The 144,179-nt window shown below is 45.0% G+C and overlaps 1 long non-coding RNA gene across 1 annotated transcript; it reads right to left on the bottom strand.

Moving 5' to 3' along the window:
- Window positions 1-120,641: 120,641 nt before the first annotated feature.
- On the bottom strand, window positions 120,642-121,963 carry LOC143362667 (uncharacterized). The gene is made up of 3 exons (XR_013083680.1): window positions 121,869-121,963; window positions 121,209-121,335; window positions 120,642-121,118 (listed from the first exon to the last, which is right to left on the bottom strand). It is a non-coding gene; the product is annotated as an uncharacterized LOC143362667 (long non-coding RNA).
- Window positions 121,964-144,179: the final 22,216 nt, after the last annotated feature.

Raw genomic sequence — 144,179 nt, 5'->3', positions numbered from 1 at the left:
AGCCGATGTACCGCGGCCGCAACTTCCTGGAAATATGACTGCGGATTGTGGACGTTGACTTGCCGACGGCCTGGCAATTGATTGCCAGACTTCTGTGAACAATACGCTGCCAGGAAACTGACTAGCATAGCAGTATATAGCAGTGCATTGTGTTCACAAATCACGAGTGGTCTCCGTTGTCCAAATAGACGCGTATCTGCTAGTTTCTAGCGAGGTTCCTGCTGATTCAAAGTTCCTTTTGACCCTATTTTTATAGGGATCGAATTGACTTAAAGTAATTTCAGTGATTTTTTAATAATATTTGTATGCAATTAAATCAGACCTGGTGGAAATAAGGTAAAGAACAAGTGTATTTATCTTTCAGTAGAAACACTTTGCGAGAAATTGTTATCATTGGTGGACAATACCCTCGCGATTAAAACCACTAACAGCTCGATGAACTTTTTACGCTTCGGAGACCGAGAAATAAATGTTTATTGAATACAAAAAATAAAAAGGTTAAGCAGTTTTCCATTCGCCTAGTTAGCGAAGTGGCGAGCCGAGGAGAGTCGCAATTAGCCTAGAAGCTAAATAGAGACTTCGTTAGCGAGGGCCAACTACTGGCTGGTAAATCTACACGAAAGGGTAGCCGGGCGCGAGTCAGGAGCCATTGAAACCAGGCCCGGTGTCGAGTGGGTGAGCTGCGTATGGATTTCAGGCTCCGGCAAAAATCGGTAACATCGACGAAGGGAGGCGAAGGGACCCGGGCGGGGGAGACGCACACCGATTCGCAGGGAAAGGGAATAAGGGAAGGTGGTGGTCCCGTACGACCATCTCGAGGAGAGAACACCGTGGAGATCCCAATCTTGCGTGGAGGCCTCTCGAGCAGTGAGTAAAAGGTGGCTAACATCTCGAACATCGTCCCTGTAATCTAATGAGCACCTGCTAGGAGCGCCGCCTACGCTTTATATACAGACGAACGGTTCTATGCTCGGTGTACGTGAGGCTCAGGGCCGTACTGACCTCGTCTACTCTCAATTTTTCTCCTGGCTCGATTCATTGTTGAACTCACCGTACACTTTTATCTCGGATAGCCGAAGACCAAAAAATGAAAGACTGAAGCACGTTGGATTTTACGGTGCATCAAAGTTGCTTGCGGTGGTTACTGATTAATGCTAGAACTACCGGGCTCGCCAAAATGGCGGATTAAAAATTTTGTCTTTCACAATTCGCTAAGCCACAGAAATTTTTTAGTACACTTCATTATTCAATTACATGTCACCATAAAAGTCCTATGGAATCTGAGTAAATTCAATCCTGTTATTATTGTAAAGGAATATAGATACATCAGTCTCGTTTCGAGTGTGGAATGTGTAAAAAATACACAGTGCATTTCATATTTTTTCTTTTTTTTTTTATTGAACAGTTGTAACCTCCGATGAGAGGTTATTCTGTGGTCTGTATTACATACATAATATTACAATGATAACCTTATACTAATGTGAAGGTAACGTTGAAGTCGCTTAATTGGTAATGGACGTGATGGTGACATTATATACATAGTCCACAATCTTTCAGGAAGGAGCACAAAATCTTACATAGTGTGTTTGTAGGTCTGTGGAGTAGTACATTGCACGACATGATGCATTTTATATAATGGTTTCATTTAATTCATTCTACAGAAAAAATCACAAACGTCCATCAGAAGTGTCCTATCAGAAAACAGACAGACAGCACATTAAATTGAATGAAAACTGCCCTGGTCCTAAGCTGACCGTTCTTACCAGCAAGCTTGTGACCGGCGCCGACGAAGAGTGGCAACAAGTATGAGCATGGCTGGCCGTTTCCGTTCATACGCGACAAATTCGCAGGGAAAGCGCAATCTCGCGAATTCGATCTGAAGGTAGCCAGCGAGCTGGGTATTCGGAAACGGTCGGTGGGATCGGTGCTGGGGTTCTCGTTCCCCGGCGAGGGCTCAACCCGATTTCATCGTATACCATGGCTGACGTATGGCCAATAGAGGAGAAGAAGAAGAAGGTAGCCGGCGTATCGGATATCAACGGCAAGGAAGACAAATAGCGCGACGCAGCGAGAACGTTCTCTTTGCGAGGGCATCCACCGCAGGGCCGTATATCCTGCCGCGGGATCTTGAACCCCTGACGGATGGCTCTAAGCGTGTTCCGCGCGGCGGACGGAGCGGATCTGCACGCGGCCAGAGGAGGATACGTGTCGCGCGACGGCCCTGCGCCTCCTCGCCGTCAAACAAACGGCGAACGTACGGTCCAACACCCGCGGATCCGTATGTACCATGCGGAGAGACGTCCGCCTGGACCCCGGGGAGAGGGGCACGGCTATATGTTATGAGGGTACAGGTGCCGGTTTATCCTCCTTCTTCACCGTCCGCTTCCACCTCCAGCTGAAAAACCTCCTTGTCCCTCCCTGGCGCGTTCACGTTGTCTACGTTCGGCTCTGCGAACGTTCTGCTGCCTCCCCTCCTCACTCCTCCGCTACCACCTCCTCCTCCTCCTCCTCCTTTTCTTCTTCTTCTCATCCGGATCCCCACCCCCCTTTGTCCCCCCACGAACCGTCTCTTCTCTTCGATGTCGTGGTCCGCTACGAGCGCAGAATCCGCTCGTATGCGTGAGGTCGCAGCGAGTGCGGGTGAAAGTCTACCGCGGGTCACCTGCCGCCCCTACCCCGCCTCTCGGCCATTAGGTGCACCTAGATCGCACGATGGTCAACCTAAACTCCTCTTCCTCCTATTCCCTGGCCAGCCGGGCTCTACCTTCGCATTTCGTAAGCGGAGGATTTCGAACAACTTCCTTTTGCTACTTAATCTCTCCCGGCTAATGGATCTGCGCCGCGGTTTTCCCTGTCTGGGACACGTTCTTACAGCGGCCTGTTATTTTCTGTTGGCTTTATTTATACACAAAAGTTCAACACTAAATCTTCCATTCAAGCCTTTATTAAAATTAAATTTGCTTTATGCTATCTTGCCATTACCCAGTGGACGAATCAGTCAATTTTAATTAGCCACAACCGTGTAGTTCTGAAAACGTCTCTGAACCATTCGAAAATTTTTGTCAGGTCAGAGTCTAAAATCGATTTGAAGATTTGAGTTTCCTTTTACAGCTACTCCCTGAAATTATGTTACACAACGTTCTAATCGAGCTAGTGAAACGAAAATAGTACAAAATTAAATTTCTCAAGACTTTCGACAATTTATTTCGTGACCCCCGCTACCACAGATTGGAGGTTTGCAATTAAAAAATAATATCCAATGTAACATCGTACAATGTCAGGTCTTGGCCTAAGTTTGCCAAGCCTTCAAGAACCAGGTTTAGTTAGCCAAGGCGGATATGGAAATTGAAGTAGCAACGAAAGCTGAGGTATCCCATCGAATCGCATAATCGCGCGCCGGTCTGAAAACCATTGGCGATGGTTCGACTTCGGTTGGCCGGTGAAAGCGTCGGGTGTAACATTGTCGCGAGGCGTGGGTCGCGGGGTTAGGCGATTCGCGCGATTTCGCTTCGTCCTTGCTAGCGCGAAACTCGACGAGGTCGGGTGGGGATCACTCCCTTCCCTGAGGACGTTCTTCGTTAGTTCGACGGGCGCCATTTCTCGACGTGAAATCTGCGAGTTTGCGTGGAACCTGTCGTTTAAGAACGACAACATATATTCATATGTGTACATATATTCTGCTTTTAGTTTTCTGACTTTTACACTTTTATTAAAACACACAATTGAAAATTCGTCGTGCCATCTGCGAAGAAGGAAAGAAAATGCGATCTCCTCCTCCGTCTCGCCATTTTGCTTTCAATTTTTCATCTTCCACTGGGCTTCTTTTACTGGAGCACTCAAATCAATTGAACATTCATTTCATCAGTGAAGTTCGTGAAACTCCATATCAGTTTTGGAGTAATTCGAAAGAATTTGGAGAATAATGTAATTTCCTTTTCCACTGAGAAGAATCAGGAAATCTATTAGAACTTATTCTTTATAACACGATAATCCTAATGAATCAGTAGTTATTTTCAGACAGATTTATGTCGTTAACACGCTGACTGCCATGTCACCCATATGTGGGTGACGGAATTATTTGTCCAGGTTTTGAAATGAATTTTTACGTTAATATATTCCCAGTACCAAATTTTATTAGGCTCTGTAAAATGCAAGATAGTTGGAGGACTACATTTAATTTCTTTCAATTTTTATTTCATTAAATAACACTTTGATTTTATAGAATTTTGAGGTTTCTAGTTTGGCAGTCAAATTATTAATTCCCTTGCTCTTGGTGTTGTAATTAAATAGTTTTTTTCAACAACTCATTTTACAGTGTTCAATATATTCCTCTCGAGTTCCAATAATGCACAATACAACGAACTAACGAATAACAAGGTGACACTCACCTAGAGTTCCGTTGTCGTAAAAACGAATTCGGTGATCTCCGCTAACGCTTCAACTCGGAAGACCGTAGGAGCTTTCGAAAGTCGGCACCGCACAATGGAAAGAACCGTCGGGAGGCAATTCCACCGTCGAAGAAAGTGCAGAACCTTTTCTAACGCGTGCTAAACGCGATTGGCACCGAGACAACGTTTTCACGGAGCGATGCTTACGCTTCAGCCGCGCGTAACTCGCTTCATTTGCTGGCAGTCACGTGTATGCTTGACAAAGCACTGGCCTGCGGTTCGTTTTAAGTTTGTGGCTGCCTCGGGAGTATTGCCTTCAGCCACGGGCATTCCAATCGTTGTCGACAGCGTCGATCAACGGTGTGCGACGCGACGTGATCAGTATCTTCGATGTTTATTAACTAATTCGACTGTGAACATGGTTTAGCAGATAATCGCGACACTCTGACTGGCAAGATAATAGCTTCCTCCGTTGTCTCATAAATCATCTACTGGCAAAATCAGTGAAACTGATGAAAATTTGTAAGGAAATGTTCGATCAGTAAAAGCGAACGAAATTGGAAATTGGAAGTGAGAAGTTAGGCACCAGAATTTTTGTGAAGTTTGTCATCGGGACCATTGTAGTCAGTGAAAGAGACTATTTTCATGTTGATAAAATAATTCATGTGAGTACAGTGATTTCTCTGTATATGTCGCCAAGGCCTGGATGATAAACGTCGCGGAATTATCCCCACTACCGCGAGTCAAACCCCGTGAGTGCCCACCTATAACACCTATAACACCTATATTCGTGTTATGTATTAATCGACATATATCGAGAATTCACTGTATGTCGAAAGATCTACAGTCTATCACAGGCCTAGTTTAACTCTCATCTATTCCTTAACACGTTGACTCCTACGCGAATTTTATGCGTTCCATGCGTTATTAATAACAATCTTTAGTTACTCGATAATGAAGTTTTCACTTTACACTGTAAGCTGGTCAATTTCAGCATCGATAAACTGACCAGTGGGATTAATACGATGACAATCATTTTTACCTCCGTGGCGTTCAACGTGCTAGTACATCACTAATTTGTCCCAGGACATAAAAATTGACGAATCGATAATAATCACGATGCTAAAGACTCTTTTATTGAGAATAATACGTCAACACTCGGCGATCCAAATTCTCCTTGACGTCGAAGGGTGCGAGTGCATCTTCTCTCGCGGAATATTTGCGCTGTCGAGCAGCAAGACAAAAGAAGAGGGGAATGCAGAACGGGACAGTTGAAGTTTATGGGCGTCGGTGCTTATGGTCACAGGGTTAGTAGCCCCATGAAAACGGCACCGAGACGGAGCGCGATCGCAACGCTTTCGCGGACGATCTCACGCGTATCGGGCCGAGAGTGAATTCTATCAGGCCGTACGCCGGTTTTTCCGCGGGTTTCAGGTATGTTGATTGCGAGCAGCGGTGCGCGCAGAGACGCATAGGTGCCCCGGTCGCATAGTTGCGCCGAGCCGGCTGCAACTATGCACCGGGGCACCACTATAATGCCGCGCGCGGATCGCCGTTGAGCGACATCGGTTAAACGATGCTGCGAGGAGAGACCCGAGATAACCGACGGACACGTGGGAAAATTACCGCGGCGATCTCCGCCGATTCCACCGATCCGCCGCTCTGCCCATTGTGACTTCACGATTTACATACCGCTATTGATTTATTCCGTGCCGCTCGCGCGCACGCAACGCACGCTCGCTGCTGCAAGCGAGCGCAGTGCGTGACGCCGCTCCGCTCCGCGCCCCTCTCGAACCGGGGATTCATCAGTTCTCGAATAATTGATTCTTGTTTGCCCAACGCGACGCGATCTTTGGACCTTTTCACGGTGCTCCGGCAAGTTTGTACGCTGCTTCTCGGAAGTTTAGTGCGACCAGCACGTTTTACGGTTGATACAATGTGCAGGGCGTATAAAAATTACGACCACCATTTTCCTAACAGATCTCCAGAGGTGTAGAATCGCTAGGATGGTCGTGACGTGTAATTTTTATACACCCTGTACATGAGGATGCTGAGCAACAGAATTCTTTGGATTTTAACTCGAGTTTTGCTTGCATTGAAAATTTTGTTTGCACACTGCTGCTCGGAAGTTTAGTGCGACCAGCACGTTTTCCAGTCGATACAATGTACAGGGCGTATAAAAATTACGACCACCATTTTCCTAACAGATCCCCAGAGGTGTAGAATCGCTATTGTGGACGTGACGTGTAATTTTTATACACCCTGTACATGAGGATGCTGAGCAGCAGAGTTCTTTGGATTTTAACTCGAGGTTTGCTTGCATTGAAAATTTTGTTTGCACACTGCTGCTCGGAAGTTTAGTGCGACCAGCACGTTTTCCAGTCGATACAATGTACAGGGCGTATAAAAATTACGACCACCATTTTCTTAACAGATCTCCAGAGGTGTAGAATCACTATGGTGGTCGTGACGTGTGATTTTTATACACCCTGTACATGAGGATGTTGGGCAGCAGAGTTCTTTTTATTTTAACTCGAGTTTCACTTTCATTAATAATTTTGTTCTATCCCGTGGAATAGTGACGCAATCTTCTGATGGCGCTTGAGCAAGTGTGCACACTGCTACTCACAAGTTTAGTGCGACCAGCGTTTTTCTGTCGAAACAATGTATGTGCATAAACCTTTAGAGTAGTAGAGTTCCTCTTTGCATTTTAGCTCGAGTTTTATTTCCAATAAAAATTTTGTTTTATCCCGTGGATTAACGACGCAATTTTCTGATGGTGCTTGAACAAGTTTGCACACTCTGCTCGGAAGTTTAGGGCAACCAGCACATTTTTCAGTCGAAACAATGCACACGAGGATATTGAGCAGAAGAGTTCCTCTATGGATTTTAGTTCGAATTTAACTTCCAATAAAAATTTTGTTTTATTCCGTCGAATAGCGACGCAATCTTCTGATGGCGCTTGAGCTAGTTTGCACACTACTGCTCGAAAGTTTAGTGCAACCAGGGTTATTCAGTCATAAAGCTTTTGAGCAGCAGAGATCTTCTTCGGCTAGGATTTCAGTTTCTCTTTTCCAATCGAGCTCGAGTTTCTCTTCCAATGAAAATTTTCTTTATCACAGTTGGATCTCCAATCGCGACGTGACTCTTACAAGCTTTGGCGATGCGCGACCGGGTTTATGCACTACTGGAGTTTAATGCAATCGTCATTTTACTATCGGAACAATGTGCATAAAGATGTTTAATAGTACATAATATTTAGTCGATAAGAAGTTTACCGGATAACGTCGCTCGTGGGGTAAGATTCTAGCCTGAGTTTCTCTTCGAACGAACATTTTTCTGTACGTCGTTTATTTACGATTCGTCGTGGAAATTTATTAAGGTGCTCGTCGGTGAGATATTATTAAATAAATTTTAATTTTGAAGACGCAACGTATGATCGTCGTGCGCGGTACTCGGGGCTCCTGCGAGCAACAAAGTCGTAGCGATCAATCAAACAGAGTCGCAATTAAGACTCCCGAAAGGAAGGATCGCGCGTAATTAACGGTCAACGATTTTCTCCGGGTCTTTACGATCGAATTTCACTTTCTTTTATGAGGCGATATAATATCGTGCGTCGTTTCCAAATCGTCGGCAGACAGCTGTCGGCCAACAATGAGACGGAAGTGGGGAATTATGAACTGTTGTATCATCGTCGTTAATTTGTCTTATTGGCAACGGTTATGCGCGGTATCATATCTTCATGATTTTAATGTAATCACGCCGTGGAATATTTTTATTACGAACTGAGAATTACCGACGGACCGGTCTGACGTCGACATTGTCAAACGAATGTTCGGTTGCGCAACGCGAACTCGCGTTTCCATCGTTCTCGCGGAAGAATCTCGACGGTGGCCGATCGTGTCCGTGGCAGCGAGCTCATTCTCGCCGTGGATCGTTTACGATCTTTGTGGTCCGCGACGCGAGACGTCGTTTCTTGCGATTCGTTCGTCCGCGGAGGTTGAAGTGTGTCGCCTCGCTTGTATTACCGCTTGTTCTCCTCTCCGCGTGCTCCTCGTCTAGGCCGCGCCACCTCTGGTCGCGATGAATGGTGGACCGTTTTCTCCAGCTGCTTTACGACCGAATTCCATTCCCTTCTTCCATGAGAAAGACCGATGGAGAACGCGAAAAGGAGGAGAGGAGAGAGAGAGAGAGAGAGAGAGACAAAAATCGAGGAGGAAGCGACGGAGGAGCGGCGTCGCGGACTTCTTGCCCCTGCGACGACGAGGAAACTGGACAGGACGCGTTCGAGAGGACACGCCAGGACGCGGAGGACACGGCAGGAGGGGCGGCAGTGCGTTGACAATGGACAAAAATCAACTTTCATGTCGGTATTTTAAACCTTCGTATTCCCAGATATCCATTACAAAGGTAAGTAACGATATTTAAATCAATAAACGTATACGAACACTAAACCTACCGACACTTCTTGTATACCTGTTTCTACCCTGCGAAAAAGAAGTTATTGTTACCACATTAAACGTAGATAATAGTCAATTTGTTGCTGAACGAATTAGTGGATGAACAACTTCCATAAAATGACGGTACAAATTTATTTTCATATCATTGGTACGTACTTTAGGTATTACTGGAAGTATGTACTTTAATTAAAATAACTTTGACTAAGGTCAAAATTCCTACGCGATTTTTGGCAGAAATATGCGTAGATATGTAAAAAAAATATGCAAGATTTAGCTGCGTCTCCATGTAGATGAATTTTTAACCATTTTTTATTTTTATGTCGACGATGACTTATTACGAATAAATCTGTCTTCGTCGTACGGTTTTCAATCGATGAAAAAGAAGAAAATTTTCGAATGCTATTAAATCTAGAACTGTCATAAACTGTCTACAGAAGAGAGTTACAAGGCATAGTTTATAATAGCACCGGCGCAAAGTTCAATTGAACAACTCCGCGATCCACTTTATTACTATAATTATATAATATTTGAAGCAAAAACAAAATTATTCTAGTGGTTCGAAATCACCTTGGTGTCAGCTACAAGAATACCTAATCAAAACTATAGGTATCCACTGAATATTTCAATTGTAATGTCTCTAGAGCTTCCCAAGGTTATCGCAATGTCAAACAAACATAATCATCATGTACTCTCTTCTATATTCCGCACCTTTCGTCTGAAACATTTGTTCGTATCACGTACAATTTTCGAGTAATGGAATTTTCTCCAGAAAGAAAATAAAAACTGGTCGCGCCACCTACACGACCGATACGGGGCCGGCCGGGGTCAGGGGTCAGCAAGATCGGGGCCCCGGTAAACGTAATTTTTGTTCGCGGAATGCCAATGGAAACCGGGTTATTAATAAATCGTCCGTAATCGGCGGAAGGGGCGAGACACGAGGGAGATGGCCGGCCATGCTGGCCGCTCGTGTTTTAGTAAGGCCGGTGGGAGGAATAAATTAAAAATAATATAAACAGAAGAAGGTCAGGCGAAGCGACACCGCGTTAATAAACTGTGCTCCTCCTCGCCTCTCTTTCTTCTCTCGCTTTCCGTACCCGGCTATCGATATCTTTCTCCCTTATGGGAGAGTCGGCCGCGCGACCCTGTAGCGAGGCCGCGGCCGCTTAATTCCGGCGAGCTTTAACTCCCGGATTTCAAGAAGGTTGAATAGCTACTGGCTCGTTGCGGGGAGTTATTGAATCGTTAAGGGACTCCTCCGACTATCCTGTAAACGCGTGTTCTAGGAAAACCGGCGGGAAGCTGGGCGTTTAATATCCAAGTAGTTCGGAACCTCCGCGCGTGAATCAAGCCGAAAGAAAAAGAAGAAGAAGAAGATCCTAAACTAATCGATTTCTTTAAAATTACGCAACACGAGTTGTCGATCTAAAGTGTTTCTTTGTTCCAAAGGTTGGCAGTCCTAAAGCCGAGTGCGCACAAAATATTTGAAGTAAAGTTGCTGATTAATTGTTGGAGCCACGAATTACAGTGAATTCTCGTTACGAGTCAGTTTTCGACTCTTAGACGAAATCTGCGGTTGTCGCCGAGCGTCGCATTCGAAATACACAGGGCACGCTGGAAACCTAAGAGTCATGTCCGTCTACAAGTCATAAAAGCCTATGACTGCTAACCGATAGTGACAAGAAGGCTGAGAAAATGTCTTTCTCCGATACAATGTTGCGCGTAGGTGTGGGTAGTTCCACTGACTCCAAACCGTAAGGTTGGCACTGACTCGTAATGAGAATTCACTGTAATTCGTGAACCTAGCACCGACCTAGCGTCCGGCGGTGCTCATAATTTTTCGTGGTTGCAGGTGAGAGAGGTGTGCCGAAGGTGTAGGATAAAGGAGCCGGATCGGCGACACTTAATTTTTCAAGACCGGAGGCGCGAGTGGGAAGGACACGTTGGGGCCCTGAGGCGTCGTTTCTTCTTTGGGAACGTGCTTCAGGGCCGTGGCGTACGGGAAGGAGCAGTATCCTGGATACACCGGCATCTAGATACTTCCTTGGCGAGCTTCAGTCCCGTATCTGAGCGTAGATCGGAATTCAGGTACACGGTAGCACTACCTCGAGGCGCACAGCTCGTGAACACCACCTCCGTGGAGAGAGGCCCTGGCCAAAGGGGGAGAGAGAGAGAGAGGGAGAGGAGAGAGAGAGAGAGTGTGTGTGTATAGGGGACGTTAGGGAGAGGCAGGGAGTTCGCGAACGCCGGAGACAGGGACGGGGGATGAGAAGCGAGAAGAAAAGAGAAGAGAACAAAGGCGAGGGTGGGAAAGAGATGAAGAGGAAGCGAGAAAAAGGAGAGAATACGGCGCGAGAGAACGGCCACGGAGAGACGAGAGCCCCGGCGGCTCTCTCGAGGTCCGCGGTGATCTACCGTCCCGAGCCAAGCCCCTCATTAACGCCTTTGCTAAGAAATTACACGCAGTCGGTGGCAAACAAGAGCAAGAAGGTGTCGGGCCGTGCTTCGTTCGGATACACGAGACCTCCGTTCAGCCTCTCTCGATCCTCTCCCTCCTCCTCTCGATTTCTTTCTCTTCCTCGCCCAAACTCGTGTCCTTCCACCTTCGCCTCGCTTCCCTTTCTCTCTCTTCCCCTCTCCCTCCTGTCCGTTCGCTCGCCCTTTTACTCGCCCCGTTGTAAAGCGTGCGAACCTCCGCAGCCAATTCGATCGAGATTCTGGTCCAGATAGCGCGACTTCTCACCCCAACCGCAACCACGTTCCTGCCAGAGATCCCGCGCGATCTTCGCCTCCAGACTTATATCGCACTTCCGGCCACTACGCGGACCAATGGGCCCCGGCGTGCCCGGACCCTGTCCCCGGGCATCCGAGCCCTTTTGACCCGGACGAAATTGTAGATTCTCGAGGGTAATAAGACCGAGGACTGTGGACCCTCTGGTTTCGATGGAAATATAATTCCAGCGAATCGGACGACATTCTGGGTTAGCTGCGGGGATAGGTTCCCTTTTAGGGCATTACATTGACGCATTCTGGCCCTTAGTCTTCGTGGAAAGTTAATTCAGCTGAATAGTTATAGATCGAGTGCAGTGGATCCTCTCTGGTTTCAATGCAATTGTGATTTCAGCAAATTATTTTGTTTTGGACGAAATTCTAGGTTAGGTACAGTGCTTTCTCGATATATGTCAACAATACGGGTCTCGCCAGCGTCGTGTATCGTACAGAAGACGTGCCCGAGCCGTGTTATGTTTACACTCCTCGGCGTCCGAGGCCTCCCGAGCTTCGTGGCCCCTTGCGAGGTGTAACCCGCGGTAGGGGGGATAATTCTGCGACATTTATCACCCAGGCCTTGGCGACATATATAGAGAAATCACTGTATAGGCATAGGTTTCCCCGCAGGACACTAAAGTGACTCTTCTTGCCCCCTAGTTCTTAAAAATTGAATTCTAGGGAATCTCTTCTAGGAAACTTCTAGGGAATACAGTGAATCGGTTTTGATGAAGCTAGAGTTCGAATCCCTTTGAATCAGACGAAATTCTGGGTCACCCGTGAATAATCTCTGTGAACAATTTCCGTGGACAATGGTCTCCGAACATTGCCCTCCGGGGCACTGCTCTGGCATCGCTGAAATCCAGGGTAATTAAACCACGCCTACTTGGGACATTCTGCATAGAGAAAGTGATACATGTAGCCTTCAATTGCTGAAGTTTGTCACATGTTACATCACTTACCCTTGAGGCATACGAAGGTGAAGGGACGTTCTCCATGTCCGTATTTTATCCTCGACGACAACACGATCGTGTAACTAGCATCCTCTATCTCTCGCAAAAGTATTTCGAAAAGTATCACTGTCTTGTATTAAAATCCATGGCCCGTTTTTTCACGAGAAGATAGCTGAAGTCATAATAACAGTCCATTCACCTCCCACGTTGCAGGTCCGAAGTAATGCAAGTGGGTGGACAGCTATTATAACTTCAGCGATCTTCTTAGTGAATGCCAGTCCACAGAGAATTTCACTTCAAACGCGTACAATTTCTGCAGAATTTGAGCATTCGATCGAAATCCGCTAACAGATTCGTAAAATATGATTCATTCAGGACTCGGACAAATTTCTAAACATTCCCGGGGACTTGAAAGATCTAGAATGACCTCCAGAGCAACGACGATACGGTCCGCACGAGCTCGGATGCCTCCGATCATCCGACGCTTTCCCACAAACCCGCTATCGACGGTCTAGACTGCCAGGACACCCCGTAGACCCCATCGCGATGTAATCTCCATCTACACGGTACAGTTCGCCGGCTAAATACCTCCGATCAACAGAATCATCCGTCAGTTCTCCAATTTTTGCGCAATTGAATCGGTACCGTTGGCCCGCGCGATCGTAATCTGGACACACATCCTCCTGCTACATTTATCGATATCCTCGAGGCGGATCGCGGTCCCTGTACAATGCGCCGGTGTACGTGCGCGTCGAGGCCGACTGGCGATGTTCCACGATCTTTCCGTGGTGTGTGGTGGCCGGTCGGCCGAATTCCATCGGGGTCGGCCAGGGTACCCCTCTCGCTCTTGCTCTTCCCACCTGGCGGATGGCCGGGACGTGGCCGGTGTGTTACGATCGAAATGACTGACGTACTGACGGGAAACATCGCGGCCCCCCGCTGTCGAATGTCGTCGGCCGGATCGTGCGAGTGACCGATGTGGGTGAATCTTTCTGCTCCGGCTGGCAGACCCGAGCCCGAGCCCGAGCCCGAACCCGAACCCGGCCCGCCCGCGGCCCGAAACAACAAGGAACCGAGCGGAAGGGAGGTGAGAGGCGCCGCGCCGGCAGAAGACAGGAGACAGTCCGGGCGAACTGGCAACCAGAAAGCGCGCGCGGGTCCAATCTTGCCCGGGATGGCTGAGATTGTTTCCCGGGCACGGAGAACGGAGAAACACGGGTCGCGCGCACGCTGTTCCGCGATCTTCAGAGCCAAGGGTAGTCACGTGACTTTTGCAGAGCCAGCAGGCCGGTAACTGCTGTATAATTTCCGTTCACAGCCTTCAGCCACTGACTCAAGATCCGTCTTGGTCTTGATCCGACGGGTCTTAAGTCTGTGGCTAAACTTGTCACATTTTTCGCTCTGTATTATCGATACCATGAATTCTGACGCCAGAAACGTGCTTCAAGTTTTTCGCTTTGTTTCGCAGAGAATCAAGACAAAACATAGCTCAATTTGTAGCTGGAGATGTTTTCTAGCGCGCGCTACTCTCGATTTCACACGAAAACACTTCTAACGCTTGTATTAGGGGGACCCATAAGTAATCAATTATTTTGAAATCCGAAACAAACTTTGTAGTAAATTCAGGTTTCCCTCTTATAGAAATGCAGGGTTTGTGAAGCAAAATATGACTCAAGGTGCCTCCTTGCATCTTCTACAGAAGTGAATGTTTTATTTCTTAAATAATGCTCCAGAGATCTCAAAAGATGATAGTTGGAGGGAGCAATATCCGGTGAGTATGGGAGATCCGGTAAAACTTCCCATCGCAATTCTTTGATTTTTTCCTGAGTGAGTTTCGCTGTATAGGGCCGGGCATTGTCAGTTTGCAGTATTACACCTTTTCTGTGGACTAAAGATGCCCTCTTTTTCAATAGTTCTGAATACAGCCGTCGTAATTGCTGACAATACAACTGAGCAGTAACTGTTTCTCCAGGTTTCAACAACTCAAAGTGAATTATGCCGCGACAGTCCTACCAAATACACAGTAACACCTTTCTAAGTGATAAGCTAGGTTTAGGGGTTGAGATTGCGGTTTGATTTGCAGAAAGCCATTGCTTGGGACGCTTTATGTTATCATAAAGAATCCATTTTTCATCTCCGGTAACGATTCTGCTAAGAAATGGACCTCTACGAAATCTGGATAGCAATGAAGTGTAAATTGATCGACGAATATTCTCGTTGGTCTCAGATAATTGATGCGGTACCCATATTCCTTGCCTATATGCCTTTCCCATTTCGTGTAGGTGCCTTTGTATAGTTGACCACGTGGGCCCAAGGCTTCTCGATGGTTCTTGTATACTTAATTTTGGATCAGTGTCATTATCAAATTCAACTGGTCGTCCACTTCGAGGCCTGCCAGAGAGATCATAATCACCAGCAGCAAACCTTCTGAACCAACGTTGACACTTGTTGACCTTCAATACATCTCCATAAACATCGCAAATTTTCTTTGTTGTTACCGTTGCATTAAATCCCGCATGAAAATGAAAAAGTATGCAACGACGAATACGATCCTCGGAAGGTACGGACGCCGCCATTTTATTACAGGGTTGAAAAAAAAATTATTAGAATATTTTGAATACAGGATGCTTTACCGAAAACTGCAAAAGAATACGTGTTTCTTCTTCAACGATCGGTGCAGAACTAAAGGCAAGACAAATTCTTTGCAAATAATCGATTACTTATGGGTACCCCTAATAGTACCAATTATCTGCATAATCTCGTGACTTCACGACCAGCGTGCGCTGGATTGAACCTTCCTCTTTCGAATGAGCCCTTTCCCAGCGAAAAATATTCTCATATAAGGACGAAAGGTTGAGGCACGTAAAACCATTTTTCGCCTATTTTTGTCGGTAACGTGGTCACTCTACCTTATCGCAAATCTACGGAGTCTCTTAACGGAAGAGAGAAAGAATGGGAGACGAGCCCTATCGGGGTATGGTATCGCCGCGTGTCTAGGAAAACAACCGAGGACTGCTGCTCCAGAAGTACCGGTGTGGAGAACCGTGATAGAGCACCGGGCAACGATCGTGCGTCTTGCCGCTTATCCGAAAATCGGCTGACCAATCGCGATACGCGGCTACCTCGGGGTCAACGCGCATTCTGGAGGCTCGCCGTGTCGGTCTGGAAACTGCTGGAATTTATTGGAATTAATGCATACGAATCTCCGGAGATTACTCCGTGCCAACCCCGCCGAGAGGGTTCTCATCTGGGTTCGCAGATTCTGAACGGTTCCGGTCTCCTTTTGGAATTCATTTTGTGGGGATTTGTTTAACCTTTGGAGGCATTTTTCCACTGAAAATTTTAACTCTTGGCACTCGAATGGCGACTGTAAGGCGCCACTAAAAATTGCTGTATCGTTATTCAAAATATTTCGTACATTATTAAATTTGTTTGTGTTTAATAAATTACATTTTCGTATGTATAAACATGAAAAGAAAATATATAGAAGAGGAATACTCTATGTCGGAAGAAATGTTCCGTTTTGAAGTTAAAATAGCTTCGAGTTCAAAGGGTTAATTTTCTTTAAGACATATATATGTATACATGTTACGCAAAATTTCCAAGTTCATCCCTGACCTCCATAGTGGCCACCCTGTAAAGGTTAATAGTGCGAATGAGAACACTACTCACGGCAAACTTGTTAAACAATGTTTACCGATAATTTCGCAGCACTCGTATAAATTACCACGTGACAGAATATCGCAGGCGAGGAAATAAATGAGTGTTTTAATGGCACAATTATCACCCGGTACGACACGCAATAAATTTCTTGCGGCATCGAGATTGCTCGAGATAAACTAAATACTTGAAAACAAACCTTGAAGAAGGCGCTCGCGGCGGTCGACAACGTTAGATCAATTTTTCTCCGTAGTAGGATATACCTACACCGTCACTCTTGTTCGTTCGCAATAAAAACGAACGCAATCAACGGCGCTCGGAACAATGAGGCGAAGCGATTACATATTGCTCGGCGAGCACCATTAAAATCAATCAAGATGGCCGTCTTATGTAACGCTACTCCTGATGACGCCGAGGCAAGTCCTGTCTAAACTTTACGTAACCCTCGGAGCGTATAACCGATTCCAGGCGAAAATTCTCCGATCCGGCAGATGTTCGATAGACGGACATCGGTTCGCGATACGCGAGTTGATCACGGTACAAGCTCGACGAAGACAACAGGACTATAAAGGCGCGGAGATTAGCAGTCGAGCGGTGTTGACACGACGAGGACTGCAATCCACCGCGAAAAATCATCAAGGTATCGAGACGGCGGGCCTCGTGGCGGGCCCGTCTCGTGGGCCCTGTACACGGAGCCCCGGTGTGTACCGACGAGTTACGTGTGTTCCGCGAGATCGTAAAACGAGGTCGGCCGAGTGCAAACGGGCCCGGGGTTCAGCCGTGTTTCGACCACGTCAACTCCGGCCGGCCGGAGACGTAATCTTATTAAACGGCTATTAGCTGCTCGCCGAGGCTTGTCAACATTTAGACATCTGGCAGACACGGGAACGCATTCCCTTAGGTCGCCGCGCACGCCTACGGGCCGACGAACGGCGTCGACGGTCCCGAAATGCACCTCTGTCGTCGCTTTCCTGCGGACACCGCACGCTAAAACCCCTATCGCATGAACATCGTGAACGGACACGCCTGGAAATGCTTAACACTCTTATCCGTATCAGGGCATTATCAAAATAAATTATTTTTTCAAAATGATCATTAAGATTAAGACAGGGTGTTTATTTGAAAACTTTCAAAAGATGTTAAAAAAGTGTAAAACACGTGTCCAAGGATTTCGAGGGAGAAAGATGGGGATATTGGTTTTTTATTTGGGTGGCGTTTTCAAGGTCATTTGAAGGTCAACTTTGTTTTTTCAAATGGAAACCTATATTTTTTATTATGGGATCTTATTGTATGTAAAGAGACCAGCAATTTTCGTAGGATACTTCTTTTTTATCCGCGCACTAAGGATATTTAAAGAGAAGTAGAGCGAGGCATGAAAGTTTTCAAATGAACACCATGTATATTATCCTATTTGGCTGGATGTCATTTGAAATAATCGTATGTTAATTTATCCGAACAGCCAATTAATTCTTCCAACATTATTTGAATTTCAAATGGGACTGAAATAATTTTTCATTTCATAAAATAACTCGTGCTCTACAAAATTCTCTCGAACAACAATTTAAAAAGCGAATGCAGCTAAACTTTAATCGTTAAATTACAAGAATTAGCATATCTAACTTTAGCAATTAATTTAGCTACCTCAATAATTGTTTCAGTTGAAATAAAAATTTTTGGAATTAGAAAAGAAATTAAATGGACGTTTCAATAGAGTTTCATTCGTTGTTTGAATGCTTAAATTCGTTGTTTGCCCGTCTTACAACTATGATACGTAGAAACGTAAGTTTGCATATATCTAGAATTGAGAAATTTTCAAGTGAACTTTATGGAAGTTTCGAAAATGCCATTAGCATTCTTTCCAGCTGAGCGCTCATTTTATTTCGCGCGAACCGACGCATCATGAGGCTCATTGTGCGCCGTATCAGGTACTAATTGTATCATTAAATCCCGAATGTATTTTCTTGCGTACGACGCTCCAACGTACACAAACTTACGCAAGAAAAGAGAAATTATTCAACAGGTCGACTGCCATCAATATTGTTTCCAGATAAACCTTCTTACTTTGCAGCACCCTGATGGAGCTAATTGCGTACCGTATCAGGTACTAATTACATTATTGAAACGCAAATGTATTTTCTTGCGTATGCCACTGTATCGTCTACCAATGATGCTGGGGTTCATCTTAAAGTCATCTACGCAGCTTCTGCTAATTAATTGCAATTAAACGTTGCGTAACTGGAAGCAACAACCGGTTCGATGGATCTGGATACAGTGTCCTAAAAAATATATTACAAGTAATTGCCGAGCTAAACGAAGCTAGAACGATCCGTCTGTACAATCATCAGACCCGTCCGCCTTCCGAGTGTTAATTTATACAGATAAAAAACGATTCTTGGCAAAATTTATTTGTTACCGGTTGAACGTTCATTTTGCTTCGCACGACCCTGACACGTCGCGATAGTTATTGCATGCCATGTCTCGCGCTAATTACACCATTAAAACGCGAATGTATTTTCTTGCGTACGGTACCTCTATCGAGTATTCATTTATACAGGTGTCTATATCAGCGGAGGATAATTCCCGCGCGGATAGGATGAATGGTTTCGCGTTAGCCCTGCGACCAATTAGGGCCCAAATCACGCGACGGGGACGAAGAGAACGGTGCCCGCCTCCGCGCGTAGCTCATTACGTCCGATTTAATATACCGTATCGGTAGAAATGTCGCTGGGGCCCGGTCTCTTATTGGGCCCCGCGGGCCGGTTCCGTGGACCGTGTAAGTAATTCGACATCCCGCGGCGCTCCCCTACCACCCCCTTCCGCGGGCCCCCAGCGCGTCGAAAAACCGGGGAGCAGAGTGGGGGGGGGGAGGATACGGGGCCTGACGGGGCCTGACAGGGTCCGGATGGTGGGGATATGAATCGCGCGCGTGCACGCGGGGTTTAATAAAGTGCACTAACCGGCGCGTATTAAGAAGATTTAGGTGGCCAAGAGCAGCGGGCGCGCTGGTATAAATACCAGAATAATAGCGAGGTTACGGTGCACATCTCCGGCATCCTCCACCCCCTTCGACGCCTGCTCCGACGTTCTTCCACGGGGGCCGAATGTATGGGGTGACGTCGGGGCCCCGCCATGGGTGGGCACCGCACCGAGCACGCCGGCCCCGCCGCGTAAAATATCATCGCAAATCGCACCCCGATAAATTTCGCGATATTGCCCGTGAAACTGCTCGCCGGCGAAAATAAGAATGCAAATGGCCGCGCGAGGTGTTCCCCGAGAGAGAGAGAGGGAAAGAGAGAAAGAGAGAGCTACGGACCCGCGCGAGTCCCAGCCACAGGACCCCACCAGACGCTTAACGTGGGAGCCGAGGGCGCCGGGCCCCGCCGGATAGATCTCCTCGATCGCCGCTGAATCGTTTCCAGACCTTCGGAATCACTTTGTACGATCCTTTAATCCCTCGCCTACCGAGCACTGGCTATCGCGCTAGATTATCCCGTAAGCTCATACCGCAATCCATTTTAGCATTTTCTTATACTTTGTCCAACAGATACTATACCACTTTACTATACACTCAAGAATATGAAAAGAGGTACAATGGTATTGAAACGTTTTAACACGTTCACTGCCGCGGTGGTAACCAGTGACCGGCTCTGTTGACTTCCTTAAAAACGATTACGGTAATAATGGTAGCACTGAATATATCAATTTATTCGTTCCGAAATTAACTAAATTATACTATAAGGGGCACTTCGAGTGATTTTATACTGCAACGACACTTCATTATCAGGTGTTCAGTAGTATTAGTTAATAACGTTTGTAATAAGTAGACTGCGGATCTTTATGCAAAATAAAATATTTCTGCCTGAATTGCAACAAACTTGTGTGAAATAAATACTTAATTTCTCGTTAAATATGTTTAAAAGGTTGAAAATAATATAATCGTATATTTAATTACTTCAAATTTTTTTCCTGTCTTAAATTAGACATTTTTATCATAAATGCATCAAATCCGCAGTCTAGTAATAAGCTTGTACAGAAAATTCTAGGTGGATTCATTTTTTTTGATCGACCACGTTTTACTACACTTAACACCGGCATGATTTTGTTACCGGTAAGGCTGTACCGTAGGACTGGGTACATCTTTCGAAGACGAATAACTTGTTGAAAACAGGACCAAACGAATTGCGATTTTTTTAGAAGGATTAGAGGAAAGAGATAGAAGGGTTTATTATAAGGATCTTTTTATTAGAAGGATTAGTTTACTAGGTAATTTGTTCATAATATTTTTCTTAAACTACTGATCGGAATTGCGGAGAAAAAAGTAATGCTGACAATTTGGAATTTTTATAATAAAGCTATTATAATGCATAAAGTTTCATCAAAATCGACTGAGATTCGTGCGACACACAAATGACTGAGGCAAATCGGAGTTTCGGCTCTTGAGAGTCTATTTGAACTCTGTTGGTACACTATTTTAGTCAATAGTTTAGTTAGATATACAGTTCACTCTGAAATAATCCTATTAACAATATAATAAATCTAACGATCCCTAATACAGTCGCTAATGGCTAGCAAACCAATGTGCCCATGAATAAACAAAAAAATAAAATTCCGTAGAACTTGATTTCAAGCGCTAATGCTGTCTGGGAATTTCGCCGAGTTATTTCCAGCCGCATACTATTTACAAAAAGAATTACAACCTCGACTCGCCTCCGCCATATTTGGCTAGACTTTCCCGTACTCCGCACTAATTTCAAAGCAAACTTTTTCAGGAGTTGTTTCAGCAGAATGTAACGTGCTGCGCGTCGAAGAATGGAGCGTGTAACAGGCACAGGCACAGTGCACAGGCTGCTTTCCAATTACGAAGCCACGAAAACGGTGGTTTCTCGTTAAAAATTTCGCCGTCGAACGGAGAATCCCATCGGTTGCGTCGGAAGGATCGAAGCGGGAAAATAAAATTCGCGGCGTACGTGCAGTTAACGCCTGGCCGCGCGGTTAACGTGGGAGCGTCCCGATATATCGGGGACCATCGGATAGATCTCTTCGATTACGGAGGATTTGTAGCCGGGAATGGGACGTATCGGAAGCTTACTTTGTGGCCGGCCGTTTGCCAGTGAATGGAGTAATTGCAGGTCTTGGCGTGACACGGCGGGGAAGCTTGTTGCTTTTAGGCGTCTTGGGAAGAGACTTGTTCACGAGCCGGACTCCTCTCGGACGTTGAGCCGCTTGAAGAGTGGAACCGGGAGGCTTTTGCGCGGTCGCACCGGCCGACACTGACAGCCGAGCGTAATTGGTTTCATTTCGAACATTGTGGAGAATGTAGTTCTAAGCTCTGGTAACCTTTTATGGAACGGCCGTGCCTCCCGGGGGTAGTGTCATGCCTTCCAGTTTCTGTATGGCTGTTACCGGGCCTGACGGACACGTTACGTTTCGTCTCTGTTGTCCGTCATTCGGGTTTCGCTTTACACAAAATTTAAACTGGACTGTTTTCCAAGACCGCCAAAAGCTTCCCGAAAATTTGTGGAAATCACCGTGGAAAACTCTGAAGATGGTTGTGGGTCACTTTAGGTTCTACAGTGAATTCTCTGTATATGTCGCCGAGGGATGGCCGATAAATGTCACGGAATTATCCCCACTTCCGAATTTTTCTATCGCAGCACCGATTGGTCGGAGAACTCCGCCTAGAGTGCCACAATCTCGTCATCGCTTTACAGTGGATTCTCTGTATATGTCGCCGAGGGATGGCCGATAAATGTCGCGGAATTATCCCCATCACCGCGGGATATACCCTGTGAGGGGCCAAGAAGCTTGAGAGACCTCGGATGCGGAGGAGTGTAAGCTGGACCAAAGAATAATATCGCCTCGCCGATATATGTCCGTGGCTAGACCCGTGTCTTGGACATGGATCGAGTAAACACTGTATTTACAAACCATCGAAATTCATTCTACTTTCCAGAATAATCTTCATCGCTATCTGTGCATTACTTCATAAAGAATTGATTTGGTGGATGAAAGATTTGGATTTAAAGTAAAGTGATGACTGATTGATCTTAAGGACCATAAATTAATTTGTACAGTTAATAGATGAACCATTATCATTTTTATTCTTGGTTGAGGTCGTCCAGGAACATTATTTTGACAATTGTAATGCTAATAGTTGGTTTCAACAGTATGAAGTCATGAATATTTTCATTTTTCATTAGTTTATAAAATGTGGATCCCGAAAAACTACTTAACACTTTGAACGCCAAACTAGAAACCCCAACAATTTCATAAAATCAAAGTAAGTTATTTAATGAAATAAAAATTGCAAAAAATTCAATGTACGATACTGAGTAATCCTCCAACTTTCTTGCATGTTACAGATCCTAATTAAGTTTAGTACAATGAATATATCAACGTAAAAATTCATTTTAAAACCTGCACAAATAATTCCGTCAGCCACATATGGCTGGCGTGGCGTTCAACGTGTTAAGAAAGAAAGCTTCTTAGCCCTTCATCTTCCACCTAAAAGGGAAAGGGCATGAAAGGGCCTTCAGTAAGTTTTTACTTAGCATGAGAGATATACTGTCCTGTGCAATCATTGAAGTCGCCAATCGATGGATTTCTATAAGAGGGGGATTGAAAATTTGCAGGAAAGATCGCAAACTGTCCTTGATAATGATGGAGATCATATAATAAATTAAGAAATAAAAACCTGAATTTACTGCAGAGTTTGTTTTCGATTTCAAAATAATTGATTACTTATGGGTCCCCCTAATATATTCGATTAGCCTTTCAATAACTCGCAATAAACATGGTTTCACGAGGATCGTAAAAATGACCTTCGTCCGGCTAGTTATCTTCAGCAGCCAAGGGCTTTCTCCCAGTTCACGGGCAAAGACAATGTCCTTTGGACGGCGTTTCGCGGGCAGAACGTAAATATTATTTACACGGTGTCGCTTAACGCGAAGGCGCACGATATCGACAGTCTCTTAACACCGAAAACAAGTTTCTATCCTCGTGCGAGGTTGCAATAAGTGTCCGCCGGGATCGTTCGGGGCTTGCCGAATGATTATGGCGAGACATCCCCGGCGAACATCCCGGAGTAATTCCTTCTCCGTTGCAGGATAGTTTCAGTTTCTTGTCGCGGACTCTCGAACGACGAAGCTTTCACGGTAACGAGGGTCGCGGTTTCGCGCTTGGACTTGACCCCAGCTTCGCGAGGATCAAAGAGGTATTCTCTCAGTGGGGATTTCGCGTCCATACGGGCGTCAGAGGTGCAAGATAGCAGGCCGCGGTGGCATTAAAGTCGATAATTTACTGCCTTTTAAGGAACTCGCGCGCCGCAGCCCGCCTATTATCCGCTTCTGATCGTCGCGCTTCGACTTGTCCTTTTTTTTTTCCTTCCCCCCCGGAACAAATGAGCTCGCACGGATGCCGCGATTTCATTCCGGAATCCCTACCTTTGACCCGGACGGGACCGCGGGCGCATTCGTAGAAACGCGGGGAATCCTCGGCCGCCCGTTTTCGACCCTAATCGGGCTCTCCGTTTTATGCCCGCGGAAAAACGCGTAATCGCTCCACCGACTGGGAGATACTTCTGCTTATATCGATCCCGCAAAACGTTAATTTTATTCCGCTGTTACTATTATATTATTGGCTATCGGGCGTAAAACTTTCCGCTGGAAATCCTAGAAGTAGGAAAACCGTTTTACTGTCAGCCCCCCCGGTTAGAGATGCTTAAACCCGTCGGTGTTACGAGCATCGATTTTTACGATTTCGTCACGACACTGCTTTCCGAGGACATAAAATGCTTCTATCAATAGCCACTTTGATATGGATTTTGCATTCGCCGAGAAAGAACCGCCGGTAAGAATGTTTTCCTACGAAATCAGTTTTTAAAGTTATTGACGTTTCTCGCGTACCGCATATAATGGTCAGGAACGTAAAGCCACGTCCACAATGCCGCAACTTTTAGTGAACGTTGCACGCATCTTGAAAGAGTCACCGCTGTCACCGAACGTTCTCGCATATTTCTTCGTGTTTCTGTTGACGTTGCTTCAGCGGAGACATAGCCGAAGAAACGAAAGAACAATTCAGCTCTTCTACAAATATATTAAAGAAAGAAATGCCTAAGCAGCTCTCGTTTTTCGCGACAGCTGCAGAAAATGGAAAATTTACATAAAGATCCTTGCTACATGGAACAGTTAAAATGGCGTTTAGATTACGTTCACCCGAAGAAGTCTCCAAAATAAACGAAACAAATTGTGTGCGCTTATTCCGCGTCTTATAAAGTAGCCAGGCGAAATAAGAATTTGCATGTGAATCTGCGTTGCGCTCGCGCGTTCTTCAATTAATATCTGTCGTATCCGTTCAGACCCGTCCAGAATCACATCCGGCGACGCGTAATTCACTCTTCCACACCTACGGGGTCCTCGTTCCGGGGATCAGCAGTCCCGCGGAGCGGTTTTCGTTCGGCAGATTTTCGCTTCGTCGCGCGCTGCGTCGCGTCGCCGTTCCGAGGCCGGTTGATTTGCATACGCGGCGGCTTGACCCGAGTCACCCGAAAATCGCTCGGTCGACCCGGTCGGTCTTATAAAACGTCTGGCCCGGGGCCCAGCTTCCTCGATCTTCCTGTTCTCCTTTGGCCCGCGCTGTTCCCAGTTATCCCATCTTGTCCGTCGAGCGTCACCCGGGCCCCCCGAAATTTATACTGTCGCAAATTCTGGGGAAACGGCCCGGTGCGGGCCGCGCGGGGGCCCGAAGCATCGACGAAACGGTCGCGGGCCCAGATTTATATAAAATTGTAATGCCGCGAAGCGACGCGCGTGTAACGAGCCAGAACACCATAAGCTCTGCGGCCGTGGGCCCACCGGGAACGGTCGACGGACGTTAAAGGGGGACTTTTATAGCGGCGGGGCCGCATCGTGGATCGTTATACTTGCCGGGATTTATAGATTTACTTGGGCCCCGGTCGAGCGTGCCCGGTAGTTTAGAGGCGCTTTTAGGACCAGGCGAGTAACGATCCGCTTAAAATCCATCGTTTAACGACCGCTTTAAATTCGCTCGGTCGCGCGCGCGCACGCTCGCGCATTACGTTCTTGCAAAATGTGTTTACTTATCGGCCGGGTGTCGCGTTAAAGACGGCCTGCCATCCGGGCGAATCGACTTCTAGATCGAATTCTTCGATCGTTCTTGGACGGTCCGCCTGTGCACGGTGACGTCCCGTCGCATTAAATTATCCCCGGGGAGAAAGAGCGAACGTAACGCGTTGTTCCCTTAATTCCTTTCGTTCCCGCTGAAACGGGAACCGTATCGCCCGGTAATTTACATTAATTTGGGCACCGTAAAGTCGCGGGGAGCTTTACGAGTCACGGAATTACCGCACGGAATATACTGACCGCCGTCCTTTAAACCGACTTTTTCGGTGTAAATCGAGGTGTACTCTAGACTGCCGCTAATTGAGGTGGCCGTTCCAACGACCACGGAAATTTGATTACTCATTACCCGCCGTTTTTTGCCTCTCGTAATGCCCTTCTCCTTCCCCGACAGCTCGCAATTATTCCCGCTGCAACGTCGACCGGGGAATTCCGAAAGAGAGCCTTGGAAGTGTTAGGTCATTTGTTAACGATGGATCAAGTAGACCATTTTGGACGGAATCGGTTGAAATATTGAAGATAATTTTCTTGGGAAACTGGATATTAACCCTTTGCACTCGAGGCTATTTTAACTCCAAAATTTGATATGTATATTTTTGTTTTAATTTAACTTTAATATATATTCATTTTTAATTTAACAGAAAAATTCTATATATTTGTTTTCATGTTATTCATAATAAAACTATTTACACAATTTTAATTTGTAACTGTAGGGATTACGTACTTGAGCCTAACGGGACCAATATGGCCGATATTTGTACTGAATTGGTTAACTGCTGTATCATAAAAGTAAGATCAATAATTTTAGGTTGAGAGTTAAATATTTTTTCAACCAGTCATTTTACTAAAAAAGTTTCCGAAATTGTGCAGTCACATACTGATTGAAACGAAAGAGGAAATCACGAAATTAAGTAGAGGAATCACCAGACGGATAAATATTTTTGAAATAATTAATTTTACAACAGCTTCTAGAATCGTACAACCACGTGAACCACCATTTAAACAAAAGCCACACAATTTCGTTTGGTTCACCTAATTTAACACGTTAAGTGCCAGATATCAACCCCAGAAATTCTTACAAAACAAGAGTAATTTAATTAACCCTTTGCACTCGGCGCTAGTTTCAATCTAAAACTAAATTTTTCTTCCGTCTTACAATATTTTCATTTTATTCATAAGAAACTGATCTGATTTCTACGTATAATATTTAAATGTTTAGCAATCTATTAAATTGAAATTTTGTAATGTAAAAAATACTTTGTAATATTTTTTGTAATTTCTTTGAAATAATGCCACAACAATTTCTAGTGGCGTTTCGGAGTCACCACTCGAGTGCAAAGGGTTAATGAAACCACAACTAGAAATTTAAAATGTATTATAGGGGATGTTGTCTTAACCCTTTTGAATTCGCAACATCTTAATAAAATTCGGCTTATCTGGATGTGTCACCGGAAAAATGAATGTCTAAACCAAGTCAAAAATCATTGTCAGTCATACGTGCAGTGAGCGTGTTAAAAAAAACCACAATCCGAGCACGCGATAGAATCTCCACCAAATTTCACTTCCGGGTCAGGTCGGCTTCCCGTCTCCCGCGCTAAATCATTCGTATCACGCGCCGAAAGGAATAATACTGTTCGCGAGGTATCCCCCCGGCGACTATCGGCTTATCAGAGCCGAGGAATTCCAGCCGCGCAGATGATAAAACCTGAACAACGCCACCCCGAAGTGCTTAAGCCCGTCGTCCGCAAGTGTTCAATTAACTTCACCGGGATGATTCACGTTCGCCGGTCGTTTCCGTCGTTATATCCCCGGAAATGAGCGCCGGTGTCCTGGCCGCGGGAACACATCCCGATGCATATCGCCGGCGATGCCGAGGCGTGGAGTAGGGTAGGGTAGGGGGTGTGGAGGGGAGAGAGCACGGAAAGGGGGTGCGGAAAGGGGTGGGTGAAGAGCCGGGTACAGGAAGATATCTGCTCCTCCTGAGTAGGAGGAATAGGTAAGACCACGTACGTGGAGTCGAGGCGGGCACGAGCAGGCACGAACGAGCGAAAGACAGCGTCGTAATCACATTACCGTGATTTTTCCGCGGCGACCGGCTATTAATTCCGCGGCTGTACATATATGCGGGGCCGCGGACGAAGAAGAAGAAGAGGCAGGAAGGAAGATGAAGAAGAAGAAGAAGAAGAAGAAGGAGGAGGAAGAAGCTGTACAGACAGCGGCAGCAACAGCGGACCGAGAAGAAGAGGAACAAGAAGAATATCGGGGTGAATAAGAAGAGTACGAGGAACACGAACAACGAGCAGAGGAGGGAAGCGAGAACGAAACGAACCGGAGAGGAAGAAAGAGTCGGGAGAGGAGGAGGAAAGGTTGGTATAGGCCTGGGAGGAGGACCCCACCTAAGCATCTGAACGCGGCCCCTAAGCATCGGTGTGCGGGTGTGGCAAATACGTGCCGGGGTCGGCGGGTCGGGCCTCGATGGACCCCTGGACCCCTGGAACCTGGATCTTCGTGCCCGTGAACGCACGCAGCGCCGCGTACGAGTCGGCTCACGGCTCACGGAGCTATAGCAAGCTCTCGTACAAGCCTCTCTCGGACGCGAGTGTGAGCCTGGACCATGGACGAGCACACGCAAGCGTGCACGCGCGCGTCCGAGCCGGGAATAAGAGGGAACAGGAGAGAGAAGGAGAGAGAGAGAGAGAGAGGGAGAGCGGGTGGATGAGCGCGAATAGACATAGGCGTGGGAGAGTTCATTCAGCGAAGATACTATCGCCGATTTTATTTCTAGGCGGATATATCTATGCCCGTTAACCGAGAGAGGAGCGACCAACGGGATGTTCCTCTAAGCGATCCGAGCGGCCGCATCCTGCTACGGAGAGCCTCCTCCAGCCACGAGGGATTTAAATTAGAAAGATAATTTTCTATTAGTCGCGCGTGATAAACGCGCCGTTGTTCACCGCACCACGGACTGATATCCCGATCCGAGGGCCCCGCGACCCTCGCCCCGCCCTTCTCTTTGCCGATTTTTTCCCGAGTTTTCTTTCCGAAGGCTTTTCCCGGGCTGATTTTATCTGGCCGTGCGTGACGGAGTTATTGGAGATACCTTGCGTAATCGCCGAGCTCCGAGTTGTTACGTGCTGGATACTATGTCTGGAATTCCATGCCCCTCTCCCGCAACCTCACCCCCCCCCCACCGGTCAGAATCGATGGTTTACGGTCGCGACGCTGGCCGAGACTTTAAATTGACCGGAGCAAAGCGTTGCTTTTCTCAGGCAGAATTTGTAATGATAGCCCGGTGTCGGGGAATTATGCGATTCGACGGCGAGCGTGCGATTCGTTCTTCCTTGTCAAGCTCCTTTCATGTTTCTTTGACACTGAACGTATTATTGATCTTTTGTTTTACCGTCTTTCAGCTATTCGATTACACTGCTCGAAGGTCTTCAAGCTGTTCTACCGAAAACGTGAAACGACATTAAAGCATCCTAGTAAATATCCACAGCAGGAAGTAAAAAGTATCCTAAGTTGTAAGTAGTAAGTAGTAAGTAGTAAGTATCCTAAAAGTATCCTAAGTATATATATATCTCCGAAACTAGCGCGCGGATAACAAAAGTATACTATGAAAATTGCTTGTCTTTTTACGTACAATAAGATCCCATAATAAAAAATATAGGTTTCCAATTGAAAAAACAATATTGACCTTCAAATGACCTTGAAAACGCCACCCAAATGAAAAACTGATACCGCCCCCGTCTTTCTCCCGCGAAATCCTTGGACACGTGTGTTACACTTGCATAATATCTTTCATACTTTTCGAGATATTCGTCTGGAATGTTTTCAACTGAACACCCTGTATATAACGTATATATCCATACATAAACAGTTAAGTCGAGACCCCTAGAAAATTCGTGTAGAAAGATTAATGAAACTTCTTCTTTAAACGAGTCACTTATTTAAATGATGTACAACTTGTGGTAATTCTTTTGCAGCAGAATCTTAAAATGTACTGCAGTTTGGGAAAACAATTTCTAGAAGAGAAGCGGTTGCTTAAAAAAATTATTCCAGGTAGTACAAAATCTGTACTTTTGAATAAAGTACTCGTTGAAAAGAGTGAATCGTTTATTTTACCAGAAAAAATTCTTAAAAATCTTCCTCGGATCGTTAACCAATATCGAAGATAATGGAACGGTCTTTCCGACTTTCCGTCACGTCCCATAATTCCTCGGAAAGCAGCTCGTCCCGTATGGGAAACGCACAAGCGTATCCTCCGGACGTCGACGCAGCATAATTTTCAAGGAGCATCGATCATAAATCGCGGATCAGCCACTGGAAGGATCCTCTGGAAGGAGACTTTGTTGCGAGCCATGGAAATCACAGGCGGCGAGAGGCAATGAGAACGCTACCGCAAATTCAACGAGCACGATTCGTATGAATTATGCGTAGATAGGAGGGACGAAGAAGCCGGCCATCTATTGTCCACGGAAATCTCGCTAGCTTTCCGCCGGCGGACGAAACATCCGCCGCGTGCATCCGCGGATCCGCCTGGTGCGCACCGCGTCCAGGCCTCTTAATAGTATTGAAATTGCTAGTTAGACGCATAATCGAGTTATAACTTTTGCCGCGAATGATGAAGGTGGATGCCAGGGCCGCGGCTCTGGATAGGAGAGCGCGAGAGAGCCACCGTCGTGAGGAGAAGAGCTCTTCGCGTCCCGATCATGCGAGGGCCCACCGCGTCTAATGAAAACGAAACCCCTGAGAGGCGCATGGGCCCCCATCCCCCCCCCATTCATGGGGGAAGGCGCCTCTCGGTCCGCGGCTACTGTGAGAAGCTATTCGCCGACCCCTGCAATCATGCGTACGCCATTTTCGTCAGGCCTCATCGCAATCTTCGGAACATAGTTCGAGGAAACCTCCATTTGCCTTCGAATCCTGCCTACGTGTCAATCTTTGTGGAAATCGTAACGATGGAACCACTTGGGCCTCCAACATCGGTCATTCTTTATTACAGAATCATTGGAGTCGTCAATCTACTTTGTTATGGAAAGATCAATGCGTTGAGTGACGCGCAAATTTTGTGGATGACAAAAACAAGATGCAGAAGTCACTTCGGAAGGAATCAATGTAGTGGAACAGATTTTTTAAAGCTTTCTACTGTTTCAAATTACAACTACGGTGTCTACTCTATATATGTCCCAAATTCCTAGCCGATAAAAGTCCCAGAAGTATCCCCACTGCCGCGAGGTATACCTCGTGAGGGGCCAAGAAGCTTGGGAGACCTCGGTCGCCGATGCAAGGTCGCGTGGATCCAAGAATAGTATCTCCTGGTCGATATATGTCCGTGGCTAGACCCGTGTTCTGGATATATATATCGAGTACACACTGTGTACTCGCATTTGTAAAGTTTTTTCATTATTAAACTGATTTTATTTGTAATATATTATCGTTCCTCAGTTGGACATATTCTTGGCATGTGAAGTACAGTGATTTCTCTATATATGTCGCCAAGGCCTGGACGATACATGACGCTGACAAGACCCGTGTTGTTGACATAAATCGAGAACTCACCGTATGTCGAAAATAGGATAGAAATAAAATCAGCTTAATAATGATAAAAGCTTTACCATAATTATTTCAGAGAACGATTGCGTTTTGACTCACGGCTCCGTTTGCACTTTCCACCCTTGTAGAACACGATACAATAAATAAAATTTGATGCCCTGTTGACCTTCAAATTCAAGGTCAAGGCACCTTCTTGATACGAATTTTCTCCAAACCGTGGGTGTAGCGACGTATAATTTCTGTACACCCTGTACAATAACAGCATAAACACGTAGTTGCCCTTTCACAGTATAGCAACTCCGATACTGATCTGTTTTGAAGCCGCCGTCACAATTAGATACACAGTTTCTCATCTGATAATCGGAAACCCGTTCTCCGATCAACATCACGTATAATCCAATATGCAATATAGTTACAATATACCGCTCAAGCACAATGGCCCCGGGCGTATTAATTGTGGCGAAGCAGAATCGCGAAAAATTTTCACGCAATTGTTAATTGCAGCGGTCGCGTGCAAACCTTTGTCGCGCAGTGATCCCCGACTTCCTGTCGTATGGTCGCACAATGCAACGACGCGGAGATGCCAGGAAGATTTTAGCGGTAAGAGCGCCGGGCATAAAGAAGAGCATTATGCCGGGCGCATAATGCAGCCACGTAACGGCCGATCGAGGGGATCGATGCCGATCGTTTGATCATGGTGGCGATGCCGATCGCGGCGCGGTGGCGGGCCGTACGGTCGCGCGAGACCTGGCCTTTTAAAAGCGCCCGGAGAACGCTCGAACGGGCTAATTGTGCGATATTGTGCACCGACAATGCTCTAATGAACCATTGTCCATGGATCGGCACCGATCGGTGTCGTCCGGCCTTGTTTTCTTTTTCTTCTTTCCTCGTCGTCGTCGTCGTCGTCGTCTTCTTCTTCTTCTTCGGATGCGGGGCCGGCTGACACACGCGGAAAACGAACCGTGTTACCGAGGAATACGACGATAGACCCGGCAACAAAAGCCATCGCAGAAACACCATCGACGTCCCATCATCTGCCGGACGTGCCGCGATCCGCCATGGGGTCAGAGATCGGCCGCGGATATTCTAATAAGTGGACGCGCTGAAACAACGGGCCTTTGTTGTCGCCACGAGTTGCTCGACGAATTTATGTTTCGCTAATTGTGATTCCGGGCGGGGCATCTATGCCATCACTTACAAGTTGTGCTAAATTGTTATTTAGAGATTTATTGGGTTACCGATTTTTGGTTGTCATCCAATTTTAAGGGATTATTTTGGCTTAATCATTTGTATCCACTCTAGAATTTACAGTTCTTGTTCGAATTGATAATGGAGGTGCGTAAAAATGCAATTTGTAGAGTGCTATTTGAAAGATGAAAACATTGAAGACATTTCAAAATATGTGTTATAATTATTAATTACGCAGCAGTATTACTCAGAAACGTGTTTATGGTGTGAAGATCGCTGACTAGGACAATGTACGAGTAGTCTAGACGCATGTCAGTATTGTAAATGTAATTGTACAGATGTTACGGTAATTCCTACCTTACCGACAGGTAACTCTACAGTTACTAATATATACAGATATATAACAATATGAATTCATTGTTTCTAGGTTATTACTTGGTTCCTATTTCTTGCAGTGAACGCAGACAACTTTCATTTTGTACACAGATCCGCAGTCTAATTACAAGTCATCACGCATGAACGATTGAAAAAGTTTAAAATGGTTGCATAGAATGCTGCGTCTTGCTGCAATGGCGCCTCGTAAGCGCCAAAAAATCAGCGTCGAAGAGCTCAAGTGCCCTACGCAACGCAAGCTCCGAAGCTGAAGGGACACGTTCCTTTTCCGAGTTAACATTCCGACGAAGTTAGAGGAACATTTTCCTGGTACGCTTCCAGCGTGACCCGTCGGACGTCCGCTCGCGGAGGAGTCCTCGCGGAGGAGCCTCCCGCGCTGGTTCCTGTTAGGATCCTTCAGGATCGCGATTGGCGCGAGTCGTTAAGCCCGTCGCGGCGCGACAGGGATTCCGCTTTGGCGGAGTCCTCTTCTCGTATGTATATCGGTTGTCGCCGGTATAGATACAACCGATCCGAGAGGCAGGCGTTCCGTCACGACGAAGTGCCGCGCTAATGAAAATTCCGGCGGGGCATCTACACACATAGCGGGGAAACGCCGGCCGGAATGCGGTCCAATTAGAAGAGGGTTTCTTGGTCCGCGCGTCGAAGGCTGGGGGGGGGGGGAAGAATTGGTTTATTACTTCGAACCCGGAGATACGGTTCTCCCACTAATGGTGATTCCGTTCCATGGGTCTCCGCTGCTCCCCCCCTCCCGGAATGGTTCTTCCGTATGTACATTGTGTCCGCTATCTTCTTCAGGAGGCTCTTCTTCTTCGGCTCCCTCTCCCGACTCCGCTTTTCCCTCGGTCTGTCTATCTGCCTCGAACGGTTTCCCAGTGCTAACGAATCAATTCGATGTTGATTAATGTACGCTTCGCTCCCACCTCTAATTACGTGAGAGTTATTACCCGATTGACCATCGGTCGCCCGGCTGATTATACATCTTTTCCTGGATACCGCTAACACACCGGGATCGAGCGTTTTCCCACTCACGTGACCATCGCTTCTTTCCTTCTCTCTCTCTCTTTTTCTCTCTCTCTCTCTCTCTCTCTCTCTCTCTCTCGCTCGCTCTTTGTGCGTCTGTTCTAGCAACGCGTCGTGTAACTGGATTCGCTTCCCGGCATCTTTATTGGCTAATAGAAACTTCTTCGTTTCCACGTCCCCGGAGATTTATCGGGGTCCGCGTGGGCTGTTTATCGACACCGACTTCACGCTCTATAACTTCTTTTATCCACGCGAGGCCTCGCGGGAACTTCTCGCCGAGCATGCTGCAGAAAAGTGGGGGTTATATTCGACGTGGGGATATCTGTTTGCCGATTAGAGAAGGTGACTGATCGGGTGCCAGAGAAATTGGATTATTTCGCGGTTGTCAGTGGACGACTTCCGAAGCTTCACTGTGGCACACGGCTACCGAATCTAATGTTGTATACAGCTCGAGTCTTCGAAGCTTCAATGCTCAGTCTTAAAGACTAAGTTTCTAAGGCTACAATTATATTGGGATGTCCGGAAAAGTCGTGCCATTTTTCTGTAGGTGGCATTAGGATAGGTCTGAATATGCCAGAATGATTGAAAACAAATGGTATGTGTACGTAGTCTAAAAAGGTGATCTTTCAGGCATTTTTAGAAAAAAAGTTTGATTAGGATACATTAATTTTTGTTAGTTTTATACGCTCTTAAATATAGGCATTTGATGCTTTTTTCTTCCAAACTATAATTATATATTATTATATTATAATATTAATATATTAATTATTATATTATTAACCACAGTGCACTTGTTTACACAAGATACACGATATACACGTCGCGCCGATTATTTCCTACACAATGCCTGTACAAAATAATCGACTGGCACAAAACCGAAGTCAAAGTAAGCACAAAGGAGAAATGTGTCCAATCGATATCGATGAGGATCGCCGAAGAAGAAGTTTTAAGAGTACATCCGGTGCTGTCGCAGGCAAGCCGTAAGCGCAATCATCGCCGGCTCCGTGGACCGGCCAGGTTAATTGGAAGTATCGATAGATTTACGAGAGAATAACGAAGCTCCCCGATCGAATTACACGGCATCCACTCACCGGCGGAATGAGCGTCTCCGGTGATCCGCTCGACATCGATTGCAATCGGCGTGATTGCCGGGCATTATTCGCCCGGGGGGCATTCGGTTGCATAACGCGCGAAGAGGAAGAGGCCGAGTCTAGCAGAGATCTCGCGGCGCTCGATCCCGATCGGAAGCGGAGTGAAGCAGAGTTCCCCGAAGCTATTAACGCGAACCGTGATCCAACGGGAGGGGAAAAAGGATCCCGTCCCGGCTCGTCCCGGCCCGGCCCGGTTCTCCGAAAGCTTTTAAACGATCGCGCCGGAGCCCCGCAACGGAGAAGACACGGTGAACCTGTCCGTCACGTCGCCGCGGAGATGAGCAGCACCCACTTCTTCGGGGCCGCTCTCTTCCGAGTGTGCTGCGTGCCGGACCCCGGCGGGAGGTGAGAGGTTAGGCAAACACGAGCTTATCTGATGGCCCGTCAGCGGCTCGCCGCTCCCCGGGCCCTTCCGCGCCGGACGCCAGACCTTCTGGTACCCCGTAACGCATTGTCCAAGCGCCGGAGAACCAGTAGAGCCCTTGAAAGGTTACACGGGACGCCGGGACGCGTCTCCCCTCCCCTTCTGTCCCGATAGATTCAATTTCGAGCCGTGTCACTCCCGGCCACCGAGATCCAGAGATCGAAGGCGGTCGAGGCAGATTATGAGCCCGCCGCGGATGATCGCGTGAAATCAATTAGGGACGAAGGCACGCGAAACTGTCCTGGTGGCAAGGATTCTGAGGATTTTTTTATCAAATCTTGCGAATATACCGAAACGGTCCTCGAAAGTTGTAGTACTCCAAAGTGAACCAATAAACGACTCAAAATTCTACTCTTCTAATTCTAATCTTGATCAAATCGAACTGTGTCTGATGGAGGGATCTTATGCAAGATCCTTGCGGACGTAACAATTCGAACGAATCTTACCAAGGCAGCCATAAAATCGTCAAAGTCCTTGATAATCTTCATACCTCTAGGAGCGAGTTGAGTGTAGCACAAGGTCAACCAATCTACCACTCAATTCTACTCTTCTAATTGTAATCTCGATCAAACTGCTTCGAATGGTTTCTGATTGAGGGATATTGTGAATGATCTTTGCGTGCGTAATGATTTCAACGAACCTAGCCAAGGCTGCCACGAAATCATCAAATCCTTGGTAATCTTCATACCTCCAGGAACGAGTTCAGTGTAGCACAAGGTCAACCAATCTACCACTCAATTCTACTCTTCTAACTCTAATCTCGATCAAATTGCTTCGAACTCTGTCTGATCGAGGGGTCTTATGAATGATCCTGGCGTACGTAACGATTTCAACGAACCTAGCCAAGGCAACCACGAAATCATCAAATCCTTGGTAATCTTCATACCTCCAGGAACGAGTTCAGTGTAGCACAAGGTCAACCAATCTACCACTCAATTCTACTCTTCTAACTCTAATCTCGATCAAATTGCTTCGAACTCTGTCTGATCGAGGGGTCTTATGAATGATCCTGGCGTACGTAACGATTTCAACGAACCTAGCCAAGGCAACCACGAAATCATCAAATCCTTGGTAATCCTCATACCTCCAGGAACGAGTTCAGTGTAGCACAAGGTCGACCAATCTACCACTCAATTCTACTCATCTAATTCTAATCTTGATCAAATTGCTTCGAACTTCATCTAATTGAGGGACCTCGTGAATCATCCTTCCGTACGTAACGATTTCAACGAACCTAGCCAAGGCAGCCACGAAATCGCGAAATCCTTGTTAATCGTCATACCTCTAGGAACCAGTTCAGTATAGCAATCCAGGACACGTTTCCATCGAAGAAACTAGAGTACCCTCGCAGCGTATCGCCGATACGATCTCGCATCCGTCTCGATCTAAAAACCCCGTGACAAAGCGCTGGCCGGTTCGAAGATCAGAATCGTCCGTCGAGGAATCCAGGCATCGTGGGAGTCGGTTCGCGCCAAGTGCATCACCTTTCGACAGGTACATCGCCTAGTCCGTCCCGCCTCTGTGGATCGGAATCCCTTCGTTCCGATTTCATCGTGCCGACCCCATTCCGTCGGGCACCCTGTCGGTTCTTTCACCGAGGTCTGGTATTCGGTGCGGCCATTGTCTCTCGGCTCTATCAGCCCACGGATACCCTTTACAGACATATTTTTCCCGTTGACCCGGCGGACCGCGATAAGCGGTAGAACGCGTTCGCACGGTGAGCCTGGCACACGCATTCGTCGTCCAGAATTATGCAACTTGAAATTGCACACGTGTAGAGAGACGTAACGACGACGGGGAACGGGCGGCGATCTAAGTAACCTTAAGTGCTCAATGCTCTTGCGATCGAAGGACTTTCGAGAGAGGGAGGAACGGAGGTGGTACCGGCGGGCACGCAGCCGTTGACGACTCTATCCGGACTGTCCTAGAAAGCGGCGAGAGCGGTGCGTTTCGTGCCGACGCGGGTCGCGGCGAGTCTGTTGCCGGTGGTCGGGCAAAATCTCTCGCCATAAATTGGAGCCCCGGTGCCTGGTAATTGAGACGGCTCTATCGGCCGTCCACTAAATCCGAAGTATCCCATCCACCATTCGCTGGCGCGTACCCCTCCGTGACTTACTAACGTGATCTCGCGCGCGGGTCCGCCTGACGCTCGTGTACCCAGGACCGGACCGGGCGCATGGACCCGCTCGCGAGGCGATCGGGCGAAGCTGGATGCATTAACAAATTAATTCCGCCGCTATCTCGCTCCCTCTCCATCATCCTGACTCTGGCTGGCAGGCCGGCTGGCGAGGCTCGAAGGCAAGGCTGTGGCAGCCGGGGCTAGCAGCGAGAGGCCTACAAGCTACATCAGCGCCGCGGCGAAATTCCGGGAAGCCGTGTGTCGACGAAATTTACGCGTGCCGCATAAATACGCGATGTGATCATCGTTGCGCGCGTTCGCTCTCCGGCCTGCTCGCTAGCGGCCCGGGCTCTGATTCAGGGGGTGGTTGTGTTGGCATTCCCCTCTCGGCTTAAGACAAGCGACCGTACCGATTTAGGATCCAATCGGCCGAGTTTATGCGAGCTTCGCAGCTGGGTGCACGGCCGGTCTTATTTCACGGTAACGTTATTACGCGACCACTCGCCTCTCTCTCTCTCTCTCTCTCTCTTTCTCCGGAGAGGCAGAGAAAGGAGCGGGTGTACACGCGTGTACACGCCGAACCGCACAACCGCGTCTTATCCGCCGGGGTCGGGCACCAGCTCACACAGGGTGTCCCTGGAGCCGACGACAGCGGGGTCGATGGGGTTACGTAGCCGCGGGAATGGCTTCTTCAATTATCGAGCCTCGTCTTTCGCCGGGAAAATACGGAAATTGGCACCGGCCCGTAAACGGCTCACCTGCTGCAAACGACGGAGATACGTCGGTCTTCAAGATGAATGAATCTGGCCGGCCCAGAGCGGCGCGGCGAGGCGACGACTTAACCGATTGCGGCGACGTCTTTAGTTTGCCGCGGCGATTACTTCGGCCTAGCGAGGATCAATTGCATGGTTGTTCACTTAGAACGGTAGTGCCAGCAATTCTGGGCGGAGTTGGTGGAGTCAAACAGGCTGATCTGTTAGCCTGCAGCAATGTGGTGTAGCCAATTGTTATCGTGATCAGAAATCGTGCGTATCCTCTGTAAGGGATTGTTAATTTCTGGGTTTGTAGTAATTAGAAGGCAGTTGTTTCGATGAACAACCTGTTTCAGTGAAGAAATGGAATTTCTCCTCCTATCAGACTCCTGCGAGTCCTAGGCCTGTGCCGGAGTCATTTCTGACCCACGCCGATATTTCACTGCAGTTTTCTTTCGATATAAGGCGAAGGGACCACCTCACGTTTTATTTCGGATGAAGAAGAAGAAGAGAAGAGATTTATTTATTTCGAAATATAAAGCGTCGTCTTATATCGGAATGAAATTGTACGTACAGTGATTTCTCTATATATGTCGCCAAGACCAGGATGATAAACGTCGCGGAATTATCCCCACTATCGCGGGGTATACCCCGTGAGGGGCCGCGAAGCTTGAGAGGCCTCGGTAAACATAACACGGCTCGGGTATGTCTCCTGGACGATACATGACGCTGGCAAGTCCCGTGTTGTTGACATATATCGAGAATTCACTGTATTGACGGTCGCTCGAGCTTATCCCCACCGGTACGGGTCACGAGTGACTCCGGCATAGCACACGGAGGGTTAATGTATTGTAAAACTTTGTATATCGTCGTATGTGTGAAACCAAGTAAAAGCATCGTAGCATGATTGAAGCATCATTCGATCACCAATTGCTGTTCGTTGATTTAAATCACGTCGAATTACAAGAAAATGTAGCTGCCACTACACCAGCCGCCTCGCTCGCTAAAATTAAGACTTTTGCGCGGAACGGGCCGCGCACAAAGACAAGAACATGATTTCTCGCTAATTGAAGCTTCAATACGAGCGAGCCAAGAGGCTCCCGAAGACAACTCGAGCCTGTTGGATTCCACGAAAGCGTCTAAGCCTATTCGTCCGTGTACAGCCGTGTACTATGAACTCCGAGGTTAGAAGAGTCATGTCGGCGATGGAAAGATAACCAGCGTACGCCTCGAGGAGGAGTAACGAGAGACGTGTATCGAATGGATTTGGGACACCCCGTAGATTCCTGACAAGCACGGCTGGCATGGTCCCGCTCGGAGATAGGCTTGTTCGGTAATTAGGCGGTCGGAAGGTGGCCGCAGGGGGTCCGTTTCACCTCGAGGTGGATCGCGTGGGCGTGCGCTACGTGAGCCGCTTAAAATGTTGCTGGCGAAATTGACGACGACTCTCTAATTAGGCGCGCGACCGGCCGCTTCCACTGATTCTCACTCGCTCCCCCCTCCACTTCCTCCCCTCCGGACCCGTCCAGTGGTTTATCGGCCGAGCAGTTACGGATTTCTGCTAAACCCATTCGCGATCTCTCGCAAATTGGCGCGGACCACCGCCGGCTCACGTAAAGCATCCGTGAAAGCGAACACCCGCGAGAACACGGCCGGCTAAGGGCAAACGGACCGATCGTTCTCACCTAGCCCTCGGCAAAGTCAATAATCCCCCTAAGAGCGTCGGCAGACACGTCTTTCAAAATCATCGCGGTCCAAAATAGCCGTGCGAAATTCGACCAATTTTAGGAGCCAAGACTCCATAGATTCGCGATAAGGTAGAGCGACCACGTTACCGACAAAAATAGGCGAAAAATGATTTTACGTTTTATGAGAATGATCTCGCGTTTCTGATACTACCATTCGCCCACAATAATTCCATTATCGCCTGGAAAAGCTGCCATCGACCGCGTTCGTTGCGCTGCGCTTCGCAATTGTAGACTCGAAATCACAAATTTTGACCAACTGCAATTGTAACTACAGAGTGTATGTGTTATAAATGTACTTCACAGCTCATTTTTACATTCTTGTATTTATTAATTATTTTTTAAAACAGGTCATGTTTAAAAGAGCCAATACACCATAGATTCGCGATAAGGTAGAGTGACCACGTTACCGACAAAAATAGGCGAAAAATGGTTTCACGTGCCTCAACTTTTCGTCCCTATATGAGAATGTTTTTCGCTGGGAAAGGGCTCATTCGAAAGAGGAAGGTTCAATCTAGCGCGCGCTGGTCATGAGCCGACGAGATTATGCAGATGTTTGGTAATATAAGCGTTAGAAGTAGGCCAAAAATTGACGATGCGCATGCCGTGGAATCCAAGCATTTTTATGCCATTGGATGAGTTTTCTAGATGAAATCGAGAGTAGCGCGCGCGCCAGAAAATATCTCCGGCTACAAATTGAACTATATTTTCAGCGAATAGTTTCTTGAGGAAAAATCACGAAGATTGGCTTAGCTATTTTCAGGGTTGCGAACCGGCTGTCGGCTTAAAGTGAATCGTCTGGAGAATTGGTGGCGCGAGGAAAGTCGTTGTACGGAGGATGCGCGAAGGGATCGTCGGAGCGGAATACGTTGGAACTCGATCGTTCTCCAGGAGGGTGAAAGGGTATCTCGTTATGTAGAAGGGCGGTCCAAATACCGAGCAAATTGGCACGACTCCCACACTATCATCGGTTGTCTCGCGTGCAAAGGGAGGGAACCGGCGAACGAGATCCGCTCGGAAACGAAGCCGGTCCGCGTATTATAACGAGCCCCGGCCACGTACCCCACGCCGTGCGTGCGTCATTATATATTACGTTACGCTTACGCGTATGTAATTGCGAGCATCGTCCACGAAAGCGTTTGATTTATGTCTTCATACGAGAGATGTTCGCGAGCGCGTGGGCCGCGTCGCGGACGTTTTCTCTATCTCTGTCTCTCTTTTCCTCCTTTTCTCTCTCTCTCTCTCACTATCTCTCTTCCGCCGAGAGTTCTCCCGGACGACCGTTCGCCATTCTGTCGAACGAGAATACCCATAGAGTGCCGTGTTTGCCGAGGCCCGACCGCTTGGATTATAATTACGATATAATTTAATACAGTCACACCTCGTTTGTATACGATACGAATGGCTCGAGCCTGTACGTACGATTATTCCCTTCAGATACGGATGATCTATACGAGCCACGGACCCCGCCAGAAGATGCACGATGCCGGAATTGATTTGTTCCACTGGATTATGAAAATCTCCTTCCGTCTCCCGATCGATTTTCCCACGGGGAATAAATCTGCTTTCATCGCGGTTCTAATCGATCAAACGTTTCTAATGCTTCCACTGTATTATATCACCTATCACGTTTGTTAAACGAAGAAATCTTACCATTCTTGTAATCGATGCACGCCGTTTTCATTTTGCATCAAAATCCGCAAGCTACTTGCGAAATACACAGTGAATTCCCGTTATAAGTCAGTGCAAGCTTCGCGGTTGTAAGTCATTGGAACTACCCACACCACCGCGGGGTATCAGAGAAAGACATTTGGTCAGCCTTCTTGTCACTATCCGTCTCTATGTCATAGGTTCATGACACAGATGACATGATAGTGACATTTGCGGTTCCAGCGTGCACTGTGTACAGTGAATTCTCGATATATGTCAACAACACGTCCGGGAGACATACTCGAGCCCCGTGTTTTGTTTACCGAGGCCTCTCGAGCTCATTGGCCCGCGGTAGTGGGGATACTTCCGCGACGTTTATCATCCTGGTCTTGGCGTTATATCACTGTATTTTAAATGCAACGTTCGGCGAGAACCTCAGATTTCGTCTAAATGTCCCTCGCCAGAACCGCGCAACTGACTTATAGCGGGAATTCACTGTATTTCAGAAAATTCGCAAATAAGGCGGGGAATAGTCCTCAGCATTACCAATTATACAGTTCTAAGAACACAGATCGGTAGTAATACCGATCATATGAACGATTTTCACTAATATCGCTAGTGTTCCATTTTAGACTGGAGCATCCCTCTAATTTAATTTTCCGCTTCGACCAGCCTCGGCCCGAGGTCCCTCCTCGGCTTGCAGATTAAGAGAGAGCCCGATAACGGTTCGGAGAACGTTTTACAACTGTTTCGCTTGTTATCTCGTCCGCAGTCTCGTTTCGTTGTACCGAGGCGTCTCGCCGATGGGTGAACGTCCCTCCGCCGGCCGATAAATCATTCCTCGATCCGATCGATCTTCGGGCCCAGGCCGGCGTCGACAACTTCGAAAAAGAGACAATATCGCCGAGCAATAAGTTCGCGGGGTGCTGGGAGAACTGGTCTCGAATACTTCTCTCTCTCTCTCTCTCTCTCTCTCTCTCTCTCTCTCTCTCTCTCTCTCTCGTTCTCCTGGTGTTTGCTCTCCTTTAACGTTCTCCGGGTTGTCGAAGACAGTCAACGTTTGCTCGGCAATTATGTAACCCCGTCAAACTGTTTCACCAAACAGTTCGGAGGAGCGCGCGTTCACACGGCAATATACCACGCGGGCCGGACGACGAGAGACAGGCCCGTTACAGATCTCCTTCCGCTTGTTTGACTATCTCACGGATGCCAATGATAAAACCGTCAACGATCCGACCCGACCTGGCCGAGTCACCTGTTTGTACTCGCGCTCACGGCAAAGTGTCTCGCGGCTCGCGCCCGGAATCGGTTTTATCGGTTTCTACGATATTGCTGTTGACACGGACAACGGGTTTGCTCTTCTTCTTCCACTTCTTCTTCGCGAGACTGCGACTTTCTTCGCTTTCCTCGCTGATTCTAGGCGATCAAGCATTTTTTAAACGATCCACAGGTGGTCTCGAACCACTCGCCGATATTTGGGTTGCTTTCGCTTCGAACTCAAATATTTGAGAGAACACAATCCGTTAGCATTCAAACTTTGAGCTACAGCGAAATCTTTACGCAAAATTGAAATTGTTTGCCTTAATTGCAAGAGTCAAGAGTTCTGTAGTAATACCAAGCACAAAAAAGGTAAAACCATTTTTATTATAATTTATGGTTCCTTTAATAGATTTATCTATTTTCTACGAGTTTCTATAATTCCACCAATTTTGAAATAAGAAATCTGAGGCCAGTCATTTGACCGAAGGTGGCAGGTCTAATTTAAAAATTTTTGAATTCCTTTAATTTTGTCTATCTTAAATTTCACCGACTCACTTTTATCACAAATCCACAAAATTCGCTGTTTAATGAGCAATTTGGTCAATTTTATATGTCGTTTCGAATGCATTCAGAATTACTTTAAATTCCATAAAGTATGCCCAATTTAAAAACAGTTAAAACCGTCTAATTCGTTCCCGAAAACTTCGTGCCTGAATAGGTTAACGTCAGCCTAAACGGCCGAAGAGTTTTCGATCGTCCGTTCACGCGACTTTCCGGGTTCACACGAATCTTAACCGAGGCCGCCCCCGGCCACGGGCGAGCAGCCCGTTAACAACAAATTATATCAATTTGTTAGTGGCGCGAGAGCGGATAGGTCTGCGGGGGTGGCGCGTTGCATGCGTGTTCCCGGGCCATAGATCACTCGGCCGGGTTCGCAAAGGCGTGGAAGAAAAAGGAGCATGAGCGTATGGCTGCGGGACTCGTGTAGCCCTCGAAAAATACGAATCGAAACAAAAGTCTTTTTGTGATCCTGTTTCAGGCCAGATCTAGGGATCCTGTTAACGCTGATGCTGAATCGTCGATCACGGTCGTTGAGTTATGCGCGACCAGTTCTCGTCTAGCCCTGGAAACAGATCGGTTCGGATATGAGGTCCCGGTTGCTCATTACTATTCTCGCATAATGAAACCGTGAAGCGGTTCGATTTTCACCGACAATGGTCCGTTCAATCTTCTTGGTAACCGAGTACACGTTTTTGTGAAAATTTTGATACGAATAATAATAAAACTTTCTATATTTTTCTATGCAACTTCTAAGTTTCTGTCGATGTTGTAAAATTAATAAATTTCAGAGGTAAGAAGGTTTTATTTTTGAAAGATAAGTAGCACCGAATGTTTAATCATTAGATTTTCGGGCTTGAAAAAAATATGGAGGACAGCATTTTCAGTAGATTGCGGATTTAATGCATTTATCACAAAAATGGATAACCACAATTTAAACCAGTGGACATATTAAAAAGATTTCAGGTCATTTACGTATTTGTTTCAACTTAATAAAATAATTAAAAGACGAAATGAATTTTTATTTCGTCCCTGCGTCTCGCAGTCAATGGAAACATTTTTCATTTTGCATAAAGATCCTAATTATCAGATATGAGTGCCAAGCGATCGGCATAAGATAAATGGTTCCACCAACGTTAGGAATAACTATTCTTATTGAAACGAGAGCGGGGGCTGAAAAATCGAGGAGGAGAAAGCGTGCGCTCGTTTGAACGGTCAAGAACTACGAGGATGAAATAGATCGGAGATGTGCGTGGGCGTCGGCGCGCACACCGGACGCGCCGGAGCGAGGGTGTTACAAAATATGAAATTGAGCCCATTTGTTCCAGTTGCCTCTGTGAGAGCCGGGCCCCGCCGTACCGCAGGGGACCCACCCCGGGCCCCTGTGCTCTCTCCCCCACCCACGTGTTCCTCGTCCACGACCCCCTCCCGTCATCCTCTGGGCCTGGCCTAATATCATAAATCCTTCGAGGTGTTAATACGTTCGCACACTCTTCGGTTCTTTCTCGCTACGCGCCGATCTGGCCCCCACGTGGAGACGCGCTCTCGGGGACCTTCTCGTCTGCCCTTTGTCCTTGCGATACGTCCACCTTATTTGTCTTCGAGCGGGCCCCTTCTGACTTCGATTTGCCCGTGAAATGCGTATCGGGGAAATGAAACGGCCCTCGCCTCTCGTGACTTTTATTTCGAGCGTCGCGGGCCAGTCGTTGATTTACCGTTGATCATTGGACGAATTAATGGGCCAGGATATGAACGATTTTTTAAGGGCCCGTGCGAAAAGACCCCGGACCCGCATCCTCGCGTAGACGCAATTTTATTCAATTGACCACTTCGCACTTGCTGCTATTTTAACTCGAGAACCAAACATTTCTTTTTACCAGAATATTTCCATCCCATATGATTTTTTTTATATTTTATAGAAACAAGTCATTAATAATGCAATAATGCGAGCAATATTTTGAATAATGGTACTGGAATTTTTAGTGGCGACTCTGGGGCGACTGCCAAGAGTCACGTGTCAATATTACTAATTATCTGACAAATTTACTAATTTATAGGTACGAAAAGACATTAACAAAAAATACATACTGATGGAATTGAGTAACCTCCTCCTTCTCGAAGATAGTTAACAAATGATTAAGTGTTTAACATCGTAAGTGACGCTTCTTGTAAGATTGTTATCTGATGACGATACGCTTACCAACTTAATTAACTCCGATTGAATAACTAGTTTGAAAGATACGCGTAATTTAATGAGCATGTGCTCGCAACAGGATCAGGTTACTTCGACGGAAAAAGCTACTTAGTCGCTGTTTATCCGGCGATGAGGAATTCAACGGGACTGCGTAAAGGATAAATACGACGGAATATGTATCAATTACAAGGATGTACGGCCGTAAAATGTAAGTACTAATTGCGCAGCGCTTATCTGTAGCAGCGTGCTCTGCCAGCCCCATTCCAGGATTTATTTTTCTTTTTTTACGGGAAGACTTGTGCACGCGCGGAGCCCAGCCGGTCGTCCATGGAAAACGGAACGGTTCTCTCTCCCTCTCCCGTGCCCCGGCCGTGGAATTATCGCAACGCGCCGTGAAACATAATAATTAGTTCCAGTTTAGCGAGGTAATGAGCGCCGGCCTCCATTACCGACCTCATAATTGTAACCAAACCCCTATTAAAATCGACCTTATAAACGCGTGCTTTCTCCCCTCCTCGCGACCAAACCGGGGGAGGGGGGGCGCCCCCCGAGTGCACGCCGCAAACAGGGAACGCTATCTCCCTCGAATCGCATACCCGTGCCCCGCGAGTAACACCCTATAATTTCCGACATACTATACCGCCACGGTGTTATCCGGCCGATCCCCGTGGATCTCCGCCGATCGCTCGGTTTCGCTCGATTTCGAGATGCCGGTTTCACGCGGCACAACGTGCAACACGCTCGCGGTACCCCTGCCTAATCGGAGCCCATTGTGTTCGAAATTTTAATTAGCGAATCGAGCTCCGATTCCCGCTGCAATTCCATCCGGTTAATCCTAGATAGCTATCCATTCCCGAAAATAAAAAAATTTTAATTAATATACTCGCTACTTACTCAGAGATCGTCAAATTAATTTTATAAACTTTGTTATCTAGCTGTGTATAGTACACAGCATAATGTTCAGAGGTCCCATGAGAATCTTCTGTTAAATTGTTTTAATATTTCATGAATTTTAACGGTGGAGGTGAGCAATGAAATAAACGTTGGTTCATGTATGTTTTCAGTTGATCTATCCTGTTTCCATATCAGATAAACTATTAACAAATGAGAAGAGGTCAATTGTACTTATATTGTTATTTGTCATTGATATGAATTCTCGTTTCGCGCCGCGCCACAGCAAGTAGAAACAGTCGGTACTAGACAGACACTTTCCTCGAGCCGATTTCTCCAAACACTTAGCTTCAAAACTAAGTTTTACACCTTATCAATACTACTCGAACAAGTATACGGGACACACCTAACATTTTTACGTGAAATGTCGCCGTTGTTTTTAACAATACGAGAAAGTGTGTGAGAAAATAAATTTTTACTTCAGTGTATCATTAACACTAAACCTACCGAGTCTTAAAAGTAACTAATACATATTGTCTTGTAAAAATGACGATGTTGAATTTATTTGGATTTTGTGCGGTTCGTATTATAATACATGCTCTCCTAAATATATTTATTTAATCATTTCCCACGAAAGCATCTGTACAATTTCAGTAATTGTAAAATAAATCATCTAGAACGGTAATTTTGACCGGCGGTAGTAGGTTTAGTGTTAAAAACTTCTATTTCTGGTGAAAATGTTAGACGAGTCTATCAGTATAATTACTGAATTTCTTTGATCCAAGTATTATGGCTTGTGGATCTTTAATTGCATATAGGAATTTATCTCTCTCTTCAGTGGTTTTATTAAGTTGTAAAAATCGTGCCGATATTCTTATATTCTCCTAATCTTCATACCGTTTAAAATCGCACCCGCTCAGTTTTGTGAAAAACGCACAAAATCCGCAGCCTAATTATTGCTGCTACTATTATTGGTGTTTACAGGAAAACTAACCGAATCGGTTAATTTGTATAATTGACTCCCGAGCCGCTCCCGTTGTAAGCGTGTTCGAGAGATGATAAGGCTCTTAAATAATGATTCGGACGGCAGAGAAGAGAAAAAGCGGCGAACGATAAATCCATTAACGAGAACGTGGACGAAGTTCATTTAGTAACGGGGTTTGTTTTTGCGGCGCGCCGCCCCGCTCCGCTCGCGGACATCCCGCCAACTCTCACGACTTGTAAGTTAGTGGCCTGGGAGAGGCAAACCGAGGCTGTTAAAGATTTAGAGCCGGCCGTTAACGGTCCTCGGCAATTTACATTTGCGACCCGCGAGAGAGCGCGCGGCGACTTCCTTCTTTTTCAGGACGTTTCGGAGGATAGAGCGCCGCTGACTTCATATAGTTTGCAATTACCGCGAAATTATTTTCTGTTACAATTTTGCTCGGTAGCTCCCTCGAAGCAATCAATTCACCTGCTTATAAATTATTACCTCGAATGAAACTCCGCGTGTAGAATTGCTCTCATATTTCATCTTCGTGTCCTTCATATCCCTGGTGTCTACTCATTTAAATATTTATAATATTTATAATATTTATTTACTACTATAGTAAGATACTATTTAATAGTAGTATATTAATATATATCATATATTTAATATTAATTCATTAATGTCCTTTTATACAGAAGCTTTGAGGGTTGCTTTTACCCCTTCAGAGTATTTTCATATCTTTTGCTTACATTTTTAAAAAACTGTTTATAATGTATTTATGATTTGTTTAGTGATAAACTTCTCGTTAAAAGTCCACACAAGAAAAGTTTAACCGCATAAACCAGCAACACACAGAAACCGTCAAAAGCGCAACGTGACAAAGTCCGTTGCGCTAACACAGCTCCGATCAAAAGCCTAGATCATCGATCCTCTCGCTCCTCGCGCGCATGTTCCCCGAGTTTCGTGACGAGCGCTCATCGGTCCGGCCGCGAAGATTAATAATTGTCCCGATGTCTTCATTACACGTCGCGAGGCTTTCTCGCGATTCATACAACCAGGCGCAGGATCGATCTTCCGTGTCGAATTCGTTCGAGCGACGAATCAACGTCGACCGATGCGTCTCGATCACTTAGGCGACTTTGTCCTGGACAAAGGATGCCCCGACCGAAGGACACAGCGATTCGCAAGCCAATACGCGACGAGAAGAGGTCGAGGATCATCCTCGATCGGCGGAGATAACCGGTCGATCCGCGATTTTACTGCGAGCGGCACGCTTTGAGGATCAAGGGCCGCTCGCTTGAATTTCCGATCCGGATTATATTAAGATAAAGAGCAAGATGGGCGGGACCATGCGGCGCTTCAGACGCCGACGCCGATCTCGTTACAATTTCGGAAAAAGATCGGCGGGAGGAGATCGCGATGGAGATCCATGTTGGAGATCATTGGCGAGATAACCGTTTGGTTTCTTTATGCCTGCTCGGGGAACGATCTGAAACAATGCCGAGAGCTTCGTTAAAATTTGTTCGATGGGGTTAGGACCATTGACGGACCTGTTGGGACCTGTTGAAGGATTTGTTTGATGGAGTTAGGACCGTTTGTTTGATGGTGTCATTGAAGAATTAGGGGTCTCTGACTGTCACCGAAACTCTTAGGTTTGTCATTCAAGATGGTAAAATGGAAAATTTGCTTTAGAAAATGGAACTTTTGCGTTAGCTTAGCTGGAGCTAGCAATTGGAACAAGTTGAAGCTGGAGCAGAATTACATTCTTATCAGCGTGTTGATAGTAGGTAGCTATTTCCACTGATAGCTAAAAAAATAGAGTGTAGGTGGAACTGTTGATAACTTTAGGTCGAAATGGTAAAGAGCAATACAAAATAGAATTTTTGCGTTAGCTTAACACGAGCTAGCACAAGGTCGAATCGGTCATTGGGAAGCTAGAAAATCTAGAAAAATATAATTTAGGTGAATCATTTGTAACGCTGAATAGATATGGTAAAATACAATAGAAAATGGAACTCTAGTGTTGACTCGTCAGGACGTAGTATTTGGGACAAGTTGGTCCTTCAGAATCTGGGGTACAATAACGTCCCAAATTACATTAAATTACATTTTACAATAACGTCCCAAATTACATTCAATTAAATTTTACAATAACGCCCCAACCGCCGCAATAGTTCCAATTGACTGCTAAAGAATAGAACGTGGGTGGAAGTGTGTTCATAACCTTGGGTCAAAATGGTAAATAGCAGAAGAAAATGGTACTCTCGCGTGAGCCTAACAGGAGCAACTCGAGGCAAGTCGGTCACCGGTAAGGTGGGCAACAATAACGATCAACGTCGAACAGGATCTCGAAGGGACCAGTCTTTCCAGGATCTGGCTCATAATTACCCGCTTGACCAGTCGGTCCGCGAGAAGGCGTGCAGCTCGCGTCCATCTTCTCTACCGGGTTCACGATTACCGCGCGAGATTAGGACCCGGTGTTCTTCCACCGGTGTTACGGACAAGACAGAAAAAGAGAGAAAGAGAGAAAGAGAGAGAGAGAGAGAGATAGAGAGAGAGAGAGAGAGAGAGAGATCCCGTGGCCGCGTGGATCGTGAAATAAGATTCGAGCGGTCGTTCGTTAGGTTTCGCGGAACGGTGGTGCTCCTGATTGGCGTTCGCTCGATCCACTTTACAAGAGGGGAGTCCGTGAGCCGAGATAAAAGGCCGATTTTACGGGGCCTCGCGGAACTCCGCGCAGAGCCGTTCCCGAGCCATCCACCGGCCTGATCGAGGAAGGTATAAAGGGTGCCGACGGGCATTGTCTGGCGTTTAGTGCTGGCCCGACCTTTGCTACATGTATCGCGGCCCCCTCGGCATCCCGATGGGCTTCTTAAACGTTCCCCTCTCTCTCTCTCTCCCTTTTTCTCTTCTCTCCCACTCTCTCTCTCTCTCTCTCTCTTTTTCGTTCTTTCTCTCCATCGAGTCTTGCGTTTCGCAGCCGAGTCGTAATACCCGCGCTTACGACTCTGCGTCTCGCACCTATCCGATCGAGACGAAAGACGTTCCTCGTTCCTCTTCTTCTTATTCTTATTCTTCCTCCTCTTCTTCTTTTGTACCCTCCGGGACACGGCGACTTGTTCTCCTGCGGTTCGATGAACGCGCTCTATTAACCCTTCCTAGTCCTACAGTCTTCTAGTGATCAAATTATTAGGGACCGAAACCATATTTCTTAGCCACGCGACGAATACAGTGAATTCCCGCTATAAGTCAGTTGCGCGGTTCTGGCGAGAGACACTTAGACGAAATATGACGTTCTCGCCGAACGTTGCATTTGAAATACACAATGCACGCTGGAAACACAAATGTCACTATGCGTCTCTAGAGGTCACAAACCTATGTCAATTATGGTGATCCAATTATTAGGGACACACCACCGAAACCAAATTTCTTATCCACGCGACGAATACAGCGAATTCCCGCTATAAGTCAGTTGCGCGGTTCTGGCGAGAGACATTTAGACGAAATCTGAGGTTCTCGCCGAACGTTGCATTTCAAATGCACAGTGCACGCTGGAAACGCAAGTGTCACTATTCGTCTCTATGTCAGAAACCTATGGCAATTATGGTAATGGAATTAGTAGAGACACAGTGTCTAAACTATGTTCCTTAACCACGTGACGAATACCGTACTACATTAACCATTTCCTACTCCTAGTGTCTACTGTTTCCTACTCCTACTGTCTACTGTTATATTACAAAATTTGTGTATATGCGCAAATTTGATCAGTTTCGTATGAATAAAGTGAAAATATTGTAAGACGGAAGAAAAAATTTAGTTTTTGAATGAAAATAGCGCCGAGTGCAAAGAGTTAAATGATTAGAGACAGAGCACCGGAAACCATACTTGCCTGTAAAATGAGGGCACGTCGTAAGGTGTGCTAATAGAATCGCAACTTTAATATTGAACATATTCACCACTGATTCGAACATCATGGCTTGTTCACGAATAGATCGTGGATCACTATTTCTAAAATACAAGAAAACATGTATAGTCGCAAACATTAATTACATCCTCACTCAATGCCTACCATAAAAAGTTTTCCTGCTTGGTAAATCGTCCATCATTCCGATTTTTATCGAATAATCCATAAAAGTTAGAAGTTACATAAAGCTCCGCAGTTTACTCGCGAGTTTACAATTCTCATTCTCGGAACAAACATCCGTTGAACAATTCCAACGATAGTTTACCTGAAATCAGAGGAACGCGAACGTTCTCGTGAATCCCGTAGATCCGATCCGCGCGCAAAACGACAAACAATCAAGAAACAAACAATCAAGAATTTGTGTTCGCAGTCCCGTCGACTCGGACCCGGTGTATCACCGAGATCCGCCGTTTCTCAGCTTCACGCACGGCTAGATGAAAATCTCGGAAGGATAAGAATCCTTCAAACGTCGAGACGTCCTCTCCGCCGCGGAATCTATAATTAAAATCAATCAGCGGGTCTATTTATACCCATCCGCGGCACGATCGACCGCAAAAAGAAGAACGGCTATCGATTCTTCATTCCGATGTCGTAGCTCGTCACGTCCTTCTGCCCCCACCCCTCCCCCTCTTGCTCACCAACCCCCTCTGAACCCCCTTCCCCGATCATCGATCGGCTATCGCGACGCATCACCATCAGCACTTTCATCTGCCTCGCGGTTAGGCGTTATTAGAGAAAAAGACATTCGTCCACTGGCTTCCCCTCTTCGGCTTCCATCTTTAACCCTAAGCGTGCCCTCGCAAATCGATTAACGTTAAACTATAACCAGCTTCATTTTAAAAAAGATTCTCGAGAAACGTATTTACGCGTACACGTGCTTGAGTTCGAAATTTAGTCGTTGTTAGTTTGCAAAATACACCGCGCATAAGGAAATAAGGGACCCTCAAGCAGCTCTTATCTTCAAAGAATAGCAATCAACCATCGAACAATTACATTTATTAATTGCTAGACTGCGGATTTTATACATTCATGTAGGTGACTGTGCAGGTAAACATCAAGATTGAAGACATTGGAAGAATCTCGTCGCACTATTTTAGACTTATTGAAATTACCAAAAGAAAGAATTTATTTATACTTATTTATACTTATATTTATATTACATTCGTACTTGTATTTATTTATACTACTTACAATTAAATTACATTTTTAGTTTGCATAGACGTCCGCGGACTGCTAAATGGAAGACGACGATGCAGTAGAATAATCATTCCAGTAGTCAGCCATTTGGGACCAGTAGGCGTCCATCTTGCGCGTCGCTATTAGTGATGTACCATTTTCTAAATTTGTTACACGAGGACGCGAATCTATTGGATGTGAATAGGCTGAACTGCGGTCATTTTAATATTCAGTTCATCCTATCTAATAAAATAAATAAATAACAGAATACACTATTCTGTGAGCGTTGCACTTCTCACAGTTTTCGCGTCTTCCGAAAAAGCATGGTTTTTCCAGGCGCGTCGCTTTTCCGCGAAGGGTGCGACACGTCGGAAACTTTGTGGATTCTGCAGGAATTTACGTGACAGCTGGAGGCTCGGGAGTTCTGGGGTTAACAGTTCCGATAACGGACGTTGGATTTTTCCGTCGTTCCGACGGTTCGATAAAACGTCGCGCGTATGCCCGGTCGTCGGCCGCGCTTGGATATCGTTTCGCGCGCGCGGTGAAATTCCTTTCTGGGAAATTAAGCGGGCTTTCAGAAATCGACGTTGCACCTGGGGGGCCGTCGTGGCAGGAAGGACACTCTTTAAACAGAGAACGTTACGCGCACCGCGCAAATGTAAACGGCCGTTACTCCCTGACCTCGTCGTATCTCCCGTTTCCACGTCGGGTTGACACCGCGGCGCACGGAACCGCGTTCAACCGAGAATAGGATAAACCTGACTTCTCTGTGTGTACCGTTTTATGGATTTGCCCGCCGAGCCATAAAGGATAATGCCGGCGAGCGCCGCTCGGGCCACGTATTACATTTATGCATGCGTATATCACGCATCTAATTGTGCCCGAACGATTCGGCGTTACGCCGATTGTTCGCCGGTCCGGCCGTGCAAAAATTATACTTATTTGCGATTTTTGAAATTTTTTAAACCTTTCACTGCAGCGCTTTAACACAATTAAAAATTAAATTGTCGCTACAGTGGAAGAATCACATTGCTAAGGTCGAGAATCATCAGCCCGAGTAGTGTTCAGTAGTATTTGTCCAAAAATTATAGCATTCTGCCGCCATTTTGTCCGCCAATGCCCGCCAAAAATCCCGCGATTTTTTAAACCTTTCACTGCAGCGCTTCAACACAATTAAAAACTAAATTGTCGCTACAGTGAAGGAATCACATCGCTAGGAACAAGAATCATCAGTTTGAGTAGTGTTCAGTCGTATTTGTGCAAAAATTATAGCATTCCGCCGCCATTTTCTACGCCAATGACTGCCAAAGGCCGGCGATTTTTTAATCCTTTAACTGCAGCACTTTAACACAATTAAAAATTAAATTGTCGCTACAGTGGAAGAATCACATTGCTAAGGTCGAGAATCATCAGCCCGAGTAGTGTTCAGTAGTATTTGTCCAAAAATTATAGCATTCTGCCGCCATTTTGTCCGCCAATGCCCGCCAATAATCCCGCGATTTTTTAAACCTTTCACTGCAGCGCTTGAACACAATTAAAAACTAAATTGTCGCTACAGTGAAAGAATCACATCGCTAGGAACGAGAATCATCAGTTTGAGTAGTGTTCAGTCGTATTTGTGCAAAAATTATAGCATTCCGCCGCCATTTTCTACGCCAAAAGTCCCGCGATTTTTTAAACCTTTAACTGCAGCGCTTTAACACAATTAAAAATTAAATTGTCACTACAGAGTAGTGTTGAGTAGTATTTTTTGAGAAGTATTTAGTAGTAGTTTATTAGTCTTAAAAATCCTGTTTCGGGAAAATAAGATTTGAAGTTTTAAGCAGCGAGAATTTTCGATCTAGGCCAATGGAATATTATAGTTCTCGCGTTTAGATCCCCCCTCGAACGGCTTTGAAATGTAAATCGCGCCTTTTCAGTGCAGTTATCGTCGAGATATGAGAATTAATTCGCGAAATTGCTGCACCGCGTGCAAATCTCCGCAGTGAAAGACACGGTGCACCAATACGGACTGGTTACATAAAACGCGACTAAACAAGATCGTTTCATAAAACGGGAATTGATTCGTCTCGTTAATTCCTAAGTAAGACGTATGATACTATAAATAATTTCTCCTTAAGGCCTCTCAAGTTATTACTATAATTCTTTTCGTTTGAAACGCGTGTAGAATAGAAACGGAGGTTTTCGTTCGAATATCAAGTTTATTATTAGTGACTTTTAGTGTTGGAGCTGAGACCCAGTTTTGTGAAAGTGCTCCGACCGATGCAATAATTGTTTACTTCGTTTCTGTATATTGTATGTTGCGAGCTAGCAAAGAGTAAGAATAGACGACTACAATATAACATTTTAATATATTATATTCTTTGATATAATAATTCAATTTAATGATTTCACATTAACTTATCAATTTATTTTTTAGTTAAAAATGGAGAACAACCATGTCATACAATTAGTCCGTCGTACAAGGTAGTAGCTTGCAATTTAAAGATGGTAACATAAATAAATCCTTCAGTTGTGATGATATAAAAAATATTTTCTACGTAATTTGTTGGAAATGAATTTCATATTTAATTGTTATTTTGTGTGATTAATATCTCGCGAGTAATATTAATATTACGTGTCACCAATTGTACATTTAGGATTCTTTGAGCATTTACGTTTTATAGAACGGGAAAAAATTGTTGGATGCCATTTTCCACGAATTGTATAATTATTTCTATATTGCAGCTTCTAGAGTGCTTTTAATTTTGTGTGATTAATATCTCGTGAGTAATTGTAATATTAACCAGTTAACTGTGTTTGACGAGCTATAATTCAAGAAAACAGCTATAATTCAAGCAGCGGTTAATTTTTGCGACGCAACTTAGGTACACATTTTTCAAAGAGGTCGCAACAGCTAACCGGTTAATATTATGTGTTACCAAACGTATATTTAGGATTCTTTGTGCATTTAATTTTTGTAGAACGGGAAAAAATTGTTGGATGCCATTTTCCACGAGTTGTATTTCTGTATTGCAGCTTCTAGAGTGCCTTTTCAAAAAGTCAATGTGATTTAAGTTGTGTTGTGATTATTTCGTCTTGAAAACTGACCGCAGGTTTCCGAAACAAAATTTCTCCAACAATCGCAAAGAGGAAGCTGTAAGACAAGGGCTATAAGACGTATCCTTCAGGAGAAAAAGAGCGGCGTATCAATGCTGGCATACCTGAGCCAACAACGCGTCCTCCCCCACACAGAAAGTGGTCTTCACACGATACGGGCAGCACCATAAACCCGCGACAATTTCCGGATAGCTAGGCGAGCCATTTACGGGAGCTGCCTAAGAAATTGTCATACGAGAAGTTCGCGGCGCAGGGAGCGAGAGCGGTCTTTCTTGCCGGGCCGGCAACAATCGTATCTCCATACAAATTGAACCGATCAACGCTGCCTCGGGACTTGAAATTACTCCCGGAGCGGTGCTCATTCCACAAAGGATACGTCACCGGAGGCGCGGGCACCGAGAAAACCTTTCCGTTCCATCTTCCGTCGATCCCGCTGATTTTGCACGCGTGTCTGTTACGCAAACAGCTCGCTGGAAGAACGCGGGGCTTACTCACCGACCAACTTCTGTTCCCTCCGCATTCCAATTAGCCGTCGCGTCGGACCGTTCGGAATCGACGCGGACACAATGGCCCGAACCGACGGCAGCTAATCGCGTACCAATTAATTCGCGCAATCAACGATTAATAATATATTCCGCCGGCCTTGCCGCTCTTTCGACCGTCCCTGTTTGCATCGCGGTGTAGCCTGAGAAATCCTTTCATCTAGCCGATTAGAGCAACAAAACGTCCATCATCGCTATCTAGTCAAAAGAATACACTTTTTAGAGTGCCTCGTTCTCTTACAGCGTGTTGACAGCGATCAGGCAACGTTCGCCTGGATCGTAACCGGCATAAATTATACATGCAATCGATATTCTCTTTTTTAAAAAAGCAGCTCCTTTATTAATTAAGCTCTTCATCTACAACATAAAATAAGAACTCAATTTTTATATTTTTCACAATTTCTGCAGCTTCTTGCAGCTGATATAAAAGACGTTTATTTTTAAAAGAGTCTGCGCTCTATTCATCTCTTTTTAATTGGAACAAAACACTGCTTTCTTGTTAACCCTTTGCAGTCGGAACAATTTTCAACTCGAACACCATACATTTCTACCTATCTAGATAATTTTTTTCGTTTTATGCATAAAAAACTGATGCAAAAAATATTTTGATACTTTTAGTGGCGGCTCCCGACTACTAAAGGTTAATATTTGGCCTTTAGAGTAAATGTATGATCTGATCCAAATCCGACCTCTATACTCAAAAAATTCCCAACGGACAGATGTTTATACAAATATCTTGCCGAGTGTACTGCACTCTTAACTGCAGCTCAGAGAACAGCCTGCATTGCAACTGCGTAAAATCCTCGGTGCAGTTACGAGGCGGAAAAGTCTTCCGAGGCGGATGCGCGTTTATTCGCGAGCAAGGAAAATGGCGTCGGACGGGAGGGACACATAGCAGCCGGCGATTTCCAGGGAGAACGGTGTCCGGCGATAATTCGCGTTTCTAAGGGTTTTTGCGGTGGTTATGGTAAAGGGTAATGATAATTAAGTCGGGGAACGGTTGGGCCATTTTGGACGTTGCGGTCCTAAGGTTAAAGCCTGGTTCTCAGGCAGCGCCGTCCCATACGTCAACTTATTTACGTGGACGTAGGCGAATGCCAACGACGCGACGCGACGGTACCTTGGGGCATAATAACACGTTTATGGGGGGATCGGGTAGGATAGCGTTGCGTTTATATCGAATTTCTTCGCCGCATTACTTTGTCAGTGATAGTCACTATGAGCACGATATCCTGGCAGGTCGTGGGGACGGGGTAGGGGGAGGAGGGAGGGGCACAGGGGAGGAGAAGAGGGGGACGGACAGAGAGGAATACGGCGCAAGGCTGCCGGTCGGCAATGCATGAGCATGCATTACCCAAAGATTACGATTATTTTATTACACTATACGCGCCAGTCGTAAAATTCGCGTGCCATTTTAACAACTGGCTTCCTGCTGATGCCGGTCTATACCGAGCCGGCCGATCGCGGTTAGGGGACAGGCGTGTGGACGAACCTGGGTGCTTTTTAATTGATAAGTAAATCACCGTGAACCGGGTACAATCGGCGGAGAGAGAGAGACCCTCTCCGATCGCGGACGGTCCACCATCGTCGGCCCCGGCGGTTTTTGTCGCACTTTCTTTCCTAAGTGACGAGAGATTGATGCGCTTCCCGGCTAATTCCCACGGGGACCGGGATTTTCGATGCGCTCCGGCATTATTTCGCTGTTACGCCTGATGGATTAAGGTTGTCACTTTACGCCGGAGATTTATTAACGCGTAGAAAGGATTGAGTCGCGCCGAAACGTCACCAGAAACGACATATGCGATGATATTTAGTAATTATTAGAAACCCGCGACGACGGCGATCCGTACGCCGAACGAAAGAATTGACTAAGATTAATAAACGTGCTACATTAGAACCCTTAATCAACGATATAAATTTCTATTTAGCCGCGATCTTTATAAATTAATTTACGCGCGGCCCGCGGCCACGGACGCTTTCAAATCTGATATTTTATCATATTTCGAGGATGTTTATTCCGCCGTCCGGTTATAAATTTTCAATCCGCCGACACCGCAGGGGTGATAGAAAGTTTAGAAGATGGTCTCTGATTGAGCTGAACCACGCGTTCAGGTGAATGGTAACGGGTTCTATTTTACTTATGCAAGTGACGGTAGAATTTAGTACCTAATTGACATTTGCGCTAAAATATCTTCAGCTTTTCTGTTCTAATTCTCCGACGTACGCTCGCTGATATTTCTCAGCTTTTACCGCGTCGGAGGAAAGTGCTCGAGCATGCGACAGCGTTCTAATAAGAAATTTTTGGCTTTTTACCAATTACTTATACGCTAATCAAAAATGTCAGAACTAGCAACAATAATAATAATAAGAAGAACAAGATCTACAATTAATAAAAATATTGTTGTTCGACGGAGTATGCTTCCCGGCTGACCCTTCCCAAAGGGTCCTCCATCAAAATCAAGGTCACGACCCCTCCAAAAAGGCGTCCCCCAGAGTCCACCATCGTCCAGGCTGACAGAAGCTTGACAAAGACCGCAATTAGGGAAAAGTGACGGCACAATACCACCGAAACTGTAATATTAATAGCGAACACGACTTTTAGATGCGCTATAGAGGTTACGGAAGCCCATTGGCGGCGACCATTCGTCCGGCCATTGTGGTCCTCGCAGTGGGAGCGCGTTTACACGGTCTATCGTTTGGTTTCCGAAGCTGAAATTTTTGTGATGCCGGGCTCCTTTGTACACCACCGACGTCGTTCTACTATGTAGCCCGTGTTCCTGCTTCACGGTAGCCACATACGTCGGTAGCCGACGGTATTTACCTACTTACGCGGTCGCAGCCACACACGTGGCGCGATGTGTGTGCATGCGCTGTCCGGGCATAATGCTCGAGAAATATGAGCTCACGACCCCCGGCCATACGGATTCTGATGATGAGAACGAAATGAGGCTGACCGAGGTAGCAGCGTCCGGAGGAGATCGTAGAGTGATTCATTGGCGGGCAGCCCGGGGATTAAAAATTGCCCCGTGTCGGAGGTCGATGGTATTTTACCTTGAAAATCGAGCGGTTGCCCCCATTTCATGGTCCTCAGGGTTTCAACTATCTCTCAATGTCGTTGGCTTCGAGGGACCGTCGAAATTTAGGCGAGCGAATTCGTCTAGTTTAGACCCAATAAACAATCCATAGTTCTGATTGACTGCTCCATTAACACTGCAAATATTTTTTAATTATTTCTTAATTCAAACCTGAATGCATAGGTAATTGGTATAATTAAAAATATTAGAAGAATTTTCTTTCACATGAAATTAGGATCTGGTCTTAGCAATTTGGACCCTATTTGGACCCCTTCACTATTTACTAACCTCCAAATTGACTACTTTGCTTAGATTGTTTTGTAAATGAAGTTTTGCTCATAGTCTACCAATTTGTGAAAAGAAGTTTGCCAGAAACTATTTCGAATTCCTATCATATACTAATTCCTGTGTAAACATGGAGGATTGACTACAGTATAAATGAATCGAAAAGTTGCGAAATTACTAGTTCACGGTAACAACAGCTCATGGTAATAGAACGCCGCATAAAGAGCAGAATGTTTAAAAAAATGTTGTGGGAAGATATCGATACCAATATTTATCCGTGCCCGCTGGCCGTTCCCAGTTCACCGATTTGAATGAAAATCCAGTTGCATAAACTAGCAGCGTCGTGATTATAGGATCGTTCCCAAAGACCATCAATCGCGACACGGGAGAGCAACGCCGCGCCGCGGGGAAAATAAAAACATTCGCGAAGCGGCGTCCGCTTGCTTCGCGAGCATCATACAATTATTCTATGCTGGTTACCATACAATGCTTACTTAAAGTCAGAGATTTCGTCGCGCGATTTCTAAGAGCCACCAGCAAAATGGCTTCATCGGCCGGCCGCTTTGCATACGGCTCCGTTTCGACTCCTTCGCCGACAGACGGCTCGCGAAACTCTTTTCCGACACTGTACAACAAATGGCGGCATGCTTCCAGTAAGATCACACTTTTCTTCCCATCTGCACGCTGGTATTTTTATCTCGATCCTGAAAGACTTGTCATTAATCTTACGAATATTGTGCTTGCAGGATTTATGTTTTTTACTTATATATTTTCTTATGGTTTTCATATCATTGTTTATTATTGCCAGCACTCTTTTCCGACACTGTACAACAAATGGCGGCATGTAAGTAAGATCACACTTTTCTTCCCATCTGCACGCTGGTATTTTTATCTCGATCCTGAAAGACTTGACATTGATCTTACGAATATTGTGCTTGCAGGATTTATGTTTTTTATTTATATAATTTTTCATGGTTTTCTCATGGAGGGTAATATTGATACTTACTTGATCAATCGATGGTCAAGATTAACAACTATCTACAGGGTACTGGTAGCTTTGTTGAGATTGATTATTAAATTGTGGGTATTGCATATTTGTAAAAAATTAGTAGGAGAAATATAAAATTGTAAAAACATTATAGGAGCCGATAAACATTCTTACATCATTAGGTGTACTTTATTTATAGTACTTCCTGCATAACCCCCTTATTAATAATGTTTACTAAATTATCGTAAATTAATAATTCTTAAATTCTTCTGATGTACCCGCAGTTTCATGTGCTCCCACTTCAATCCTGTCACAAATGCATAAAATCTGCAGTCTAGTATATCCTAAACATGTTCGTACTGTTTACAGGATGCATGGAGCGTGACCTTCACGAGTAAGTCATAACGAATGGAGACCAACAAATACTATAAACTACACCATAAACGTGTCCATTCGTTAGTAACCACCACGCAATAACAGAAAGCGATATAATAGGAGATGACGAACAGAAATAATCAAGAAGTTGATTGCCGATAAATCGCAACTTTCCAACACCCTAACCTAAAACCCGTCCGAGACCAAAGCCGCGCAAAATAATTCCAATAAACCAGAGAGCCGAAGGTGCGATCACTTTTCCGCAGCAGCAGGAAGTCCCGCAAAGCGGATTTTCTCCGGCAGGAGAGTCCATCGTCCAATTTGTTCCGAATAAAATGGCACCCGGACGGCGTGGCTCATCCTGGGAATGCTGGCCGTTAGAAAACGCAAAGAAAACACCGTCCGGCCTCCCGTCGTGACTTTTCCGCGCAATTACACACCTCATAAACCTCTCCTCGCAGCCGTTTCATTCCCGGTCCCGTGTTTATCGTTGCTAGCGGCGCGATCGCCTCGCCGTCCAATAATAATACCATCGGCCGTCCATAATCCGTCGTATCATGACGTTTGCTCGGCGTGTCTGGTCTTTTGTGTCGGGGGATCCTGCGCAGCCCGATGGCGGCGGGTAACTCGCAGTCGAGGCCTGGTGTCACGGGCAACACAGGTGCACAATGCACGCGAGAATAGTCCCGTACGGTAGACTACTTAAAATGCATTGGCAATAAGCCACGTCGCGTTACGCGTCGGCTGCGAGTTGTCTATGGTCCCGGCCACTCAGGCTTAAAAGTTCCTCGTCTAGTCGCATAAGCGGCAGAACCGGAGGAGCCCGATGCGCGCCGCGGTTTCCGCTGCAGAATGCACCACCGAGCTGCAGTCCTTCGTCAAGCAGAAAGAAAAGCCTGAGGAGGGTCGTGAGAAGGAGAGAGAGAACGACGACCGAGGATTGCGTGAAAACGCAGGAAGAGGGAGGCTAAATGGCACTCGCCGATGCGTTTCCGTTTACGACAACCCTCGGACAGGGTTACCGGGACCCTCGCAACCACGCAGTAAATAATACCATGCGTAATTAGGATTGTCGCGTGTGGTGCACGGCCGAACACGCCGGTTCTCCGTGTATTAGCTCGCTCGCTCTCCCGGGCCTCTGTCTAGTCACGGACGGATCGATTTCACGTTTCTTGCGCGATAGCTCGCTTATTTAATGGCCCCCCGGGCTCCTAAGAACCGATCGTTCCGTTAATTACCTTGAGAATTGTACTAATTGTGCGCCGTGGGCGTCATTGTGCCACCAGACACCCTGTGGGGTATTCGGATACCGAAGGCGGTAAAACACGGTTTATGATTGAATTCGCGTATTTGTTCTTCGGCCTTTTATCACGGTTAATTGGAACGCGTGGTTGCAGTCTTGGTGGGCGAGAATGGTCTATAAACTTTGCCGTGCCTATTCCAAGTCGTATCGACTCTTATCGATTTGATTTACAATCTGTATCGATATTGTATCGACACTACTTAACAAGCATGCTGTCACTGATTTTACTATTGTCTCATTTTTACTTATCACTCAAATTCATTTAAGAATCGTTTACTCGACTTTGATCATTATTTCGTTTCTTTTCTGCGATATCGATGCAATTGAGAAATTAGAAAGTGGAGGGTAATTCCGAAAATACCAGAGATTCCAAAATGAAATTTCAATACAATAGAACTACAATATAATATTAGGTGTACAAACTACATTCGTGGCATTCATAATTGAAGAGCTGTAGCTTTATTTTAAATCCAAATCTTTCATCCTTCACGTTATTAATTATTTGTAAGGTGGAGTAAGTGCACAAAATATGACGGACAAGATTTTCGATAATGTACATTGCTTCAAGCGTAAAGAAAAAGCTGTTAATTAATTTGTGCACCTAATATAATTATTAGACTGTGGATTTTATGCACTTACGTGGAAACAGCGCAGACCAAAGTTAAAATAGTGAAAACATTCGAACAATCTAAAAATACTGTTTCATTATTAAGAAGAATCCTTTATGTTGTAACGAATGAAAACAATTTCTATTTTGCATATCAATCTGCTGTCGAATAATTATACAAAGCACCTAATGTTCGAATATCTGTCCGATCCGCTGGGTCCCGCGATTTCTTTTCTACCGGCGAGATACTTTCGCTAAAAATTCGCCGACGCCGCTCATCATTGGTCCGTGGGAACCTGGATTCCGTTCCGAAGTTTCGAAACAGAAATCTACAATTCTATCCAGCAGGATTCCAAGGGGTCAGGATCTCTGGGGAAGCGACGCGGCACTTTTTGCCAGGTCCATTAACCCAGACCGGCGCGGCGCGTCGGCAGGTTCGTTGTTCTAATTTTCATACGGTCAGGTTCGGAGCGCGAGGTCGACGCGCGTTGGGTCGAAGACCCCGCGGCTCTCCGGCTCGGTAATTAATTGGGAACAGTATTAAAATGATCGGCCTATCGTTCTTCCTCGTCCATAAATACCTCGCCTCGCCTCGGTTGCCGGGTTGGAGCAAGAACGCGACGTTCCCTCGCCGCTGACAGCCACTTTTTAATCATGTCCTTCTTTTTCCGGCCGTCGATAATTCATCAACTTTTTTTTTCACCTGGCCCCGGACACTGGCTATGATTTCGGGCTTTCGCACTATTTCGCGTACGTTCCAGCAATGCACTCTTTTCCCGTGGAGCTTCAGGATTTCGGGTGCAAGCCTTGTCCTTTTGGAATCATTCTACCACTATCTTGAAAGCATTGTGTCTAGTTACATACACGATTAGAAGTCTGATTAGTTGACCGTGGATTTTTACGTATAATAGAAATTGTCTAAGTGGATTGCGAGAAATAGAAGTTATATAAATATGTACATATTTCGTCTTCGAACACTTTGACTGCCATGTTAGTTACGTATGAGTGACATAGTTATTTTTATCAACTTTGAAAATAAATTATTATTACAATTTATTTGATAAACCAAATTTATTTAGGATCTATGAGGTGTAACAAGGTTACATTAGCAATGATATATCTAGGGTCTTCTATTTTTATATTATTGAACAATTTGTTTAGGCTTTGTGTGACTTTTATGAGCATTCATGTGACAGTCAGTGGTAACACTAAACCTACCACCGGGGGTCAAAATGATCGATTCCAGATTTTTTATTTTACAATTACTGAAATTATAAAGATGTTTTCGTGGGAAATGATTAAATAAACATATTTAGTAGAGCATGTATTATAATACGAAACACACAAAATTAAAATAAATTCAATCTCGTAATTTTCATAAGACATGTACCAGTTACTTTTAACAAGTTAACAAGTTAAAAAATAATATAACAGTATCATTAAATCTTCAACTGCTTTTACAATCATATAGCAAACCTATTCATTTTTCCCACAAATCTACAGCTTGCGGAACATTGGTAAAACAATTGCAAAATGACACAAAAGCTACAAAGGCTAACTGGCAAAGACCTCAATAATAAAAACTGTTAATTATAAATCACCTCCAAGAATCATTAACGCTCGGACCGGGACACCACGGGGCGGCGATCTACGTTCCGTTTCTGGATCCATGGTCGATCGTGGAGGGGAATGGACATCCGGACGTCCCAGGATTCATCCGATACGTCCCTCCCCATCATTCTCTTGTTGCACTACCGTGGTACGCGGGCAAAACGGTGGTCGGAGATATCGCGAGTGCTCGTTCGAGAGCGAACGAGGTGGTTGAAACGTAATACTGGTAACGAGTACCTAATTCAAGCACGCCCGCGTCATAAGTCCGGCAAAGCACGCTGTAAGTTGCCCCCGCTAGTCGTAATGGTGTTTATGGGCAATTCCCGGTGGCCGTGGTGCTGGTAGCAAACGGCGAGCTCGCGCCTCGATCCGCTTATTCCGGAAACGTATCGACGATCTTCTACGACTGGAATTCCACTTTTCCCGCGCGAATTTGTAGCTGGATCGATCGTACCATATCTAACCCGACGCGATAATAATTATTCTGGCGTTCTTGTTCCACAGATCTGGCAAGTAAGGAGCAATCTGACTGGTAAGTCGAACAATAAAACCATTGATACAGTCTTTTCTCGATATATGTCGCGGATACTTGGCTGATAAAAGTCGCAGAACTATCCCCACTACTTCCCTATACTCCGTGAGGGGTCACCAAGATCGAGAGGCCTCGGACGCCGAGTAGCGTAAACATAATACGGGTGTGGTATGTCGCTGGCGACGATATATGTCGCTGGCAAGAGCGTGTTGTTGACATATATGGAGAAAACACCGTATTGGGGAGACAATGATGTTTTACTTGACTTCTAGTTTCTCATAAAATCAAAGTACTGCATACATCCGCAGTGTTCATTATTAAATAAATAACTGAAACAATGATAAATATAATGTAACTTGTCTACGGGTATCACATTGCTATCACACATTTATATGGTAAAAATGAAAGCAACTTGCATTACTGAATAATAACAACACGACAGAACTAATAAATTGATTGAGACAATTCTGGACATAATCAATTGATTTGTTTAGCGGTGTAAACAAACGGCTGTGGGATGGAGTCTACGGTCACACTATAGACAGCCTAAATCACTTGGGGGACCTCAGTCATGTTTTTCCGAAACTGATGTACATTGTAATGTCCTGTTACATTGTAATCAGCTTCATTGCTTTGAAATATTTTAAGCGACCTAGAGCAGTATAAAATCTCTTGTAAGAAATTATTTTAATTGGGAGAATATAGATCATTGATATAGTATAGATCAGGGGTCGGCAACCTATGACCCGCGGGTCACCGAGTGACCCATTTGATAATTTCAAGTGACCCACTTTAGTTCCGAAAATACAGTATAATATATAAAAATAAATTATAAAACATAAACATGAAACATCAACTATGTTTGTAATTATTTTCTTAATAAAATATATCTTATTATTTACTAAATGACTGTTTTAATACGAAAATATCTCTGACCCAAAAATACTCACATTTTGGTTGATTTTGACCCGCGGCCAAAAAAGGTTGCCGACCCCAGGTATAGATCATATAGTATATAGTATATAATAGAGTATACACAGAATATAGATCATATAGTATAGATCATTGATAAATCAGCCTCCGATGGACATCGACGCTCGTGAAAACCGATTATTTGGCGAAGAAATGGAGTGGAATCGTGGAATCGGATTGACTCGCGTAATCGGATCGAAATAATTCCGTCCCGATCCCGTAGGATCGGGGTCGAAACTCGCTCGGCGAGTTCTCACTGCCGTTCACGCGCTCGTAAAGCTCGTCCATTTGAATATGAATAAAGTGCGTCGGTTCGGTCCGGTACGCGCACATCCCCGGCAATCCGAGAGCTGCTACGCTCGGCCGAACTCAGGAGTGTTTTACGCGCACGCATTTATGGATTGTTTAATGGCGGCCGCCTACAAATTAGACGAGCGGTAAATCAGCGATCGAGCGGACCACACTCGCGGTCTGGTACAATGCGCAGGGGCCGACGGTGCGGGCATTGTTGCGGGCCCGGGCGTCACGCCTCGGCCAATAAAATATTGGGTGCACGCGAGCGTCCGCGAAAGGCGAGAGCGACAAAACCACTTCGAGGGATTATATTCGTGGTCCTTCCTCGCCGAGGAGAAAAGCCCGGCTCGCTCGTATATCAAACACCAACCGGATAAAATACGTCCCGGGATAGGAATAATGAGCCGTCGCGTGGAAACGCGTGTGAAAACTCGTCGACCACCATTGTACCCAGCGACGGTAAAACCCGAGACGGAAAAAAACCCGGAACGCTATAGCCGACGCAAAATCAACTGGCCTCGAGAGGCCACCTGACCCCCCACCTACTCGCCATATTTTCTCCGGATAATGAGATTTCAGTGTTTAGAAAGGCGATACGATAATTCGGAGAACGGTAGTCGATATGCAGTTGCAACTCAGCCCTTAAGCTACTAAACCCTTTGCACCACGATTTATTTTACGGTTTCAGTGATTCGAACTTTTACTACAGTTTGTAATTTTCTAAACAAGGAGAAAATTTATATTTATTGTGTGCCTATATGTTCTCCAATAACTGAACACTAACAAAACCAAAGTAGAATTTTATTTCGGTTTAAAGGAAATTAATAACAGATATTTATTAAACTTTGTCCAGAATCATCGTCACGAGTATGACACGATATTGCAGGGCAAGGGACTAAATGCTTCTGAGGACAAATACAACGCTATCTCCAAATAGCGTCACTCAGTGAAGTTATTAAACATTGGTATAATATTGTCTTTATTATTCAATTTTCTACTTGCAATTTAATTTGTCTTTACGAAACGTTATTCCATGAAGGTATTAAATATAGGTAAAGTATTGATTTTTATTATTTACCCCTTTCGCAACCGAGGCAGTGTTGGCTAGTATACAAACTTGCCGTACCAATACACCGTCGGTTGCAAATATGTTAACCGTCTATTTTCGGTTTAATTTTAATCATACCAAGTTTTGTAAACAGTTATTGCTAGAATAATTTTTTAAGACTGCTAAACCGTCCTTTTTAGTTCATGAAAAAATTTAAATCTTGAAACATACCTCCTTTGCCGTACCAATACGCCGTCGGTAGGAAATGTGTTAACCGTCTACGGTTTAATTTATTTACGGTTTAATTTTAATCATACTAAGGTTTATAAACAGTTGTTGCTAGAATAATTTTTTTAAGACTGCAAACCCCTCCTTTTTAGTTCCCGAAAAAATTTAAATCTTAAATCTCCTGTCCGGAGTCCGTAATGCAAACACGGTAAACAAAATCGATATCAGTTACGATATGTTACAAAATAAACCCGTGAACAATATGTTGAGGCATTCAACGTTGCAAACATCGCAAATTCGTACTAGGATTTCAGTTACGAAAGTAACCTCCGCAGCCAATCAATTTCCACACGGTCATGCTCTCCTAATAACATTACAGATTCATTGTAAAAGTACATAACACACCTAACTATATATCTCCCGCAAATGTTAATGTAAACGAAAGCGTGGCGATTCGATGTGAAATTCATTAGTTCCGAAACCGATCAATTTCTGCGCGGCTATAATCTCCTAATAATATTGCAGATTAATTGTAAAACAAATACCCCAGTTGCGGAATATCTTGTAAACGGTAAATAAAATGTTGAACGGGAAAAATCGGGGACGCGGGCGAAGAGCCCGATTTCCTCTCACCGAGAAAATCGGCAACGGTTAGGCTAGCGGATTATGATCGGACTATAGCCAGGTAACAGGGCCGCTTCTCCGCGGATTTTCCCATAATGTCAGTGGGTTAGCCGCGGCCGTGTTTTCTAAAGAGGCCGCGTAACGCGCGGAAATCGTGATTCGCGGCCGATTATCGATGCACCGGTCTCGGTAACCGCGGCGTACGTGCATTTCGTCCGACTTTCTCACGCTGACTATTGTCATCATAATGCCGCTCGGCATCGCCACGTGAATTACTTATGATTTTTCCGGGAATCTCGGCGAGCTTCTGGCGAGGAGGTATCTGCGCGATCGGTTTCTATCAGGGGGACACATGAGTAATCAATTATTTTGAAATTTAAAACAAACTGTAGTAAATTCAAGTTTTTATTTCTTAATTTATTATATAATCTCCATCATCGTCAAAGTCAGTTTACCATCTTTCGTGAAAATTTTCTCCTTAAATCTTCCACGGAAGTGAATGTTTTATTTCTTAAATAATGCTCCAGAGATCTGAAAAGATGATAGTCAGAGTATGGTGCTGAGCATTGTCAATTTGCAGTATTACACCTTTTCTGTGGACTAAAGATGACCTCTTTTTCAATAGTTCTGACTACAGCCGTTGTAATTGCTAACAATATAACTCAGCAGTAACTGTTTCTCCAGATTTCAACGACTCAAAGTGAATTATGCCACGATAGTCCCAGCAAATGAACAGTAACACCTTTCTAAGTGATAAGCTAGGTTTAGGGGTTGATATTGCAGTTTGATTTGCAGAAAGCCATTCCTTGGAACGCTTTATGTTGTCATAAAGAATCCATTTTTCATCTCCGGTAACGATTCTGCTAAGAAATGGACCTCTACGAAATCTGGATAGCAATGAAGTGCAAATTGATCGACGAATATTCTTGTTGGTCTCAGATAATTGATGCGGTACCCATATTCCTTGCCTGTATGCTTTTTCCATTTCGTGTAGGTGCCTTTGTATAGTTGACCATGTGGACCCAAGGCTTCTCGATAATTCTTGTATACTTAATTTTGGATCTGCTTCCACTAGAGATTTTAGGGTGTCATTATCAAATTCAACTGGTCGTTCACTTCGAGGCCTGTCGGAGAGATCATAATCACCAGCAGCAAACCTTCTGAACCAACGTTGACACTTGTTGACCTTCAATACATCTCCATAAACATCGCGAATTTTCTTTGTTGTAACCGTTGCATTAAATCCTGCATGAAAATGAAAAAGTATATTTTGAACACAGGCTGCTTTACCGAAATCTGTAAAAGAATACGCGTTTCCTCTTCAACGATCGGTAGAGAACTAAAGGCAAAAGAAATTCTTTGCAAATAATTGATTACTTATGGGTACCCCTAATGCTTCCGTATTAAAACTGCATCGGCGCATTTCTCGGGGACCGTTCGATAGAGATCAAGAAAGCGGAGACTTCGACTTCGGAATCTGCATAATCGTCCGCGAGTAGGATCGGTTCCTGTTCAAGGCCTCCTCCGGCGACTGCGTTCCGCTGCATTGTTGCGCTCCGCTCGAAAACTGTGCCCGATCGCGGTCGCGACTTTTACCTCGTGAAGAGCTGTCCGCCGGTGAATCGGTTGCAAACCGATCGTGTGCCGTTCGTTGCCAAGGAAAACCGCGCGGATCGGTCTCGAAGGCTGTTCGCAAGGAAACTTTCGAACGCAACGGCAACCGGCAGCTACGCCGGCATAATACGCGCGGCGAGTCATACGAAGCATTAAAAGACACACCGTGCGCGCGAATAGTGATTACTGCGAGGCTGCTCGCAGCTATGGCTGTGCAGGTTGATTATCTCACCTGTCTGGACTCTTTTACTCTCGCTGCTGCTGCTGCTGCTGCTGCTATAATAGGTTCCTCGTCCCCGTGGTCTACCGCTGCCGCCACTCGCTACGCGATTATGTTTCTTGCTCCCCTATATCCTTGCCCCCACCCCACCGCCCACATACCACTATACTTCTTTCGTACCAACGTTCCACCACCTTTTTTCAGGCCCGGTCGCAGAATAACACGTGCTACCGATGGAACGGTCTTAACGGACACACACTCGACCATTATTATTAGAACCCTAACTCGGCCGAGGATCAACTGCGAAGAAGATATGTGTAATCTTCAATGATCGGTCGAGGCTGAAGAGGGTAGTTGCACCGACGGGTGTAATACCCCGGTGAACGGGGTATAATTTTCGGCTTTTTGCCGGCGGGACGGGTTAACTAAGTAATTTCATTTTATATGGAGTTTGACAACTTGCTCTGTTTGATGATCAGGTATTCGTCTTCTGAAGACCCGGGGTTGGCGAACGTATTTTATGCTCGCTCTCGATGGTAATTTGTTTAAAATTGATATTTACCAGCGTTACTGAAATTGGCTTTTTATCTGTCTGGTGGACGATCACTAGACCGTGGATTTTAAGCGTTTAAGGGAAAAATGAGTAGGAACGCTCATTAAGAACATTAATATATGAATCCCAACCTATTGAAATTATTATAGCAAAGTGAGAGCTTCTGTTTCGCTACTGCTCATTGTAATCGATGCAAACAATTCTTAGTAGATGCACATTTTTAGCAGACACATTTAGTAGGTGCTGTACCTAATCTCCATGAAGAGTCTGATTCGATAGTGCTAGGGGTTAAAATTCACACATATATTTTACCAAAACTAGTCCAACTTACCATCTTACCACGAAAATTCATTCACAAATTGGGCCAACAACTGCGTAAATTTAAGCTTCAATTGCCTTTAAGCGTACAAACATTAGTTGCACTATCCAACGTCAATACTTGTTTCTCATTTCTAATTTTTTAAAAAAGTTGTAAACTACAAATCTTATTAGACCTAAGTTAAGCTAATGCGCGTACGTAATGTATATATTATGTATCATCTTACAATTCGTGCAGCAAAAATGAATCTCATTTTAGGTTTTACACTTGATTGCCGGATGAAAAAGAAAGTACATCTGGGCAGTTAGTGATTGCCTCTGACATTTTGGTGGTATTCTATGACAATGAGGGTGATTAGGTACCTACCTTCGTAATTCTATTAAAAACCAACATATGTTTTAAAAAAGATTATTTAAGTTTTTCTATATATATATATTAGTTAACCCCTTGCACTACTATTTATTTCGTGATTATAACGATTAGAAATTCTTCATCGTTCAAAATATCATAGAAAAAAAAGATAGTTAAAGGTATTACAGGCAATTATTAAAGGCAACTACAACAAAATAGAATTTGATTTCGGTTTAAAGTTAATGAATAACTCGACTGCGGACCTTTATGCAAAATAAAAATTCTCTACCTGAATTGCAACAAACTGGAGTAAAATAGAAATTTATTTTCTCTCTTAATATGTTTAATAGGTTGAAAATAATGTAACATCGTATTAAAATTTTTCTAATGTTTTCACTGTTTTAACATACGCCTACCCATTTTTGTCATAAATGCATAAAATCCGCAGTCTATTAACAACATATATATTTACTAGATTCTGTTCGGAATTCTGTTCTGACTCGATACTGTAGGGCAAGGGGTTACTAAAAAAAGAAAGAAAGAAAAAAAATATGGTATCCAGAACACGAAACGCAGGAACGAAATGTCAGTGAAACCACCCCGCCAGAGAGTCTCGGGGCTCGTTCGGCCGGCTATTAAAATCGAATAAAGTTAAATAACCAGTCGCGAGTGGCCAATCGAGTCCGATCCGTCAGCATCACCGGTAGTTCCGTGGCACGGAAACCAATTTGAGCCTTCGAGGGAGGTTGTATCGAATCGCTGAAAGAACCCACGCGGCCGTATAGAAAACTCCATTAGACGTTAGATCGTTCTTCGTCTCGCGGGTCGTGTGTGCATCGGCTTGGCTCTGCCGGTTGCATCGCGTTGCGAAGCGAGACGAGAAGAGAAGAGGAGTCAGGGCCCGACGAAGGGGGACGGGGGCAGGAGTTTTGCGGCGGCGGCGGCGGCGGCGGCGGCTGCAACCGCGGTGCCAGCGAGCAGAAGAACAGTCGCTTTTTTGTCCAAGTCAATATATCAGCGCGGGGGCCATGTCTAACGGGTAATGCACTGCTCGATCCCTTCTGCACGACGAAAGGAAGCTGCTGCTGCTGCGACTGCAGCCTCTGCACCGTTGCTATTGCCGGTGCTGCTGCTGCTGCTGCTGCAGCTACTCCTGCTGCTGCTGTTGCTGCTGCGGCTGCTGTTACGGCCGCGGAACGCTCCGGGCAGTCGAGCGATTGTCGTTGTCAGAGAAGAAAACTACTTCATTTTCCACGTTAGCCCTCCGGTACTAGCGGAACCACAATGGCTCTCGCGATTGGAATACCCTAGCCGCCGGAGTTCTCACCCGGAGGTCAAAAATCATTGCGGATATTGCACCTTGTGCACCTCCCTGCGAGGAACCTCGTGATACAGGACGACCAGGATGAGTAGATCCAGGGGATGGGTGTAACTAGACTGCGGATCTTCATTAAAAAATATTCTGCATTGATATATGAGCGTTTAGTTTCGAGAAAACTCAATTTGACAATTCGGTGAACACTCGTGCTATCGAATAGGAATCGTCTGATGCTTCTGTTCACGACCTACTGATTCTACTTAGGTGGAAGGAACGCGAACTTGACGGATTCTTAACCCTTTGCACTCCTTTGTCGAGTGTGACTCGACATTTGACAGGTGTTTGCCAAATTCCGGAGTGCAAAGTGTGGGCAATTACATGTATTATGAAACGTGTGATAGTGGTATTAGTAGTTGCACTGGGGTAAGCGTTGTTGTGTTAAGAACGAATTTTGTGCCACATATTTTGTGTTTGTGTCACAATATGCCCCCCTCTATACCGTGTAAGTTTTGTATACAACATTTTTTCATATTATTACAAATAACGGCAATATTCGAAGTGGACATAGTTATTGCCCCACCCTGCACATACAGTGACCCTCACTAATATTGGGACGCTTTTAAAAATTGTATATCTTTGTTAATATTGGACCATGCGACTTGGATTTTTTTTAAGAAGTTAATACAATTGGTTGCTACATACAGTGAAAAAAAATTTACAGATGTTTCAAAATGATCACATAAGGGCGAAATTCCCTGACAGGGCCAACATTCTGCGACTTTCACCCTTAAGCTTTCATCGTTTATCGTTTGTAGCAACGTTGGCCGATTTAGATGAAATATTCAGAACATGTATAATTGATACAGATGTACAAAACGTACTTTTTAAATTTGTATTATAAGCCCGCATGAAACAGTTGCAAAATACAACTGTTAGTACTTTCTTCGTAATTTCGACTAATTGCAATTTTAATCAAACATTCTTTTCGCGTTATGTAGCGATCCAATTGCTCTAACTTCTCAACAAAATTCAAGTAGTATAGTCCAATATTGACAAATTTATGCGATTTTTAACCTATTTGCATCATTAGCGTATATATTTTCTTGTAATGCTGAAATATGAAGTTCTTTTACTTGTAGTAATTTTTGTACTTAAACATAATAAAAAAAAAGTTTGGTGACAAAGGCCTTCTTGTCATATTTCCTTATGATGCAAATGGGTCAAGAGCGATCGAATATTAGTGGGAGGGACTGTATACAGGGTGGTCGGTTTAAGTAAGGCCACCTAAATATCTCTTCAGGTTATTGTGACGCAAAAAATATTTCTTACGCAATGTGCATGGTGTCAGTGGATCAAATATCTGGTAAGAATATTTTTTTCAGAAATTCGTCGGTGTTTTTTGATACATAACTACATTTTTTTCATTGCATCGTGTAACTGATCGAAAAATACATTCAGATATGCATAATAACATGACCTTGAAATGATGTATATATGTACAACAAGTTAGTGTGTACAACACAAAGGGTTAAACTAGATTTTCTAGAAATCAAAGCCTCGTATAAGAAAACGTTATCCTCTATTATTCGCTTATTTTTTTTTCGAGTGGAATCACCCCCTTGTGCCACCAGTTGCTGACCACCCTGTAGAATGAGCGACGGAAAGAGCCCGTCCTGAAGCAAGTGCCATCGCGAGGCTTCGCCCCGCGCATCCTAGTCCGCGTCACCATCGAACACTCGTCGTTCAATTAGCCTCGCATTCCGGCAACGACAGATGTTGCTACCACCCGCGGCGCGGCACAGTGAATTTGATCGAAGGAATATGGATACGGTCTTGGTATCGGTGTTAAAGGTTTCACGCGGTGCGGTGCGGTGCGGTGCGGCTTCTCCTCCGCTCGTCCCCGCTCGCGTCACCGTTTGTCTCCGCTGCGCGAGTCCGGCTCGCCGTGAAATATCAAATTCAGCGAAGCAATTAATTACACGATTGCGTAACAACGCGTAATGCCAGTTTACGGCGATCGGCGTCCGCGCACGACACGCATAATGCATGACAATTTCGCCGCGACGCGAAGCTTTTTGATTTAAACGACCAACGGCGGGATCATTAAGCGCGCGCGGCCATTCCGCGGTTGTCTATCGATCGGTAGACGCCGCTCGATCCAATGTGACCGTCTCTCAGGCTCTGACATCGACTCGATCAGCGTCGACCAACCGCGCGACGACTTATTGTCACCTGGTTTCCGGGCTGACGGTGGACGTTTTTTTCTATGACGCCCACTGACTCGCCTAATCCGGCCAGATGGGATTGTTCAGAGAGATCGAAGGCGGAACCTGCTACCAAGTTCTTCTCGGATCGTTTCGACTCTGTGTTATACTCTGTCTACGTTGAAACGACAAGGAGTAACTTCTTGTTGGTGCACAATCCTAAACGTGTCCAAGAAATAGTAACAATTAGACTGTGGGTCTTTATGCATAATAAACATCGCATGTGTCAATTGGAAGGAACAGGAGCCATGTAGAAATTTGTTTTTGCCAGTAATAGTTGTAATAAGTTTACGAAGTGTCTCTTAACACTACACCTACCAAGCATTAACAGTATCTGGCAAATATTGCCTTATAAAAATGGCAACCCTAAATTTATTGAGATTGTCTGTAATTTTCAATATAATAAATTCTTGGACAAGGAAATTTATTCCACCATTTTCCATAAATGAATATTTTACAGTTTCAATAATTGTAAAATATAGAACTGGTCATTTTGATCGTGGTAGGTTTAGTGTTAATTATACAAAATTGGACGTTGTGCATGATCTGGTAAGCATGTTCAACTCCTACCATTATTTTCTTCATACGTGAATTTTGTCTAATCATTCATACGTGAATTGACCATATTCTTGCAAAAGTTCTTTTCATAATGATCGCGCTCGACGTCGCGAGGCAAAAAGAGCAGCAACGTTCTATCACAGCTTAAGCTTCCACTCATTGAACTACGCCCAAAAAACAGTTTTCATTTATGCACTATTCGAAAACGAATTTTCGGAACAAACTAATACTTGCGCACGCTTCAATATAGTGTTACGCACGACATAGCTGTCAGGTGCAAATTGCTCTCTCGATTTACGACACCTGCGGACTTATGAAATACAAGAAGATGTTCTCCTCGAGACAAAGGACATTTCTATAATAATCAATCTTTCGCCAATCGAGACGAGCCTCGCGGTTCATCCCGGTTTCCGATGAAACCGGCCGCGAAAAATCTCGATTTGCATAACGATCCCCGGTTAATTATCCGCCGGCAGCGTGACGTAACTTTCTCCCGGGGAATATAAGAATATTCAATTTTCCAGCGTTAAAGGTGTTCCGTTCTTTAAAGATCGAGTATCGATCAGCTAATCCCCGGCCATCTTTCACCCACGAGGCTGTTTTCACTCGTTCGATGGCTCGTTCTTTCTTCTCTTTTCCCCGGGGTCTCTGTCGTTCCCCGTTGATTTACGATCGCGCCGATGGGTATCCGCGGGTTCGCGCGAAAGTCACCGCGCCGCGCGGAAGGTATCGCCATTTTCTTATCGCGAGCGAACGAGCCGCGAACTATAGCCTCTTCCTGCTGGCGTGCTCGGGTAAGTAGCATCGGCCGTGGAGCTCGCGCCGTAGGCCTTCGCCGCCTCAAAATTACCGGCACGCCGTTATGAAAATGATAATTTACTGTGACGGGGCCCTCCGGGCTGTGTATCTGGTTCACGCGGAACGCGCGGATACCCGGCTACCGTGTACCCGCTTCCTCGAGATCAAGCCGATAGTTACTTACTCGCCGCAGACCCGCCGCTCGTAAACAATACCCTGACACCTCCAGCGAACATGAAAAATGGAATTTACGACGATCGACGTGCCACGAGGAAACTGAAACTTCTCGAAAACGTTCCAACAAACTATTGCGCCGTTTAAGAATCGCCCAACATTAACACACGAGCGCTTCAAGTGCAACAAATGTTGAATTCACAGTTACTCATCCTTTAACCTTTTGCACTCGGCGCTATTTTCAATCCAAAACTAAATTTTCCTTCAGTCTTACAATATTTTAAGTTTATTCATACGAAACTTCTCCGATCTCTACATATAATATTTAAATGTTTAGTAATCTATTAAATACAAATTTTGTAATGCAACAAATATTTCGTAATATTTTTTGTAATTTCTTTGAAATAATGCCACAACAATTTCTAGTGGTGCTTCAGAGTCACCAGTCTCCAGAGTCTTCAGTGTTGCTTCGAGTGCAAAGGGTTAATATTACCAGCTATCAACGACATTGGAAATAAATATTCCATTCGAATTAACACGTTGAATGCCACGCCATATGTGGGTGACGGAATTATTTGTGCAGATTTTAAAATGAATTTTTACGTTGATATATTCATTGTACCAAACTTGATTAGGATCTGTAACATGCAAGAAAGTTGGAGGACTACTCGGTATCATACATTTAATTTTTTTTCAATTTTTATTTCATTAAATAACTTGCTTTGATTTTACGGAATTTTTGGGGTTTCTATTCTGGCGATCAAAGTGTTAAAAAACTGACCGACGAAGAACGTCGCACTGCATTTCATTTATAAATGATATACAAAATGAGTGTGAATAGCATTCGCCCACCCTTTAAAATGGAATAACTTTTTTACAGTTGTACCAAACGACCCGATCTTTTGTAAGCAATTAGAAGCATTGGTTTACTAAATGACGTGCAGAAATGATTTCGGAAAAATAGTAATTGGTAGGAGAATTACATGAAAGTATGAAAAAGGCATGTTTGTAAACTTTTTTATTTGAGCCCGTAATGAAAATTTAACACGTGTGTTTTGTAGATCTGTGTTAGTCTCACACGTGCTGAAGATTTCATGGAAATCAGTTAACGTTAATGAAACGACACTAATCGAAAGAATTTGTGGATTGTAATCAGTAGACTGCGGATCTCTATGCATTTATAGCTAATGAAAATTTTCAAAAAATGCTGGAATAAAAAATTCGATAGAATTTAGTACGATTTTTATGTATTTTGGATCTGCAAACGCTGTTCCCGTTGAAAATGTGATTTTGACTCCGCTTTCTCAAAATTCGTCTATAAAAATTGAAAATTGCATACAGATCCGCAGTCTAGCAATCAGAAACTGAGTAAAAGTCGTGGAAAACTACGATTTTGTTATGCTAATCGATCTCGATGAAATTTTCAGCATGTGTATGACTGACACAGATCTCCAAAATGCATACTATTTTAAATTTTCATTACGGGCTCGAATAGAGAAATCTCCGAACTCTTGTCGGCCTAGGAGGCAGTCGTGGCCGCTAGAAAATGTTTGTTTCGCCCAAAGATTCGCTGTCTAATGATTAAAAAAATGTAAGAGCGTGACGTTCGGTCCGCGTTTGGACGGTTTCGGGCCGCTATGCCGAGAGACGAGGCAAGGTGAGAGGCCCAGCGAATAAAGAGATATCTCTCCTCCTGGCAACAGGCGGTAACGTCTAAATTAAATGTTTCTGGATCGACGAGCCGCGGATTCAACGTGTCATGGGCCGCTCTTAATCTGGATTTAACGGCGAGGTCTCCGGCGTGAGGCCACCTTGCGGTGCCTGACCGTTTCAATAGAGCTTAATTGGCGAATACCGGGCCTCTGTGTGCGCCCGTACGTGTATAGAGACCGCATAGAGAACGCTCGCGCGAGAAGAAGTGTGGGACGGTAAGGGGGGAACAGTGGGGCGGGTAGAGGGGGCGGGGGAGGTAGGGAGGCGAATGAAAACGTGCGCCGCGAAGGCCTTCGGAGGCCTTCCTCTTCATCCTTCTTCCAGCTGTGACTCTCTTAGGTCTCCTCTCGGTTCCTCCGACGTTGCCACCCCCTCACCGCCGAGCCGGGACAGATGAGAACGAGAATGACTTCGCCGATTCGTCCGCGCGTTTTAGTTATTCATGGTATAATAATGACGATAACGATAATAACAACGGTAATGATTACGTACCTAAGACCGGCTCTAACGAACGCGCTGTGGGAACCGAGCGGGACGCTTATCGGCGAGCCTAATCGGCACCGTCCCGGAGAAATGTTTGTTATTAATTAGCGCCGGGCTTCGACCGATGGGAAATCATCGGGCACCGTTCCTTCCCGAACGAAATCTGGACGGGAGAATTTTTCGGATGGTTTCGCACTGTTCGATGGGTTATGCGAAATACGTAGACTGCGGAGTTTATGCATTTGTAGCAAAGGGTAGAGGAAATTGAAAATAGTGAGAAGATTGAAAGGATCGAAGCATATCGATAGACTTTTTTGGATCTATTCAAATTATTAAAGACAGAATTTTCCATTTTGTTTCGATTTGTTGCAATTGGTTTGAGGACAATTTTTAGTTTGCACAGAGATTCGCAGTGTAGATGTATTTATTAGGCTGCACCAAAAGTTTCTTTAGCAATGTGATAGTATTAAGTAACATGAGCATTTTATTTTTTACCAAGCTTCTTATTTACCCATTCTATTTGCTTTTTTACAAGACTAGTCTGAATATGTATTGAATGCACTATTTGAAAATTAATCGAACTTTCGGGGCATTTTATTCAGTGTGAAATACTGTAATGAATGAAAATGCTTAAAAAAATTGTAGGTTTCTGGGGGTCCTTTTCAATCCCCAAAATGGTAGATTCTGTCACGAAACAATTTTCCGACCTTTCAATTTGCATCGTCTCGGAGAAAAGCGCGTCTTCCGTTTCCCATCAGCATCGTCATGCAAAAACATCTAAAAAAAAAATGAATAATAGATTGTGAAAGTAGAGACTTCGACAGTAGAACTACCTGGTAACACCTTTGTTTTCTCAAGTCGAATGACAAATCGCACATGAATACATCCCAAATAAATTGTTTATAACTTGAATGTATGCATTTATAGCAATTCATAACAGTAGTCAGGATAAAATGATTTAAGAATGCCAATCTGTGGTTTTGAGCATGATAAAATTATCAACATGAGAATGAACATGAGAATGACATGAGAATTATTTAAATAAAAAGAAGTTTTTAATATACCATGTTTTGAAGACGGACTAAAAAGTAAAAAATAATTCCCCTCCAGGGTCAGATTATACTAAGTAATAGGCTGAGGGTCTATAAGCGCTAGATATACAAACAGGGTAAACAAATTCTGTCGGCAGAATCTGCTCAGTTATTTTTTGCTTTTTAGTCCGTCTTAAGAAAGTGGTATACTAAAAATTTCTATTTATTTAAATAATTATTTTTTGCTTTCTAGTTTTGTGTGTGTCGTCATCCAGTTCTTTAACACTAAACCTACCACGGTCAAAATGACCACGGATTCTCTATTTCACAATTATTGAAATTATAAAAACGTTTTCACAGCAAAATTACTGAATTGACTTCTCTATTTAAGCAGATATTATAATAAACATCGTACAAAGTTAAAGTAAATTCAGTCTTCTCCTTTATCTAAGACGTTCCAATTTTATATACTTAGTGCTTGGTAGCTTTAGCATTCAAGTTTCAAGTCTCTAGCTCATCGGGAAATTGGTTTAAACTCAATTCCAAAATTTACACCGAACAGACAAACAGACAGACAAAGGAAAGCGAGCTAATAAAAACGTGGTAAAATATACAATTATAACACCAATTGAGAGATTCACAGCTCGTCGAATTTTTGCAAGCTTTCGTACACAAGGGTACAAAGTGATCAGGAAAGCCGTGAAATGTTGATCTCATGCCTCCACAAGAGAGCTGACAAAAATCTCTAGGCATCGACCGACGGTTTCTTTTTGATCACGCCTGGCAGGCGATTCTTTTCCCGGGGGAATTCTTTCCGCGGAGAAAATGCAGTCGAACGGGGGACGTCCTCCGCAGAAACCGGGAGATTACACGTTGCCGTTGACTCGATGACTCGCGCAAGTCCCTCGATAGCGTGTCGGCCATCAAGATTTTATCGTGGCCGCCGGTACACTATGATCCTTCCTCGGCGCGTCCGTTAATTATCGCGGCTACCAGAAATTGTATGAGCGCGCCGCGCTGCGGAATACATAGCCGGCCCGGTGCGGTGCGGTGCGGCGCGGTGGTGCTTGCACCTTGACGAATCCAATCACCGGTGGATTCCACGAACGATTCTACGACGTTCAATAAGCGTTACCTTGCCGGTCTCGTGTAAATGAAGGGAGCCCGGACCGGGGACAATGAGCGGCGAGCCGGCGAACAAGGGCGAGGAAAGTGGTTCGCGGTCGTCGGAAGATTACGATCCTCGAGGCTCGTTGGCCGGCTGTAAGGCGACTGGGATACCTCTGCCGCTGCTCATCCACCCACTTGTCCCTTTCGATGTGTTTATTCAATGATAACAAATTACCGAACGAATCTTGTGCAGTCATACTCTATAATTGCGACTACCGGCCACTGCGATTGCGCCCGAGCTGCGGCGCGGCGCGGAGCGGTGCGGTGCTTGCCGAGATTCCCGGTCCCTCGCCTCGGGATGAATCGTCCCGAGGAGGTTTAGGATCCGCGAGAAAGTCGAAGGTGAAAAAGCTGCGGCAATAACAGGGGGCCACGGCATAGAGCGACGCGTGTAAGAGAGTCAAAGGAGCGCTAAAGAGTATGTCTCGCGCCTCGAAAGTATTCATCCTATTTCTATCGCGCCGGTGATTATATTGCCCGAGAGAGCCTCCGCCGGCCTTTTTTCCTCGCCCCGTTCTCTCTCTCTCTCTCTCTCTCTCTCTCTCTCTCTCTCTCTCTTCTCTCTTCTTGCGTCGTCGTCGGCGTCATCGTCGTCGTAACGTGGAATTATTCTGCGTGCCGCGACCGAGGGCCGTTAACCTTTAACAGTGGAAAGAGCCTCGACCGCCGATAATTCACACCGTCGATGCGTATGCTCGATATGATTAGCGACCACGATGTAATTGCCGGACCACTGGCTGTCCACGCTGTTCCGCGATCACAGAAAAATCCACCGGGGCCTTTATAGTCGAGATCTCTCTGTACCTTTCGTGCTTGCCTTTCTTGTCCGTTTCGCGCGCACATTACTCGCAGCGGTTATTTTCGTTCGATGAAATGTCTGTTGTATAGCTAAGGTTCTCTGCTTGCTACGATTATGTTTGTAAAACATTGCTTTCCTTGTTACGATTGCTGTGCGACGGAGAGAGCCAAATCTCGCTAAACCAGTGCTGTGGCATCCTCTATTGTGTGCTGAAATAGCATATTAGATGAACCACCCTGTATACTTCCCTTAAAATTAGTTTAATAGACTGGAATTTGTTTCTGAAATTCTATGAAAGATATGAAATTAATTTCGCTAGAAATTAACACTGGGTCTACGGAACACTAAATTAGTGTTACTACTCATTTTATTTATTGTACAAAAATAATAAAAATATAATTTATTCGAATCTCCAGCAATTTTTATCACGAGATGCAGTGATTTCTCTATGTATGTCGCCAAGGCCTTGATGACAAATGTCGCGGAATTGCAGCCATTTGCTATATAATATTTACTAAATTCTTCTACCAGAGTAAGTATGCTAGTCATTTCTATTATAGTATCTACAGTTGCTCCAAAAAATGTCAGCACACTAAATTCTAGATTTTCTGAGGAATGAAGAAGACGTTCAGTCGTTCAAGGGCCCCGTTGTTGTATAAATTGTAAAAACATTATTAGATAACATTCTGTGCCAAAAAAGATAAATTCGAAGTAATTTCTCTATATATGTCGCCAAGACCTGGATGGTAAACGTCGCGGAATTATATATAGGCCTCGGACGCCGTGGAGTGTAAACATAACACGTATGACTCCTTGACGATGCACGCAGCTGGGAAGAACCGTATTGTTGACATATATCGAGAATTATATGTTTATCGAAACAGAATTCAATACATATTCCATGAAAGTAGCATTACAATCTCAGTAATGGAAAATCGGTTTGGGTCCCGTTGTTTTGATCGGCCCTGTAGTTCTAGTGTCAACAGAGAAGACAAACAGGTCCAATCGATCAGCAGACATTTAAACGTACCGGTACAAAGCGTTCAATTAAACCCATCAGTGGTGTCTCCAGTGACCACTAATGAGTTTCCCTTCGTCTTTGCTATATAATTACAAATACAGTATAATAGTTACTGTATCAAACTACAGATCTGGAGGTGTCCGATTAACTTTTCACAGAATTTGTCGGAAGATTCGATGGTTCGCAGTGTCAGGTAGAGCAGTCGAACTTTTCAAGAAACCGGAAACGGAAACGGTCGGGAAGGGCTGGAACCGTCTAGCCGTTTCTCCGGGTGTCTGCGGCGTCGTCGGCGGACGTCCCGTCACACGTCAATCAAAGGAATAGCAAACTGCCGGTGGCCCATAAAGCATGAGCCCCGAGGAGGTGTCTCTGAAAAAGTCGATAGTTGCGCGGAAGTGTAACGCGGCTGCGGCACGTACGCGCGTTTCGCGAGAGCAGGGCTGATGCCATGCCGGGGCAAGGTCTGGGGTAAGCCGGCGGAGTCTCACGGCCTCTGAACTCGGACTCGTCATAACTGCAAATGGAATGAATACCTGGCTACCCGCCTATAGTGGTAGCCACCGGTGGCCATTGCCGGTGGATGGTTACTGGCATTTACGGCACTAACCCACTGAATGCAAGCTCTAAGATTGGCTCGCGATATTAAGCGCGGCGTGTGTGTACACGCACGGACACATCCGAAGACGGTTGCGCCGGAGAAACGGGAGAGAGAAAGAGAGAGAGAGAGAGAGAGAGAGAGACGGTACCACAGGCACGCACACACGTCCAGCCGCGTACCACGGTAGGTAGGAACCCGGAGAGTCCCCGGAGCAACGAATTACGGGATGACCCGACGACCACGAGGATGACGACGACGAAGACAACGGAAGGGGACACACGATGATCGGCGCGCGTGTGTCTACGTGTACGCGGCCAAGAAGATCAGGGAAGCAAGGTGCGAAGGTGGCATCGACTCGAGCACCTGCTACCGTCATTATCATCAGGCCGCCACTACCGCCGCGCGGCCGTGCCGGTTCAGAAAACACGGGGAGCACGGAGACGAGATTCGAGTCTAATTTCCGCCTACGGGCGCAATCCGCTCTCGTTGCTCGTCTCTCGCATAATCCGATTTACTGTACCACCGCTCGCGAGCCGGCTAAGATCATTACTATGGCCTCTGAGTGACGAGTCTTCTACCGCCGGCTGAGAGACCTGCTCCGTAACTTCCGGTTCGCTCCGAGGAGGGCTTCGGCGCTGGAATTCTGTTAATGATTGACTAAATTAGCGAGCCGCCTCTTGCCGGGGCAATCTGCCGGGGCCGACAGAAAGACGCTGCGAAATTAGATTTTTATTCACTGTTCAACGCGTTTCTGCTACGTTTGCGATTTTCTTTCAATGATCGATTACTTTCTAATATACAGCGGCCAGATATAATCATGAAAACATTTTGTGTGATGAGAAAATTCTGCGTTTGGTATTTAGTACAATGTGAACTATTTTTAGGAATTAAATTATCCAAGCCACGATTGCATTTAATAAACTTTCTTAAGAGAGACCGTGGTGCTTTTGTAACCACGTCGATATTGCTGCTAAGTACTGTTGGTTGTTACATGTAGCACGTCCTTCCCTGCGTCCTTAATTTAAACAAGCATTTATTTTATATTAAATTTTCATGGAGTTACGTTTAATGAAAAATAAACTGTTTTTAAGAGAGACCATGATTCTTGTAACCACGTCGATACTGCTGGTAAGTACTGTTGGTTGTTACATGTAGCACGTCCTTCCCCTGCATCCTTAATTTAAACAAGCACATATTTTATATTAAAATTTATTGGAGCCTTGTTAATATAAAACGTTTTAGAAGATTTTTAAAAAACACAGTCTTGAAGGACTAAGATTATCTGTGTACAATTTCGGTATGTTTTAAATGGTTTGTATGTATTCGGTATGTACTGGGTGTATGGTTTCTGTATATATTAGTTTCAAAATGGCTTCCCAGCAGACAATGTCCCTGATTGATATATGCGATGAATTTTTATACTTCTGAGGATATTAACACTAGGTTTACGGAGCACTAAAAGTGAATATTTTACATTACTTCATAAAAATAAGAAGAATGTGTCTATTCATGTTTTTTAGCCATTTCTTAGATAATACATACCTAAAGAAATAAATGTGTTGAGTAATTCCACGTAGGTGGATCGTCATAATCTCAATAATCGTAAATTAAAAATATTAGAATCCGTCATTTTCACGGGTCCCGTAAACCTAGTGTTAAGCTCTTTACAACGTCGTAAAGCAATTAATTATAGCTGTTGTATAGAAAATATTGCCTCGCACTTGAATAATTTCAACAAATAAAGGATACAGAGTGCTTCTAAGGAAATATGATCGACGAATTCATTTCGTGAGACGGCTATTTTGAATCTCGTTACACGTAAGCAGCGTTCAGATAGCCTAGAACCTCTAGCATTTCCAGTTTCCCGTTTAGTTCCAGTTTATATACTGTTACGAGCGCGGAGCGTGCAACAGGAAAGAATGAGCGGGGAAAGGTATAGCTCGATACAATCATACATTCGGCGTTCCGTGAAGGCTCGACGGTACATGGAAACGAGACCTCACCGCGGGCAGGGCATTATCGCACGAAGACCGGCAGGAGAATCGCGAGAATTCGAGCGGAAAGAGAATTACGACGGCCGGGAGGATCTGAACGGGAGAAATGTCGGCGTGCCGCACGAATGTTTCTTTCACTGAGGAGAACGGCCGCCGCGGGACCGATCGATCCGACTATCTGACTGCCGATCGAATTCAAATTATACTAAGCTCCCCCGAGGCACCGAAATCGATGGATCGATTCTAATCCGCGAGAGTGGCCTCTTAAACCACCGAGCCGCTCGGATATGTCTCTATTAGGATTCTCTCCGACCTGCATCAACATCCCATTATTATCGTTACCATTTTCAATCGCTATTAATACCAATCCATTTTATTCCGTAATTCGTTTCGCAACCTCGATTCTTTGACGTGATTAATTGGATCAAATAATTGACAACGTTGCGTAGTATACGATACGTACGGTGGAACCAAATGCATGAATATTTTAGATAGACGATCTTTATGCAAAATCAAAATTGACTTGTAGATTTTTGTCAGAAACGATTAAAATCTGCAGTCTAGTTATAAATGAGAAAGGGAGGATTGACGAATAATTTTAAACTTATCAGTTTGAAAAACATTCGAATAATTTTACTGGTAGAGTATTTAGGTCTGTCTGTATCCAATCATTTGTTTATTCAACAAAAATTGACTAAATTCTGTGAATGGGACAGATACCTTCTAATAAGTTAAATTGTGCTCCTATGAATTCAAGATTCGCGTTAAAAAGAAGTGTATTTGATGGATAATTATCTTGACAATTTTCGGTAATAATTATGTTTGAATATTCTTCATCCTTCTATGAAGGAAAATATTGTCTTAAAGGTGGTGTTCACAAATGTCCAAGAGATTCGCGCTCTCCTTCATCGGAGCTTCTTGCCTGGATAGAGAGATGGCACTGGCTGCATGCTTGGCAGGATCAAAGGACCCCTAAGATCACCCCCTTGCGACTCAAACAAATAATAATGCACCCCGAAAACAAGTTTCTTTAAAAATCGAATTAAATTGAAAAAATTATGTTTCACTAATCCTGATTGCACAGGTTATATTGAACTACAGTTCCTACCAATATTAAGACAATAATATCCACGTTGCTTTACTATTACATTTGTCAGGCAAAGTGAACAGTAAATCCTCCTCTTAGATTGAAAAATGCAAGCCTTACCAATATTAACTCTTTAAGACAGCAATCATTCATTTCATTATTACATTTTTATGGAAAATTGAGGGCAAACAGTAAATATTTTGCAGCAGAAAACCTGAATTACTCAATTTAAGTAGAAAAATTTTGTTCATTGATCTATTGAGCCTTACACATTACACCTGGAAACAGAGTTCGTCGTCACAGAACTCGTTCTGAACACTTTGACTGCCGAGTGAATACCTAAAAAATTACCACAAAATCACCATTCAACCTTCTCCTCGATAATTATCGAAATAAAATTTCATTACGCTCCCCCGGACGCTCACAAACTTCATTTTGCTCGAGTACGTGGCGCCGACAGCGAATTTTCGGACCAGTACACGAAATCGTAGCGAGATAAGTGTTTGAACGTGTTGGGGTCGCGTTAGATGTTAGTTCTGCTTGTTCCAAACATAAATTCTGACGAATGGAGGATCGCGAGCCGGACGATCGATCGTGCAATGGCGGTGTTCATGCGTGGAACACGGCGAGGCCAGGCGAATCTCGCGCGAGTCTCCGGATCTGCAGGCCACGGCACGTCGCCCGGCAATCGGCCCATAAAATAGGGAAGCCCCGGCGCATAAAGAACACGGAAGGAAGAGATAGAAGCGAGAGCGAGCGCGCGAGACCGAAGGTGGAAGATAACCGTCGGGAGTGCGTGGACCATAGGAACGTACCACCCAGCGAAAAATTAATAAATCCTGCTCTTAAACAAACAAACTCCACCCACCCGCGGATCGGATAAGGGGCCCGGCTATTGATTTATTAATTTAGAGCTGCCCATTCCTAAGACGCGGCCGTGAACAGGCCCCGGAGATGGGATATGCTATACTCGCTCGCTCTTACTATACTCGCGCCCTCGCGATCCTCCTGTAGCGCTTCGGGACCCGAAGTTAAGGGATCCGCTATCCGACGTGGTATCGGTAATTATAGCCCTGAACGCGGGCGCGCGTCGGTTACGTTCATTACTGAATTATCGGCTCTGCTCGGCAAACAATGTACCCCTTTCAACCCTCGTCCCCCCCACCGTCGAGGTCCACCCCCTCCATTCTCGTCCTTCTCCTCCGCCGGGTGGATCCCGTGGAGCCTCTTCGTCTCCCTCCGATCCTCCTCTTCGTCCCCCAATATCTCTCCTCTCAGGGAAAGAGAGAGGACCTCGGTGCCTATCTGATGGGCCACGGGCTGAACTACGACCGGCTCTCTTTTTTCTCCTCTGTCCTCACTCCGTCTCTCTTCTTCCTGTCCGACGATCCTCCTCCGAACGTTATCTCGCGTGTGCCCGCGGAATTCTGCGACCCTCTCCGTTCCCTCTCCGCTCCTCTGAAAAATACGTTGCTCGAATTGAACGGGGATGGAATTTCCGAAGCGAGCAACGCGGAGCAAAGCAGATTGAAAGGAGATAATGAAGACGTCTATTTCAGGCGAGTTTCTAACGCGAACAAGAAACGTTATGAGTTCGTGGCCGAACCGGCGAGACTGGGAAGGGAGATAAAAGATCGATCTACCGAGCGTCCGTGAAGGGAAATGATTAATGGCGTTATCCGTTGCCGCGGATTCCGCGTAACACGAGATCGGCGAAATAAGAAGAAGTGATTCCATTATGCTCGACTCCCTCTCTCTATCTCTCTCTCTCACACTCTCTCTCTCTTTCTCTCACTCTCTTTCTCTCTCGCTTCAGCTCGCCACCGTGTCCCCTCTTCCCCCGCGCCGCTTCCGATACGCTGAAATTTAATAAATTCGACGTTTCGCGAAACCTCGTTATAAATACGAATTTTACATTCGCCACGGTGTTATTAAGTGTGAATCGACCTTAATACCTAGGTGCACCGTATGACTATAGGAGAGACGTGAACCCGTGGATGCGGCATGCACCTTTGCTTCGTCATCCACGATGAGGAACGCAAGAACGCGTTTTACCCACGGATCCGCGAGGCTTTTCTGGTCCATCGTGCGACCGCTTCGACCACCACCATCGACCAATACCTCTGCTCGTCGCCAGGCGAAACCCCCGTAGACCCAGGGCAACATTCTCGGTTGCAATTCTATCGCGACCCGTTGCGCCAGCACTTTGTGCCCGTGGAATCCAGAAATAGTCGTCTTCGAGCTCGCGCGCGGAAACAGGAAATTAATGCTCCGCTGACCGCGGAATCGAGACCATTTGTATCCACTATTTATAGTCATCTGCCCCTTGGCTTCGGTGCACAAGCGTGACGTTCGGGAGGGACATCTGGCTACTTGCTGATCAAAATATAAAATAATAATAAAATTTTACTCATTTTTCTGAAATATTGCAGGTGTTCATGAGAAACTTCATAACTAGCCACATGTGAAACGATACAGACTATGAAGATTAAAAGATAAAGATTAAAACATTTTATTGTATTAACAGTGGAAGAATAGTAATTCTACAAGGCGACCATATTGGAAGGAATCCACATGTATGAACATAAAGTAAACTATTATCGTGTTGCTTCGAATTTCTAATCTTGAACATTTGCTTTAATATATCTATGAAATTTTTAATTTACAGTTCAATTCTATTTCAGTTCAATTTTAATTTATATACTATCTTGTTTTACCATCTATTTAACCTAACAACTTTTCTACATCTCGTCTACATCCTTATTTACGATTTTTCCTATTGCTCCCTAAGAAAGGTGAGAAATTTTATAAATGTATTTGCAAGATGTCGTCCATCAATTTGGATACTAAAATTTGCATACTAAAGGCGGACAGACTATTCACAAAATCCTACGACACAGATTTCCTAGCTACCTCTCCCCATACAAAGAGTATAATGCTATTTTGTTTCGGAGACTTCGACGCCTGGCAAGAGACATCGCCGCCCATAAACCGCGAGGCTCGAACACGACAAATCTCGTGCGGCGATGGATTCTAATATCGCATTAGGCATGTAAATTCTGCGAAATCGATAAGTGTTTGAGTTTCAAGGAAGTACGAATGATTCACGAGGAGCCGGAAGCGTGGAGAGACTCTCGGTTCGCTCTCGTGCAGCGATTTCCAAGCCGTTCGAAGGCGAGACTTTATAGAGTACCTAAGCAGCTTTTGCTCGTAGGTCACGGCCGGAAAAGAGTTGCGCGGCTGACACGGGGTTTATGGTTTCAGGCATGGAGGTAGCAACGAAAAAGAGAAGGGGGAGGGAACCCGTGGCCGTGGCGAAATGTAGCAGTCTACGAACGCAACGCTAGGCACCGGGGCCCCATGTCCGAGTTGCGTCGGCGGATAATTTATGCCGCGGTGGTTCCGCGCCGCCCAGTTCGCCCTAAAAATTATTTATTTGATTGAACGCCGCTTCGGGGAAGGCTATTCCTGGCCGACCCGGATGATCGTTCTCGGGAACTCGTTCGCTTTGGCCGGTCTGGTGATCCATTTATTTTTTTCTGCTCCCTGTGACGCCGCGTGTTCAAGCATACTTCTTTATTTCCGATAATGTGTCACGGCTCTTTGATTTGTTCTTGGTACTACGGTGAATTCTCGATATATGTCAACAACGCGGGTCCAAGTCGAGCTTTGTGACCCCTCACGAGGTATGACCCGCGGTAGTGGGGATAATTCCGCGACGATGATCATCGAGGCCTTGGCGACATACAAGGAGAAATCACTGTAGTTAATAACGTACCTTGGTACTTTCATGCATTCCCATGGAAATACTTCCAGAGAATTGTTTTGGTGTTGTTCTGAATCATAAAATTATCAGTACGAAGAAAATATGTTTCTGAGATATAATATATTTTTAAAAAATCCCTATGTCCTCTATATCCTCGTGTAACTCCAAGGTTAAATATTGATATAATTCGGTTTCACGAAGAATCGTCATAAAAATGTGAGCTATAAATGTGTGTCTATGATATTTACAATTGGAAGAGGCCTGCTGGGCCGAGTGGAATCAAAGGACTGCCAAGTTCAGGAACAAAATCGGACTTCCCTAGACACAATGTAAGTAGGTTAAACCTGCAGCGAGCGATTCGAGCGGCGCGACCATAAATTCTACCCTATTACGCCGGCCTGGCCGCGCAGCGCTTCGTCTTATTATGAAACACAACCCTGCTCTTACAGCCGAGCAATGCATCACCTCCGGCTCGGGGTAGCTTCTATCTGCTTCCCACGTGTACATTAATGGAGGCAAATCCCTATTCGCGAATGATGAAAGGCCCTGCTGCTCCCGACGGCGACGAAAATAGTCCCTGGATATTTACAAGTGGAGCTTACGGGCTGTTATCTATCCGGCGACTCGCGTTTCTACACGAGCGTGAACCGTGTCGAGGCCTAGGGTCAAGGTTGAGGCGGCTCGGCCGGCGATACCGCCGCCGTTGCCGCCTACGTTCTCCCGGCGACTGCGATCGAAGGACCGGAGCCGGGAAGGGTGTTCCAGGCAAGGGCCGAAAAGGGAGAGATTCGTCCGGTACGAACGGTAAATTAGCATTACGGCCGTATTACCGATGTTGTGACGCCGACTTACACGCTCGCGGATCATCCACGGGGCAGGACGACCAAGCGCGCGCAGGATCAGCTAGCTCTAACTCTGATTTATGCTGCGCGCCGCGACAACCGACGCCAATATACACTGCTTATTCCTTATCCAGGGGACACCGAGTTACGCGTTATTTACGATGTCGCACTGACAGCCCCTATCGTATTTTCAGTTCGATCGTCTGCTTTATCGGCCGACCGGCCGGCTCCGAGATCCTCCGTGTCCGTAACCCTCGGAGTTATGCGCCATAATTGATGGCTGGTGTCCCTGAAAAATGTTCATTATTTTTAGGTTGCTACCTTGTCTTCATATGGTTTTTAATGGTGACATCAGTTTCGTGAAATCAGTGCTTCGATGGTCGTCACTAGTCTGTGCACCTTTCTGCAAAATGAAAATTGTCTGAATCGAAAGGGAGTTATACAGAAAATGTTACTTACAGAAGTTGTAGGGTTTAAGAAACTACATAATATGGTATAAATGATATTCTTGCAAGTGGAGGCGTAGAGAAGATACAACTTTGTTTTTCTAATTGGAATGTCCAATTTTTTATGCTCGATTTCGATAGATTGGCGTATTCTCAGTATAAAAGTACTAAAGTGTATTTGTCCTGAAACTTACCCTTGCTGAGATATTTGATTGTTTACATTCTATTACTTTCATTATGGAACGTATTCAAGGATATGCTCGTTACGTCAAATGTAAACATTGCTAGGCTGTCGACGTCTCTCAGTGTCATAGTGTACTGTTTGCGCCTCGGAAGAAACCACGCCGGCTCCGCCTACCCCCACTCTCGGCGCTCCCATAATCCCAAACCGCGCACTACACAGTACACCTAACCGCTTTATTAGCCAATATTCCGCTAGAACGGGAAATGCTGCGCGAAACGAGGCGTGTCCCTTCCGCTGTCACCAATCAGCTCCGCATTCCTCCCGCAGGACATCTTGTTCGGCACACGGAGTACGAGACACACAGATTTCACGTATGATTCGCGTCGCGTGTTACGTTCGTGTAAACGCGTAGCCCGCAAAAGAAAATATCGGAATATAAATAATGTAAATTTTCTTTTCCCACCGGGAAGCTATGAACGCCGAGGAGGGTGGTCGTTGTAAATGCAACGAAAATCGCGATGCACGTGGCCGAAGCGATTCGGCGCGCGGGAGGATTACGAGCGTGGATCGCGGCGGAAGACCCGTAAATCCGCTCCGTCGCGATTCTCCCGCTCGATCGCGAAAAGAAAAGGGATTCCGTAGGTCGGTCCGGAGCGGAGGCGGCGACCGGGGCCTCGGAGGAACGGCGTAGAAGAGGCTGCGCGGAGGTATGGGAAGGTACAAATTGCAGGATCGGGTATCGGACGGAGTAATTAATTAAATACAATAAAGTTAGGTCGACCCTCGTATCTGGGATCAACCACTCCTCCAATCGAGCGCGTCCAGCTCTCGCATCGAGAGCCGTCCCGGCGCGGCGTGGCGCGGCGCGGTGCATCGTTGCGCTGCGCTGCGTTGCGTGGCGTTGCGTTGCGACGACGCGCGGTTCTCCGGAACTCCGCGGAACACCGTGGAAAAGGGACGAGACGGGATCGTTAGGCGCAAGACCGATCATTTTTCGGAGACGGTCCGTGATCGATCTACGACGCGGATTCCGTGAACCATGAAGATTCCACCGGCGCGGCGGAGAGGAAAGAGAGAGAGAGAGAGAGAGACAGAGAGAGGAGGGTTAAGGTCTAGCCGCGATAAAACCCCGCTGGATCGTAGATCGTTGCACGGTGCATTTATTACTTCGGATGACATAGGCGTAGACATCGATTATCATCCGGCGTAATTTATCTCGGCGTATTAGCTCGATAAATTATTTGCCGTGTAACCGGATGCTGCGCGCCTCCTCGCCAACACGCGCGCGCGCGCGCGCGCCCTTCGCTTCGTTCGCGCTTCGAGCGCATCCGAGAGCGAGAGCTGGTGCATCCGCCGCGTCGTTGCTCGCCGATTCCGGCGATTTAACGGGGTTTCCCGGTGCGTCGTAAAATCATGCTACGGGGCGGTTATACGGGCTGAACCTCGGTCCCGAGGATCTGGCAGAGGTCGGCTCGGGCTACGCGTCTCTTTGCGTCTAGAAAGAAGCTCGCGCCGCGAGGATTATATAAGGCTCACGACGCGGAACGGAATTATGGTAGTAGGGGGGAGGGGGGAAGGGACACCGGAGGAGGAGAGACCTTTCGGGCTATCAGATAAGCCACGGCACTCTAGTGCACGAGATTCGCGGGACTACGGATAATTATTATAATTGGCCGATAAATCGATAATTAATCAGGAGGCTAATTGCGAATTATAGTCGCGGCGAGACAATGCTTGGCATTGTTCGCCGCGGACGCGTACCAGTCAAGTGTGGGAAGGCTAATGGGTCGTGAGATAGAAAGTTATTGGCCGGGACCGGCGCGCAATCAGCGATTTTTCCGTTTTACGCGCGCACACGCCGCGCCGGCTAAGCAATTGATAGCGAGCATGTAACGTTGCGCTGCCCTGTGCTGCGCTGTACTGCTCTGGCTCGCGCGCGCGCGCGCGTGCGTGCAGTGTTCATCTGCATCGAGATCTGCATCGGGGCCTCGTGATTAACGTAACTCGACCTCGAAGGCATCGCATCGCTCGGGATACATGATTCATGCGTGAAGCTCGCACTTTCGACATTGTTTGCAACAGCCTCGCAGGTGTACTTAATTATACCAGATTCGTATCGGTGCGCAGACCTATCGAAGCGACCGCGACGTTTCAGCGTGATGCTCTCGAGGAAAACCGACGATTGTGCGGCGATCCTTCGTGGTTCGCCCTTCTTAACCTTTCAAATAAAAATAGGTCAACCTACTGGCGAAGGGTAGAGTATGAAGTTATAATAAAAGATAAATCTGATGGTAGCCGGATTTTACACCAGGAAATTAATTTTAATCCCCAATTGCTAGAGTAGACTAAATTCTCCAATAAATTTTTATCAGCGTTAGTTATTTCGTAATACACAAGTAGACTGCGGATTTTTAAGCAAAATAAAAATTGTCAGCATTAATTGCAAGATGCGGGAGCCACACAGTCGTCTGTTTCTTTTGTTAATAATTCTAACAAGGCAGAAATACTACAACGGTGTTTCTAAATCCCTTAAATGTTTTCTCTCTTTTCTCATAAATACATAAAATCTAAATAACAATAAAATAATATAAGACAAATTGTCTAAATATTTCTACACAACAAATGTTGCACAATATTAAAAAATGATCATACTTACACTTAGATCTCTATGCAAAATGAAAATGTGAAATTAATTGCAACAGACACAGGAGCTTACATAAAATGTGCCCCTTAATAATTCTAATAAATTGTGAAGAATATTTTGATGTTCTCAAATTATTCTAATGTCTTCACTATATTCTATCCCAATTTTGTTAGAAATGGATCAAGATTCGCAGTCCAATTTTGAGGAGACCTAATATTTTTCCTAGCCATCCTCAAATCCTAAAAATTGAACAGTAACGCTTAAAATTATACCGTGCCTATTAAATTGATCTCCCAAAGCAAATTTTGAAATATTCCGTCGAGTCAGTACCGCGCACAGCTGTCGTCTTCGAAAAGATCATTTTTCGAATCTTCCCCGGGAACAGTGCAATCGAAAATGCTAGTGCTGCACTTACGTTTCGTGCACTGTTGCGTAATTGGTAAAATTTCCCAGGCGATCCGTGTAATCTCTTGGAGGACACGAGGAGAGTACAAAGTGGTTTCAGCATTGTGCTGGCCGATCTGGAACTCAGCACCGCCGCCCACGGCGCGGCTCACGCTATTGGCTCGAATTTAGAGCTCTTCAGCCTTTCAGAGATTCCTTCGTCGGTGTTCCATTCTCCGGTAGGCGCAGTGTCCTGAAGTGGACGAGAGTGGAGGTCGAACGAGAGCTTCCAGCGCGGCTGAACACGCGGATAAACATTCATCCGGGCCGAGGCAGGTCGGCTAAAAAGGCGTTACGCTATTGAGCCACCGCGACGAGTGCACTCGTAACGCGACGTTTGCAAGTCACTCCGTGACCGAATCGTGAGAAACACAAATACGGTGATCCTGAAGCGTCGACGGTTGCCCTCTTGGCCGACCGGAATTCGGAGATTTCGAAATTCTTCGTTATCATTCACTTTTACCGCTCGTTGTTCTTATTACAGCAAATTTCTTGTCGTTTTACCACTGACAACGTTGTATCGTCGCTGGCTGCAAGAATGGACTGAAATAAATTTGTTTTGAAACCTTAACGGGTTATGTCAGTTCGGGTTAGCATTTTTCTAACAGGTTCAATTTTTTAAATGCAGACTGTGATGCAAAAGCCGGGTAATTCCACGGTGTTCAATTTTTGCTCGAAACAACCAGCAGTGTATAAAAATATTATACGCTTCAATTGGTCTTCAATTGGTGTGCTAGAAGCAGTTTTAATTTTGTGGGAAAATCTTGACTGCTTCAAGGAATAATCTCGAATAAGCCTGAGCAATCCTCAATCTTCAATAAACTGCGAATCTTCCTGCAAAATAAAGATTTTCTAACTGAGCTGCAACAAACTGGAGCGAAATAAAAATTTGCTCTCTTTCTTAATACGTTTAACATATGATAATAATATTAATATTGAAAACATTTTTTTTTAAATATACAACTTTATATACTACCTTGTTTTACAGTCTATTTAACCTAACAACATCTCTACATCTCGTCTACACTTTTATTTAACATTTTTCCTCTTGCAAGGAAAAGTTTGTCTTCTTGCATTTTTCCTGAGAAATAAAGATTTTCCAACTGAATTGCAGCAAACTAGAGTGAAATAAAAATTTGCTTCCTTTCTTAATATGTTCAATATACGATAACAATATTAATATTCAGAATAATATAACAGTATCATCAAATTCTTCCAATATTTTTACAGTCTTAAATTACACCTACTCATTCTTGTCGTAACTGCATGAAATCCGCAACCTAATCGTCAAGCAAACACACGCCACACCGGAGCAGCTAAAAAATCCAATAAATCAACACAGACTGCCGAAAGCTGAAGGTCTAGCATTAAGATCAACGATTCCCGTTCACCCTCTGCAACAAAAAGAGATTTCTCTATCCCTCCCGCTCGCTACAAAGCCGTCGAAAAAATCATCGAAACAGTCCAGGTGTTCACTGTCCCAGCGATCGCCCCACCCGAGCCTTCGTTCAACGATCGTTTCATCCAATTAAAGAACGATCGTTTAATTGTGTCGACGGCGCATGCACAGCATCATCGCGCGCAAAAGTGAGTCTCATTAATCGGAATCGAAGATACACGGGGCGATTGTAGGTTCGTCTTGCAGCTCGTTCCCCTTCGGACAGGAAGGGAGAGGGCCCGGTGGGGCAAGGGCAGAAATAAAAGTAAGGAAGGTCGAGGGGAAGGGAGGGGAAGCGTCGAACCTGGCTCCGGGATATTAACATTATAAATCGTGCAGGCCGGCGACACGCCCGGGGCGGAGCCGATCGTATCGGCTCGATGCCCACCTCCAGGCCCGATATCGATTACACTCCCGTGATTGGCAGGATTCGTAACACGCCACGGGGATCTCTCCTGGCGCGACCGACCGGACCGGCCGATCGATTGATCGTGGATCGAGGATCCGGGCCGCCGCGTATCGCCGCGCAATCCGTCGATAACCGAGCGCTGTCTTCTTGATGGACAAGCGGGGACTGGAATCGCGGGATTCCACCGACCTGCACGCAAACCGACCACCGATATACCACCAGAGTCGATATATATCGAATCGACCGGGAACCGGCGCGGCGCGGCGCGTCAACTCCGGTGGAAATCGCGCGTCACCGCTTCAAGGAATTCGTCTCGGTCCCGTGGGAGAGGAACGCGCGATTGCCACGCAGAGACACCTCTCCAGCTTATATTCCCCGATTGATGACAACCTCTTCAAGGCTACAGGCTTTTCCAAAATCCGTGCGACGCGACCGCTCCGAACCGGAAGAATCAAGGACTCTTACAGATGTTTCAAGTTTTCGTAAAATATTCTCTTCGGAGGATTATTCGGAGGACGCAGTAGAGTTATGTGGATAATTACATTACACGTTTGCCACTTCAGGAATTAGACGTATAGCCTTGATCACGTTTATATAGAAGGTTAAGCTTCTTTCTCTTCTGTGAAATGATTGAGAATTAAGAAGTTCTGCTCATTGTGGCCCTAAAGAGAATCATAAGCGAAGGGGTTAATTCAATGACTCCATTTGCAGGCAACAATTTCTTAACCAGTGTGCAAAGATTAAATTACTATCAACGACATACTGAAGTTATTACCGGAAAGATTACCAACAATTCGATCACTTTATATGTATAACGTTTGGTAGCCAGCACATTAAATAAAACAGCGTTAGGATTGAATTCAATGGGAATTTTCATGCCACCGAACGCACAGCATTTGGAAGCAACAATTTCTTAACCAGTGTACCAGGATAAAATTATTAGCAACGACATACTGAAATTATTACCGAGAAAATTACTAACTATTGGATCACTTTATATGTATAACGTTTGGTAGCGAACATATTAAATTAAACAGCATTGGCATTTACAGTGAATTCTCGATATATGTCAACAACAGGAGTCTTGCCAGTGTCATGTATCGTCCAGGAGACATTAAATGTAAGTTATTAATTATGATCAATAATTGACTACAGAGCAATTAGAATTTGAAGTAATACTATATATTTAAATATAAAATCAGAATTTAATGCGTGAAGACATTTATAAATATATCCTAGAGTGAAACTAGTTAGTAGACATTTACATCAGATTTAACGTAACCATAATATAAATATGCATACAATTACTATTATATTATTCTTATTATAATTCCCGGCCCCTCACGGGGTATACCCCGCGGTAGTGGGGATACTTCCGCGACGTTTACCATCCAGGCCTTGGCGACATATACAGAGAAATCGCTGTAATTCAATGAGAATTTTGATGCCACCTAAATCACAGCATTCGAAAGCAACAATTTCTTAACCAGTGTGGGAAGATTAAATTCTTACCACCATCGGCACAGTCGCGAAAGGAGTCGCAGCGGTTGGGATTAAAATTCGCATCGGAAGACACCATTCCATTCTTTTTATCTCGAGTCGTGAATCCCGCGATGGCAGGGACACCGGCCGAATGGAAGAGTTCCGAGGAGGATGTCTGTCGCCATCGCGAAGCCATCGATGCACGGTAAACGATCATATTGCGGGACGCGGCGCGATCAATGTCAAAGAAATTTATTGGGGAGTCGGGGAAAAAAAGTCGCTTATCGGCGGTGCGCGTTTCTTCGCGCGCGCTCGCGCGGATGACCGCCGCCTTTCACCATATTTATCGACACTAAAGGTGAAAACTCGTCACCCCGTTGACGACAGTCTGTTGTCCGGCACGGATACTGAGCCATCCACCTGGACTCGTGCCGACGAGTGAAATCGTTCGTCCCGACGGAATTTTTGACCCCCGGCCTACGGGTCTCGCGTCAATAATCCGCGCGACGTTAACTATCGAAATGTCGTTGATGCGGGATTCTTCGCGGAGAGGACGAGTTTATGAGTTTCGAGCTTGTGCTTCTTCACTTTAGCTAGTAGCATCGCGCTGGATCAAGCGGATCATTTGGTGGCGACGCGAAACGAATAGATCCTTTCAGCGATAGATCCTTTCAGGAGACTGCCACACAGCTGATCGCTCTCTTGTCTTTCGGTGTGTTAACTGTACCACTATTTTGTGGAGATAGAAGTATAAATGTTAGTACTTACAGCAAGTCTTTTTAGTTATTTTATGTAGTGTATTCTGGGTTTTGATTCTGCGGAGTTATTGAGGTGTTCTTCTAACTCATTAACACGTTACGTCAGTCACATATGACTGACAGTGATTTTTGACTAAGTTTAGAAATTCATTTTCGTTGTGACATATCCAGGTAAACCGAGTTTTATTGGGTTCTTTAGAATTCAGAAGGGTTAAGACAGCATCCCCTATAATACATTTTAAATTTCTGGTTTCGGTTTCGTTAACTAAATTACACTGATTTCGTGAGAATCTCTGGCACTTAACGTGTTAAATATTTGTGTCACTATTATTACGATTTTGTAACATTTTACCATAGCAGGTTCTGTGGGTTTTGCAGGTTTTGTGGTGGTTTTTATGGTTTTACGAGACAAACTGGCGTCAGTTAGGGGATTTAGATAAGAGAAAAATCGAGTTTGATTAATTCTTTGTCTCTCCATATGTCTCTAGAGAGAAAGACCTTAAAACAAATCACATGTCAAGTTGAGGGTTCAAAAATGGTGCAAGAAAACTTCTGTATTTTTAACACTACCTCGAATAACAAGCGAGGAAAGAAATGTGTAAATGGAGCAAAAAATGTGGCCGATTCCTCTTCCGTGAAGCTTGAAATTGATCGATTGTGGAGGTTTCTCGATTCCAACTGGATCCACGTCAGGATTTCCACGTGGTCGCGTTAAGGGAATCGAATTTTTCCATTGGCCGTCGGACGACGCACGAATTTGTTCGATCGCGAGGAAGAACCGACAAGACCTTGCACGGCACGAAGATCGATTTTACGATCGACGGGCGCGAAAAAGTCCTCCTGGAAGTTTGCTGTTCCCTTTGCTCGTCCCTCTTCGCGTTAACTGCCGCGGCACGCCAGCGTGCGGATCGACTTTGCGGTCGCGATCGTTCCGTTCTTCCGAACAATGGGCAGCCAGTGCTCGGGAGACTGTGTCAAAGTGCCCTTTTATTGGGCCGTATTTCACCCCTCTGCATTCGAGAACGCGAGCGTAACGACGACGGACGATTCACGACGGACACCGTCGATCTGGACGATCGATGTTTCTTCTCTATACCTGTCCCGCGTCCGTCGATCCTCTCGACGGAACAAAAATCGAACAAGAACGCCAGCTTTCTTATGAATTTCTTTCAATGGAAACACTCCCGAGAAGCCATATAGTCTCCCTTCCAAAAAAAAAACAACTGGTAAAAACGACCAGCCAATCAGGCTGAAGGACCGTCCTTTAAACTCTACCCTTAAACGCTGGATTTTTGTGGAAATGTATCTGTATGCATTTATCATCCCTTGAAATCTATTAAAAAATGGAGTCTACATGAAAACGTCACGCACGTCTTTTGTACTTTTCAAAATTATAGCTGGAATACACATAGTAGGTCGTCCCATAAGTTCGTGCCGTTTACGCTTGTACCATTTAAATCCTTAAAAATAAAATATGTAATCACCCTTTCATTCCACGACCTTTTTGGCAAAGACATCATACCGTCACTATAAAATTTCTGCGGGTTTTCATTAAAATAATTTTCAATGGTGAATAATATAAACATATCCACGGCAGGAACTTATGGGACGACCTGATATAACCAACCCTTGCACAACTGTACAGGGTGTATAAAAATTATATGTCACGACCACCATAGCGTGATTCTACACCTTTGGATCGGTGGAAATCTGTGAAAAAAATGCACCGCAAAATTCACCTTGACCTTGGAAATCAAGGTCAAAGTGTCGAAAAATTTTCTTTTATTGCATCGTATAGTACTCATCACTCAAATTTTTCGATACTTTGACCTTAAGTTTCGAGGTCGAAATGAATTTTGCGGTGCATTTTTTTCACAGATCTCCACCGATCAAGAGGTGTAAAATCACGCTATAATTTTTATACACCCTGTACGAGGAGCAATCTTAACCGGGTTTTAATTGGTATGTATTTACTTAATTGTATAAGTTTGGTCACCATAGAAGCTTACGGGTGTGGGGCAGATACCTGAAATTTTGCGGACATTTAACCTAAATGCGCCTATATGTGTCATTGTTTGCGCCCTCAGCGCTCTGTGTCACATATTATTTGTTCGGAACGGGATTCAGAGGACCGGAGGCGACACTTCTAGTTTTCATTGTGGAAATAGAAGTTTCGATTGACAGGACCATCGGGAGAAGGAATTCCGCGGGGAAGATGCCGAGCGCACGGGAACGGAGCGTATGAGAACGCGAGTGTGGGCACGTCGCGTCATAACTCCCCGAGCATTGTAAATCACGGTGGACGCCTCGTGCACCCATAGAAATGGTTATATTCGGCCGTAACGGCTCGTACCCACCGCGACGACGACCAGGGTATATTTTAATAGTAACAATAAATTACTTACAAGAAGAGAATCGCGTCCCGGTACTGGCGGCGATGAAACCCTCACGCGGAGAGGGCGCGAACCTCTTGTCGAGCACCCTTCGCGTTTTCTGCTTCAATCCCGTGGACAGTGATTACTGTATCGTTGCAGAACCACCGAACCATTAGGCTAGTAAAGCATGATCGACCAATATTTGCGTTAAATTTATTCGTTACGCTGTCATTCATCCGAGAACTAAAAGTGTTCCTATTTCAAACATTTTCTATTCCCTATATTTTTAGTAATTTCTTGGAGGAAAATGAAAATTTACATCTACATTTACTTTAACATCAGAACAGTTAACCTATATTTTTAATCGTTTCTTGGAGGAAAAAGAAAATTTATATTTACATCTACGTTTACTTTAACAGTAGACCGACAAAATTTTATTGGGTTTTAAAAGAAAAAAATAACATTCCTATTTTACAGATTTCATTTCAACTCTTCCTCGCCGTTAATTCTTCGAAAGCTGATTTTTTATTTATTTTTTTTTTTACAGTATTGTACTGTTGTTCTTTTATTGTCGAGTCGTTCAGAAAAATCTGAGTGCAGAGATAAACTGGTTGTCGACTTCGAATCAACGAGCCGTGTAACCCGTGCGATGCATCAGCTTTGCAAACTCATTTAAAGAAATCATTAATAAATACCCCTGCCAACCAATGCTTCAGCCGTGATGATTCAATCTCCTAATTAGCGCCACGTGTGCTTGATACGACACCGTGTTCGCCGGTCATGTATCAAACGCAAGTTTCAGAATATAAATGAACATCGGACACGTTGCAGATCCAATCAACATAATTACCACTCGGGTATAATTACCGAGTTAAGGGGGTGCGGTCACTGGAGCCTCTCCCACGAGTCAATATTATCGAGTCATGTGTTTGTGATCCTTATTCAATCATCGGAACAAAATCCTGCTAGATTGCAGCTGGATAGCTACGCAGTGAAGAATTGAAATCTTTTTTCTTAACAACAGAAATATTTTACCTCCTAAAGAAATAGGATACACGAATTGAAACAGTTGAATTTATTTACTGACACTTTTAGTGGACCATCTGACATCACAAGATTATGGTGACTGGTAACTCAGCAATTTCAAAAATCCCATAAAAATCGAAGAAATTTATCCACTGAAATCGGAATTGAAAAGCTGAGATGTTTAAATTGACTGCTAACATAACCTAAACAGTTCCATAAAAATCACTGAAATGGAAATTGAAAAGGTAAGATGTATAATATATTCTTTCAACTTTTATATATAATTATTAGACTGCGGATCTTTATGCATTCATAACAAAATTGAGTAGAAAAAAATTTGAAATTGTGGGAAAATTTATAAAATTTAAATTGTCAATATACTATTTCTCGTCTGTTAAAATTAGCAATTGAGGAAATAACATTTTACTTAGTGTCTATTTCTTGTAATCGATACAGACAATTTTTATTTTCCACAAAGATCTGCATAATTATTAATATGTATAGATGATTAATACACTGGACGCATTAACACTTTGACTGCCGACCTAGAAACCTCAAAAATTCCATAAAATCAAAGTTAGTTATTTAATGAAACAAAAATTGAAAAAAATTAAATGTATGATATCGAGTAGTCCTCCAACTTCCTTGCATTTTACAGATCCTAATCAAATTTGGTACAATGAATATATTAACGCAAAAATTCATTTTAAAACCTGGACAAATAATTCCGTCACATATGGGTGACATGGAAGTCAACATGTTAACACCAGAATTGATTTTCAAATCTGCACAAACAATTCGGTGTGTCATTTTTGGAAGATGCGGCGTTCAGAGTGTTAATGGCAACGATGTACCCGTCGCCTCTTTCTCGAAAGGGTCCGAGGTGCTTAATTGTCTTACTCGGATAACATTTTCGACGCCCACAGGCACCGGGGCCCGCAGAACCGTGTCGCGTGTTCTAGAAACGCGGCCCGGCCCGCGAAACACTAATCACTCGTTTATCTGTCGTCCACGGTGCCCAGGATTTTCGCTTTCAGATATAACCTGGGTGGTGAACCGACGCGACGCGACGCTGTATTACGAATCCCGCGGCAAGATTAATGCCCGCCTCTCCGCGCTGTTCATTAATACCCGTGTGCACGCCCGTGTTTAGGATTACACTCTGATAACAGAATGGATTTCACTGTAACACTGTGTTCGCCGGTTGCAGCCGGTCGCTCGCGTTGCGCCGCGAAATAAATGAAATTCCTGCCGCCTATGCTATCCCAGCACTGACTGTTACTATAGCAAACCATGCAGGTACAAGAATACTTCATATTTTTTTGTTTCGATTTTTCGGAAGAATTTTATATAGTTGTGCTAAAAGATTGTGTCAGAATGTTGTTTAATAGGAAGCAGTTTTCATTTACAGGATTGTCATATCTCCATTTTTTGAGTATTTATTTATTCATTCTTTTCAGTATTAATTTGTTTATTTTATTTGATTTTCTACCGTCGAAAAAGCGTTCATTCACTATCACATTTTGATAAAGCATCGCATAATGCTGTCAATAATATGATTGTTTTTCCACTCATGTGAAAAACGTACAATCACGGTGGAATAAAATTTATTTAGAAGTAAAATTATTTATCTAAATGAAAACTGAAGATATGACATTAACTCTTATGTCAATAACTGTAATTTCTACGGTGTCCGATTACTTGATTGTCCGAGCAAATATTTTTACACCTCGTAATGTAAACGAATCTGTGATCTGGCCCAGTAACATAAAAATCTGCCATAATCTTGCCATTAGTCAACAGAAACGTTAAAGAAATTTGGAAAAAAAACTGAAACTGGGTACCCGTTTATTGACGTGAGGGTTACAGGGGTCAGCTTCCGTACTTTAAAATGGTAAATAACAAACCTGAAGGCTACGATAGTATTAGTACTATGATTATATTATTCACCATTGAAAAGTATTTTAATGAAAAACCGCAGAAATTTTATAGTGACGGTACGATGTCTTTGCCAAAAAGGTCAGAAGAGGTTGTGGAATGAAAGGGTGATTACAAATTTTATTTCTACAATTTAAATGGTACAAGAGTAAACGGCACGAACTTATGGGACGACCTAATATTTCTTGATCAGAACGCGTCGTAACAATTTTAAAATCGAAGATTTAATAATGTAACAATTTAATAATTCTTCAAGACATCAAACGGTACATTGGATCAATCAAGACCGAAAATATGTTGCGAACGAAAGATGACGTTTAATACATGTAGTTACGGGAAACATGTGTCGAACGGAGGAGCTTTCCGCGGGTTTTCGCGTCCCGTTTCCGGCGGCGTCGGAGGACTTCGAACTTGCGCAAGCTCCGCTAACTGTTCGCGAGCCGATCGCCCACGCAGCGTGCAAGGTGGTCCGGGCACTTGAGATCTTCGGGTCTCGGTCCCCGGACACTTTTATGCCCCCGACGACGAGCGACGACGACATCGCCGAGCACCTTCCTCGCGGCGTGGGCGAGTCATGGGAACCTGCAGTCCGTCGTTCCTGTCTCCCTCCTTGTTTCCCGGCCGGCCATTTGTACAACGTTAGTACGCGATCCTGCGTAACGTCCTCTTCGTTATACATTCACCGGATCCATTGTATTTTAATTGTTGCGTCCCAGAACGGGGAAATGGGGACGCGTTACTTGCCCCGGCTGAAAACCTCCAAGGTCCTTCAATCGTCTTCTGCAGCCATACGCTCCGTCCATTCTCAATTAATACCGCAAACGATCCAATACACATTTCTTGTTTCCACAGACCAGTGGCCATATTGCACCTAGGCTGTAATGGATTGGTGCATTGGTTGCAAAGATGGTTCGCGTTTTGTGATTTATTTGTCATCAATGATACTACAGATGTCTTTTCTCTTGAACACAACCTGGACCTGGTTATTCTGACTGTGAAGGCTATAAATACAATTATATGTGGGCTAGAAAGTCTGCGGTTCATGTTTTAGTCATGCTAGTTTAGAAGCAAATATATCACAAGAGAACCTGGACAGTTTTACCATAATCCTTTTAGCTACTTTATTATTGAACCAAGATAGTCTAACTATGATAGCCCAGCCACGGTAGACTAGCCATGACAGTCTAACCAACAGAGTAATGATCTGGATTGTTTCCGGTTTAGCGACCTTGGCAAACCACCTTGCAGCAGAAATGCAACCCCAACAGGTCCCGGCTCCCAATTCTACCTAACCGGAGGTCCATCCCTTTTTCCAAGCGTTAGGTGTTTGCTCACCTATCTCCACCAAGAAGCCCAACATCGAGGTCCACGATGTGTAACTAAGACCAGGGCGCACCAGATTCCCGAAGGGACTCGATTTTGGATCGTGGGACACGTGGCGGCCGCATCGAGCGATTTAGCATGCTGGAATGCGGCGCAAGGTGGTACGCGAGAGAGAAAGAGTAGAGGAGAAGCTGGCAGCTTATGCGAGGCGATAGAAGAGAAGCTCCGTGACTCGTACTCGACGTTCCTACATACACCCATCCCGTCGTCTCTTCTCTCGTCCATGACGATCGTAGGTCCTCTCTCTCTCCCTCTATTTCTCTCTTTCTCTCTCCTTGGATCTCTCTGTCCCCCGATGTTCTCCGGCTTTTTCTGGTTCGAGCGCGGCGCGTTCGTCCTTCTCTCGATCCTCGGTTGTTACGCGCGCGTGTTGGTAGGGACCTCGTGAGAGCCGTATGTAATACCGGCGAGGCACCGTGAGCGTATAAAACGCGTCTTTGTGCGCGGTCTCGGGCCAGCTGTTTGTCTAACACCTCGTACCTGGCTGAGGTCAGTCGCGATTCTGTTACGAGTCCCCGGGAACGGCGTTCGATTCACGGGCCGGGGTCAACGCCACGTTCCACGCCAGATCGACGGCTCTTCTCTTCGTCTTCTCCTTCTTCTTCTTCTTCTTCTTCTTCCTCCTGCTCCTCCTCCTCCTCCTCGTCCTCTTCGTCCTCCTCTTCTGAAACGTCCGGGCGAAACGGCTCGTCCTCGCGACATCGTTCGCCTAGCTCGTCGAGCCCGCCGCTTTCCAGAGACGTCCGATGATTTATGTTTATTTGGCAAGGTACCTCGACGACGAATACACGCCGGTCGTCCGCGCGTATCCGACTCCCCGTGACTTCTGTGAAACCGTGGTGGGTCATCAAGGTCGGGATACCAGACCCCTTTATGACGGGAAATTTTCTATTCGAAACGAGATTTCAATGATCTTCCGCCGCCGCGCCGCGGAGGTGGAGATTTAAATTCCTCCCGGCGCGGCGCAAGGCGTAAAAATCGATAGAATATGCCCGACGAACGTTTCCGCGTCGCGAGTAGAGTCGAGTCGCGTCCGATCGCTAGCGAAATTCTGATTTACCGTCCACGCCGAACCGTGGACGAAGCCAGTCCGTAAAACACTAATGGCAGGCCCTTGGCGAGATGAAATCGCCGTTTAACGGCCCTCGCGACAATGCCCGCTAATGGCGATCTCCCTGTGCGCTCGGGACAATTCCTATTTTCAGTGAAACGTCCCTTTTGACCTTGAGCTGGTCGGCTGTGTGGAACTTTCGACGATGCCGGTAAACTGTAATTCAACGGATAGTCCGAGTGCTCTAGGCTGAACCCAACAAAAATTCCATCAAGAGCAAAGAAATTTATTCACCGAAATAGAAACTGGGGAGGTAAGGTGGACGAAAGACATTTATGGCAAAAATAAATTACTTTGAGACAGTAGGAAGATTGAAGGAATTAAAGGGTATTCGTAAATATATTGTTTGCGACCTACTAACAGTATTAAAGAGAGATACTGGAAAGGTAAGACGGACTATGCAGTTATGACAAAAATAAATTACTTTGAAATAGTAGGAAGATTAAAAGAATTAAAGGGTATCCATATATTGCTTGCGAGCTACCAACAATATTAACCCTTTGCACTCGAAGCTATTTCAGCTTCAAAACATGTATATTTTTCTTCATGTTATACGTACGAAAATGGTGGTATTTACTCGTACAATAGAAACAAATTTAATAGTGTAAAAAATATTTTGAATAACGATATAGCGATTTTTAGTGACGCCTTATAGTCGCCATTCGAGTGCTAAAGGTTAAAGAAAGATAGAAATTTCTAAATGGCTCCTGCTCGTACCAATCGGTGCAGGAAATTTTTATTTTTCAACGGTCAAAAGCCGAGAGCCAGTTAAGGATTAAAAATCTGGCCTGAAGGTAAACGAAATGAGATTACTAAAAAATGAATTTTTAATATTCCCTATATCCTCCGAGCGTTCTCAGTAACCTCCGCTTCGTGTAACTACGATTTAACATTATCTTCTCAGCGTTCTCAGCGAACAGTAACGTCCACAATTTGAAGATATGACCTCAAATATTCGACGTCGATCGCAGCACCGCCAAATCGAAGGGAGCGTCCGGTCTCCCGCGACGATCCGTCAAAAATCCGGCGCGGGCAAAAATGCCGGGGGACTCATCCAATATTTAACGAGAGGCGCAAAACGACACGCTCGAGAGTGATCCATATTCACCGGATCCGTGGTCCCGTGTCCTCGGGTACGCGATCGATCGGAAGAAAACGAAGTGCGGGGGTCCGGGCCTCGTTCGCCCCCGTGGTCGCGACACAGAGGCAATAACTCGGCCGTGATCTTTTGCGGCTCGGTGCCGTTTGAAAAAAGTCGATCGCCAGTAATAAATACATCGCGGAACGGGGTGGTAGGTTCCGAGTGGTGCATTGATATTCCCGTTGCTGTTTCTTTCCCCTGGCACCGCTAATAACTTATCCGGTAGACGGTGGCCGTGGTTCTTGCGCGTCTATCGGGCGTCTCCGGGCCTCGGTTCCGTCCCTCGGGTCGCTCGTCGGGGGCGAGTGATGTTTTCTGGCGCGGCTAGCGGACGCTCTGTGTGGTCCTCGTGTCAAAATGTGTCAAAACTCGAGTTCGCGGTCTCGGCGAGTCGCCGGCAAAAAGCGGTTCGACGGCCCTACAAATTAACGGGCCCGTCGCGTCGAAGTCGCGTCGCGGACACAACGTCGCAGCCGGGAGAAAAGGACGACGATCCTTCAGGAAACCACCGTCGTCCCGACGCTTACCCAACTGCTACCCGATCCCCCTCCCACGCTCAAACGCAAAAATGATAGTCCTGGTACCTGGCATCGCCGAATTTGGCGAGGAAACATGACTCACCCTCGAGCTGGTGGCTCTGCGACGTCGCGGGATTTCTTCACCCTGCGCTCCTGGGGTCTTCTTCGACCCGTACTTCTACTTCTTCAACTCTTTTTCCATATCGTGAGAATATGTAGACGCCGATGAATATTTCAGATATTCCGAATTGGATGGAGCTTGTTCTTTTATTTCTTCGACTCTTTCGATATTGTGGAAATATTTAGGCAGCAATTAATTGTTTAGATATTCTGAATTTTAAAGGAGCTTCACGTGAATTGCCAAACACAAGATCTCGGTCGTGTTATTTGGCAGTGTCCCGTGTGCAATTCCTGAAGAAAAATATTAATGCAGGAATTAAGGAAATGTAGATAATATATACCTCTTGATGTTAAACGTTATTTCAAGTGTAAAGCTGAATCGAGAATGTCAGGCGCGTTAGGTCAATGGTGATTTGTCTGTGGTTATAGTCAATGTACACGTTGACTGCCGTATACGAATCCTTACAAATCTTGCAGAATCATAGTGGTTACTACTTTATGCCTTCTGCACCACAAGAATCCCAAGAAAATGTATTTTATTCAACTACAAGAAGATAAAAAAATTGGTCTTCTAAAAATGTACTTTTCAGACACACCGCGATATTTTTATTAGTTCTAATTCCAAGAATATTCCACACTTTGCCACCAGAAAATTCAATAGATTCGTCCATTATGCACGATCACAGTAATTGAAATAAAGCACAGTCTCTCTCATTTAACCTTTAAACCAGAGACTACGCAGCGACCGCATCGAACGCAGAAATCTGTGAAATTAATGGTAAAAATCGTCGACATCCTCCGCTTAAACGCGTGCCCATGGGAACGAAGATACCATCGGGATCGCCTGCAGCCAACAAGCTCTCTCGAGCCAAGTATTCCAGAGTTTCTTCAAATTTTTCCGAATTCATTCCCCTGGATTCGCCTCTCCATTCAAAGCAGCCTCGTCGGCCGAAGAATTCCGAAGGAGAGGCCACGGGGAAGAGAAGCCTCGGCTCTCCGCTCGGCGATGCCCGACGAAGAAATACTGCGCTGTTCCCTGAAATGTTACTCCGTGTTTTCCCGGTAATTATCGCAGGTGTTAAAACGATCGTCAGGCCGCGTCCGCGTTTGCAACCTGTCCGCCGGGAGATACGTTTCCCCGTGTATCGTCTAGTCAACCTTTCGAATGCCACCGTGGCGCGCGATCAATACACGACGCGTCGCCTCGTCGCGTCGGCTGAATGAATCGATCCTCCCCGTCCTTTGCACGGAATTGCTCAACCGGTCGTCGGATCGACGGTCTCCGCCGACGGCCGACACCCTGTTGCGGTCCCCCAGTCAACTGTACATTCAAAATAATTACAAATAAATATAAGTAAAATTAATGTCGAGAAGTAACTGAGACATTTTATTGGCAACGAATTGCACTTTCATTTCCGATTTGTTTCATTTTGATAGCTGTTCTCGTTCTCGAGATATGAACGAGTCTGCGACACTCTTTTTCTCACTCACTTTTCGGTCAGCCTCTGTTCAAAATCATTTTCAACAAAATATGAACTCGACTCGGTCAAAAAATCTATGGACTTGTATGCAGAACGAAAATTGTTTGAAGCAGGACCTGGGAATCAAGTAAACTTTGATTTCTGTAGTTAATAGGTTGATCAAGTTATAATACTGAGTGTACGTCACTCTTTTTCTTACTCACTTTTCGGTCAGCCTCCGTGCAAAATCATTTTCAACAAAATATGAACTCGAGTCGGTCAGAAAATCTATGGACATGTATACAGAACGAAAATTGTTTGAAGCAGGATTTGGGAATCAAGTAAACATTGATTTCTGTAGTTAATAGCTTGATTAAGTTATAATACTGAGTGTACGTCACTCTTTTTCTTACTCACTTTTCGGTCAGCCTCCGTGCAAAATCATTTTCAACAAAATATGAACTCGACTCGGTCAAAAAATCTATGGACCTGTATGCAGAACGAAAATTGTTTGAAGCAGGACCTGGGAATCAAGTAAACATTGATTTCTCTCGTTAATAGTGGATCTTTGTGCAAAATAAAAACTTTCTGTCTGAATTGCGACAAACTGGGGTGAAATAAAAATTTAATTTCTTTTCGATTATGATTATCACTAATCCCACCAAGCATTAACAGTATCTGGTAAATATTGCCTTATAAAAATGGCAACCCTAAATTTATTGAGATTGTCTGTAGTTTTCAATATAATAAATGCTTGGACAATAAAATTTATTCCACTATTTTCAGTAACATATAAAATCGGTCATTTTGACCGTGGTAGGTTTAGTGTTGATAGATTGAAAATAATACAACAGTATCTTTAATTCTTCTAATCTTCAATTTTTCTAATATTCTTACCGTTCTAAATTACACGTACTTATTTTTGTCATAAATGCAGAAAATCCGCAGTCTAGTATTAACCTACCGCGGTGTCCTTGAACGCTTTCCATCTGCCTGCTGTTTGAAACGACACCCACTCGCAGAAGTTAGTGATGAAGAGGCGAAGACGAGGATGGGTCGGAAGAGACCCGAAAGAGGGCAGAACCGCGTCGGGATCCCGCGGCGTCCTTCGCGACCGTCCTCCCCGAGCGACTCCTTTTCGGCCGCGCGTTTCCGGTGGCCGGGCCCCCGAGTTAGATAAAATCGCGGCTTTAACGGGACACAAATGGCGGGGCCATTGTTCGACAGAATCGTACCGTTGATTTTCTATGGGATACGGCCGGCGCATTGTGCAAACCGCAACTGGACGCGAGGCGCTTATACACGCGCGGCCGATTGCGGGAACGTCTGCGCTGCCGAGCGGCAGGCAGGCGCGAACTGTTTGCCCGCTTCTCGATTTCCACCGATAAAATTATTCTCGTATAACGCCGCGCGATGAAGAATACTCGGGAATGCCTCTCCGCTCTCTCTCTCTCTCTCTCTCTCTCTCTATCTCTCTCCGACTCTGTTCTCTCTGTTGGCGGTACGGTGACGAGACATCTGTTGCGATTCGATGTTTCTTTGCTTGCGCGGGTAACGTGTTTTCAAAATAAAGAACGATACGTCCGACCGGAGATCGTGTCCAAGGGCCCCCATTGAATCGTTCCCTTTTGTGAGCGAGATGCTCGATAACACGAGGTGTTTGAAATAATTGAAGATCTCGTGTTGCCGCGTGTAAATCAAGTGTCCGGATAGAAACGTTCTAGCGCGGGAGGACTGCGGCCGTTTGCCGATCAAACCGATACACTTTCAATGCGAACAAGGTGCTCCAAACATGCCATTTTTTCCTGGTCTTCGTGTTACACTATTTTATTGCTGCAATTAAGTCTAGTCGTAAAATATTTCAAATAACCCTCCTAAACTATTTAAATCAATTTGTCCCAAGGGCAGGCCGTTGTTTTCAATTTTATAGTTTGTGTAATTTATTTTAGTTTTCTCAGAATTTAATGTGAACTGCGACTCGATTTGATTCTTGAAATATAAATGTCTCAATTCCCTGAACACTGCTCTATGGGTCCTTTTATCATGATGTACATGTGAGGAACATTATAACATTTGATTCCAATTATTCATTGAATAATCTATGTACCGTAAATAATGTTAATTCCTCTGTAATTTCATTAATAGCTGTCGACGCTGTCCGCAACAACAGTAGCCACCAAAATATTGATAGTATCCGACGATAACGTACAACGTCGACAATATTACGCGATCGACAGCAAAGATTTACTATCTAAAGACAGTGATAAAGCTTCCAGTTTTTTAGTCGACGGAAATGCTGTTTAGACAATATAAATGGACTTTCATTAATTCCCGAATGCGTTCGACCGAACGTTTATGATCGGCCATGACTAATAGTCGTGGTTGCAAATTCTCTCTCGGGAATGATTTAAACGAGATTGAAGACAGCTAACGAGGTTGCCTGTCGCTGTAATCTGGCGCCCGATATTTCCTGGATTAACGAGAAGTTATCCGGCATGTTCGACACACACACACACAGACACAGTTCGTTCGAACGGTGGAGCGATTTCCTCGTGGATCGAGGATTTATTCGTGGATACGCTGCATTCCTGATAAATCCTTATTCGCGCTCAAGGACCTTCGCGTCGCGCGCCGCGCCGCGCCGTCCCGGTCTGCCGCCACTCTCTTTTCTGTATTATATACTTGTCAGACATTGTTATTATTACGGGCACGACCGCAGCTGCTCACCGAGAATAATAACGAACGTTCCTGCACCCCTTCGTTACACGTATCGGAGTCACGCACTTGCCATTGTTATTTAATCTGAGGCATTCCTTCAAATTAATCGATCGTGGCCGCAGATATGTGCCGCGGGACGCGGAAGTTACGAACCCATGAATCACTCTAACTCCAATATTATAATCCGCCACGTTTATCCCTCTCTCGCAACGTGCCCTGTCGATTATACTTCGTGCCTCAAAGATAATCCAGGTTTCACGTTTTTATCGACAAAAATTTGTTGTTGGCCACTTTTAGTGCTTTTGCAACTCTAATTGCTTGAAGTTCGCGTGCTATTTTAATCTTGCCACATTTTATTAGAATTTCGCATTTTCAAGGAAAAGATTTACAGTGAGTTCTCTATATATGTCGCGAAGGCTTGGATGCTAAACGTCGCGGAATTATCCCCACTACCGCGGGGCATACCCCCCGAGGGGCCACTCTATGTATTGTTGACATATATCGAGAATTCGGTTTAATACCTCGTTTGTGCAACTTCTTGATTTTTTTTTCTACCCTGTCAATTTCGTTAGGTTTTTATATTAATGTATTATGCTTTTCCAAGCTTCCTCTTATTTATCCACGCGATTTGGCTTCTTAAAAAAACTAGTCTAATGCATCGAATGTGTTAATAAAAAACGAAACAAACTTTCGAAACAATTTATACATCGGAGGAGAAATTATGTTCGGTAAATGAGGGACGGTTGAGGCTTAAATAAAGTTTATAACAATTGTAGGACGCAGACATCTCACTATACCTACCCAGTTTGGAGCACTCGTAATAACCAATTTATATTGCCTTGATAAATTGATTGCCAGAATAAATAAATGCAGGTAGTCCAGAAAAGCGTCTCATAATCCCAATAATTGCAAAATAAAGAATCCGTAGTCCGTCATTTTGTTGAATAATTTTAATACCAAAAATTGAAAGGAATAGGATGCGCTTGCACCTCGTGAAATCCTAGAAAATTGCAATGGCAGAGGAATGGGTTGTGCACACGCGAATCTCGCGGCACCGGAAACGGTCGCGGCGTCCGTGGGTCGCGGGCGGCGACTTTTCGCGCGGATCCGCGACCAGGGACACATGAGAGCGGGACGTAAAATTCACGAGCGTAACTTTTATCGTCCCGCGGACATTCTCACGTTCTTGGCGGCGCGGCGCGGGGATTATGGGGCCGATGCGAGCGGAGAGCATCGGCGCGTGTGGGCGCTTCTTTACGACGGAAAGCCGAGCAACGCCGATCGTTTTACGCGAAAACGACTTTTTGCCTCGTCCCGACGTGCGTGCGGTCGACCCATTCGCCTCTGTAATAACGAGCCACGATCCTCGAACAAGGTCCACGCCGGGGATCAAGCGTACGGAAGCTGTCCGGAGATTATTGCCGCGTCTATTGTGTCGCCGGTGTCCGCTACACCGGGCCCACTGATGCTTTCCCTGTTAATTTCCGATTAATATACCGGCACGGTCTTTCTCCCGGTGGTCTCATTAACGAGTACACTCTCGATTTTTGAATAGCATTTTGGAATGTCGCGGCGGCAAGGGGAGCATCGTTAACCCCCATACGGACCTTAAAAATTATTGCACGAAGGACACTGTAGTCTTCTCATGCATTTTCGTTCTCCAGTTTAATTCCATGGATTTCGTTTTATTTATATATATTATATTTTACCAAATATATCAAATTGTAATATAACCGTAGGAACAGAAGAATTTTGGCAGAATTTAACATTAATCCCACCGCTCAAAATGACTGGTTCCAGATTTTTTAAATTTTGCAATTATTGAAATGATTAAAATCCAAATAAATTCTAACTTGTCTTTTTTATAAGGCACTATAATACCAGTTACTTTTAACCAGTTAAAACTTCACTGCGCGGAATTAAAATCTAGCAAATGCCGCTGTTATAAATTTTACGGAAAAAGTAAAGCAAAATGAGAAAGAATTACAGTTTTATTTGACATGAAACTAACAATTCATTAACGTTTACCGCACCTCAACAGAGATTTGGTCCGACGCGTATGCACGTCAACGCGCTGAACTGGTTAACACGCAGGGATGAAATATTTCGCATGATCTCCTAAAATCCCGAAAAAAGAGAGAAGGTATGCGGAGCAGGCTGGAGCAATTAACGCATCGTCGTGGTCGACGAGTAGGAGTAACCATAACTCCGCGACGGGCAAAATCGTGTCACCGGAGGACTTTCACTGGAAGTGAATCGCGGCATTCAGCGGAGGTTGTTCGAACATCCGCGATTCGAGGGTTAATTAAAGAGTAACCAGACTATAAGGCCGGTCACAATGAGATCGTTAAAAGAGTGGGCCGCAATGCGCCGCCCGTGTAAATGGCCATTTAAGTAGTCCTAGCCGGTGTAGGAGAAATCGAGCGGCGGAGGATGTAACAATTTCCCCGGGTACAACCCCCGGGTCGCCGCGTGATCGTGCAATTATTGTCCGCGGTATAGTCGTCGCCGGCTGGGCGGGTTTCGTTAATCAGAGGGTCAATTGTTTCACCCTCGGCCCGGAGAAGAAACTCGCATTGTGGAGCACACGGAGAATGGATTTAAACGGAACAGAATGGAACGGCGCGGCGCGGCGCGTTGGAACGGAATGGAACGGAACGCACGCGCCTCTCTCGCCACCACCGGTAGGATTGTTTATATCTGGCTGGATTCCAGCTCGATAAATTCGATTTTTTACACGCGTACGAATATAGTGCCGGCCATTCAGTCGGGTTTGCACGGGCCGTGTCGGGCTGTACGCCGCGGCGTCCTCGTCGTCGTAAGCCCTTACAAGAAGCCAGCTCCATTCAAGAGTCAACCGCACTGAGTTATACCCCGCTACGGATTCGCACGGATCCGGCGCGCGAATTCGCAGCCGGATTCCCCCGGTGGACCGAGCATGACCCCGCGGGGCCAACAATGCCCCGGGAGCAAGAGCGGCACGCTCGAGAGGAGCCCCCAAGTCCCAGAAAGAGCGAAAGAGAGAGAGAGAGAGAGAGCCAGTCGAGAGATCCTCTCTCGACAATAATGGAACGGACGCTCGTTACGTAAACGCGCGTGACCTTATCGAGCGGCGAATTGAGCGAGGCTGGCCGCAATAATATCGATACCCGCGCTCGTTATTAATAATAGTGATCACGAGGGCGCAGCGACCAGCCTCAAACGTGGAGGACTCGTGCGGCTCCACTCTGCGTACGCTACGTCTCAAGTGAGACGACAATTGTCAATTGTGTCGTATTAGCTGCTCTTTTGTCAAATCGATAAAATAGTTTTGTTTTTAACACTAGGTTTACGGGACCCGACGGGTTTTAATAGTTTTAATTTAAGATTATTAAGATTCCAAGGATGCATACATGAGAAATTTTTGTTTATTTCTCTGAGTATATGTTATTTTTAAAATGTTGCCAAAAATGTGGGTAGCACGTTCTTGTTATTTTAATAGTCACTTTTAGTGCTGTGTAAACCTAGTGTTAGAAGTTCTTCCAATTTTCGTCCTTCAATGATACGAAAGCTTAACTATGAAAGATTTTAAATTGGAAAGGATTGAACATCAATGTGCTTAGGCAGTGAAGTGTAAAAATACTCAAAATGTGGTTAACTCCTTCCAGGATACTGAAGAACATGTACATTTAATTTTATTTTCATGTAATAGTCACACGAACGTTACCTTTTGTCAATGCATCTGTAATTATTTTTATTTCTGTTCATACATCTATTGAATATACCATAAAGTATATTTAATCACGGAGAAATTAAAATCGCCCAATTTGTTTTTACCAATTTTATTGCTGGAAATGTAGATTCCTGTTTTAACTAGAACCTTGTGTAGACATTGCTTATGTAGTCTTCATAGTTTTGTAGAGGACAATGACAAGTATGAATATAATTTTTATTGTACTGTATTGGATGAACAAGATGATAGGATTAGCTTTACTTTTAATCAGGCTATTACACTTTATCTATTTGTTTGCAATAGTCATTTTGGAGACATGTTCGACGAACTAACGTCCTACAAGTTCGGTGAAGATTGTACGAATGATATTTTTGTCTTCTGTTTCCGGTGTTGCCATAACACTTCAACTTCACGAGTGACTACTTAACGAAGAGAACGATTGAGAAACAAGTGAAACGTTCATGCGAGATAGAAATTAACACTAGAAAACGACTAACATGTATTGTTTTATACACTCAGTAAATACAAGGTTAGATTGATTTAGCTTTAGGATTTTTGTTTTAACGTGTGAAATCAATTAAAATGTAACGTTTTGTTAAAAGAAGATGACGTTGACTTTCATGTCTCGTTAACCCTTCACGAGTTTCCCATTTGTTCGAAGATAGAAAGTTTTATGGCAATCTTTAGCATGCCCGTCTTTTACACACATTCCACTATGAGACTACCATAACTGAATGCGAGCCTGAATGAGATTTAGCATTGAATCTTGCAGTCCACTTAATACTTTCATATTTGCATGCCTATTATTATGCTTTTTATGCATGCAGTTGTTCATCAAAGACCAATTATATTTCCCTGTAACATTCCCTGCAACATCTATGGTCTTTAATTACACTTTAATTAAACTGAGATTCTTATGCTTCTTACGAACACAAACCCGTTTTTTAAAATAGGAAGATACGTCTTGGAAAAAATATTACACAATCATGTGACTGAAATAAACCTTGAGAACGCGATAGGATCAACTAAGAATTAAACAGTAAATTAAAAAACGATGTTACTCTGGTTGTAAAAATTGAGTAATGGACCCTCAATTCCTAAATTTCGAAAAACATAAGTATTGTACAGACTGTTAGCATTTTCTAATAGTACGTTAAGACAGGATAAATAAAACGTACTTCATTGTTTATTCTCACATTTACTCATAACATCACAATTACAACATATGGTAGTACAGTTGTACAACTTAAGACCTTGATTAAAAAATTAGACTAGTTCATGTTTCCGTAAAATTGTACTCATCAAAGTCCTACGTATTTTGATACACTAAGTATTGTCTGAAATCAGAATTCAACATTTTTCAAAACCCGGACTTTGTCAGCAAGGTTTTGTGCGCAACGTCCTCCATTACTACGTACACTACAGCTCAAAAGTATCCGGACACTTGCGAAATACGTATTAGCATTGCATAAAAGTTATTTCAGTGCCTGAAACAGTGACTAAAATCGATTTTGATTAGTTTCTTATCGACCTATTAACCGCGGCGTGTCCGGATACTTTCGGGCGTTAGTGTATTTCTAAAATCTCATCAATTCCCAATGAAAATCTGATACATTGACACCACTTTATACAGTAAACAGCTAAAACCGAAAGCAAAGAACATTCGAGGCGTCAGGTACGCCAACAGTATCCTCCAACTAAAAGACTATCCTCCAGCACCATAATTTGATACCACTTACCTTCCAGAACCAGGATCAAGCAACGTCTAGTTAGCCGGCGAACTTCAGCACAGCCGATCGTCCGACTTCCGTGTTCAGCAAAAAATGATCTAGCACGAACGTCATATGGAAATAAGAAGATCGCAGAAAGTTTTTGCGAATCCTGGAAGCAGTTATGCTCGAGATGACCCGGTGTCGATCCGTGCACAGCCATCGACGAACGATCCTCGGACTTTTTCCCATCGGCTCTATGATCCGCGCGAGGAGCCGCGTGCCTATCGACGGAGGAGGTCACCGGCGCGGCGCGCTCGTCCGCGGCGTGATAGACCCATTCGCGTAATTTATCGTCGCGTTAACCATAATAGACACGAGCGTGGTATCCGCCAGCTGGAAATGACAAGTACCAGCGGAGAGTATCGGTTGTACCTGGTTTTTCTCCTCCGGTCGCATCGCTCGATCCGCGTGGTCCCCGTCCTTTCTCATCTTCTCCTACTACCCAGCTGCCACCGCGGACGAGCAAATAGAAGCGCGTATCGTCGCGGGATACTCGGGTCTCTTAACGAACATCAGGCCCGAAGGATGGCGGTGGAGAGGGGAGGAGGGGGGCACTTCAGCGACGATAGTCGATCGGATCACAGATACGAGGGGCGGGGGGAACCCCGAGGGGAAATACTCGAAGGAAGGGGCGCTCCTCGCGAGGCGATTACCGATGACACGTATGCAGGCAATCCCGCGGCGTTTGCGCAATTATTGGAACACCTCATGTCCGTAATAAATGCTGGAGTATGCCCTGAAAGGTGTTAGTTCAAGATCATCCGGTGATACAAGACCGCTCGGACGGTATCGCTCTCGCGAGATGCGGATTTCATCACGCGGCTCATCCGCTCGCAGCTACCTAGTCTTATGTAACCAGCCGGGACATTAAGGTTACCCTCGATCGTGGAAACAGTCGCGCCTACCCTATTCTCCGTTCCACCGTGTTTTCATAATTATTTGCCGGCCGATGCGGCAGCCGTTCTTACGCACTCCGAGCGAGCCGGCCGCGAAAGGTCGCGCGGATCCGTGGATCGCGATCTTCTTCGGATCTCGCCCACCAGGCACACGTAAACTTTCTGGAAAATATGGCTTGCGGAGTTGGAAATTCATTTTGCAACGCGCGCTCGCGAAACTCTTCCTTCGAATCTCCTGGGAGCTGATAGGCTACTGGAAAAACTGTTTGAATAATTTTGAATAATTTGATTAACGACTGTCAGATGAACTATTGGAAAAATAAATGGAGAATCTTATCTTAGTTGTCTAAATGAAATTCGATAAAAAGATTCTACTTACTTTGCGTCAAAAATCTTTTAAAATCAGAGTAATTTATTCATCAAAATAATAATTGAAAATTTGGAACGTGAGATACAGTTCTTCAACCTTCTTGCATTTTGTAGCTCCCTTTTATTTATTGTACAGTTGTAACCTCCGATAAGAGGTTATTCAGCAGTCTGGATTACCACAGTCTGCCTGTATAGCTTATACTAATGTGAAGGTAATGTAATAAGTACATATCAGTTGCATTCACTTAATTTTTAATGGACGTAATAGTGACATTATATACACAATCCACAATCTTTCAGGAAGGAACATAAGATCTTGCATAGTTTTGTAGGCCTGTGGAGTAGATTACACGACATGGCTCCTAATCTTTGGTACGGTGAATATGTTAACGCAAAAACCAGCTTATTACACCCGGAAAAATTGTTCTTATCTTTTGGATAGAACGTTGACCGTCACAATAGAAATTTTCTCGAGGCAAATAGTAGCCTCCAGTTTTCTTTTTTTTTTTGTCGGTAGCTAAATTTTGTTGTCCGATGCAGCCTGCTTCTAAGAGACGACTGAACAACAAAAAAGTGAGGTCGACACGATTCAGGGTAGGAAAATAATCGAGCGACAGAGCGGAGAACTTGTTCGCGGGACGGTGTGAATTCCAGAAAACTCGGTTACCGATGCCACGGATAAACTAACAAGCAACAAGCCTGGTGAGTCAGAGGCGGTCGCAGCGGGAGGAAAAGGTCTCGCGAGCGGCGAACGCATTAATCGTCGTCCTTAATTGGGCCATGTCGTTAGGCGAGGAGCGCGACGAAACTGGATATCGCGTAATTGATCACAAAGCATACGATTGCGCCGTACAGGGAAGACGAGCGCAAGGTCGGGCCACGTGTCTCTGTGTACGTGTGTACCACCGTGTGTCGCAATTACTCCCACGTCACCGTGCATTGAAATCTCCGCGCCGCTAAACGTCGCCGGGGACGACGCCGCGTTTAGACAATTTTCTGAAACGCTTTGTCTCCCGCAACTCGCCGGGAAGACGTTCCCGACTCGCTTGGAGAATTTCTGGAATTTCTGGGCCATTCGTAACCCTTTGAACTCGAAGCTATTTTAACTCCAGAACGAAACATTTCTTCCGACCTAGAATATTCTATATATTCTTTTTCGTGTTATACGTACGAAAATGGTGCAATTTACTCGTACAATACTGAAGTGAATTTATTAATTCCAAACAAATTTAATAGTGTAAAAAATATTATGATGATACAACTACTTTTTACGGCGCTTTACAGTCGCCATTTGAGTGCTAAGGGATCTGTCAAAATGACGGATTCTGATATTTTTAATCTACGAATATTGAGATTGTAGAGATGCATCCACGAAGAATTATTTAACAAATTGATTTCTATGGATATATATTAAAATGAAAATTGCTACAAATTTTTATAGATATATCTATGTTATTTTCATAAAGTAACGTAAAATTTTTAGTGCTCCGTAAACCTAGTGTTAAGGTGCTAGGTGTGTCCTTAACCCCCGTACGTTATTGCAAGTGTGCGTAATTATAATTGAAAAAAAAAAGAAGCCACTTATAGTCGTCCCGTATCCTATCCTATACTTTATTGATCGATAAAAAAGATATTGAACATTACCGAGTGTATTCACATTGCGACCCAAAGCAATAAAATTTGAGCAACTTTTTTACCAATTATTGAAGACCAAACATCCAGTTGAACAAACTGCAGGAGTTAGCGCTCCTCGCAGCACGTGGCTGTCGATCGCTGGCGAGTCACACAGTTGATCGGCGAAAAATCCTGAACAATGATTCCGTTGCCATAAATCGAGCTCGCGGGAAACACGGCTCTAGCCGTCGCGGAACGGACGCATTAGCATCGCGCGTTGCATCTGAACCGTAAAAGGAACCATCGGCGAGTATCCTGGCCGAGGATGATCTTTCAAGTGAGAGGAGGACTCGTCCTTGTCTGTTCGGTTGGACGCCACCGCGCCGCGCCGCGCTGCGCTGCGCAGAGCGTGTACATCATGCCCAGGCCGGCCAGGACGCCTCTCAAGATCAGGCATCCGCGTGTGACCACACATGTGTAATTCCAATTAACATCGCGGCCAGCCGGCTCTCGAGCTCGCTTTTGCTCAGCGCCTAATGCCAGAGCGTTACGAGTTACACGCGAGTTATTTCGCGCTAAGGTTAACGCGTGCGCGCCGCCTATAGCCTGGCTAAATCACTGACCGATTGACTTTTATTCCGTTTCCACTCGATCGTTGTTCCCTTGGCGAACACCGACGCCAATCGGCCCAGAATCTCATGCTGCAGGATCCAACGCACAGTCCCTTGAAAACGTACTTGAAAGGACGACCTGTTCAGTGAACGAACATAATTCGTGTCAACACTAGAGAATACAGTGATTTCTGTGTATATGTCGCCGGGGCCTGGATGATAAATGTCGCGGAGTTATCCCCACTACCGCGGGGCGACGAAGCTCGAGAGGCCTCGGACGCAGAGGAGTGTAAACACGGCTCGGGTATGTCTCCTGGACGATACACGACACTGGCGAGACCCGTGATGTTGACACATATCGAGACCTCACTGTACTTACATTACTTCTACGTAAAAAAAAGTCGAAATCAGTATACATGAAACCATGGTAAAAATAGCGTTGAATAAGAAAATTTAGAATTTGTCATTTCGACGGGGGCCTAGTTCTAGTGTTAAAACAGAAAATAACATTTCTGATGAGCCCCCTTCATGAGCCACTGATTTAGACTTTTTGATATTTTTTGATAGCTAGCTTCGAATTCTAGAAACTAAACGCGTGAAAGTGTATCCTTTCTAGTAACCCCATTTCGAGTAATAAATTTTGAAATAGTCTGCAGGGTAAGTACAGTGCACCGAAACTGAAGTGTTAATTGCATGATCCACATTGCAGTTTTTCCCCATTTTCGTAGAGATATCGCACGCTTTCGCGAAGCAGACCGTGTGCACAGTCCAGGTACAATCACGGGAAAATCATCGGCGATTTGCGCCAGCTAATGCGCAGCCGCCGCGCCGCGAAAACCGTAACGACGATCCGGTAATTGGACCGAGATTCGCGCGAGATTGTATCGCGCGATGAGCTTCGGGAATTTCCCCGTAACCGCGTCATTTTTGCGGACCCGTGCCTACGATCTTTCCACACCTGACGATCCCATTAACCTTTCTGTTGCGCAATCGCTTTGGAACCGCTCGAACCACTCGGCTTTCTCAAAATCCCCATTGCGAAATGGGCGGAGAATCTGTGCCGATTTTTTGCCGATCTATTCTAGTGTGTTCTCTGATGGGCTACCGTGTTGCCGTAATTATTGGGCTGAGAGTGCTTATGCAAATTTATGTCTTCATCGTCAGCTACCAAGAGACTAAAAGAGGTTCGTCTCCTATATAGTAATGGCTACAGTGTTTTAAAAATAATGGGAAGAAGAGATTCTGCGAAAGCTTCGAGTTTTTTGTTCTGAACATTTTTGTAGATGGCTCACTTTTGAAGATCTTCACTGTTTTTTATGCATTGTTTGCTTTTAACACTAAACCTACCAAAATGACCGGTTTTCTACTTCACAATTGTTGAAATTATAAAAACGTTTTCATAGGGAATTACTGAATTCACTTCTTTATTTAAGTACGTATTATAATGAAAATCGTTCAAAGTTTATGTAAATTCAATCTTTTCCCTTCTATAAGACGTTTCACTTTTATATGTTTTGTGCCTGGTAGGTTTAGTGTCAACCCATTACCCGCCGCAATTCAAAAATACAAAAGAAAATTAAATTAACTGTATAATGATATTCATATTAACCAACTGGAACTATTTTTGCCGTAATTGTTATTGTTCTTATTTAAATATAAAAATTACAGCCTGTCCCATTTTTGGGACATTGGCGGAATGTACTATAGTATACTAAAAAAACAAAATTAAAATTATATGTTCTGAACGGATTTATTAGGGGGGCCCATAAGTGATCAATTATTTTGAAATCTAAAACAAACTTTGTAGTAAATTTAATCATCAAGGACAGTTTACCATCTTTCCTGCAAATTTTCTCCTTAAATCTTCCACGGAAGTGAATGTTTTATTTCTTAAATAATGCTCCAGAGATTTGAAAAGATGATAGTCAGAGAATGGGGCAGGGCATTGTCAATTTGCAGTATTACACCTTTTCTGTGGATTAGAGATGCCCTCTTTTTCAATAGATCTGAATACAGCCGTTGTAATTGTTGACAATACAACTCAGCAGTAACTGTTTCTCCAGGTTTCAACAACTCAAAGTGAATTATGCCACGGCAGTCCCACCAAATGCACAGTAACACGTTTCTAAGTGATAAGCTAGGTTTAGGGGTTGATATTGCGGTTTGATTTGCAGAAAGCCATTGCTTGAAACGCTTTATGTCATCATAAAGAATCCATTTTTCATCTCCGGTAACGATTCTGCTAAGAAATGGATCTCTACGAAATTTGCATTAAATCCCGCATGAAAATGAAAAAGTATGCAATGGCGAATATGATCCTCGGAAGGTACGGACGCCGCCATTTTATTACAGGGCTGTAAAAAAAGAATTATATTTTTTAGAATATTTAGAACACAGGCTGCTTTATCAAAAACTGTAAAAGAATACGTGTTTCCTCTCGAACGATCGGTACAGAACTAAAGGCAGAACAAATTCTTTGCAAATAATTGATTACTTATAGGTATCCCTAATATTACGAGTCCGGCATTAATGGTCGAAGTGCGGGCAAAAACGGAAGGAGGAAACAAGAAGAGCGGATTGACGGGGATAAAGGCCGCGGGTCCGTGTCCTTGTGCGGCGCAGGACTCTCCAGGACACGGACCACACACGGCGAGGCAAGTGTATCGTAAGTGGCCTTTATTTCGAGAGAAAATATTATCGCAGGCATCGGGCCCGCGGATAATGCTCGCGGTTGTGCTCGCCGGTGTAGTTCGGAATAATATTTTGTCCGGTCTCGAGGCGGCGTGGAACCGCGTTTAGCGAGTGCTCTATTCGTTGGTCGTTTGTCAGGTGAAAAGTGGCTGTCGTGTCCGCCATCGGAGGAGCTCCACCGAACAGGATCGCTTGACAATTACCGAGCTAAAAAGGGAGCCAAGTTCGAGCATTGTGCCCGGGAGAAAAATCAAACCGATTTCCGTGCTGGCCCGTGTGCATCGCACGCGGTCGATTCGGCGATCTTTTACAAATGCGAAATTTATCTGGCGATCTGGACCGTGGGTCAATCTCGGGCCGATGGACATCTCTCTTTCAAGTGGCTCGGCCTGACTCTATTGTCGGGCCGGGTCAACGGGGTCGTCATTGTCCCGTTCGGGGCCACTCTCGAATGGATGTTTTGGTTTTCGTGAATGCGTCCGATGGCACCTTCGAGTGGCCGGCCTCGATCGGTCGTTTTTCTTCCATCCGGAGATTTTTCTCCTTCAGCTCCGGGACTGGGATCTCCTCCTCTTTCCCGTTCGCCATTGTCTACCGGTGCTCCTGTGTTCTTGCCACCGATTGTGCGCCGAAGAAAGGAAACCGCTGGAAGACGGATCGAAGAACGTCACCCGGCGTCGATGAATTATCGCCGCGCGTCTCGATCGCTAACTACAGTGACGCCTAACGGGTCGCCGATTTATCTCGATTTCCACTTCTTCGGGATCTACAGGCTTTTCCGGGCGGATCGTAGGTGTGGCCGCATCGCAGCCGACAGCCTTTCGAACAGTGTCGCGCACTGGACCGATTGATTCGTTCGTCACGAGCATTCCCGGCTTCTTGGAACAGAGAAAGCCACAATGCTGGGATAGGTAATTGCACTGAAATGCGATGAAAGGGCTACGGTAATTAATGATTCGCTTTGTGATCCGTGAGCTTGAAACCGTTACGTGCTGTGGTCGCTTAATTGCGAAATTATGTGTTTTAGCGGCGGAGAAGAGATTTACAAGAAAGCCGGTGGAACCGATCAACTTTACCGATATGGAGTCATCGGGGAGGCGATTAATCATGTTACAGAGAAATAGCACGGTGGCACATGTCCTTTTGTCTATACCTCTCGGGTCTGGAACTCGACGAACAACGCATTAGGTTTGTAACAAATGTTACCGATCGATGTTCGGCAAAATAAAAATCCTGACGAACTTTCAAAAATCCTAAGGCACTTTCATCTTTGTTTGCAAGGCACGTCGGGTCTGTAGCCTACGTACTTATTACTTACTTATTAATTACTTACTTACTTACCTATTACTGTGCCTATGTTAATTATACTTATTTTTAAAGCGTAATGAATTTTCAAAAAGATATTAAACTCCTAAATTAACATATTAACTGATTTTAAAGAAAAAATTGATATCTCTCTTTTAGTATTCATTGTGCTTTAAAAATAAGTGTAATTAATATAGGAACAGCGATTGGTACCCCCACAGTAATTTGGTTACTTACGCTATTCTTTCGACGAAACAGGATATTTCAGAGGAAACATGAATGACCTTGAATCTACCTAACAAGAAATTCTCCATCATCGTAGAATGCAACTCTCGTAATAAATATTGTATCTTCGTTGGAAACAATTTTTCCATAAAGTCAAAACCTACGGAAACACGGCCCAGTTATTTTTTTTTTCTCGTTGCGGCCTCGGCAGAGCGGCTTGAAAAATCGGCCGATTAACAGGTTGAAGTTCATCTCCGCCGAATCGAGGGGGTAGCCAATCTCCCGAGGGGGGTCCGCCGGAACGTTCGCCGTTATATAATCCCGCTGATTAATTGGAGCGCCGCTATCGTCGTAATTCGTCGTTTCCACGAACTCCCGGGGCAGGCGAGCGAGTGGTCGAAAAGCTCGAGGCAGATCGCGCGAGTCATTCATCACGCGCTTGTTAATTTCTTGTTATGAATCGACGCCGGGTCGACTACTGGCACCGACCTGAATGTCTTTAATAAGCGGAGAAGCGGAACGCTCCGTTCGAGAGCATCGCGGCGAGCATGGTGCATGCGAGATACAGATTGCGGCCGATTGTGACCGGCAGCCATGATTAATCGCGACGATCAACCCTCGCGCGAGAGGAACGCTCGCCCTTTCCAGCTCCCTCAATGCCCGCAATTAACCCGTTCGCAACCGATGACGTACTGGTACGTCAAACTCTGGCCGAGTCCGCTGACCACGTACTGGAACCTCCGAATCGAACTCGGCCCTTTCCGCTTACGTCGAAATCGAACTATTTTCGCGGATTGACTCACTATGTTTATGCGCTGGATAAGGTTTGGTTATGGATATGGTTTCCCCCACTTTAATTTCCCTTTCTACCGCGCTATTCCCCCTCGCTTCCGGTACTGGCAGAGAGGGGGTAACTTTTTCCTCTCGGCTCGTGCCCCCTCCCTACTCTACCTTCCCCTTCCACGACTCTATTCCCCCACGCTTCCGCTGCGGCCCGGTCACGTGACACGTTTCGCGTCTCTGTCGTGCATACTCCGGTGCTAGCAGAGAGGGGGTAACTTTTTCCCCTCGATTCGTGCTCCCTCCCCACTCTACATTCCCCTTCCACGGGATTCCCCCACACTTCTGCCACGGTCCGACGCGTTTCGTCTCTGTCGTGCGTGTGTCACATGTGACGTGACCAATCCGGTACTGGCAGAGAGGGGGTAACTGTATTCCCCTTAATTCGAGTCAATTCCCCTGATCCAGCGACACTGCTGCGATGGCGAATAGGTTAACTCAGAGGATCCCAAACTTATTCGGTCTATCGCTCCTTTTTCAGATAAACAATTACTCGGCAGTCCCCTGAAACTTCTGTAAGTGAACAAACAAGAAGATTTGGAAAATTTGCGTTGTTTTATATATCTATATACCGTTCCAGTTACGCGCAAGGGAAGCTCACTTCGGGAAGCAGTGGGCCAGCAGAATGGACCCCCGAGCCTCGAAATTCGATTTTTTTGCGAAAACCTCGACACGATCTCGAGTCAGCTCGGGGACGATCCTCGATAACGTACGATCGCGGAAAAAACACGGGCCTGACGTGCTTAAGGCCGCGTCAATCACGCTCCGGTTACGTCAGTACACTCTCGCGGCGGAATAAGAGGTAATTACGTCCGATTAAGCGCTCGCCACCGTGAAAATAAATGTTCTCTGATAGGATGGTAAATATGTCGAGCGAGATCCGCTAATAACCGAGCAACATGCGATGCTTGCCAAGAGCGCGGACGTTCGCGAGGAATGCCGACGGTTTTGCGGAATGATTTATCCCGCGGATCGGATTCACCGCGATCCGATCGATTCGGATTGCCACATCGTAAACAACGGACTTTGTCCAAGCTCGTATGCGCGTTCGTTGTAATAAAACTGCGCCGAACTGTGCCTAAATCGCGTATTGTTCCCGGTTGTCTCGCACGTGCGACTCCCAGCTGAAACATTCCGTTGTTTTTAGAAGTAATAAGTATTCCTTAGCTCTTTGAGAACGAATGTCGAAAATCATGATTGTATATATAATTCCTGAAGTTACCAAAGATTTAATTGTGCACATAAGAAGCGACCAGTATACATTATTCATTGTTTCTACTATTTAACTATTACTATTTACTATTCCTATTATTATCGTTCCTATTATTAAATTTTGTTAGTATGTATATCTTGAAAAATCCTCGTTCGCTTTAGTCACAAAATGATTTCCACGCTGGTTTTCTATTTAAAATTACTATGGACCCATTATTGCACAAGACCTTGTATACGTTTTACTTTTTATTCTTTCAAGTCTCTATATTTTATTTCGAGTTTTATTCAAGCATCTTGAATTATAACTTCTAGAATTTTCAAAAAGGAGAGAATTTGATCATCACCAAATTCTATATCAATCTGTACATCTCCAGTCCAAGTTTCAATTTAAATAAATCGTTTCATAAACATTAGAACAAAGGAGCAATTTACTTCACAGACTAAAAGTCTTTTTACAGTAACGATACATCAAAAATGTCCTGAATCTTGCTAAATTCGATCGTTTTATTGGTTACTATTATCTGTTGGTTAGGGCATCTTTCTTGCGCAAACCGTTCGCTCGAGCCGAGCCTACCGAACGAGAAAACACACGCGTCGAAGAGTGGGGAGAGAAATGCGTCGTGATTTTTCGAACGGCGCGTTAAAAAGAGCCGCAGAGAACATCTGTTCTGGAAGTCGGACGGGTCATTAATACGGAAGAGCGACACCTCGGAGGCCCGTGAAATCCTGAGGATCTCGTTATGCGTAACCGAGTACACGGAAGTGGTACAATGCCGGGGCGCCCCCGAGAAGAAAGGGAAAGGTGGTCCCTTAATCTGACGGGGCACATAAATTCGCGGGAACGAGTCAGTTTTCGTCGGCAGCACAACAAATCCGGGTGCCGCGTCTAAAAGGGTTTCGCCAGATGTTCGATCGGATCTCGTCTGTCTCCGATTCTCATGGCCGATCTGACTAGACGATTATCGGCGATCGTAGCCATCCGGTCGTCTCGGAAATTGCCGCGCAATTTGCTCGACTCGAGAGACAGGCGGAAAAGAATCGGAGGAGGCAAAAATGAAAAGAAACAACGGGGTCTCTCCTACGCCATAAAATTTCCCCCGGGGGCTGCTGGATCGCGCAAAAATTTCCTTCGAACAACAAAATGGGGTTGTATTGACCCTCTAATGGTATACTATCACGCTAGAATCTTTCTAAAAATTCCGTGGAAATTTACTGAGATGAAATAGCTTTGGGCTACAAAATCCAAACGTTCCACAGAACCTAAACTGTATGTTTGCAATAATTTTTGCAATGCAGGGAGAAGAAATACAGTCCCGATATATGTCAACAACACGGGTCTTGCCAGAATCGTGTTACCTCACGGGTTATACCCCGCGGTAGCGGGGATAATTCCGCGACGATTATCGTCCAGGCCTTGGCGACATATATAGAGAAATCACTGTATTCTCTAGTATTAACACGAATTATGTTCGATCACTGAACAGGTCATCCTATCAAATACGTTTTCAAGGGACTGTGCGTTGGATCCTGCAGCATGAGATTCTGGGCCTGATCTGGAATCACTGTATACGGAAAATTTTGTAGGGGTCACGAAATACGCAAGGGTTCCACCAGAGAGTTTTATTACGACTTGAAGAAGAAGCCGTTACGACAATTTGCAGCTTTTTTTCTGGGTGACTTAAGTATTCTGATTGTGTGGAATTTTTTGAAGGGGTGGTTTTGAACATATTAAATTAATATGGAATTTCATCAATCTCAGGCTAGTACGATTTCGTGGGTTTTTTTGAAGGGGATGGTTTTGCAGTGAGCGTGTTACATCAATCTGGGGTTGCATACATTTTCGAATACGTACGACTTGCAGAGGTTCAGCGCACTATTTGTTCGACTCGAAGCACCGGCGAAATAATCGGAAGAGGGAAAAGGAACAACTCGGTCTCTCCTACGCCATAAAATCGTTCGCCCCCGGGGCCGGTGGATCGAGGGTCGAGTAAAAATTGTCCGGTCTCCATAAAATTTCCGTTTTATTATGGTATTGAGACGAAATCAGCGAATCCGCGGGTCATAACGAGGTACATTAAAGGGTAAGTCGTGCGTGACACGCGTTACGATTCGCCCGCCACGCCTCGCCGCCGAGGCGGATTCTTGTAATTATTAAAAAACCTGCAAAATCCTTGGGAAGCTTATGATCGGCGGAGGTCCGCGGGAGCCGGATTCCGAATCGGCGGCGGCGGCGAGCGGCGTCGAGATTTTAATTCGAGAAACGTATTTAATTGGATAAACGCGACAGACGATTACGGAATGACTGATCGCGGCACTCGCGGAGATCGGCCGCGGAACGGGTTACGATCTGTAAGAAAATTGGCGGGTGATTCGGTCGAATGAATAATGTAATAGCGGACGGCCGATCGATCGTCGATAGAAAACTGCGGCTTCTTATCGCGTTAACCATTGCGAACTGTCGCGTCGTGTCGCGGCGAATTCAGGAAATTCGATGGCGAAACGGACCACTTCTCCCAAGTGCGCGTAATCACACTCTGAGAAATTCGATGCGAAATGGGATCCATATATCAGTCTGATTTATCATTTTCCAGTGAATAGACTGTGGATTTTTTTTCAATGTAAAATAGAAATTATCTGTAGCAATCGTAAGATGCGAGAGATATATCTATGGAAATCAATTTCCTTTCTGAACCCGTTGACGATCAAAGACGTCTCTGATACTTCATATGCTAATTCGGCACATAGATGTGAAATATACGATAATTTATAGATGTGAAACATTGATTTTATTAGTAGCAAATTTTATATCAGTTTTGAATTGAAACGAAAGTTCATTGTTAAGCTTATACAAATCATTAGCTATAAATGTCGTCAAGGGGTTAACGGGTTCAAAATATTACAATAATATTTTTACAATTTTTCACTTGATCTATTACGTTTCATCATAAACGTATAAATTCCGCAGTCTAATAATATTTAACACTAAACCTACCAAATGGCCGATTCTCTATTTCACAATTATTGAAATTATAAAAACGTTTTCATAGGAAATTACTAAATTGACTTCTTTATTTAAGCACATGTCATAATCGAACAAAGTTTAAGTAAATTCAATCTTCTTCCTCCTATAAGACGTTTCACTTTTATATGTTTTGTGCTTGGTAGGATTCTTGAAATTTGGCGACAGCGCCTGTCACGCGTTGAAATCACCGGACGCCGCGCTCATTCCGTCCTCAGCATTTACTGTGCTGTTATCTGTTTTAAATTCTTTTCTGACTCTGTTCGGATTCAATTGTCTGGCAAGGTTTATGTTAATTGTCCGATCTCCTGTATTATTGAAGGAATTAGCAAACCGCTTTCTCTGTACTAATCTGTGACCTGTTATTCTCTGGGCGAGACCTTCCGCGGTAAAAATTCGTGCATACTGACAATGAGTCATTAAGTAATTGTTGAAGCCAGGATTATTCCCCCATGGAATGCTGAATTCTATCGCCACGAAGAAATGTGTTATGAACTTGCAATTTTTACAAATTAACGATTTTTCTTAAGGAAATAATCTGCCACGAATTTTTTCATAGCAACCAAACGAACAACGGAAAAAGTGGCAGAAAATTTCGCAAGTACATAGTGTTTCCCCTTCAACGTTGCCGGACTCGAAAACTCGCAGAAACGGAACCCGTAAATTTTCGTAAATTTTCTTTCGCGCAACAAGGGGAAAATCGTGAAGAAATTTCGCGGATCGGCGGCGACCGGATGCGAAGTAACCCTCGCGGGGCTGATGCGCGCGTCGCGACCGAGTGCCCTTGAATTAAAATGGTAATAGAAATGTACGGATTTGAATTGCGAATGTCATAGCGTGCACGCCGCGGCTGAGCCCGGGATATGTATATGCTAAGCAGCGTCTTGTTTTGAATTTAGAACAGGCGCCATCTTGCCGGCGAGCGGTTTGCTCTTTGCCCCCTTCCAGCGGGTAATTCGTGCGCGACCAATGGGGATGCATTCCGGAAACCACGTATGTACCGGCTGCTATAACCTACGAGGTATACGTATACCTATTTCATCGGGCGCAACACTGGCCCCATGCCTGTACTTTTATTCGTGACAGGCAGTAGCAAACTCATTAACCTTCGGCTCGTCTACGACCCCCCTAACCCCCCCCTCTCTCTCTCTCTATGTCCCCTCTATCCACCCCGGAGTCATTTTTCTGGCTCATCTCGACGGAGGAAACAGCGGGGCTTCTTGGAACTCGGGGGAGACGTGAGCGTTATTGAACGAATAGTTCATTTAACCGTCCCGCCGGAACAGTGTTACTGTTTTCCGTTATTTATTGCTCCGGCGTCGAGTGCAGCGAGCGGGGTCGTTAGGCTCGTCACGATTCGACTGCGGACTTCATTTGTATCGAATAAACAACTTCGGAAACCTACTGAACACTGGACTGACTTAACACGGCTAACTCGAAACCACCCCTTTACAAAAATCATGCACAATCGAGCGAGTTCAGTCAGTCAGTCCGAACTGCAGTTTCTGATAATGACTAGTTGTTGAAGTCGACCTCGACCACTTGTTGCACGTCTTCGAAAATTGCTGAAGCGTCAGATCGGTTTAGCCCTTAACCCATTTGCATCATTAACGCTTATATCAATTTTCCTGGTCACTATCACCGGAGCTGTATGCACACGCTCAACTTTCTTGGTCACTATCATTATTCGTTAGTTAAAATATAGAAATGGAGGGTGTTGTTGGAGATGAAAGCAGTAATTCTGATTTTTTACTTGTAGTCATTTTTGTACTTAAATATAATAAAAAAAAAGGTTTGGTGACAAATGCCTTCTTTTCATATTTCCTTCTGATGCAAATGGGTTAACGGACCAATGCCGCCATATAAGCGGCATGGCACTTTTACTTACTGGGTCCAATGCCGCGTATATGGCGGCAAAAATCAAATTAATTAATAATGTAAATATTTAAATTTTCAATATAAATATTTCCCTTTCTATACTTGCTATAAAAATGTTGAGTCCACAGTTTCAGAATCAATACTTCCGGACCGTTAAGGGTTAATATTAGGTAGTCCCATAAGTTCGTGCCGTTTACTCTTGTTCCATTTAAATTCTAAAAATAAAATATGTAATCACCCTTTCATTCCGCAACCTCTTCTGACCTTTTTGGCAAAGACATCATACCGTCACTATAAAATTTCTGCGGATTTTCATTAAAATACTTTTCAATGGTGAATGATATAAACATATCCACGGCACGAACTTATGGTACGACCTAATACGTTCGATGCGAAACCACCCCTTCAAAGAGTCCCACGTAGAGTCCCACTAGTTCAGTCAAGAACGGTCGACGTATACAATTTCTGCACAACTTCTGAAAAAGCATTGTCATACACACATACTCGGATATAAACAATTTCCCGATCGCTTCACGGTGAAAGAATGGCTCCCGTTGATAGCATTCCGCTGGTGACCGCTTCGCGTCCCGCGTCGGTTGCACGGTAAACACCGTTTAATTCGCGATCAGCGTTAGAAAGGCGCCTATCGTCGAGGTAATAAAAATGTCAATGCTTCCCGAGGTCTATTATTAGGAAACACAGGTTACCGATGATGCGGCGGCGATTGTTCGGAATCTGCTGCTCGTAAAGTAAACGCGATTGGAACAAGGCCGTGTCTGATTAATTGGCGTCGAGCGAGACAAATCAGAAAAGGGGGAGGGAGAGGGGGACGGGGGGAAGATGGGAAAGAAAAAAGACAAAACATCAACGGTGGCCGGATATTAAGCGAGCGGCTCCGAGGCCGCGGCGGGATCCATCAATATGTCGGATTAAGGGATTATAGGAGGATCGCTGGCCGAAAGGAAGATGTAAATGAACCTGTTAAAAGTCACGCTGCGCCCGATTACGTCTCATTAAAGCTTGTACTCGTTAGGATCTCGGCCATTTTTCAGAGGTGCCGATCAATCTTCCCGCGTCGACAAAACGGTTCAGCGGGGACGCTTTCTTGTCGCACGGCCGTAGGAAAACACGCGGCCGGACAGGTACACGGTGACACAGTTTCCTCGGAGCGGGTTCAAGCGATTCCGAGCACGTCCCGGGATGCCCAAAGACGATCTTGAAGAGATCCCCCGCAATTAGACTACGGGCCACGACCGGCCGGCCCTTTCGCCTTCTGTTTATTCGGGGCAAACAGCGCTCGGCGAGCCTAAAAGAATTGTAAAACGAGGGAATCTTAAGAAAACGAAGCCACACGGAGAAAAGAGGAACGCCGGAAAGAGGCGACACGATCGTGCCTCGAATCCCGGCCGCGTCGCCGAGCCGAGCCGAGCCGAGCCGCGACGGCGGCGGCGGCTGCCACGAATCCGCCACCCTCCTTTTGTGCCAGGACCTTTCTCTCCGGGCTCGCATTATCCGCTCGCCTAAGTCAACAGGTCCTCCACGGTGATGTCGTGCCTACTCCCCTCGGCTCTTCCTTTTACCCGTCGACACCTCTGACCGATCGACTCTCGCACGAAACCATCCTCTTCCTCCCGGCGCAGCGGCGTTCCCAGCTCCGATCGAAACCCGACCGGCCAGCCATTCGATCATCCGGTAATTATACTGTCTCGTGTCGGTCAGTTGATTTCAGATTTTAAGACAGGGTTCAACGTTCGAGCACCTCGGACGATGAAGAAATTCGCATCGATGAAACATTTGCGGCTCTCGATGGGAACTGGGCGCGCACTTTCTGCCGGTCTCTTCTTTCTTCAGCTTACCACCAGCTCTGAAATCGGTATTTAATGAACACACCGCGGATCTTTATGCAAAATAAAATTTGTCCACATCACTCGCTTGAAATTGGAACCAAAGTAAAAAATGTTTTCTTCTTCAATAACTCCCAGGAGATGTAAATAGTGCACCAATATTGTGTTCTCTCAAATTGCAACTACACATTTTTGCCTTAAATGCATAAAATCCGCAGTTTGTTAATGAATTGTATTTCCCAATAAATGTGACAATGGTGAACGCAATGTTACGGGACTGTTCTAAAAATTTCGTGGTGTTGAGCTTTAAACCACCCATGCTGTAAATGTATAAGAAAACGACTTTTAGTCAGAATGATACATATAAATCATTTTCAAAAATATTTCTAAACCGAACATAATGAGACTGAACATGTGTAATCAATTTTCGTGGCCACTGTACATGCAGCTTCTTAAATTAACCAAAACGCTTGTGTTAACAAAAGTAAAGGGTTTCCAGAGAAATTCTACAGTCTCAAAAAAAGTATCCTACTTTTGTGTTCCAAATGCAAAGCTACAAGTGGGAAATGATTGAATAAACCTTATTATTCAAGCAGTTATCATAAGTTGCCAGATCAGTAGATTGCAGATTTTATGCATTTATGATAAAAATCACTGGGTAAAATACCAAACTGAAAAGACATAGAAGAATTTACAAATATTGTTGTGTACTCCTTGATTCAATAAAGATATTAAAAGAAGAATTATTTATTGTTCCTTACAATTACCGCAGATAATTTTTATTTTGCACGAAGCTCTGCAGATTCTGAAAAATCTGAAGATTTTAGAAGATTTTGACGATTTCCTATATTCATAACCTATATTAATTTCCTATAACATAGATTGTTTGAATATAAACCAGCAGATTCGTGCAAGTGTCTGAAAATAATCCGACGAAGCTTATTTCTCGAATCACTCGAAAATGATTTAGGAAGCTGCAGAGCTCAGTGACTTTTGTGTGCAGGTGAGGGTAAGAAGAAAACTTTGCAAGCAATTTCGCGATAGATCGAGCGCCCATCTAGGCCGCGGACGCAACACGCGGATCCGAGAACGGTCCGCGGCTGCGAGCGATCAAGATTGAGCCGCGGCGTTGTGTTGTAACACGCCACTCCCCGGGCAAGGGAGATGTCCAATTTTAATTATGCAGCGATCCCGCGGATGCCAGCTTACGTAAGGGGTAATGAGGCGAGGATCGATTTCGTCTGGATCAAGACACACAGAGGATAATGGGAAAAAATTCAGCGAGCGTTCGCCGGGGTACGTGACCGGCGTGCACGCGAGCGATTCCATGCGGAGAGGAATTTTGCGATTCCCCGGGCTCCGGGCTCGGGTTCGTTGCATCCTGGCCTCTGCACGCGTTTATTCGTGCAATTTCGTATTCCCCAGGTTTATGGTCTCTTTGAATATTGAAGAGTTGCGCTCTGGAACCTTTAGGGGAGCTCTGGGACCCCGAGTGCCGGTAACTTTCCTTCGAAATAATTGGAAATTCTTCGCATACGCTCGTGGAACTATATCTTTAAATATTTTAATATCTAAATATTTGTCGGGATTGGAACACCCCGAGCCAAATAAATGAGAGTATTGTTTCACAATTTTCTGATCTTGCGCAGTTGATGTATGAATCCTGCAGGCTGCTCGACCGACTCCATCTTGTTGGAGGTACCTGACCCGTTCGAATTATTGTGAATCTACTTTATTAACGGTTAGAATGAACATTTTCTGCTCGAGTTGTCACAAATTGATGTGAAATAAAAATGTTTTTCTTTTCTATAATAATACACAGGAGTTGAAAATTGTATTTTCTCATTTTTAATTTGTTTTATCTTTGTTATAATCCTCGGTTGTGAAATACATTTAAAATATTGTCGAGTCGAACTTTTCTAAAGTACACAACCATTTTTAAGTCTGAAAATTCCGTACAATCGCCATAGTAGTAAAGAAATAAAAACGCTTATGGGTCGCATAAATTCGAAGGACATACCAGGGATAATCTTTTTACTGCTTCCGTACTACAACTCTCCAGTACTAAAACTTCACTGCTTTATGTCGCTTTATAAAAAGACCAATGCATTTATTTAGAATTGCTTTTTGGCATAACGTATACTCGAATAAATAAATTCTGCTTATAACTTGTCACGATAGAGTTATCGAAATATTAATTACCGTGAAACAAAAGTATGTGAAATCAGTCGATTTTACTCATGTGAAGGACTAGAATTAAATTGCACTCACTTATTCCCGTGATGGATGTATAAAATCCGCAGTTTAGTCACCGACAATTCAAATTTATATTAACTCCTTCCACTGAGATCTCAAGTCCGCCTTTTCATAAACTTCCTGTGCCAAATACACAATGATTAGCCGCACTCGTCAGGCACTATTAAGAAATGCATACTAGATTAAATAAAATCTGTAAATAAAAGCTGTGCAAAGTGTTAATACAATAATAAATACACAAAAAGATCGGCCATTGTTGCTGAGCCCCCGAATTTCCTCGATCGCACAAAATTCCTGTGCACTAATTCCCACTACTGCAGAAAAATTGCGACTATGAATTTTCTTTAATTACTGTGGAACATTTCGAGGTTGTGCTTTCAAGTTATTCACAAATTTATCTTATTAAATTTTCACAGAATATCAGAACTGCTTCTACGTGAAACTTCCGAGTAAATATGGTTCCACTGTTATAAAAATGTATTTGTAGACCCAGGCATTATGGCCAGCGAATAAATCGCATTGCGAGGGGTTAATATTGCAAAGAATACGTAAACAGCTCGGCCATTCTTCACCGTCCAGGCGTCGCGATCCCGGAGCCCTCGAATTTCCTGCATGCCTCGCGGACGCATCTTCTGGGAGGATTAATCGCAGGCGATTTGGTATTAATAATACATAAAAGGGCCTGTTATTCATCAGCTAATCACGCTCCCCGCGAGGCGGCCACGATATCGGCTGCGCGGAACGACGCGGGCAATCAACGATAAACAGCAATATCATTGGACAGTCGTGGATGGCGCACGGCTGGAGTTGCGTCGGATCCCGATCGTCATCAAATTAAAGGAAAACACGCGGCGGGATGGGTCTCGCGTCAGACAGGGAGACTCTCTCTCTCTCTCTCTCTCTCTCTCTCTCTCTCTCTCTCTCTTCCTCTCTTCCCTTTCGTATAAATTCCACGATTAATAAATCCCCCCTCGACGGGGGCGAGCGAGCCGCGCGATTTACCACGGACCGTTGTAATCCACTTAATCGATCATTAAGCTCCCCGGCGAACCGTTCCGCTGCGCGTGTTTTCCGCCGTCGCGGTTTCAGCGGGAGGCCGTTTTAATCGGCGGAAATTTTCATTTACTACATTTATTACGTTTATTCCGTTTCCATATCGCACCGGCTCGTTACGACCGTTCGACCGTCCGGCGATCCGACCGGGGAATGCCAATTAAGCGGGGTCAAAGGCAACCATTTCACTCGGCGAGTCGTTGTCCTGCGATTACGCAAAGACTATCACCGCGTTCATTTTCTTACCGAAGTCTTACGTGGCGTTGGACTTCGTTGATTCACTCGTTTTTTGACCAGTGATAACGAAGTTATTAACCCTTCACGGACCAATGCCGTCATGGCACTTTTACTTACTGGGTCCGATGCAGCGTATATGGCGGCAAAAATAAAATATAAATATATATATAAAATAAAATATAAATATTTTCCTTTCTATACTTGATATAAAAATGTTGAGTCCACAGTTTCCCATCGTATGAAAAATAGCTTGGACCTGGTGGGGAGTAAGCTTGAAATACTTCCGGACCGTTAAGGATTAACCTTAACCCTACCCAGCATTAATAGTACCTGGTAAATATTGCCTTATTAAAATGGCAACCCTACATTTTTTCATTGAAATTACCCGTAATTTTCAATAAATGCTTGGACAAGGAAATTTCCTCTACTATTTTCCCTAAATGAATGTTTACAGTTCCAAGAATTGTGAAATATAAGACCGGCCATTTCGACCGTGGTAGGTCTGGCGTTAATTAAAAATGGGGGAAACTGTTACGGTCAGACTGCGGATTTTATGCATTTATCAATAAAATGTGAGGCGAATTTTTATGGAGAAAAATGTACAATTGCAAGATGCAGTAGCCAGATAGACATTGATCGGTTTTCTTGCTTATTTGAATAGTTCGGGAATGGTAAAACAAATGGGACTCTGTTGCAATTTGTATGGTCGATGCGTAGCAGTCTCGCAGTCGCGGATTTTCGTGCCGAGAGGATCTCGCGAGAGCTCGTACGCGTCTCTCGTGCGTTTTTCGCCTCGCTGTCACTTCCGCATCGATGGAAACGTAGTCATATCGATGCAACGGCGAGATAGCCGCCGGTGCCCCGTGTGTGCCGAGCGTTGTTCGCGATCAATAGATCGCTGTACCGGCGGATCGGCGATCTGGCGATCTAGCAGCGGGAGATCGTGTAGCGATCGTTCGTTCCGCGATCGCGCACAATACGAATCGTACGTTCCGGGGTCGTACCGGGGGCGACTGTCTACGTATACTACTTCGGATCCGTGAGAAGTGTGCTGCCTGCTCACGGACCCGTACAACGATCCTGCACCGAGCTGTTAGAGATACTTTCGACAAAGAGCCACGGACGTCTTGGAGCGCGTACGCGAGCGCGCGCGCGCGCGCGAGCGGGTGAGGCACTCGCGCGAGGCATCCGAACTCTTCGCGATTTTCTTCCCTTCGAACCTGGCTCCGCAGAATTGCATCGCGTTGACGTCTAAATTGGATTAAAGTCTTCGAGAATGAAGAATTTACAACAATCATCTCGATGTCCAATTAATTGGCTTCGCGACTTCCTGCCAAGGATTAAATAGATGCTCGAGAATATTTTTGCTAGATGAGAAAGAGCATCTAATCTGAAACGAAGAAAGTAGTAAATATTGTTGAACAAAGTGCAATATAAAGACAATATTTGTAAAACAAAATAAATGGAATTGTGAACATGTTGAATGAAAATAATCTCCAGTGTGTTCATACGTGTCCATTGAGGTTGAACATCAAACAAAAATGTAATGTAGTCTGAAGAAGTTAATCAACTTGGAAATTTGTCACCTTAATCTTCAAAGAATAAAAAATAAAATACCATTAAAAAGTTAGCTTGATTTGATTCAATACATTTTCTGACGTTTGATTTTTCTCTTCTGGAAGTGAGAGGGTTGAAATGTACCTTATGTTTATTTTTAAATACAGTATCGTAATTAATCATTTTTAGTGTTCTTATCTGTAGGAGAAAGAGTTCTTTTAAGATTGAAATTGTTGTCCTTGGAAACAAAAAATAATTGGTACGACATTAATATTTTCACCGTCTTGAAATACTGGATACTGAATGACAAACCACAGTGATTTCTCTATATATGTCGCCAAAGCCTGGATGGTAAAGGTCGCGGAATTATCCCCACTACCGCGGGGTATACCCTGTGAGGGGCCACGAAGTTCTAGAAGCCTCGCATGCTGAGGAGTATAAACATAATACGGGTCGGATACGACATTCAGCGTGGATCAAAAAATAGTATCTCCTGGACGATACTTGTCGTTGGCAAGACCCGTGTAGTTGACATACATCGTGAATTCACTGTATTTAGTCGAAGTCATAGACTTTTTTTAGACGTGATCCAGCTGACAAAGTATTATTCACCTGTGCCATTCAATTAATGAGCTCGAAGGAAGGAGCATTATATTTGACGTTGATTGTATAAAAGGTTCGCAGTCGTGCACGGGAGATATTTTTCAGGCTTTCGCAATTTTCGGGACGAAATCCGCAATTTCATTCATGACAGAGCGATTTTACATAAAACCGCGCAGATCCCCGTTTAATGCCAGCCAAACGAGCCATGCACGTCCATAAAAGTGCTCGCGAGAGGAAGAGTTAAGTGCCGCGGTGCCATTATTCGCGAATCGATCGATTAGCGTCGTGACGTAGCCTTTCTCAGCGATAATTATTTGTTTAGAAAGTATCCCGTGAGCCGTTCGGAGCGATTCAGGCCAAAGGTTGGGACCGTGTAGAACGATCTAATCGACGGACTCGCGCACGCATAAAATGGTACCGTTTCTTTCCGGTGCACGTGTCCACGATCCTCGGTTGTCTGAATCATTGCTGTCGTTCATTAATAATGTTCCCTCCTAAATCAATGAAACTCAATTTGAATTCCTGAGCTTCCACATGCCTGTCTTACAGAAACTGAAAATATTGCACCGGCTGACAATGAAAAATGGGAAGTTTGAAAAATATCGCGTTGATTGGGTCGGTACCATTATCTATGCAGCTCGAATATTCCGATTATCGATATGCTAATTATTGATACGAAGAGAAAAAATGAGAATCCCGAAGAAGATTGCGTTGATTGAATAGGTGCCATTTATTTCATGTCATTCTAATGAAAACTGCAGAGTTAAAGCTCGTCACAGTGATTGCTCCTGGAACTCTGTTAGACCGTACAAGGCCTAATGAACTTCGATTTAAGCCTATACATTATGAGGAAAATTAATTCTTAAAGAGCAAGAAATGTAACCCATATATTATAGACGTGATGATCCAATTAACAATATCTAGGGCATCATCGCCAAAAAGAACCTGTAGAACACAAGACCACCGCTAGAACCCTCTACAACTTCGCAAATTAATTTCATTTTCCCCAACACATCGTCACAAACTACATCACCTACGCACCTACTTCAGACAGTGCCCAGGCCGTCAACGATCCTTCTTCGCCTAAGCAGCGCGGACCCATCGACAATCGGTAATTCAAGCACCATACTGCAACCTTGTCAATTTGCAACGGTGAGCAAAGCAACTTTCCTATTAAACTGAATTATCGGTACTTTCACGATAGAGTTAGCGGTACAGGAATGCCAGGGTTGGCGGGTCGGTCCGAAAAACCTTGTATTTCACGGCGCGGTGCCACAAGCCGACGCTGATTGCTGTGACAAGTCCTGGCGGATAGTCTCGGCCCGGCCGTACCGTGGAGGCCCCCGTCGTAGGTCCCCGTCGACACTATGTCATCGTGCTACGGTTCCCGTTCACGTGTCGTTCACAAAGGGTGCGGGGGCCCGACTGTCGCGCGTGTACGTACACACCCGGGGCCATTGAGCGCGCGAGTCCGGGGCCCGTTTGACCGATCACAATACGAAATTAAGATAGCGATCGACACCCCGGCTATCGCCGGGCCTCGGTCTGACGGGAACGGGCGAAAATAAATAAACGGCCGATAAATCGCGTTGCGAAACTCGGGCCCCGTCGCCGACGGGGACACCCCGCAGATCCCATCGGCAGAAACAACCGCATTCAGAGTGGCCGCAAAACAGACTACGGCTGAATATCGCAGGAAGAGAATATCGACCGGTCCCGTTGAAAAACGAGACCGTCGGTGCGCCGAGATCCTGGCGAATAAACGGAAAGATAGAGGGATGAATGGCCGGGACTGAGCCATCTCGACGTGAAAAATATGTTGACAAGCTTCAAAATTTCTTGCTTTGCCCTTTCTGCAGTCTTAGACGAACCGCGTTTCCTGGGAACTCCCACAATCTTTTGTCAGCGTTTCCTAAGGCGACAGAAACGGTTGGTGTCAGCGTTTAACATCGGAGGAAATGCTACAGTCAGGACATGGGTGACGTCAGCAACGTATAGTGTAGTCTAGCCGAGATAGTGACGTCACGGTTCGTGCTGAGGGTGGGGAGCCTATCACGATCCTACAGTACGGATCGCGACGCCACTTTATACCCCCACCATTGGTACCTTGAGGGTGGGGAGCCTATCACGGTCCTACAGTCTTAAACAAACCGCATTTCCTGAGAACTCCCACAATATTTTGTCAGCGTTCCCTAAAGAGACACAAACAGTTGGTGTCAGCGTTTAATAGCGGAGAAAATGCTACAGTCAGAACCTGAGTGACGTCAGGAACGTATAGTGTAGTCTAGCCGATATAGTGACGTCGCAATTCGTGCTGAGGGTGGGGAGCCTATCACGATCCTACAGTACGGATCGCGACGCCACTTCATACCCCCACCATTGGTACCTTGAGGGTGGGGAGCCTATCACGGTCCTACAGTCTTAAACAAACCGCTTTTCCTGAGAACTCCCACAATATTTTGTCAGCGTTCCCTAAAGTGACACAAACAGTTGGTGTCAGCGTTTAATAGCGGAGAAAATGCTACAGTCAGGACCTGAGTGATGTCAGCAACGTATAGTGTAGTCTAGCCGATATAGTGACGTCGCAATTCGAGCTGAGAGTGGGGAGAGCCTATCACGATCCTACAGTACGGATCGCGACGCCACTTCATACCCCCACCATTGGTACCTTGAGGGTGGGGAGCCTATCACGGTCCTACAGTCTCAAACAAACCGCATTTCCTGAGAACTCCCACAATATTTTGTCAGCGCTCCCTAAAGTGACACAAACAGTTGGTGTCAGCGTTTAATAGCGGAGAAAATGCTACAGTCAGGACCTGAGTGACGTCAGCAACGTATAGTGTAGTCTAGCCGATATAGTGACGTCGCAATTCGAGCTGAGAGTGGGGAGAGCCTATCACGACCCTACAGTACGGATCGCGACGCCACTACATACCCCCATCATTGGTGATGGGGCAATTTTCGTCACGTGACGTCATCGCTTCGAGGGACTTTTGCGGCAACGCTGGTCGACGTTGAAAAACTACGTTTTTGGAACTTGTGGACGAGCTTTCCGTAACGAGATAAGCCGCGAGTTTCTCGAGGTGATTTTTCGAGCGACTCCCACGGTTGGTATATTCAACGAAGAAATAAATCTTCCGAGGAACGACTGTCAGCCTTCGGGTGTCCCTCTCGCACGGATGGGCTAGATACGCGGGCCCTAGAAGACGTTACGCCCTCGATGATCGATCGACGTTTCGATTCTTCCTCGCGAAGAAAACGAAGGACGATATTCTCTCGGTATACGCGCCTCTGAATCAGCAAATCCTTTGATATCTCGTTGCGAGCCTGCCGCCAGCTGCCGCGCGCGCCAAGCTGAACCGAGCCGAGCCGAGCCGTGCCAGGCCCGATCCCCGCATTATTTCGTGCTCTCGGGGCTCTGCGCAACGCGCCGCGCCGGCGTGAATGCCCCCTCGACTATATACGAGCAGCATGCATGTAGACATCAGATACGCTCGGTATAATATAACTTTTGCCCGCTAAGATACTTGACGCGGCATACCTTCCGCGAGCAACGGATGCCCCGCGTGCCTGCGATCCGCCGCGAAACATATCGCTGTCCCTCGAAAATATTATTTTAGTACGCGACCAGAACCCACCGGCCGGCTCCCGTCACCATGGGGAAACCGTCTGACCCGGCTACGGGGCCTGCCACGCGGCCCCGCTTGCGCAATGGCGACTGCACCCGGCTGATGCACGATTTGTGCACGCCTAGTCGAAAATATAACCCATGTGTGCTATTCTTCGTTTCTTAGTTGCCGCAAAAAGTCCCTTTGGGGGACCACATGATGTCACGTTCCGGGAACTATACTACCTACCAAGAGTGGGGATAGGTAGCGGCATCAGGATCCGGCACGAATCATTACGTCACTGTTGAGGATATAGTGTACTATAGCTAGGTGGCGTCACTGTTGGGGATAGAGTGTACTATAGCTAGGTGACGTCACTCCGGCTCTGACTATAGTATTTCCCCCACTATTCATCCCTCGAATCCCTCGATCTGGCAACGCTGGTGACCATGCAAAATGATGTGGTAATATTATTAATCTCAATGAATCTCGATAGTTCTCTCAGGAGGAAGTAGCATTACCACCTCTTCTCTTCAACGTAAATTTTAGGTTACGTTAATATTTTTATTGAGTCAATATTCGAATATTTTGGTTAAGATATGAAACGTCAGCATACGTCACGCAATGTTTAAGATCTGTTGCACAAAATGAGGTC

Source organism: Halictus rubicundus, chromosome 2, assembly GCF_050948215.1.
Source record: "Halictus rubicundus isolate RS-2024b chromosome 2, iyHalRubi1_principal, whole genome shotgun sequence".
NCBI lineage: Eukaryota > Metazoa > Arthropoda > Insecta > Hymenoptera > Halictidae > Halictus > Halictus rubicundus.
Note: the sequence above shows the minus strand (reverse complement) of the source record. Positions and strands in the feature narration are given on the sequence as shown.